At 49.8% G+C, this 121,615-nt stretch overlaps 5 protein-coding genes, 1 long non-coding RNA gene and 1 other non-coding gene across 14 annotated transcripts; 2 read left to right on the forward strand and 5 right to left on the reverse strand.

The window, feature by feature from the left end:
- The first annotated feature begins 6,403 nt into the window (after positions 1 to 6,403).
- On the forward strand, positions 6,404 to 12,276 carry SLC25A45 (solute carrier family 25 member 45). Of its 3 annotated transcripts, XM_055414946.2 has the most exons (6): positions 6,404 to 6,574; positions 7,538 to 7,581; positions 7,769 to 7,840; positions 8,155 to 8,340; positions 10,466 to 10,727; positions 10,867 to 12,276. In XM_055414946.2, exons 1-6 carry the CDS (start codon positions 6,538 to 6,540, stop codon positions 11,133 to 11,135), a joined length of 870 nt encoding a protein of 289 aa, XP_055270921.1. In that variant the 5' UTR covers positions 6,404 to 6,537; the 3' UTR covers positions 11,136 to 12,276. The 3 variants fall into 3 exon arrangements, with proteins under 3 accessions (XP_055270921.1, XP_088688346.1, XP_088688345.1); XM_088832220.1 differs by lacking the exon at positions 8,155 to 8,340; XM_088832219.1 differs by lacking the exon at positions 7,769 to 7,840.
- Positions 12,277 to 23,456: 11,180 nt separating this feature from the next.
- On the reverse strand, positions 23,457 to 26,327 carry TIGD3 (tigger transposable element derived 3). The gene is made up of 2 exons (XM_055414948.2): positions 26,130 to 26,327; positions 23,457 to 25,218 (listed from the first exon to the last, which is right to left on the reverse strand). The coding sequence occupies exon 2, from the start codon at positions 25,200 to 25,202 to the stop codon at positions 23,787 to 23,789; it is 1,416 nt and encodes a 471-aa protein (XP_055270923.1). The 5' UTR covers positions 25,203 to 25,218; positions 26,130 to 26,327; the 3' UTR covers positions 23,457 to 23,786.
- Positions 26,328 to 29,349: 3,022 nt separating this feature from the next.
- DPF2 (double PHD fingers 2) lies at positions 29,350 to 42,099 on the reverse strand. Of its 3 annotated transcripts, XM_055415557.2 has the most exons (12): positions 41,950 to 42,099; positions 37,581 to 37,741; positions 37,091 to 37,198; positions 36,601 to 36,764; positions 35,681 to 35,773; positions 35,443 to 35,521; positions 34,892 to 34,933; positions 33,740 to 33,877; positions 33,484 to 33,612; positions 33,225 to 33,337; positions 32,647 to 32,728; positions 29,350 to 30,651 (listed from the first exon to the last, which is right to left on the reverse strand). In XM_055415557.2, exons 1-12 carry the CDS (start codon positions 41,979 to 41,981, stop codon positions 30,575 to 30,577), a joined length of 1,218 nt encoding a protein of 405 aa, XP_055271532.1. In that variant the 5' UTR covers positions 41,982 to 42,099; the 3' UTR covers positions 29,350 to 30,574. The 3 variants fall into 3 exon arrangements, with proteins under 3 accessions (XP_055271532.1, XP_088688220.1, XP_055271533.1); XM_088832094.1 differs by lacking the exon at positions 37,091 to 37,198; XM_055415558.2 differs by lacking the exon at positions 34,892 to 34,933.
- Positions 42,100 to 49,078: 6,979 nt separating this feature from the next.
- CDC42EP2 (CDC42 effector protein 2) lies at positions 49,079 to 54,957 on the reverse strand. Of its 2 annotated transcripts, XM_088832134.1 has the most exons (3): positions 54,826 to 54,886; positions 51,038 to 51,152; positions 49,079 to 50,512 (listed from the first exon to the last, which is right to left on the reverse strand). In XM_088832134.1, the coding sequence occupies exon 3, from the start codon at positions 50,216 to 50,218 to the stop codon at positions 49,586 to 49,588; it is 633 nt and encodes a 210-aa protein (XP_088688260.1). In that variant the 5' UTR covers positions 50,219 to 50,512; positions 51,038 to 51,152; positions 54,826 to 54,886; the 3' UTR covers positions 49,079 to 49,585. The 2 variants fall into 2 exon arrangements, with proteins under 2 accessions (XP_088688260.1, XP_055271535.2); XM_055415560.2 differs by lacking the exon at positions 51,038 to 51,152 and having other exon boundaries at positions 54,826 to 54,957.
- A 117-nt stretch (positions 54,958 to 55,074) lies between these two features.
- LOC129548781 (uncharacterized) lies at positions 55,075 to 63,464 on the forward strand. The gene is made up of 3 exons (XR_008684403.2): positions 55,075 to 55,294; positions 60,286 to 60,355; positions 60,437 to 63,464. It is a non-coding gene; the product is annotated as an uncharacterized LOC129548781 (long non-coding RNA).
- Positions 63,465 to 72,788: 9,324 nt separating this feature from the next.
- Positions 72,789 to 100,126, reverse strand: POLA2 (DNA polymerase alpha 2, accessory subunit). Of its 3 annotated transcripts, XM_055415562.2 has the most exons (18): positions 99,678 to 100,126; positions 96,626 to 96,750; positions 96,033 to 96,130; positions 95,602 to 95,659; positions 92,177 to 92,283; positions 89,283 to 89,476; positions 88,345 to 88,433; positions 86,766 to 86,921; positions 86,192 to 86,254; positions 84,903 to 84,945; positions 81,478 to 81,602; positions 80,640 to 80,678; positions 79,546 to 79,619; positions 75,968 to 76,076; positions 75,607 to 75,713; positions 74,733 to 74,792; positions 73,962 to 74,088; positions 72,789 to 73,265 (listed from the first exon to the last, which is right to left on the reverse strand). In XM_055415562.2, the coding sequence occupies exons 1-18, from the start codon at positions 99,754 to 99,756 to the stop codon at positions 73,116 to 73,118; spliced, it is 1,803 nt and encodes a 600-aa protein (XP_055271537.1). In that variant the 5' UTR covers positions 99,757 to 100,126; the 3' UTR covers positions 72,789 to 73,115. The 3 variants fall into 3 exon arrangements, with proteins under 3 accessions (XP_055271537.1, XP_055271540.1, XP_055271539.1); XM_055415565.2 differs by lacking the exon at positions 86,192 to 86,254; XM_055415564.2 differs by lacking the exon at positions 80,640 to 80,678.
- Positions 100,127 to 106,631: 6,505 nt separating this feature from the next.
- On the reverse strand, positions 106,632 to 106,757 carry LOC129549144 (U6atac minor spliceosomal RNA). Its single transcript, XR_008684505.1, has one exon. It is a non-coding gene; the product is annotated as a U6atac minor spliceosomal RNA (small nuclear RNA).
- Positions 106,758 to 121,615: the final 14,858 nt, after the last annotated feature.

Below are 121,615 nucleotides of genomic sequence, written 5' to 3' on the forward strand. Positions count from 1 at the left end.
CCCAGGGTCATGTCACCAATGTGTCCTGGCAAGGCCAGCATGTGTGTGCCTGTGGTGTAGATCTCAGAAAAAACAGGTCCATGGATCGCCTTCCTGAGATGGAGAACCCAGAGATTGTTCCAAATGACAGCAACGGGCTGGGTGATCAGGAGGTGGGGTGAGGGGTGGAGGGTAGAGAGCTCACCCGCCCTGATTGCAGCATGTTGGAAGGCAGCTCCAGCCTAACACAGTCCAAGTCTCAACATTTGAAACAGCTCTCTGCCTACGCTCCAGGACCCAGGTTGCCCCACGATTGGCCCATTACATCATGGCTTCCTTCACAATGTGACCTAAAGACTCAGGGAAGATCAGATGTGAGCAGTGGGAAGCGGCACCTGCCTCCAGGTTCCCGGCTCTGGAATGGGACACAATGGCTCGGTGTCTTCCCTAAACCAGCTGGGGTGAAGTGTGAACACAATTCAGTGTGTTGAGTGCTTACTGGGGTGTGGGGCTTGGGCTGGGGCAGGGCGTGGAGACCTGGGTGAGACACAGCTCGTGCCCTTGGGAAGGTTATATTATGGTTTCACTGGGCAGTGGAGGGAGAGAGGAGCGAGAACACTAAGAAAGATGCATGTTTTTTTGGTTTTGTATTAAAAAATTTTTTTAATTGAAATATAGTTGATTTACAATGTTGTGTTTATTTATTTTAAAAATGTTGGCTTCACCCTGTGGCCTGCTGGATCTAGTTCCCTGACTAGGGATCGAATCCATACCCTCTGCATTGGAAGGCAGAATCTTTACCACTGAACTGCCAGGGAAGTCCCAAGTTGTGCCACCTGGGAAGCCCTTAAAGCCCCATAAGGTGACAGAATTGCCTTAAGAGCCAAAGAGTGTCAAACGCAGGAAGAATAGGGTCCTCAATTCCTGAGCACCTACTGTGTGCTAGGCCCTTTCATGTGTGTTTCCTCATGTCAGCCTCAGGGACCCTGTGAGTGCTGATAAGAATCATGGTAGCTGCTATTTGTGGAGCATAGAAAACGTGCCAGTTCCTTTTCTAAGTGCTATAATCTTTCTAAGACACTAAGAGGTGAGCATCAGATTTCCATTTCATGAGAAAACAGGATCAGAAGGTTCAGTAACAAAGCTGACGCCTAGCAGTATGTGTGGTGGTGGTGAAGAGACGGACCCAGGTCCAGGGAAGAGGGAGCTGGAAGAGATTCCTGAAAGCATTCCAGGTCGTGAGAGCTGCAGGAGCATGGTTAGGACACCAGGGAAGGCCTGGGCAAACAGCACAGCAGGTGGGAAGGTGGGGTGGCACCCAGTGGGGGTCAGGGATGGCATGAACACCAGGAGTAGAAGTATGTAGGGGGAGCACGGAGGGGGCTGTTGGCAGGCAGTGAAGCCATTTTGGAGGTTGTGAGTAGGAGAATGTCAAGACCTGAGCTCTGCTCTGCCAGACCGAGGGTTAACCTGGTGGACCTTGCTGGAGAATCGGAGAAGAGCTAGCCGGGGGTGGGGCTGCCCTTCTGTAAGGCTCTGGGGAGTGGCTGTGGTTCTCACTTGAGCTGGGGATGTGTGGTGGGCTTAGAGGACAGAGTGGGGCCCATTCTGAAGAGACAGGCAGCAGCCTGATGGCCTTTACAGCCAAGAGGCCTTGGACTCAGCTGTTTGCTGGGCTGGTCCCTGACTTTTGCAAACAGTAAAGGCCCACAGAGGGATCACCCAGCATCACTCAGGAGAGAACAAGCTGCAAAACTAGGATTACAGTTCAGCCGTCCGTGAGGGACCAGGGCTCGAGAAGGTCTTTGGGGGCAGCCCAAGGAGCCCAGGATAGTTCCAGGGGTAGGAGGTGGGAGATGGAACCCTGCTCCCTAGAACCTGTCCACCCATGAGAAAGTGGTGGTGGGGGATGCGTTCTGCTTTGGCAGCTGCGGGAGAGGAGAAGCACCGTCAGGACTGGTCCTCAGGCAGATGGGAAACTAAGAGCTGGAGATCTGGAGAGGCAAGTAGGGGGTGTTTGGGAACTGTACATTCTTTGGGGCCCTTTGGAAATGGGGAGAGAGAACTGGAGCTATTTAATGCCCTTCCCTGACTTGTCTGCTCATTCATATCTTATTCCTTGCCTACTCTGTACCACACATAGTTCTAAGCCTTTAAGATAACATGAAGGAACAAAACAGCCAGAGATCCCTGCCCAGACAGACAAGCTAATCACTTAGTGTGTCAGAAGGTGATGAGTGAAAGAGAAGGTTGGGCTAGGGAAGGGGCACCAGGAACGCTGGGCAGGTGGGGCAGACGACAACATTCACTGAGCCAGTCAGGGCGGGCTCACTGCGTAGGCGATGTCTGAGCCCAGCAAGAGGAGGCCAACTGGAGGAGGGCGCAGCGGTGTGAAGGCTGGAGGCGGTAGGCTGTTGGGAGAAGAGAAGGAAGCCAGCATGGCTGGAGGTGCTCTAGAGCCTAGGAAGGCTTTGGCTTTTTCCTTTTTGGATGCAATGCAAGGCATATGGGGGGATCTTAGTGCCCCTTCAGTGGAAGCACAGAGCCTTAACCACTGGACCACCAGGGAAGTGCCTGGAAGGCTTTGTTTTGTTTTTAAAGATTTATTTATTTGGCCGTACGGGTCTTAGTTGTGGCGTGTGGTATCTGGTCTCCTGAGCAGGGATCGAACCTGGGCCTCCTGCACTGGAAGATGGATTCCTAGCCACTGGACCACTGGGGAAATCCCCAAGGCTTCGGTTTTGACTCTGAGCAGGATGGGGCCATTGCAGGGTGTGGAGCAGGGGAGAGACATGGTCTACTTCAATTTCAGTTGCATCCTCAGGCTGCTGGTGGAGGACAGGCAGGAAGGGGAAGTGGAAGGGATGGGGTGGGGGCAGGGAGGCCAGCTGCGGGCAGGTATCCAAGTGGGAGTGATGGTGGTTTGGGGCCAGGGCAGAAGCAGTAGGGGAGCCGGCGAGGGATTGGATTTGGGGTCTGTTTTGGAGGTATTATGAATGCGTTTCCTCATGGAACGGTGGTGAGATAGAGAGAAAGGAAGGTGTCCAGGCAATTCCAGGGGTTGGGGCTGCCTTTGGGGCCATCACAGCTTTCTCTGGGCAGTGACACCTGAGCCCAGGGTCTCCATGCCCTTGAGAGAGGACCCCTTTCTCCTCAACCTCCACCCCCAGGCCCCAACTGCCCAACATTCCTGAGAATAGACATCTGACAGAATATCTCATGTTTGTCAGTGTGAAGCACGTGTTCCATTGGAGCGCCCCCATGCTTTCCTAATGCCATATTCCTCCGGGTTTGCAGTCAAACTCGCGGTCAGGACCTTGCCTGCATCCACGGGTCCGCCCCACCCCAGCTTCCATATCCCCACTGCTGCTGTCTTCCGGAATTACCTCATAGGAATACATGTGAGGTTAACAGACAATCAGAAACATGATCCTGGATGATGTGGTCCCGAACAGGGACACTGACAAAAGGAATGTTCACTTACTGAGGTGTGGGGGAGTCATTCTGGCTTAAACATGAGTTAACTTGAATTTGATGCTAACTGAAACAGCCTGTTTGTGGCCTATCAAACATACACTGTAGATCTGCTTTAATTATTGACGTAAAGAACGTCCGTGTTAAGGGACTTCCCTGGCAGTCTAGCGGTTAAGACTCTGGGCTTCCACTGCAGGGGGCACGATTTCGATCCCTGGTCAGGGAACTAAGATCCCACATGCTGGGCAGCCAGAAAAAAAACAAAAAAAAGAATGTCCATCTTAAAAATAAAGATGAAATGCCCCTCTTCCTAGGACACCAATGCTGGTGTTCCTTCAATGATGACACCCTTCCCAGGCACCAAGGCCACATTGCCTTGCTGTGTTTGTGCTGATTTGTTTTCCTGAAACTTTGAAGGAATATATCACTGATTTGCTTGATGTTCTTTGTCTTGTCGTTATTCAGCCGCTAAGTCTTGTCTGACTCTTTGTGACCTCATGAAGTGCAGCAGAGCAGTCCAGCAGAGCAGAAGACAGGCTTCTCTGTTGCTCACTGTCTCCTGGAGTTTGCTCAAACTCATGTCCATTCAGTCAGTGATGCCATCCAACCATCTCATCCTCTGTCACCCCCTTCTCCTCTTGCCCTCCATCTTTCCAAGCATCAGGGTCTTTTCCAATGAGTCAGTTGTTTGCATCAGGTGGCCAGAGTATTGGAGTTTCAGCTTCAGCATCAGTCCTTCCAATGAATATCCAGGGTTGATTTCCTCTAGGATTGACTGGTTGGACCTCCTTGCTGTCCAAGGGACTCAGGAGTCTTCTCCAACACCACAGTTCAAAAGCATCAATTCTTCGGTGCTCAGCTTTCTTTATGGTCCAACTCTCACATGCATACATGACTACTGGAAAAACCATAGCTTTGACTAGACGGATCATTGTTCTGATCAGACATAAAACCGTGCTGAAAACCATGCTTCTCCAGAGCTGATCCTCAGGGCTATCTGAGGCTGTCTTCTGGGGTATAGTCTTCAGTTTGACTCAAATAAAACTCTTTTCAATTCTTATTATAAATTGTTATTGATTATTTTTATCGACAACACCAATACCTGGAAAGCCCCTTTGATGACCTCCCAAGTCTCCCAAATGACATGGGACAAGAGATCCTCAAAAAGCATGTGCCTAACCAGATCACCTTGCTGGCCGGGGCAGCTGAGACTGGAGCTCTGTTTAGAAGATGCCAAACCCCGTGCTTCTTTCACTCCATGTACACGTCTCCCCTTATGGGGCAGAGAGATGGAAGAGTAGGAAAAATCAAAGTACCAGACATTTATAGAAAAACAACCTATGGGCAATCATCTGATTTATAAAAAGAAGCAACAAAATTTTGTAAGTCAAAGTTAGTTTATTTATTGGAAAAGACCTTGATGCTCAGTAAGATTGAGGGCAGGAGGAGAAAGCGGTGACAGAGAATAAGATGGTTGGATGGCTTCACGGACTCAATGAACATGAGTTTGAGCAAACTCCAGGAGATAATGAAGGGCAGGGAAGCCTGGCGTGCTGCAGTCCATGGGGTCGCAAAGAATGGGACAGGTCTTAGGGACAGAATAATAATAACACAGTTGATTTACAATGCTATGTTAGTTTCCAGGTGTAAGGCCAAGTGGCAATACATTTTTAAAAGATACAAAATAGCATTTTCAAAACAAAGCATGTGTGTTTTGGGGCTTCCCAGGTGTGAACTGTGGTGTTGGAGAAGACTCTTGAGAGTCCCTTGGACTGCAAAGAGATCCAACCAGTCCATTCTAAAGGAGATCAGTCCTGGGTGTTCATTGGAAGGACTGATGCTAAAGCTAAAACTCCAATACTTTGGCCATCTCATGCGAAGAGTTGACTCACTGGAAAAGACTCTGGTGCTGGGAGGGATTGGGGGCAGGGGGAGAAGGGGACGACAGAGAATGAGATGGCTGGATGGCATCACTGACTCGATGGACATGAGTTTGAGTGAACTCCGGTGGTTGGTGATGGACAGGAAGGCCTGGCGTGCTGTGATTCGTGGGGTCGCAAAGAGTCGGACACGACTGAGTGACTGAACTGAACTGAAGGTGGCCCTAGTGGTAAAGAACCTACCTGCCAATGCAGGAGAACTAAGAGATGCTGGTTCGATCCCTGGGTTGGGAAGATCCCTTGGGGGAGGAAATGGCAACCCACTCCAATATTCTTGTCTGGAAAACCCCATGAACAGAGAAGCCTGGCAGGCTATAGTCCATGGGGTCACCAAGAGTCAAACACAACTAAAGTGAATTAGCATGGCACAGCTCATAACAGAGCAAGAGGGTGACTGGAGTAACCATTCATTTAGTGAGCTGGCAGCAGGGGGAGTAGGTTTAAGGAAGCAGAGAGGAAGACAGGGATTCCGGTCCCTGGCCCGTTGGCTTGGGTTGTTGTCCACAGAGAAGTGGGCATCATAGCCTGGTCACTCCAAGCAGAGAGACACACCATCCTTTATACACCAAGACCCCAGCTCTCCCCTGGGAAGGAGGCTCCAGGAGGAGAAGGCGAGGGAGGCTGTTTCTGACACATGCTGGGGAGTCAGTGGTAAACAACCCTTGGAGAAGGCAGCTTCCGGCCCTGGTGAGTCACTCCTCTTGGCTGGGCCTGGCTCCTGGTGGCCAGGCCCCACCTACCCTGGCTGGGGTGAGCAGCCTGCTGTGCAGGGCCGGGGGATGAGCAGGAGCTGGGCAGAGGGGGGACGGCTCCGTAGATCCTTGTCCACTGAAGCAGCCCTGGAGGGACCCCCCCCCCAGGGCCCGAGCCCGGCTGCCGGGCTTGGTCACACCGCGAGGCCCTCGCTGGCTGTCGGGGGCTCAGGCCACGGTGGGCCATCCTCCCTGCCCCGTGAGATCTCACACTCTGCACATCTCTGGAGCTGGTTGGCTCCGCATCCTGGTCCCCTGAGGTCTTGGCACCCGGCCCTCACCCAGGGTTAAACATTAGTAGCAGATTATCAGTCCAGGGTCCGGGGAGGGTGGAATTACACTTTCACCAGTGCTTCCTCTGCTGGAGCCACCTGTGCCCGCCCCTGCCAGACATGCCCGCCGAGGAGTTTGTGGCCGGCTGGATCTCCGGTGAGACACTTTTCTTCCCTCTGTCATATCAATGCCAATTGCAGGTCACTCTTGCTGGGGAAGGTGGGTGACCTGAGAGGAGCTGAAGCCAAAGTCCTGGTGGCCTGGGAGTGCCCAGAACCAGCCGTCCCTGGGCCTCCTGGGAGTTGCCTGAGGGGGCGAGGAGAGGAAGGTGCAGTGGGCGGGGGCTACTGCCAAGCCCCAGGCTGCCCCCCAACCTGGACACCTGTCAGGGGTGGGGCCATGGTGAGTGCTGTCCCAGACTCACCTGCACCGCCAGCTCCGTTCTCCAGGGCTCAGAGGACAGTTCACCTTTGACATCACCCACTGTCCTGCATTCCGCTCTGGACCTCTGTCCTACTTAGCAATGGGCTGTGAGCCCTGAGGCCAGCTGTGCTGTCGCCCCTGCCCAGCATCTGAGTGACATTCCTCTTTGGGAGAAAGAGACATCAGAACTCACCTTCTGGGGTTGTGACCTCCCTGAAGCTCTAGGACCAGCTTCTGCTAAGTAGGGAAGGACCAGGAGGCAGGGAGATGCTGGGGGGCTGGCCCCCCTGGTGCCAGCAGGCGTCCTCTCAGAGCCCCCGACTCTGCACTGCCAGGGCAGAGCGCTGCACCAAGGGAGGCCGGAGCCCTGGAATCCCCCAGTTAGACAAGTCAGCAGGATGCTCAGGGGTCAAGTCCAGGCGGGCGATGACCCAGTGTGTCTGCGGTTGGCTCCTCCCCTCCGCGTGTGCGTTCTCCAGGCAGGGCCAGGCTTGCTTTCTCTCTCTGCTCCTGACACCTTCCCTGCCCAATGCCTGGCGCAGAGGAAGGTGCCAGGGGGCAACTGGCATTTCTTTGGAGTCTGGCGGGTGGGCCCTGTCCCCCTCCTCCGGCCTGAATCCCACTCCCCCCGGCACAGCCTGGCTTCCTCAGCCCAGCCTGCGGGGCCTCACTCTGAGCACCTTATCGCCCCCACAGGAGCGCTGGGCTTGGTCTTGGGACACCCCTTTGACACTGTGAAGGTGAGTCTAGGGAAGGGGCCCGAGGAAGGGAAGGTGTCGCCTGAAGCAGACATCAGGGAGAAAGCAGGGCCCGGCTCGCGGAGGCGCTCCCTGCCTCTCCCGCGCTGCTGGGGTCCTGCCCAAAGGGCCTGAGGGAGGAGCCGGCTGGACCGCCGGCCTGCCCGCCTGCTCTGTCCTCCATGTCCAGGTGCGGCTGCAGACCCAGACCACATACCGGGGCATCGTCGATTGCATGGTCAAGACTTACCGCCATGAGTCGGTGGGTGGCCGGCGTTGAGGGGTTTGGGGACGGGAGGCCTCCAGGCGGTTGGGGTCAGCTTCCCTCTTCCCTAGCAGGGCTCTGCCCCCTGGAAGACAGAAAGAAGACCCAAGTTTGGGGCCACTGGGGGTGGGCTGAGCAGTAGCTTCGCGCCCCCTAAGGTGGGGCTGAGGCCATCCCCTGTCTTAGCTGGACTCCACCTGCCTGTGGCCGGACTCGGGAGTGGTTTCCAGCCAGAGGAGGTGTGCCAGGCCTGGAGAGGGCCAAGGGGAGGCTCCCGGAGCCCCCAGCCAGCTCATACCGTGTCTCTGCAGCTCCTGGGCTTCTTCAAAGGGATGAGTTTCCCCATCGCCAGCATAGCTGTGGTCAACTCTGTCCTGTTTGGGGTCTACAGCAACGCCCTGCTGGTGCTGACGGCCACCTCCCACCAGGAGCGGCGGGCCCAGCCTCCCAGCTACACACACGTCTTCGTAGCCGGCTGCACCGGGGGGTTCCTGCAGGTGAGGGGGTGCACAGGTGTACACACACACACACATACTTGCAGAGTGATGATCAGTTCACTCCTTTCCCTCCATCCCGCCTCTGGTGACCCACAGCCGCAGACCCTGGGCTTCTCAGGGAAACATGAGGAGTCGGGGGGAAAGGCCTGCTCCTGGGACCTCGCCTGGCTGTGGCCTTCTAGGCTGCAGGTCTGGAGGGGAGAGTCACGGAGAACAGAAGGGACAAAGGCGCAAGAGAGCTGGGGTGAGGGGGGGACAGTGCCAAGAGGACAGCCGTTGGTGCCCACCTCGGGTGGGGTCTGTTGCCATCTCTCACCCTCACCCGTGGCCCATCCACAGATCTCGCTGGGAGAGGTCCAGGGTGTTAATTATTAAGTGCCTAACCATTTGGTTCTGGTCTTTGTTCTCGGTGCTCGAGTACTGGGTTTTGAGGGGTGGGGTGGAGGGGAGAGGGCACCGTGGGAACCCCGGCTAAGGGAGGGCCTGAGCAGAGGCCCACGGGTGTGCGCCTGGCTCCTCCCCACCCCCCAGCTAGTACCCCAGGTCTCCCTCTGCTTGACACCTGCCCTGATGCTCTGTCCACGTCAGGGCAGAGAGCAAGGACAAAGAACAGAGTCAGGGGCTCAGTGAGTGAATGAATAATTCACGAGCCCCGAAAGGTCCTGGCTTTGCTTCTGCCCCTAGCGCGGGCTTCATGCCTGCATATTTCCCAAACCCTGAGACCTGCATCCCGCAGAAACAAGGAAGAAAGTGAGCTCCCAGGCCAAATGGCCTGATTTAGGCTCAACCGGGCCCAGCTTCTACCATCCCCCTCCTCTCTGGTTCCTCAGAAAGCAGAACAGGTGGTAGAACTGGGGACTGTCCGGTTGCTGATGTGGACAGGGTCCAGGAACCATGTGGAGCCCCTTTACCACCAAGCCCAAGGCTCTGATTTCCACCTTGGAGCAGAAAATGTATATTTTGCATGGAGATGGGGAGGAAGACTCTAGTTAGCATAAAGCAGGGAATGACAACCTCTTGTGTACAAAAGTTGTGTTTGACTCGGCTAAGGCTGATACAGTGTCTGACATCCCCACGGCCCCTGTGGGTACAGGGTGGGGAGGGCAGGGACCCGAGCCCACCCCTCACCACCCTGCCTTTGGCCCAGCCATGTCTTCACCCCCAGGGACCCACCCCCCATAGCAGCCCTCAGCTCAGTGCTGCCCTTGTGCTCTGCTGGGAGGGTGACATCACAGCACCGGCCCACAGGGAGGGACCCCAGCCCACGGCCCTTCCTGCGGGGGAGGAAGTAAGCCAGCTGCCACCCTCTAAAGATCACCACCAGAGCCAGCCGGCAGCCTCCGCCGCCGTCAGCCATCTCCAGGGCTGCAAGCTTGGGTGCCTTCCATGAAAGAAAAACAAAAAACACCCAAGTCCAGAAATGCCGTGCTCACCTCGCCGGGACCTCAGTCCTCACCTGAACTTGCCCTAGGTGCATCCCTGACACGCACCTCGGCCCCTCCCTTCCCTTCAAGCCCCCAGCACCAATGTTACCCCAGATCTGTCTCGTCTGCCTCAGCCATCCTGTCTGAGGACCCTCAGATCCCACCCTGTCACCCACCTTCTTGGGATGCTAGAGTCTGGGGCTTTGTGAGGCGCCCTTCCCCACCCAGGGGCCTCTGAGAGGCGTCTGGCAGGGGGTGAGGCTGGAGGAGTCTACGAAGTTGAGTCCCCAACACTATCGAGGTGACCTCTTTATCCGTGGGGAGGGGTCCATCCCCTGCTCTTTTGTGGACACAGATGGAATTCTCTGTTTTTTTTTTGGCCCCAGCCATGGCAATGAAAGCACCGAGTCCTGAGCACTGGTCCGCTAGGGAACTCTTTCTTTAGCGCCGTGGGTATGTCAGCAAGTTTGGCCGAGGGGCAGGGCAGGGCTCCTTGCTGTCAGGAGTCTGACGGTAAGGGAGGGGGCTCTGGCCCATTCCCCACTGAGCGTGGGAGAGGCTGAGAGTGGTCACGGGAGCCCGCGAGGTCCTGCAGAGAGATGCTTCCCTGTCTGCTCACTTCCTCCCGTTAAGACAACTCGGAGAGACTGTTCTGTCCAAAGGTCCACCCAGGCCCTTTGTGATTCCTTCCTTCCCTACAGGCCTACTGCTTGGCTCCTTTTGATCTCATCAAAGTCCGGCTACAAAACCAGACAGAGCCCAGGGCGAAGCAGCCGGGGAGCCCCCCACCCCGGTACCGGGGGCCCGTGCACTGTGCCGCCTCCATCTTCCAGGCTGAGGGGACCCGGGGGCTGTTCCGGGGAGCCTGGGCCCTGACCCTGAGGGACACCCCCACTCTGGGAATCTATTTCGTCACCTATGAATGGCTGTGTCGCCAATTCACACCAGATGGCCAGAACCCCAGTAAGTGAAGTGGCGTCAGAGGGTGGGGGGCAGAGAGGAGGAAGGAAAGGGGAGCGCTGTGCCCTGGAGGATGGGGAGGGAGACTGGATGGAGGGATGTTTCGATCCTCAGCCGAATACCTCCCATTCCTGTCCCCCAGGCTCGGGCACGGTGTTGGTGGCAGGGGGCTTTGCCGGCATCACCTCCTGGGTGGCCGCCACCCCCTTGGATGTGATCAAGTCCCGGATGCAGATGGCAGGGCTGAAGCAGAGAGCCTACGGGGGGCTGCTGGACTGCATGGTGAGCAGCGCCCGGCAGGAAGGACTGGGGGTCTTCTTCCGGGGGCTCATCATCAACAGTGCCCGCGCCTTTCCTGTCAATGCTGTCACCTTCCTCAGCTACGAGTACCTCCTCCTCTCCTGGGGGTGAGCCGGCTGGGCTGGGCGACTCCGGCAGCTCCCCGGCGGGACCACCACCCACCTGCCCAGACTGGAGGCTGAGCTGAGAGCACCGGCTCGTGGGTCTGATGCAGAGGGTGAACCCCCTTTGATCAAGTCACCTCTAGTGCTCAGACCAGACCGGGCTGGAGAGATGGCATGGGACCAGGAGGCTTGGGGTCCCTGGCGCCCCACACCCCCAAAGTCCAAGGCTGGCCTGGGCCTCTTGGCAGCACGTGCCCTTATTCCTTTGCTTCCTGAATCTGAGAAGTAAACTCAGAGCCAGCGGTGCTGGTGACGTTCCAGCCGCCTGCCCCATCCATCCTGTGACTTCACCCCTTTAAGAGCTGCCTGGTGCTGACCGCCCTCCATGGATCCGAGTGAGGAGATCCTCCTTGGCCCCCACCTCACTTCCCATCACACCGCTCTGTGTAGGACTTGACGGCAGCCTTTAAGCCTCCTCTAGTCCAGAATCCTTCAGTGACCCCGTCACCTTCAGGAAAAGGCCCCCTCTTCCCCTCTGCCCCCCAGCTTTCCTCTCCTTCTGTTCTCAGCAGCCCAGTCCTGCTTGAGGTCCCTGAACAAGCTATACTCTCTCATCGCCTCCCACCTAGAAGGTTCCTTTCCTCTCGGCCAGCAGCAGGCAGTGCTTGCAGGCTGGCTCCCCCATCCCGGGGCTGAGCCAGCTCCAACCTGGGCCACGTGCTATCTCCTGGAGTCCTTCCTTGGCTTGCCTCCCCCTGCCGGGAACTGACACTGGGGTTTCCAGACCTTTCTGCTCATCCCCATGCCTCGATCACAGCCTTGGCCTGTACTTATTCATGGTTGTGGGTTTGCTCCTCGGCTTCCCAATTAGACTGGGTGCTCCTTGAGGTCAAGGGTCATACTTCTGGTCATTTCCTAGCACGGAGCCCCATGCTTGAAGGAGCCTGATAAATGCTTGTGAAATGAAGCGCACTCCCAACCTCCATCCGCCACTCCAACCACCACACCCCCGCCCCCCCGGCACCCTCTTACCGGCTTCCACTGAGAGATCCCCTCACCCGGCCCCTCTTGGGGTCTCCAGCGGAGCAGCGTCTGCCTCGCCCACTCCCATTGAGGGCACTTGTTTTCTTCACCATCTCTATTGCTAAAGGGGAATTAAAAACTAGCTGAAAGGGTTCACTTAACTGGCAAATAAAGTGAGCAGACATCCTCATCTAGTCTGAGATCAACCAAGGGCCCCCTCCGCCACCGCATGGTGACCTGAACACCTGGGATTCCTGCCATTTACTGGGGCCCCCATATAAAGACAATCACGGTGTTGTCACTGAGGTGGCCTTGGCTCAGAGACAGCGTGTCACCCGTCCAGGTGGCACGGCTGCTGCATCTGTGCCTCCGCCTCCAGAGCTCAGTTGTTCTGCTACCCTGCTCTGCCTGGGGTTTGTGACAGTCTCCCACGAGACACCTAAGCTCAGATTCACCTGGACTCCACCTCCCCGTGTGCCCTACGGATCCCTTGTTTATGGGATCGCGTGTCACAGGCGGCAGATGGTACCCTAAGCATTCTTCCCTTCTCACAGTGTGGCTGCTGGGCACGTGGCCGCTGAGTGAGGCTCTGTTTCCCTCGGTGGGGACTGCTGTTGGCTTCTTGTCAACAACATGTGAGCAGAAGAAATGTGTGCAAATTGCCCATCACTTGCTTCAGAGGAGTTTCCTCACTGTTGGCTGGAAATAGGGGCCACTGCTGAGGACACAGGAGGCTCCTGGAGCCCAAGGACTCAGCGAGCACTGCTGACCGGCTGCCCTGGGCTGCATTCTGACAACTCTTTAGCCTTCACCCTAACTACACAGTGAGTAAGGTCAGAGGTGATCCCAGCGTGGTCCATGGAGCAGCAGCAAGAGGACTTCCTAGAGGGGGTTAGAAAGGCAGAGTCCCAGGCCCCGCCCTGGACCGACGGAATCAGACTCTCTGAGGCCGGGGCCTGGGAATCAGTGCTGCACAAAACTCTCACTGTGATCTTTTGTTGTTCAGTTGCTCAGTCATGTCCCATGAGCTGCAGCAAGCCAGGCTTCCCAGTCCTTCATTATCTCCCGGAGTTTGCTCAAACTCCCGTGCATTGAATTGGTGATGCCATTTAAGCATCTCATCCTCTGTTGCCCCTTTCAATCTTTCCCAGCATCAAGGTCTTTCCCAGTGAGTTGGCTCTGTGCATCAGGTAGCCAAAGTACTGGAGCTTCAGCTTTAGCATCAGTCCTTCCAATGGATATCCAGGGTTTCTGCCCTTTGGGATTGACTGGTTTGATCTCTCAAGAGTCTTCTCCAACACCACAGTTCAAAAGCATCCGTTCTTTGACACTCAGCCTTTTTCTATTGTCCAGCTCTCACATCCATACATGATTAGTGGAAAAACCATAGCTTCGGCTATATGGACCTTTCCAGGCTAAAGTTTAAGAAATGGTGCTCTGGATGCTTCTAAGGGAAGAAATGCACCACCTTTTCAAGCTGAGGAAGTTGTCATTCTGGTGACTTGAACTCCAGTTCCGGTGGCCTCCACTCTCACACAGATTCAGGCAGTCCATGTTCCTCGTGTGGAGAAACAGGGTCTGTCTGAGGCAGCCAGTGCCCTTTCTGTGCCCCAGTTTCCTCTGAGATCCCTTCTAACTGGTCTGTCCTTGAGCCCAAGTGGCCAGTCCAAGATCTCCAGGATCACTGCAGGGTCAGGGATTTTAGGCCAGACACTGCAGTGTTGGGGAACAGTCATAGGAACTTCTCAGGGGAGTCGGTGGTGGCTGGTTCAGAGGGAGCAAACATTATGCATGGGAAAGAGGAGGTGGTTCTTAGAAACGGGGCAAGGAGGTCAGAGTGGTCCTCTGCAGTTTGTCATTTCTCACCACCTCACCAGTCAGCAAGAGAAGAAAATTTTAAAATGCTCTTTTTGGGACTTCCTTGGTGGTCCAATGGTTTAGCTTCAGCACTTCCAGTGCAGGGGGCGCAGGTTCGATCCCTGGTTGGGGGACTGAGACCCCACATGCTGTGTGGTGCAGCCAAAAAATAAAAAATAAAACAGAATCATACAGCTTCAAAAAAATTAAAATAATAATGATAAAGTTGCCAAAATTCTTTTCTGACTTTTTTTTTTCAAGATTTTTTGATGTAGATCATTTTTAAAAAGTCTTTGTTGAATTTGTTATAATATTGCTTCTGTTTCAGTTCAGTTCAGTTCAGTCGCTCAGTCGTGACTGACTCTTTGCGACCCCATGAATCACAGCACGCCAGGCCTCCCTGTCCATCACCAACTCCCAGAGTTCACTCAGACTCATGTCCATTGAGTTGGTGATGCCATCCAGCCTATGTTTTGGTTTTTTGACTGCGCTGCATCTTCCTTGCTGCGAGCAGGCTTTCTCTAGTGGTGGAGAGCGGGGGCTACCCTCTGGTTGCGCTGCACAGGCTTCTCATCGCAGTGGCTTCTCTTGTTGCGGAGCGCGGGCTCAAGGGACTTTAGTAGTTGTGGCACAGGGCTCATTAGCTGTGGCTCACAGGCCCTCGGGCACGCCGGCTTCAATCGCTGTGACGCATGGGTTCAGTCATTGTTGCTTGCAGGCTCCAGAGCACAGGCTCAATAGTTGCACACTCGCTTAGTTGCTCGGTGGCATGTGAAATCTTCCCAGACCAGGGATCAAACTCATGTCCTCTGCACTGTCAAGCAGATGCTTATCCACTGTGCCACCAGGGAAATCCTGCAACTTTGTTTTAATTAGATCCTTTGGGGGGGGGGGCTGTAATTCCACCTGCAAGCTTGCCTTTGCACTGCAGGGCACAGAGTTTCTGTTTCCTCTCTGTGTGGAGGGGCGGGAGCTCCCTTCCTCTGTGCTGCTCATTAGAACCAGAGAGAGTGGCAGCCCCCCACTCTGGCTGGCCATGCAGTCTCAAGCCTGAGTCGCTTCCACTGGCCTATGGCAAGGGCTGCCAGCTGGCCTGGAGAGCAGCGCTGTGGTTAGGTGAGGGTTAAGTGCGTTGTGATTACAGAGAAAACAACTCACTCCTCTTGGAAAGGAGGGTGGAAAGACAAACAAAGATCAGGCAGGAAATGACCAAAGATATTTTAAAAAGCCAGATGTTTTTATATCAGCAGGGGCTCAGAATGTGCATGTTAAACTCCTTAAGGAATTAACACATGTTGTTTGGCATCATCGGGCTTCCCCTGTGGTTCAGCTGGTCAAGAATCCACCTGCAAGGCGGGACACCTGGGTTCGATCCCTGGGTTGGGAAGATTCCCTGGAGAAGGGAAAGGGTACCCACTCCAGTATTCTGGCCTGGAGAATTCCTGGAGAATTCTGGCCTGGGTCAGAAAGAGTTGGACACGACTGAACGACTTTCACTTTTACACATCATTATTTGGGACTCATTCAGAGAGGAGTCCCTGAGAACTAGGAAATAGTAAAGGAACCTGCTTTGAGGTTGAACATGGGGGTGGTGTCTGAGGGTCACAAGTAAACGGTTTACAACTTGGGTAAACGCATTAAACAGTGGATTTGGGTCATCCAATGTCATGCTTATGTTTTTAAGATCTATATTGAATTTGTTACAATTGTGCTGATATTTTTTGTTTTGTTTTTTTGGCCCTGAGGCTTGTGGGATCTTAGTTCCCTGACCAGGGGTTGAACCTGTTCCTCCTGCACTGGAAGGTGAGGTCTTAACCATCAGGGAAGTCCCCTGTCGAATTTATTCTTACAGCATCAATCACAGTAGGAGAAATGGAGGAGACTGATTTCTGGGTATAGAGGCTCACGCAGGTAAAGGGGGACAAAGCAGCACCCTGGGATGATTCTGGTTAAATCACTTTTGCCAGACTCACTGAGCCAAGAGGAGTCACACTTGATTGGTGTCTCTGGCCTGAGTGCTATCCTGAGCTCCCGGCCCACATGGCCAACTAACTGTCTCTGGTCGCAGATCCTTGAGCATCTCACACGTGCCTCGAGTTTCCAGAGGCCAGAAGACTCTCCTTTTCCCTGCTCCCACTTCAAAAGTGTTCCCAACCCCTGTGAATCCTGCTGCTAAACTTGGGACTTATTCTCCCTTTTCCAATCCTACTAACACACCCCAAGTCCTGTCTGGAATCTGGACAAATAACTTTTCAAATGCGAACCTGATCAGGCCCCTCTACGCCTCTTGCCCCTCGATGGCCTCCCATTGCTCTGAGGAATCGAGGCAGTTTCCTTCCACAGCCTGTAAAGCCCTTGGACATTCATCTTCTTTTGGTTCCCCCCACTGCGGGACATTTGTGTTGCGCATGCTGTTCTCACTACCTGTGTGCCTCTGGCTCTCAGTTCAGCATCACTTCCGTAGTGAAACTGTCCTCAGCCCCTCTTTCGAGGTCAGTGTCCTTTGGTTTAGGCCAGTGATTCAGAAGCACCTGGTGGGCTTGTTAAAATACAGACTGTTGGGTCGCCCTCAGAGCTTCCGATTCAGTAAATTTGGAGAGGGTCTGAGAATTTGCTTTTCACTATATTCCTGGATGCTGCTGGTTTCAGCCAGTTTCAGAATCACTGGCTTGTACTTCAATGTTCTCTCCCCTTTTCAGTCTGTAATCACATACTTTCATTTGTGTGACCCTGGTGGTTCAGATGGTAAGAAATCTACCTGCAATGCAGGAGACCCAGGTTCAATTGCTGGTTGGGGAAGATCCTCTGGAGACGGGAATGGCTACCCGCTCTACTATTCTTGCCTGGAGAAAGAATCCCATGGACGGAGGAACCTGGTGGTCTATAGTCTGTGGGGTTGCAAAGAGTCGGACATGACTGAGTAACTAACATTTTCTCTTTGGTTGTAATTGTCTCTTCTCTAAACTACAAGCTCCATGAAGCAGAGACCTTGACTCTTTTGCTCATTAAAGCGCCAGTGGGCTTACACACGCTCGATATACAACTGTTGAAAGAACAAACGAATGAGTGAGTGAACACTGGTCTTCCCCACTTCTTCCCGGCGGGCTGGCACTCTGGATTTCACACAGAGCCCTCCTACTCTAAGGCATTAGGTTTCAACGATGATAGCAAACATGACTGTAAAACCATTGCTAACTCTGCAAGAAGTGAGGGAACTTCCCAAAGACCCCTGCAAAACAAGGAAGTGAGTATGTGTTGGAGCTGCGCTGCCCTTGAGGCAAACAGTGACACTGAGAAGTTGAGGATTAAAGAAACACACGGAACAGAAGCCTTTGGCCCAGAGAGGGAGGCAGCCGGACACAACATTCATAAATTCAGTCAAGATCCTGGAAAGGGCTACACGTTTAGTGAGAGTAGAACAGAAAAACTCCACCCACCAGTAAAGGGAACCTACAAAGAAAACTGCCTTTCCCTGCGGTGGGAAAAAATTCAGAACAAGATGGGCTCCTGTAACTCTGGTCAGTATTATGTAACAACCCAAATAGGAAAATAATTTGAAAAATGATAGATACATGTGTATCTATACATCTGAATCATTTTGCTGAACACCTGAAACTAACACAACATTGTTAATCAACTACAATCCAATTAAAATAAAAAGTTAAAAAAAAAAAAAAAAGATGGGCTCCTATGAACCACAGCATCTGCTACCAGTGTCCTCCAGCTCTGGGACACCTTCCTCCCAGAAATTAATTTATCATGAATGTAGTGCCCCCTTGTGTCTCATAGGAATAACTACAGGTTTTTTCCAAAGGAGTCCCCAAATGGTGATTTTCAGGTTTCCCAGAGACTGCTGCTGCTGCTAAGTCACTTCAGTCGTGTCCGACTCTGTGTGACCCCATAGATGGAAGCCCACCAGGCTCCCCCGTCCCTGGGATTCTCCAGGCAAGAACACTGGAGTGGGTTGCCATTTCCTTCTCCAATGTGTGAAAATGAAGTCGCTCAGTCGTGTCCGACCCCTAGCGACCCCACGGACTGCAGCCTACCAGGCTCCTCCATCCATGGGATTTTCTAGGCAATAGTACCGGAGTGGCTTGCCATTGCCTTCTCCAATTAAGTGCAACCAATAAAAAGAATTCCAGGACAAAAAAACCACCAGACCCATTAAGAAAAAAGAATTAAGGCGTCAGGCGAAACAAAAGCAACAGATTTAGCCTGCCAGGATTTCAGGTAATACACTCAGCAAATACAGAATTTAAAATAACCATGCATGAAAGATCTAAATATATAAAAGAATTAAAAGAAAGGAAATAAGAGAGTATAAAAATGACTATAGGGCTTCCCTGGTGGCTCACTGGTAAAGAATCCACCTGCCAATGTGGGAGGCATGGGTTCGATCCTTGGTCCAGGAAGATCCCGCATGTTTCAGGGCAACTAAGTCCATGTGCCACAACTACTGGGCCCATATCTGAACAAGAGAAGCCACTGCAGCGTGGAGCTGGCACACTGCAACTGGAGAGTAGCCCCCACTCACTGCAACTAGAGAAAAGCCTGTGCAGCAACAAAGGCCCAGACAGGCAAAAATACATAAATAAAATCATTTTTTTAACATAAAAAATGATTTATTGTTGTTGTTCAGTTGTGTCTGATTCTTTGTGGCCCCGTGGACTGCAGCATGCCAGGCTTCCCTGTCCATCACCAACTCCTGGAACTTGCTCAAACTCATGTCCATCGAGTTGGTGATGCCATCCAACCATCTCATCCTGTCGTCCCCTTCTCCTCCTGCCTTCAGTCTTTCCCAGCATCAGGGTCTTTTCCAATGAGTTGGCACTTGGCATCAGATAGCCAAAGTATTGGAGCTTCAGCTTCAGCAACAGTCCTTCCAATGAATATTCAGGACTGATTTCCTTTAGGATTGACAAATTTGATCTTGCAGTCCAACGGACTCTCAAGAGCCTTCTCCAACACCACAGTTCAAAAGCATCAGTTCTTCAGTACTCAGCCTTATTTATGGTTCAACTCTCACATCCATACATGACTACTGGAAAAACCATAGCTTTGACTAGACGGACCTTTGCTGGCAAAGTGATATCTCTGCTTTTTAATACGCTATGTTTGTCATAGCTTGTCTTCCAATGAGCAAGCGTCTTTTAATTTCATGGCTGCAGTCACCATCTGCAGTGATTTTGGAGCCCAGGAAAATAAAGTCTGTCACTGTTTCCATTGTTTTCCCATCTATTTCCATGAAGTGATGGGACTGGATGCCATGATCTTAGTTTTTTTAATGTTGAGTTTCAAGCCAGCTTTTTCACTCTCCTCTTTCTTGATGAATCTCACAAGAAGCTCTTTAGTTCCTCTTCGCTTTCTGCCATAAAGGTGGTGTCATCTGCATATCTGAGGTTGTTGATATTCTCCCAGCAATCTTGATTCCGGCTTGTGCTTCATCCAGCCTGGCATTTTGCATGATGTATTCTGTATATAAGTTAAATAAGCAGGGGAACAATATATAGCCTTGATGTACTCCTTTCCCAATTTGGAACCAGTCTGCTGTTTCATGTCTTGATCTGCATACAAGTTTCTCAGGAGGCAGGTAAGGTGGCCTGGTATTCCCATCTCTTTAAGAATTTTCCACAGTTTGTTGTGATCCACACAAAGGCTTTAGTGTAGTCATGAAGCAGAAGTAGATGTTGTTCTGGAATTCTCTTGCTTTTTCTATGATCTAACAGATGTTGGCAATTTGATCTCTGGTTCCTCTGCCTTTTCTAAATCCAGCTTGTACATCTGGAAGTTCTTGGTTCATGTACTGTTGAAACCTAGCTTGTAGAATTTTGAGCATTACTTTGCTAGCATGTGAAATGAGTGCAACTGCGCGGTAGTTTGAACATTCTTTGGCATTGCCTTTCTTTGGGACTGGAATGAAAACTGACCTTTTCCAGTCCTGTGGAATTTCCAGTCCTGTGGCCACTGCTGAGTTTTCCAAATTTGCTGGCATACTGAGTGCAGCACTTTCACAGCATCATCTTTCAGGTTTGAACTAGCTCAGCTGGAATTTCATCACCTCCACTAGCTTTTTTCGTAGTGACACTTCCTAAGGCCCACTTGACTTCACATTCCAGGATGTCTGACTCTAGGTGAGTGATCTTACCATCGTGGTTATCTGGGTCATGAAGATCTTTTTTGTATGGTTCTTCTGTGTATTCTTGCCACCTTTTCTTAATATCTTCTGCTTCTGTTAGGTCCATACTGTTTCTGTCCTTTATTGAGCCCATCTTTGCATTAAATATTCCCCTGGTATCTCTAATTTTCTTGAAGAGATCTCTAGTCTTTCCCATTCTATTGTTTTCCTCTATTTCTTTGCATTGAAAAAAATGATTATATATATTAAAAAACAACAACCCAAAAGAATTGTCACAGCTGAAGAGAACTGGAAGGTAGACGGGGAAAAATTTCTCACAGGGCAATGCAGATATAAGAAGACAGGGAACCGATCTTCCCGCTTTGGGGATCTCTGCATCCCATGTTCATCATCTCAAGACTGATACTGATGATAAATATAACAGCAACAATAATATCTATTGTGTGCATGTGTGCTCAGTCGTTTCCAACTATTTTCTGGCCCCATAGACTGTAGCCCACCAGGCTCCTGTGTCCATGGGACTTCCCAGGCACGAATACTGGAGTGGGTTGCCATTTCATTTTTCAGGGGATCTTACCGACCAGGGATCGAACCTGTGTCTCCTGCATTGGCAGGAGGATTTTTTACTACTGAGCCACCAGGGAAGCCCTCTCTAGAATGTCGTTATTTTATTTTCATCTTGCACTTATTGCTGTCCAAAATGACCATGTGTATTTCTTTACTTGTCTCTTCTTTATCCCCTCTACCAGGAAAGAAGAGCTTAGCGAGAAAGGTCCTCTGTTTTTCTCTCTGTCTTGTTCAGCACTAGTTTCAGGTCCTGAACAGGACCCACTTCACAAGCAAAGCATTCAGTAAATGTCAGTGAATGCTGCTTAAATGAGCACATGGAGCCACCCAGGAAGAGCTAAGTATGATACCTGGTAACAATACAAGAAAGGAAGATGTAATGGATGGGTTGAAAAAAAAAGAAAAGGCTCTGGGATGAAGTCAATGAGAAAACCCCATGCTGTATCCCGCTCCTCCAACAGGAATAGGACCCCTGGGAACAGAGTTCATCCATCCCCTCTGTTACTCTGGTCAGGTCTTTACAGATCCTGTAAGTTTTGACTTCAGCATTTGAAGAGTTATGTCAGAACTGGAATGACTTCAGAAAAAGGACAACTTAAATGAGTACAGGCAGGGGGACTTCCCTGATGGTCCAGTGGCTAAGACTCTCACTCTCAGGGCAGGGGCCCCGGGTTCCATCCCTGGTCAGAGAACTAGGTCCCACATGCTGCAACTAAGAGTTTGCACCCCTCAACTCAAGATCCCGAGTGCCGCAAGCAAGACCCACAGCGGGGAATAAATGAATAGAAGGCAACAGGAATGAAAGCAGGTAGGAAAGCAGAATCTGTGGGGAAAGGCGATGATTTGGGACCTTATGCTGGGAATGGAAAGCTGGCAAGAAGCTTCAGAACAGTTTACGAGTGGACCATGACATACCTTTGTCTCACTGTTGAGTAGCCGGGCGTGGAGGTGGTCAGTGAGGACGATGAGCCAAACTGAAAGAACAGTCGGCCTTTATTCGCTGAGGTGTCCCTGTGAGGGGCAGAAAGAGGCACCAGCTCCCGAGGGGCCCATTTTCACCAGTCCGGAGGGGAGGGTCAGATGGCAGGCTGCTGAAGGGGCTCCTTCCACTTTATGGGCTCTGGGGGTCAGAGTCGGGGAGGGAGAGAAGGGCTGGGAGTGAAAGATACTGCATCAAGGTGGAAGAAGCATCTCAGCCCACAACCCCAGTAAGGATCCCAGTAAGACTCAGTAAGGGTCTTGGCTGAGGCCCTATGGGGCGGGGCCTGGGCTAGAGATGTGCAGCTGGCCTGCGTCCTTGCCAGCGATGCCCCCAGCAAACTGCACCTTGCTGGCTTGTGATTCCCGCAGTCAACCTGAAAGGCTGCATGTGCGATTTCTGCCAGGAGCTGGACTCCTCACCAGCCTGAGTCTGTCTGGTCCAAAGTCCCGACCATTTCCAGGTAAACCATCCTCTTCCTGCCCTGCTCCCTGGATCTGGCTTGGGCTGCCCCATCTCTCACGGGGACCAGTGAGAGTTTTCTTCCTCTAGGTCTCACATCTCTGACCCATCCTCCACATCTCAGTTTTCTAGAACCTTACAAATAACCTGTGCCCACCATGACTGAAATTCTTTGCGGGTGCCCCACCACTAGGCTCGGTGGGCTCCAGGCCCCTCCTGCTCCCCCTGGGCCTTCCTGTGCGCTCTGGGAAAAGCTGCCTCCTTGCCCGCTGCCCTTTGGCCAGGACTGTCCTTGCCTCTCCTGTCTGTCTGTCCTTCAGCTGCAACTCAAAGCTCCCCTCCTCCGGAGGCTTCCTAGGCTCACAGCCCCGTGCACACGCCTTTAGGATGACCATCAATCACAGTCCACTGCCACTGTCCGCAAGGTCCTGCCTGGCAGGGAAATGATCTTTGCAACCTTGCCCTCAAGAAGCCTTGCTAAAGAGATGTGAAATAATCAGACAAATGAAAAAAAAAAAAAAAAGAATGAATAACTTCCAAGTTCCGGCTCCTTCTGCTTCCCTAGAATGTTCCTAGCCTGCCCCTTTTCCTTTCTCAGACACCACCCCAATAGAGGTGAATTTCCAAAAGAGGGAAATGATCAGAGAAGCAGAATGTCCTGGGAATCTGTCTGTCTGTTAGCCCATGAGGAATCCCCATGCCCAGGGTTCCTTCTTGCTGAAATCCTGGGAGAGGAGGTTCACTCCTGGTCATTCTCAGACAGCTCTAGACAGCTTCATGGCAGCAATCCTTGGCAATCAGTTTAAAAAATCTGAGTCTTGGGACTTCCTTGGTGATCCAGTGGTTAAGACTTCGCCTTCCAATGCAGGGCATGAGGGTTCAAATCCTGGTTGGGGAGCTAAGATCCCGCATACTTTGAGGTCAAAAACCAAAACATAAAAAATATTGTAACAAATTTAATAACTTTAAAAGTGGCCTGCATAAAACAAACAAACAAAAAAACCTGAGTTGAAAGTTTCTATACCCTCCTTCCATGAAAGTAACGGGCTTCCCAGGCGGCACAGTGGTAAAGAATTTGTCTGCCAATGCAGGAGACGCAAGAGATGCCGGTTCGATCCCCGGGTCGGTAAGATCCCCTTGGGGAGAAAATGGCAACCTACTCCAGTATTCTTGCCTGGAAAATTCCATGGACAAAGGCACCTGGTGAGCTACAGTCCATGGGGTCGCAAAGAGTCCGACATGACTGAGCACACACACACGTGAAAAATAAAACCTTGGCCTCTTTTCTGATTAAAAGCTTTATTTCCAGAAGCAGAACTTTTCTGAACATGGAGTTCAAGGGGTCGGTCTGCGTGTAAAGCCCTATTCTACCTTCTTAAGTCCCAGCCTCCACAGAGGTTCAGAAACTACACAGCTGAGCTTCACTACCCCAACGTCCTGTCTTTAGACTCTCTTCTCAGGGCTTGGACAATCTTCGCTCAGAGCCTAGACTTGGTCTCCCAACTTGTCTCTCTTGAACACCTTTCATAAAAGCTCCATTTCCACGGGAAAGAGACCAGCCCCCAACCTGCCTTCTGAGAGAGGGCGTTTCCATGGGAAACAGGAGAGAAGGGGGCTCCGGCAGGAAGGGCCCTTCACAGGCAGCAGAGTCGCTCCACCCCCTCCTCACAGGCATAGAAATTTTCAAACAGCTCCGGGGTGGTGCCACTGCACTCCAACCACCTCCTCAAGGTGCCCAGAGCCCGGAGGGCATCAGCCTTGGTGGGCAGGGGCTCGAAGCCATCCTCTCCGCCCCCCTCCTCGTCTGCAGGGCCCACCTCCTCTTTGCATGCTCCAGACACAGGCTCCTCACCCTCCAGATCCACAAAGCGGGAAAATTCCTCGAGGCTCAGCCCACCAGGGACCTGCGGCACCTCTGAGGCTTGGTCCTGGGCCAGTGGCGTTTTGCCAGGAGCCAGCCCTTCCTGAATGAAGCTGCTCACAATGAGGTGGAGAGGCACCTTGGCCCAGGCCGCTGCTGCCATGTGCAGAGCGTCCAGCACTGTGATGCCTGCCGCAACCTCAGCCAGCGACGTGCCAGCCCTCTCGCTCTGGGCAGCAGCCAGCTTGCTCAACAGACGGTGCCGGTAATGGGCCTTAAATGCCCGGACCACGGAGCTGGGCAGGGGCGGTGTGGGGCTTGCAGCAGACAGAGGCAAGAGCCTCATGTGGCAGAGCCCAGGTAGGCCTGCCACCTCCTCCACCACTCGGGCAGCCATCAGCAAGGCCACCTGCCGGCCCTGCCGCCCCATGTCCCGATCAAGCTGTGACAACCACTTCGACCAGGGGATGGCCAGGTCAGGGTGGTAGGAGGCAGGCAGGGACTCACTGTTGACCCCAAAGAAGCATCGTGGGGCAGCCTGGGGCCCACTGACCAACAGCCGCCGTTTCTCTGTGCCCCTGCTGTTGGCACACAGCAGCACCTGCACCCGATCACACGTACCCGCTCTGCCAGGCACTGCCCGATACAGCAAGGGCACTTCAACACAGCCAAAAATGTCCTCTGGGGAGAAATCTTTAAGAGAAAGAGGCAGCTGAGCCTGGGGAGTGGGAGCTGGGGGAGGTGGCTCAGTGGGGAATGGAGACGCCAATATGTGGCGGGCCCCGAAGCCCACGTTGTTTCGGCGTTTCCATCGGACCAGCCAGCCGATGCTGGGCACAAAGTCCTGGCCCAGGATGTCGGCCAGCTCCTTGGCTTTGTGGAGCAGCATGGGCCCCGTCACGTCCCAGGCCTTGGCCTGGGCGATGTGGTACCAGCAGAGCAGAGCCTCGTCGATGCCGCTGTACTTGGACTCCCGCTTGCGCTTGCGCTCCCGGTTGGCTGTGCCGCTGCACCAGTCCGCCAGCAACTTCTCTTTATTCTTGCAGATGCGGGAGATCTGAGGCTGGGAGACCTGGAAGCGCCGGGCCACCTCCGACTGGGACATCTTGGACTCATCCAGGAGTTCCAGCACCTGAATCTTCTCGGCCAGGGACAGGGCGTGAAGCTTCTTCTTGCCACACAGCTCCATGGCCTCTCAGCGGCACCTGGGTGGGGAGGAAAGGGGAGCAGGGGACCGACGGTGGAGGTCACTCAGGTTAGGAGAGGAGCGCAGCAAGGTAAAGAGAGTATATGGGGCAGGGAGACAAGTTGGTGTGAAGGGGCGGGGGGCAGTCCAGGGAAGGCTGGATCAGCTGGGAGAGGGCGAGGGTACCCTGGGTAGGAGGTGAGAGGGCTGGGCTGAAAGGAAGGGAAAAGGCCAGGCTGAGTGAGCAGTGGGCCGGGCGCTGATGGGAGGAATGACAGAACAGAGCCTGGAGGGGGTGGCGCCCTGGTCAGAGGGAGAAAGGGGTCCGCGGGAGAAGGATGAATAGAGCCGAGGGGACAGCTTCAGACACAACAAAGGAGCGTGGACAGGGGAGGACGGGGGCTGCGGCCTAGCGGGCAGGTGTAGGGATAATCAGAGCGGCCGGGAGGAACCCCGGGAGGGCGGGGCGGCGGGCCTAGCCTGAATTTAGATGACGATGTTGTGGGCAGGGTGGTGGAGTGAATGGACAGAGTTGGGGTGACAGGTGTACAGACGACAAAGAGGGACGGACTAGGGGCTGAAGAAGCAGTCTGATCTGGGTCCTGAGCAGGGAAGGCTGGGCCAGCGTCCGGCCTGGAGAGGGGGTGGGGGGCGCCAAAGGCCGAAAGGCAGGTGCACAGGCGACAAAGGGCAGGAGGGGTTAGGAGGCCGCGGGCAGCGAGAGGGGCGGGTTGTCCTCAGCGGGGAGGCTTGTGGCCTGCGAGGGCGGGGGGACGAGCGTCCGGGACCCAGGCAGGCCAGGAGTCGGGCTCCGCAACTCCGCCGGCCTCTCCCTCTGGTGACCCGGAGTCCATTGGCGGGGCGGACCCAGTCATCCGCCTGCCCGGCCTCCCCGTCTCCCGGCCTCCAGCCCTTCCGCTCCGCACCCACCTCAGGTGCTCGTCCCGCGGCTGCCGCCCCGGTCCCAGCCCTGGCTGGGGCCGGACTCCCGAGCCCCTCTCCCGGCGGCTACCGGAGAGCAGGAGAGGGACGCGCCGAGCGGACAGAGGGGCTGCGCGGGCGGCGGGCGCGCGCACCCGTTGCGCGCAGGCCGCGTGGGGGTCTCTCCGGGCCAGACCGCGGTCCGCAGCTCAGCTTCCACCCGCCGCAGCCCCGCCCCGAACCAATTAGATTGGCCTTCGCTGGAGTCCGTCCCGCCCCCGACTAAGTCTCATTGGACACTGCGAAAGTGGCGGGTCGTCAGGTCCCCGCGGGGGACGGAGCTTTCTGCAAGAAGGGATGGCAAGGCGGAGACTGGTCGCGGCGGGAGTCCTGGATGCGTCGCCAGCCTCAGGGGACCCGGCCCTCGGAGCCTGACAGGACTCGGCAGCGTGGACGCAGGACGTCTTCTTGGCTGTGACCCTAGGCAGCTTCCTCATCTACCAAACAGATGTCGTCCCCCTCACCCAGTGGTCTTTAAAAAAACAGAAGCAGGTATAAGCCACACAAAAGATGTTACCATGGACAGCACTGACCTCAGGTCGGTAAGCCTGTTGTTCCGGGAAACAAACTCAGAAGGACAATGCAGATAGTGAAATGCAGTTTATTATACTGGCGGGCCCAAGGCAGGGTCTCCTCTTAGCCAAGGACCCCGACCAGTTTTTGTGAAAACCTTATATACCAGTGAAGGAGGAAACAGAACAGGCTTCATCTTTAAAGCAGGACTCCATCTTGGGCTGGACTGGGGACTTTTGAGTTATATGCCCAGTACCTATGGAAACGACATGCCAACTGGAAAACCCGGATGGAAGAGCCCCAGGGCTCGTACCTAGACTCTCCGTCGGCTGAAAGAATACCCTAATTATCTGTGTAACCCAATAGAATCATAAATTTTATTATGCTTATTGGGGTATGACCACAGGCGTATTGATAATTGTCCACTGTTAACTACCTAGGCTTAAGGCATATGAATCACGGGTTAACTTTGATTATATCTTTCTTTTCCTTTGTTCAGACTAGTTTCAGGGAATTTGGGGAGGTGGGTTTGGGCAGGTACACTTAGGGTATATAAGGTTTTCACAAAAACTGGTTGGGGTCCTTGGCTAAGAGGAGACTCTGCCTTGGGACCACCGGTGTAATAAACTGCACTCCACTATCTGCATTGTCCTTCTGAGTGTTTGTTTCCTGGAATTCGTGGCTACAATACCCTAAGTGTATCTGCCCAAACCCACCTCCCCAAATTCCCTGAAACTAATCTGAAGAAAAAGATACAAAGTTAACCGGTGATTCATATGCCTTAAGCCTAGGTAGTTAACAGTGGACAATTAATTATCAATAGGCCTGTGGTCATACCCAAATAAGCATAAAAAAATTTGATTCTATTGAGTTACAGATAATTAGGGTATTTTTCAGGCAACGGAGAGTCTAGGTACGAGCCCTGGGGCTCTTCCTTCAGGGGGTCTGGTTTACCAGTTGGTATGTCATTTCCATAGATACTGGGCATATAGCTCAAAGTCCACAGTCTGGCCCAAGATGGAGTCCTGCTTTCAAGACAGAGCCTGTTCTGTCAGTCTCCTCCTTCAAGACTACTTGCTTGGAGCTAGTTCTGATTTAGGGCATGTGGGGATTAATTTTTATTTAGTTTTGATAACTTTTCGGCAAGACTAAAGTTCCTAAAGATTTAGTAGTATTCCTTTCCTTGGTAGACTTCAGTTCTTTGAAGTTCAATATAGACTTTTTAACTCCGAGTCTAGAGTGCCGAATCCTCAGCTCAAGCCTGCTTTCCTCTCCCTTCACAGTCAATTGAAATGCTGGGGCCACAGGTGAGTCCCTTCTCAAAAGCTTTCCTTCCCATCCCAACCCTGATCCCTCTTCCATCCATGTCCCATCATAAATCCTCCTTCAGCAGCCTTTCCAAATCTCTTCTCAATACAGGGTTCTCATCAGCATTCTCATCTTCTACACTTTCTTTTAACCATCTTATCTGGCCTTAAACTACTCAACCAGCAAGGATCATTTCACTGCTTTACTCCCTGTGCTCCAGGCCTACTTCCAGGTATAGACATGAGGATGGGGGCTGTGCTGTGTTCCTAATACAATTCCAAACTGGGGCACCTGGCTTACTTAACTGAGCACAGGGGCCCAGGCCACTCACTGCCTTCCAGGAGGAAACAAGTGGCTTTCAGGCTGTCCCAGAAAACCCTAAGCATATTTCAGGGGGTTCATATCTGAGTCATACCTTTCACATGTTGGCTGCAGGAAAAGGAAACTCATTTTTGTGCTCATAAATCTATCTGGAGGAAGGCTGTAGCACTGCATTGTGGACTCACTCACACTGCATTTATTTAAATGAATGAACGCCAGGCAAGCAAGGTTGGGGTCTCTCATGTTCATGGCTTATGCAAAAAGTCATGTGTCTCATCATGATGTCATGAGTCTTCCTGTCATTCTATTTATATAATAATCAAGCTTTTGGACCTATTTTTAAGTATCTTAAATTGCAAGGTCAACTGTTATAAAGCTGTCATTACTTGCATGTACAAATCCAGCAGAATTTCCCCCAAAGACACAAAAATACAGAAACAAAACAGGATTCTGAAGTTATTTTTAACTGCAGTTTTTAAAATTATTTCTGCCTGCACTGGGTCTCTGTTGCTACACAGGCTTTCCTCTAGTTGCAACGCTCGGGTTTTTCACTGCAGTGGCTTCTCTTGCTGGGGAGCACGGGCTCTAGGGTGTGGGCCTCAGTAGTTGTGGCTCCCAGGCTCTAGTGCACAGGCTTAAATAGTTGTGGCCCCTAGGTTAGGGTCAGGGTTAGCTGCTCCAAGGCATATAGAATCTTCCCAGACCAGGGATCGAACCTGTTTCTCCTGTAATGGCAGGTGGATTCTTTACCACTGAGCCACCAGGAGTGCCCCCAAATTTTGTATTAATCAAAACAACTTCATTTTTCTTTATAAGAAATAGTCATAACTTAATTTACATAAAATATTAAAACAAAGTACCCAATTTTGTATCAACTTAATCTACTAAGGTTAAGCAAAAATTTTAAGTTGGGTGAAAAGCTATGCTTCAAAACATTTTAAAACCACTGTCCTAAGGAAGAAGTTTTAGGATAAAGTGGCCTTAAACAGGAATGGAGATCTGGAGATAAAAGAATCCAGCAGAAGGCTCTGTGTAAAAATGTTTATTTGTACTAATGCTTAGAATATAGGAACTAAGGAAAGAAAGAAAAAAAAGACACCTCAACTCCAAAGTGACAGTGAATTAGGGCCTGCCCACAGCCAAGGGGAAGGACATTCCAGGCTGTCCTGGGATGAAAAGTCCTATTACTTAAAGTGTCACCAGGCAGGAAATTAAAGAATCAGGGTGTGAAGACCTTACCAGCTGCTAGCAAGTGTTCGAGGGAAGAAAGAGATGTCTAGGTGGCTTCCCCACGACCCAGGAGCCAGGATACACAGAGCAGGCGGGAGAGGCTCCCAATTCAGTTAAGGGCAGGAGCTGAATGCCCAGGTCCAGGAAGAACAAAAAGGGGATTTCGGAGGTAGGCTTTTTCATCGAGTTAAAAAACAGGCACATTATCCAATATCTCCCAGTGGCCCCCAAGCTTCTGGCCTGGCCCCGTGATGCTTCCCCTCTCCCCACAAAACCAAAGGGAATAAGGAGGGGGGCGGGGCAGAAGACAGAAAATAACAAGGGTGGGGAATGTTTCAGTCACGAGAGACCAGGACCCGTGAGAATGAGACAGACAAGCACAAGGAACAATCAGGGTGAGGCTGCTACTCCCCCTGGGGTAGGCTGGTGGGAACGGGGTATAGCCAGGAGCAGGACCAAGAGCATCCCGGCTCAGGGAAAGGATCCTGGGCTGCAGGAACAGAGGGCCGCAGAAAGCCACTCTGGGGGAAGGAGGCAGTGAGGCTAAGCAGCACGAGGGCATGAGCAGCTGCTTGCCAGCTTGCTCAGTTCTCACTCCCAGCTGCTCTGGCATATGCCCCAGTCTGACTCACCTTCACAGGAAGGGAAACCCTGGGACCAGAGTGGAGGCTGAGCTGAGAGAAGTGAGCTGCTCTCCCACTCTTTCTTGGAGGACACTGAACCCTGTGATCACCAGGGCCTTGGCCCAAGGCAGACAGAGTGAATGCACTTCAGGGAGAGCAGGGAGAAGCTGGGCCCACAGCCATGCCCTGGGGCAGTGTGCCGCTCCGTTCTCCCTGAGGGCCTGGGGCCAGAGGGGGTCACAGCTGCCACCTCAGCTTGCAGCTGCCAAAGGCGGGTTGGCAGGACCACCCAGCGATTCTCTGAACTTGAGAAAGAGAGGGGTAAGGGAAAGTGGGTATGAAAAACAGAGAGGAGGAGAGAAACAGCCCTAGATGTATGAGGGGTCGGGGGTGGCCACATCAAGAGGAGTTCTGATTCTGGTAGATGGAAGCTTTTTCCTTCAACAGGTCCAGACACAAGTGGCAGCTCCAACTTCCTGCAAAGAAGCATAGAGAGTTAGGAGGGCTCCACACAACCCTCACCTGCTGTCCTTCGACCTCTACCCCTCGCCTCCAGTGGCACGACTGGCTACAGGTAGGACTGGAGATGTACTGCAGCAGCAAAGTTTCACAGTTACCTTGAGCAGGGACAAACTCTAGGTCTCCAAACAGCATGAAAAATAATTCTCAATGGAGATGAAAGAAAGAATCACCTGGAGGCCTATTTTAGAATACAGATTCCCAGGCCCTCTGGGCCCTATTATTATAATCACTAAAGAGGACTTGGTGAGACATAAAACTTTTTTTAAAGGAACTGAGCTTTAAACTTGTGATTACAGAACAGCCAGACTTTTGTTCTCATGGCCCCAAAGGCTAGAATAAAGATCATGAATAGAGGATCTAGAAAAACCAATACTGACTCCACAGAAGACAGTTTTCTACAAAGCCCACAGATAGAAGAGAAGGGCTCTCCGCCATCACCAGGTGTCTGAGCAGAGGCTGACGACCCAATGAGAGGAAAAGGGGGCCAGCTATGATGATGCAACTTATTGTGACCCAAGTCTGGTTTCATAAAGAAAACAAAAAAACAAAACAGGAAATAATATTTCTTATAAGAAAAATAACTGGTTGATACATCATTTATTAATACTTGTTACAGCTAAATTCTTCTATGCCTTTTTTTGGAAACAAAATTAGACCTTAATGCCTCAAAACTATAAACATAGTTGTGCATATGTGTATTTCAACATCATTCTGAGGGAAAGAATCCATAGCTTTTATCAGCTCTTCAGAGGTGACTCTCAAAAAGCTAAGGTCCTTTCTAACCCAAAGGTCGATATACAGCAGTTGATAAATATTTTCTGTAAACTGCCAGACAGTGTTAACTACTTTAGACTTTGTGAGCCACACAGTATCAGTCATTGTTTTTTTTTAAACCGTTTAAAAATGTAAAAATAATTTTTAGCTTGTGAGTCATGTATACAAGGTTAGGCTCAGTTTGGCCTGGGGTCATAGTTTGGAACTCCTGACCCAGATTCTGGACCATCTGATGGTGCTGGTGGGTCCTCAGCTGCCTGCAACTCTCTACCACCACAGTGTCGGACAGCACTTCTGCAGGAAAGCCTTTCTACAGTTCATGCAGAATTGTGCCTGTGAACTGGTGTTTTATGGTTAAAAAAAATAAAACACAAAACATGCTACTTCTCCCTAAATGTGGCCTGACAGATAAAATAAATACATGTGGTGTGACAGATGAAGGAGGCAGCTGTTAAAGGGCCCTCAGACCTTGTTAGTGGCATCCCCCTCTGGGGGTGGCAGCAGTCTGACCTACGCTGCGAGTCAGCTCACACCAGGCAGTGAGCTGCTTTCTCTCGCCTGTAATGCAGGCCCACATCCTGTCACAGTACAGTTCCTGGGCTTCATGTACTCCTGAGTAAGCTTCTGAATTTCTACAAAGGAGGGACTTCAGCACAGAAATCTGGTGAGAAGAGGACTTGTGGAGAGGCAGCCACTTTTTAGTGTCCCCACTGGTTTCATTGAAGACCTTCCATAAATCTGAAGCATGCTGGAGAGCTGGAGCAAACTGCTCAGGTTCCAGTTCAGCTCCCTCTCCCAGCTGGTGGAAATGAACACTCAAATCTGTCAGGCATGGAGTGGTGAAACCAAAGTCCCCCACTGGACAAACTATGACTGAGCTTTTAGGCTAGTTGAAGGATAACAGATCTCTCCTTCTGGTAATTATTTTCTGCTCAGCGTCTGTTTTCTTTCAGGCTGTCCGTTTTCTGTGGGTGTACATGTTATCTGGTGATAATGTACAAACGCTAAACCTTAGAAGTTGCAATGCTAGAAAAGCACTCTGAACTGAGTGAAGGCTAAGAGCCTACTCCCTAACCTGGAAGACTACCACTGATACGGGAATACACTCACTGTATAAGTGATTTTCCAAGTCACTAATAAATACTTGTTCTGAGTGAGAGTACAGGGAAACCTACCTTCAGGAGGCTCAGACATGGACGGGGTTAGACAATACATGTGGTAGCCACGATCGCAGTCATCACAGAAGAGCAGCTGGTCCTAGAGGAGGTGAGATGGAAGAGGAAGGGGGACGTGAACGACTCCCCTTGCCTGGGCTGCTGGGAATGGGTTAGGAGGGCTCTTCCAAGAGGGGCGGGGGCAATGGCAGGAAGAACAGACGTGGGGTCCTCTGGCCAGAAAACCACTGCTGTTCCTCTCCACCCAGAAAGTCACTGTCATCCCACCGGGACCCCAAGAGCCTCAGAAAAGACCTAGCTAAATCAGTTATTCACTTACTCTAACAGTTAACCACACTACTGGCTTCATTCTCTGCATGGAACATCATAAAGATGTCACTCATTCCCTCGCTAATTGCTTGTTCACACAAGAGTGCAAAGCCCACGAAAGTAGGGACGCTGTTTGTCTTTAGTGTCCTCAGTGCTTAAACAGCGTCTGACACAAAGTAGATCCTCAGCGAACGCCTGCCAAACAAACAAAAGTTCCTACTGGCGGAGGGGACAGGAGAAGCTGAGCGGGAGTGTGCGGGGGCACGCACGTCATTCTCGGAGGTGCCGCAGATGTTGCAGCACTTGCACTCGATGCACTGCCAGCGGTAGGTCTTCACTGCGGCCATCATCACAGGGGTGAACTGCAGGCAGGACGGATGCCCTGTGGAGGAGAGCTAGTGAATCAGGGAGCTGGAGACTGGGGAGCAGTGAGGTGAGCCGGCTATGACGGCCACTAGGATGCTGGGGAGCCACGGGCCCTCAGGGTCTGGGTGCCGGCGGGGCTGCACTGGCCCCGGGCTGGGATACCTGAGCGGCCACAGTCAGAACAGGACACCAGCTCCTCAGGCTGTCCTGTCTTCTTGTTGATCTTGGAGTCCCCTAGGCAGAAGTCGCAGTAGTTGTTGGGCAGGGCCAATCCATCAGGACCCTTCTTGGCTATAACGAGAAAGGGAAGAACTCAGATGATACCCATGCGGGCCTCTGGGTCTCTTGACATCCCTGCAAGAAGGGTTTTTCACAGCCAAGCCGACTCCTGCTTGCCCTGCCCCTGACACCAGCTTACATTTCTGCTCCTCGGACCTCTGGGAAACTGGGGTGGGTGGCTGTGAGTCTTCCTTGTCCTCGCCCTCCTCTTCAGCCAAGTGGGAGTGGGCATAGTGGTAACTGAGGCCTGGTCGGTTCTTGTAACGTTTTCCACAAACTGAGGGGGGAGAAGATTGTAGAGAAAGGTGTTAGGATCTGAGGGTACCTCATCCCTGCCCCTCTAAGCTGTGGGCTCCACCTGAGGCAGAGGTAACAGCCCCCATCAGATCCGCTCAGGGACAGACCTTTCCTGAAAGCCGCCTCCCCGTGGCCAGGAACAGCAGGCCCGGGGGCTCTCAAGCTTCCATGGCTCCTCCACTTACTAAAGCCCAGAGCACGGCCACCTCTACTCCTCCACTCAAGCTGTCTGGGAGACTGAGCCGTTACCTTCTGCCTGCCCTGGGAATAGTTTGGGGAGCTCCAGGTCAGGAAAGAAAGGGACCTTCTATAGTATTGCAATAATTCGGCAATAATGGCAGGCAGGAGGAAAGCTAAGACTCCAAACTTTTTTTACCTCTCAGTAAATGTAGGCTCATGCTACTCCCTAGATAAAACACAGCCCACCTCTGCCCAAATAAAGAAGTAGGGGTGGATCTCTTGGGGAAAATCTATTAACTGAGTCTGCTGGGGTAGCTGTCCCCCAGAGAAACTCAAAGACATGCCCACATCAGTGCTCTGTCCAACCAACGACCCCTCAACCAGCAAGGAAAGCAGATCCCCACGAGGCACCCTGTCCCTTTGAGCAGTGATACCAAGAAGAATAGGGGTGGCAGGAAAGGAATGGGGAGGGATGGGAAGGGTGGCAGGATGGTGGGAATGTTAGCCGACCACCACATGTCTGTTTTGGGGAAGCAGAAGCAGAGGGATCTGGGATAATGGGTCCCTCAGAATGCTTCTAAAGCCACCCCATGCAGTGGGCCCAAGCAGCCCTAGAGCAACGTGGTGGGAGACAAGCAGGTAGAGGCAGCTTCTAGGACTGTGAGGAGTGGACCGCAACAGAAGGTCCAGGGCTCCTGTCTCCATGCCATTCCAGGGACCTTAACACTAGCATCACGGATGAGAAAGGCAGGAACAAAGGGAGAAGGGAAAAAGGGATAGGAAAACCAAAAGTCTGAGAAGTTGAGAGAGCTACCTCTCTGGGGCGCTTTCGAGGTATGCTTTTGTTTGAAACTATCTGAAAGACAGAAAGAAAAGTCATGAGAAGAGGGCCTTGGTACACTTGAGACAGGAACGGCAGCAGCAGGAAAGCAGAGCAAACAAGAGAGAAACCCCACCGGCGACGGTGCTCCCAGGGTGGAGGGACAGAAGTGGGGCGAGTCAGAGAAAAGGGGAAGAGGGAACAGACGTTGGAAAAGTCAGCGTTGGACTCCTGGGGCCTGACTTGATTGGGGCCAGCAGGCCCAGATGTCATCTACTGAGAGGCCAACTTTGCCTGCTGTGTGTCCCTCATGGGCACCCCCACCCCAGAGGACAGCAGAAATCTCCCCCAGGGCATGCAAGGCTCACCCCTTGTGCAGCAGAGGCCAGGGCCTCTCAGGGATCTCAGAGGGAACCAGTCAGCAGGCAGGACAAGAGTCCAAGCTTGTTTTACCACTTTGAGCAAGAATATAACCTTCCTTCCTCTCATATCCCGAGGAGCTGGGTCCAAGGCAAGGACTACCCACCCACTCATGAGGCACTCACTGTCACAGGCATACGGTTTGTCCCGATCCTCCAGGATGGAAGCGTCCAGCTTCTTACGGGCACTGCCCACACCTTTACTCTGCAAAGAGCAAAAAGATGCCCTTACTACGGTGTCTAGGCCTGAAGAGCTACTCTCCTGGTAGTGGCTGCTAATCTCATTCAGGAAGGATGACGGCAACAACAAGCAGTAAGGCAGTGGGACTCTGCAGGCTCCCCAGTCCTCCGAGCTGTTCCTCACCTTGGACTTCCCCTTGCCCCGACGCTTGGGAGTGTCTTCCTCATAGTCCTCATCATCAAGGTCATCCAGGAAGTCATCTGGTTCTAGGATCCGCTGAGTAGACAGAAGGATTAGGATGGGCAGAAATGAGAACATCCAACAGCTCCCCCACATTGGGTCTGGCCAAGACTGCCAGAGCCACCTCCGTGACCCAGCGGCCCCACTCCAGCCTCACTCCTCACTGCTGTTCTTTCAAGGCTTCGGGCTTTCCTTCCTCTAGGCCTTTCCCCATGTTTTCCCCCTGGCCTGGAATGCCTTTCCCACCATCTCCAAGTAGCTAAATCAAATGCCACGTTTTCATAAAACTTTCCCTGATAGCCCAAGTAGCATGCCCTCTCCTGCCTCTGATCTGACACCTAGGAGCATGTCAGCAGCGGTTCCCTTCCAACACCTAACGTCCTAGAGTTAAACTGGAGCTATGCTGCTTACTTGTGGCAAGTTTTTCTTTTCACTAATGTGCTGCAGTGCTCCCCCCTTCCCTGCCCCGTATGTGAAATGGGCAATGGTACCTATTTCCTAAGATTGTAGAGACTGCAGAAAAGGACGGAAAAGCAACTAGCATAGTGCTGGACATATTTTTATGTAGTTTTCACTTCCTTGTTGGCAGGGACATCACCTATGTAACCCCAGGCACTAAAAAAACTTGGGTGGCAACAGAAGATGAGAGTCTATAGTTACTAGAAAAGGAGCAGGAAAGACGGGATGGTGCCCAATGAAGCCCATCAGTACCCAGTGCTCATGAAGGAACGGAGCAGGAACAGAACATCAGGGGCCTCTCCTGGCCCATAGCTTCTGCTTCTATTCTGATTACTGGGTGGCCTCTGATGAAGAGGAGACTGGTTTCCACCATAGTTTCCTTAACCACAATGTTAACTGTGTACCTTCCGTGCTCGACTGTTTGTCACAGGAAACTCGCCCAGGCTGTCATCATCAACTCGGGGATCGGGGGCGCCTCGCTTCTCCAGGGGGTCCGTGCGTAACAGAGCCTCTAAACTACTGCCGTCCTGAGAGATCAGCCCCTCCTTCTTCAGGGTTTGGTCTGTGTCTGCAGGCAAGGTCAGGAGGAGGTGAGGCTCAGAAGGGCTGAACGCAGACCTGCCTGGTCCACACAGTGTCAGACCAATCACAAGCCAGTCACTGTCTTCTGGTCTCTGGCTGCCCAGGAACCAAGATGCTTTGGTTTACCCAGCACCATAACTTATCTGTTTACTTGTCTCTTAATCATTAGACTGAATTCTTTACAGAGAGACTCACACCTCATTCATTTTAGTATCTTTAGAATCTAGCACTGGGCCTGGTATGTAACAGGTGATTAGCAGGCCTCTGACTATGCAGTAGGGTACATCCCGCTCAGGGAAGACTGTGCTTCACCTGGTTTAATAGATGGGAAAGAAAGCCTTGGATCCTCAGGAGGGTGGGCTCGCCGCTTTTTCCGCCAGCGCCGGGCAGGGTAAGAGTACAGCTGCCCAGAGGCCAATCCTAAGGAAGGAGGGAAAAGAGAAATCAAACCCTAACACAGCCCCAGAAAATAGCATCAAACACTTTCTACAAGAGTAGCGTTCTAGTGCAAGGGAGGAATATGGCTGGTGAGCGCCTGGGGTTGGAGGAAGCATGGCTTATGGACAAGAAAACAGATTAAGCTCAGGGGCCGTGGCGAACATACAGCTCTCCAGAACCCAGCAAGACCCTGAGCAGTGGAGCCCTGTGGAAAACAAAAGGTGTCTCAACCTCTCCAGGCTTCTAATCACGGGAAGACTGTATGCATCCCTGGGTGGAAAGCAACAGGGAAAATCTATTCAGCTGGCTCATCACCTGAGATGAAGAAGCTGCTTTCTCCTTGGGCTCCTGAGTGGATTCTCACCTGGACCCCGATGTCGCTTTTCCATCCAGATATAACAGTTGCTCTGGGCTACTCCCGTCTGTGAGTCCAAGAAAGGCAGGCGTACGCTGCGCTCAGCACAGAGGCGGGCGTTGTAATTGTGGCACTGCTCCATGGCATCTTTGTAATACTGCTCCCCAAGGCTTCAGGAAAGACAAAACTCAGGTGTGACTGCGCACATGTGTGTGTATGTGCTGGGCTATCCCTTTCCCTTGCCATCTGCTTCTCGAGAAGGCTCAAGGGACTGGGAGAATGTCACTCTGCTTTTATTTGCTTCCATTTCTGCCTCATGGGATACCACACCCCTTCACTAGGCCATTATGAGGAAAAGTACCTTACAAATAAATTACCATCAGAGCACATCATTGCACCCTGTGTCTAATCAGTCCTTAGTATAACCCACAAAGAGGGGAAGAAAATGTTTGTTCTGTGCCTTTCATCAATCCAACCCTTTGGTAACCAAAAGTGCTACTTCTCTTAATCCTCAGGATTCTGAGAAGCTGAAGTTACTTCTGTTTACAAATAAGAAGGGTTCAAAAGATCTGGGGGGACTTACTAAAGTTTATCAAACTCCATCTATACAAAGAAATTCAACTTAGCTATAAAAAAAAAAAAAGGAAGCTCTTCATGGGACAAATGTTGAACAATCTCCAAGATAACTAAAAAAAAAAGAAAAAAAAAAGGTACAGGGCTGAGGAGTGTTATGGGATGCTACCCTTTATGTCCCTAAGTGGTGGAAAAGAAACTGTAGGCATCCAAGGAGAAAAACCAGGTGACTAGGGGACTTTTTCCTTTGTGCCATTTTATATCTTTTGAGTTTTAAGCTAGGTATTTGCAAAGTAGCTAATTCTATATATTAACTTTATAATCAACAGAAAACATTTGGAAATATGTGAACACCCTTGAAGTCTACTTTCTACTGAGTACCACTACACTGATACAAAATCTGTTTGCAGAAAGGCCTATTCTAGACCCTTCTCCGTTCTCACACCAACAATTTTTTTAAGAAACCTTTCTGAACTCAAAAGATCTACTTTGAAATTTGACTTTTTTAAGCGCTTTAAAAAGCTTCACGACTGCAGTGCCAGGAGTAGTCTGGTTCTAAGAAGCATGTATATAGAACCAACCTTGTTCTCATCCTTTAGGGTTTAACAAGCACAGTAATACTAGAGCTTAAACTAGTAAAATTCACATTTTATATTCGAGCATACTTTTTCTTTCTTCGCACTACATGGCTTGAAGGATCTTAAAGTTTGCCAACCAGGGATTGAACCTATGACCTTAGCAGTGAAAGCGCCAAGTCCTAACCACTGGACTGCCAGGGAATTCCCCTTGATTGATTTTAAAGTAAACAAACTGACAGCAGATGATTTCTTTCCCACAATACCCTCAGCACCCATGAAGGTGTCTGGAATATCCTGACTCAGAAGTAAGAAGATCTGGCTTGGTTGCACATCACCACATAAATGTGGACATTTAGTCAACCCACATGGACCTCAGGTATGCTATTGACTAGAGAGGCTGAACTAGATAAGCTCTGACATATTCTACAAGAGGGAGACTCCAAGCATGAGAAGTTGAACACAGTAAATCTCTGTCGCTTATGTTCATAACTCAAGCTGCAGCAACAAACCCTGCTCTGGAATCTAAGAGGGGCTTTCACGGGGCAGCCACAACAGACCACTGAGGCACAGCTTAGAACGTTCCCAGCAACAAACAAAGACACACACTGCATGCAGGCAGTGACACAAGATAGTCTGGCTTGATTCAATGTGCTGTAATGACTGTAATTTGAGGTAGGCATGAAGCCTGTGCTGCACAGTAAAGAGAAGGAACAGGTTCATATTTGCTCGCCTTTAGGAAGCAGCCATGTCCTCACTAAACAGAAGAAAATTGGATAAACAAGGCTGAGTGCGGCAGCGCCTTTGTTTCTGCTGATGGAAATTGATACTGACACTGTAAGTCAGATGGAAGGAAGGGCTAGACAGGCTGAGAACTGCAAAGTCAGAGCAAGGAGGCTGGAAACTGGGGGTGGGGGTGGGGTTGAGATATGGATGAGAGACGTTCTATCAAAGCTCCTGTGAGTTAAATGGCATTTCAGAAGGTGGGGCAAACTGCACTGTGAGTGAGAGCTGGTAACGAAATACAAGTTGAGGAAGAGAGGATCTGATGATGAGGATAGAGCAAGGAAGGATGAGAGAGCTCTCTTAAGAATCTAAGGCTTCTACTACAAGAAATTTTAAGCTAACATCATTCTCCAGATCTTGTTACCTAACTCAGAGGATTTCAAAACCAGTCAGCAACCATAGCTCTTTTATACCATTATTTTGCCCCGGTGAGACCCCTTAAAGACTGTTTCAATTCTGACACCACATTTGGGAAGGACGGAGAATTTACAAATAGGAAAATTCTTCTCCCAGAACAAGATGCAAGTCAGAAAAGATGAGCTAGTAGTCCTGACCTCGATGTAAAACCTCAGCAGTCAGAAGACTAGGCACACGGTAGTCAAGAAAAGAGTCTCTTTCCAGGACGAGAATGGCACAGGAAGACTCTTTTCAAAGAGCATGTTCTGTACGAAAATGTATTAACTGTGGTCCACAGCTCTTTACAGCTAGAACCTAGGAGCAGAAAGTTGGTTATTTATTACTGGTACTCAGGAATCAGGGATTGGTGACCCTCACTATCTCTACAGATCTTTGAAGAGAAATAAGAAGTCAAGTTCTATTTAAACGGGCAACCCCTCACTTCCAATATTGCATGAAAGGGTTGGTGACCTTATTTCCCAGATGAAAGTCTTCCAATATAAACAATCTCACTACATAAAACTCTTAAACCTAAGCAAGTTTTGACATTCCCCCATTACAGTAAGCTTTCCAAGATAGAAGCTTTGATTCTTTTTTGAAAGGCGTGAAACCTGTGTAAAACCTCCCTTTACAATGGAACAGGGGCAGTCAACAAAGAGAAAGACAGGGAAACAAAGAAAGAACATCTGAGTCAGTATGGATAACATATAAATGGTAGATCAGCAGCATCATTTCTAAATTGAGGGAAATGTCAGCTTGGAGAGAGCGCTGGGGAAACTGAAGTGGGCAGATCAGAGAGGAAGATAATAGTGTTGGGAGAATAGGTGGCTGAAAGAGGCAGCAGGATGGAGCTGAAAGCATGTTAGAAAAAAAAACAACCAAAAAACCCACAAAGAGAAAGCACTTAGCTTAATGGAAGTGGGAAAGCATTCTCAAAGAAAAGGCTCCAGGCAGGGGGAGGGAGAGAAGCAATGTACCCTTAGAAAAAAGGTTCTTGGGAAGAGTGGGGCTCAGTCTACTACAAAGACAGATGAGAAGCTGTGTGCCCCTTAGAAGACTTCCTAAACCTTTACCTTCTCACCCAGTCAAAATCCAAAAGCCAAGCTGGACAACTGGACACCTCATTTTTCCTACCCCTGCACCAAGCCAAATGTGTCCATTAAAGAGCTTGCTGTATTGGCCGACGGCGGTGGGGGTCGGGGGCAAGAACCCACTGCAAAACTCATTTAGATTCTTCTTCTGGGAGGAGGCTGGGTTAAATCAAGTCCCAAAGCATCTTCAACTCACAGCGAACAGGCCATTCTCAGTTTACCAACCACTAACTTTAACTTTGCTTGAAATCTGCCCAGTCCAAGAGTATTGCAGAGAGAAGACGGCCGACCTAGATGCCCCTCGGGGCGGCCGGGCCGTCCTGGACTGCGTCCGTCCAGCGCCCACGTTCTGATGGCTGGCACTGGCCGGCGCCAAGCCCCTCTTGCCTGAAGTTCTTTCCCTCTGTATCTGCTCCTCCACAAATTCTCCCCAGGAATATTTTTGGTCTCGGGTCCCTGATACTCAAGGACCACCCGCCCCCGCCCGCCCAGGAACGTCACGGGGCTGTTGAGAACAAAACAGCCCTGAGCGCTGAACGGCGCCGGGGCGGCCGGGCCTGCTCCTCCGGGGCCCGCTGCGGGCAGCCGACGGGGAGGGGTCGGCGGCCCGGCCCTGCGGCGGTCGGCCCGGCTCTCCCGGACTGAGGCGAACCCGGGACCGTCTCTCGTGCGCAACAAGGGCGCCATACTCTGGAAACCTTCCGCCTGAAGGGGCGCCCAGCCCCACAGGGAGGCCGCCCGTTAGGGGCTCCCGTGTGCCCCCCTCAGGGCCTCCACAAGTTTCTAAAGAAGCGCAACGTCTTCTCCCGAGTCTCCGGTTGCCCTCCTCTCCAGCAGTCGCAACACGGCGTCTTCGGGCACGTCCCTCTCTCCGCCTCGTCCATTCCCACACCGCCCCCTGCTTCCAGGTCCCTTACACGACCTCCCAGCCTAGAGGAGAAAGAAACGGCCACTCACAGCTTCACTACATTTTCCACCACGGCCGCCATCTTCCCGGCTCCTCTCCCTCAGGCCGGGAGGCCCGGAGCCCGCAGCGCGCAGACGCTGGGACCGCAGCGGGGACCAATTTCCTTGTCCTTCTGCGCAGGCGCCGCCGGGGCGCGTGCGCCCGAGAGCGAGCGACTGAGAAGGAGCTTCTGGCCGGTTCTCCTCGGCCTGAAATCCGGGGACGAGTGCGCAGGCGCAATGGAGGCGTGCGCGCGCCCCGGGGCTTCTGCTCCTAGTTTGCCTCATCCGTTTAGTGAGAAGGGAGAAGGGAGGGAGGATCTGACCAGGTCCAGAAATGAGAAGGTGAGAGGTTGGTGAGAACTGGCAAGCCCAGAGGTGGTCTAGATGGAGGCCATGCGTCCTGTTACCTCGCTTTTAACCTCGTGGTTAATAACCCTTTGCCTTCACATACACACTAGGGGTTGCTGAGTAGCCGAAGGTAAGAGCCGTGCACGCTCCACTTGGGCTGCCCATTTTAGGGAAATATTCACTCCAAGAACCTGGCAGATCTTTGGCCCGAATACTGGGGTCTGATAAAAGTTCCCCCACCTTCCTGCCGCCAACTTAATAGATCCGCACCTCTTCTCCCCTGCTGCCTGCCCTTAAGCTCCTTTCCTCCTTTGAAGAACTTCTCTCTTGCAACTTCCTCTCCTGTACCATTCACTTCTCCTTCACTATAGAACCATGCATGTTCATCTGCAAACATGGCTTCAGTTCAGTTCAGTTCAGTTCAGTGGCTCAGTCGTGTCCGACTCTTTGCGACCCCATGAATCACAGCACGCCAGGCCTCCCCGTCCATCACCAAATCCCGGAGTTCACTCAAACTCATGTCCATTGAGTCGGTGATGCCATCCAGCCATCTCATTCTCTGTCGTCCCCGTCTCCTCCCACCCCCAAACCTTCCTAGCATCAGAGTCTTTTCCAGTGAGTCAACTCGTCGCATGAGGTGGCCAAAGTATTGCAGTTTCAGCTTTAGCATCAGTCCTTCCAATGAACACCCAGGATTGATCTCCTTTAGAATGGACTGGTTGGATCTCCTTGCAGTCCAAGGGACTCTCAAGAGTCTTCTCCAGCACCACAGTTCAAAAGCATCAATTCTTGGGCGATCAACTTTCTTCACAGTCCAACTCTCACATCCATACATGACCATGGGAAAAATCATAGCCTTGACTAGGTGGACCTTTGTTGGCAAAGTAATGTCTCTGCTTTTTAATATGCTATCTAGGTTGGTCATAACTTTCCTTTCAAGGAGTTAGCGTCTTTTAATTTCATGACTGCAGTCAGCATCCGCAGTGATTTTGGAGCCCCCAAAAAATAAAGTCTGACACTGTTTCCACTGTTTCCCCATCTATTTCCCATGAAGTGATGGGACCAGATGCCATGATCTTTGTTTTCTGAATGTCGAGCTTCAAGCCAACCTTTTCCCTCTCCTCTTTCACTTTCATCAAGAGGCTTTTGAGTTCCTCTTCACTTTCTGCCATAAGGGTGGTGTCATCTGCATATCTGAGGTTATTGGTATTTCTCCCAGCAATCTTGATTCCAGCTTGTGCTTCTTCCAGCCCAGCGTTCGTCATGATGTACTCTGCATATAAGTTAATTAACCAGGGTGACATTATACATCTATTTCTGCTTCACTGACTATGCCAAAGCCTTTGACTGTGTGGATCACAATAAACTGTGGAACATTCTGAAAGAGATGGGAATACCAGACCACCTGACCTTCCTCTTGAGAAACCTGTGTGCAGGTCAGGAAGCAACAGTTAGAACTGGACATGGAACAACAGACTGGTTCCAAATAGGAAAACATGGCTTAATATTCTCTTTAAAAAAATATCAGAGCCATTCCTTAAGCCCTTTCTGCCTTTATCACCCTCTTTCTTTTCCCCCTTTCAGAACACATATTCTTGTTTATACCCCACTACTAATACATATATACTTTAAGATGTGATCCCAACATCAATGGACTAGTGGTCCTGGGAACTCAAGCCTTGAATCTGGATTAAAGTGGACCCATCCTTATAATGCCTCTGTTCACCTAGTAGAAGTGAGGATGTTTGGGACGAAGCAGTATCCATTTTGAAAGAACGTATTATCATCCAGGGTCTTAAATTATGTCTTAAAAGTACTTTTTCATATACAATATTCAGCACTTAGTCAAAGACAATCAGGCACAGAAAAAAGCGAGAAACTTTGTATAAGAACTGACTGCGCCCAAAAGAAAGCACAAATTGACCTACAGAGATTACAGATGCTGGAATTATCTGATATGGACCATAAAAGAACACTGCTTAGTGAGTTTAAAGAAGATAAAGACAAGCATAAAAATATCTGCAGGTGACAAGTTTCTGTTAAGTGTTACAACAGAATTTTTAAAGAATCACATCGAACTTCTCCAACTGAGAAATATAACCAAAATTAAGAACACAATAGATGGGTTAAAAAGAAAATTAGACACAGCGGAAGACAGAACAAGTGTGCTACCAAAGTGGTCCCCAACCAATTTGTCACCAGGGACCCATTTCGTGGAAGACAAGTTTCCATGGACTGGAGGAGGGTGGGATGGTTTCAGGATGATTCAAGAGTATTACATTTATTGTGCACTTTATTATTCTTGCATCAGCTCCACCTCAGATCATTAGGCATTAGATCCCAGAGGTTGGGGACCACTGAATTGTATGTTACGCAGGAAGATATTATCTTGTCCTCAATACAGCATGGAAGACATATGGACAGGAAATACAGAATTAGAGTAGAAACAGAGGATAAATATAGAGATCTAAGATATATTTAATTGGAGTCCCAGAGGGTGAAGAGAAAGAAAAGGTGTAAAGGCAACATTTAAAGAGAATATGATCAATAACTTGTGATGAAATACATCAATTCACACATTGAAGATGCCAAGTAAAGCCCAAGAAAGCTAAAGACTTAACAGAAAAAAATACTGACAAGTTGTGACGTCTGTAACTTACTTTCAAAAGGTCAAGAAAAAAGTTTTTATATCCAAGAGAGAAAGCAAATTAGGAAAAATGATAATAATTGGCAGATCTAGATGCAGGTATGTGTGTGTGCATTGTTACTGTTGTTCAGTGGCTACGCCATTTCAGCTCTTTGCAACCCCATGGACTGCAGCACGCCAGGCTTCCCTGTCCTTTTCAATCTTCCAGAATTTGCTTAAACTCATATCCATTGATTTGGTGATGCCATCCAACCGTCTTATCCTCTGTCGCCCCCTTCTACTAGCCTTTCAGTATTTCTGTAGGTTTGAAATGTTTCAAAATAAAAAGTTTGGGGGAAGTATCAGTTCTCTACAGGGAGATCTGCCAAGTGCTCAGATCCTTGAAAAACGTAGGTCTGGGATGTGTCACCTGGTGAAGAACCCTGAACAGGCAAAATGCAGGCTGGAGGCAAAGGGAACAGGAGCTGGGTAGCAAAGAAGGGAGGTTATATATCAGCTACAGCTTTGTTATAGAAAAGCCTATAGCTTCTACGTATATTTCTTTTCTTGCTGTGTCAAGTATATTTTTTAATATATTTTAATTCTCCCATTCTTCTCTGTTTTTCTCCACTGTTGTACACAGTGGTGATTAACTTTACAGTGTAGTTTATAGTTTGCAAACTATTGAGATGAGCTGGTAAAGAACTGCAGGGGTAATGGACATCATCTCGACGTCCTGGACTCAGAAGTGGATGTGATCCTTTACAAGATTTTGAGTTATCTCCCTTTGGGAAATGAGTGAATGTATTTTTAAAAGTGTTATTATAATAATTAATGAGTTAGTATTTATTTGGCTGTCCCAGGTCTTAGTTACAGCATGTGGGATCTTTAGTTGCAGCATTCAGACTCTTAGTTGTGGCATGTGGGATCCGATTCCCCACCAGGGATCAAACCCGAGCCCCCTGCATTGGAAGCATGGAGTCTTAATCATTGGACCACCAGAGAAGTCCTGAGTGAATGTGTTTTTGACCGGTATAGACATATTATACTGGAGATGATATATACAGATTATATAAGATAATATATGTAATATTTTTAAGAGTAAATACTCCAATAAGGACATGCATGGATGTCAGGCTTTTAAAACAGTGGACTGTGGGGATATTTGCTTTTTTTTTTAGCAGTACCACGTGACTTGCAGGATCTTAGTTCCTCAACCAGGGATTGCCCACAGCAGTGAAAGCACCGAGTCCTAACCACTGGGAAACCAGGAAATTCCTGTGGGACTTTTTTTTTGGCCATCCAACAACTTCACTTCCTATATGGAGGGATTCCTTTGTAGGAGTGGTATCTCTAGGGAGTGTGTATACTCTATATATGCTGAAGAGGAAGGTCCTTCACTCCACCTCTGCCCACCTTAGTCTCAAGTTTAGATAGTCCAGTGCTTCAGTTTCCCCATCCAGTTCCCTTTCTCCGCCCAGGCATGGTAGCCCCGAATGGGTTCCCAGAGTCCTTTGAATGTGCCTGCTAGGTAGGGAGCAGTTCCGGGGACCCAGGATAAGAAGGTCTGCCTTCCATAGCCACTTTATCCTCATCTCAGGTCCAAGGTGACGTGCTGTTTTCTGGCTGGGTGAAGCTATAAGGAAGGTGTCATGTTTCCTGTCTTCCCCTCCCAGGCAGACGGGGCCAAGTCACCCAGGAACTGAGGGGGAGCCTGCAGGCAAGACGGTGGTGGCCTTCAGCTCCCCACCCTTTGCCTTCATACTTTACCAGGGTCTGAAACTGAATACCAGTGGGAGTAGAGGGTTGCAATCAAGTCCAGGCTTTGGGACCTCACAGACCTGGGTTCAAAATCCCACTACAGCTACTGCAACTCCTATTCTCTAAATGATGGCAAAAATTTCAGATTAAAAACAAAAAGTTTGGTGGTGGGAATGTAAAATGGTGCAGCTCCAATGGAAAGTGGCTCTTCCTTAAGAAATTAAATATAGAATGATCATAGGATTCAGCAGTCTCACTTCCGTACACATCCCAAAGAAGTGAAAGCAAAGACTCAGATATATGTACACCCATGCTCATAGAAGCATTATTCACAATTGCCAAAGGGTGGAAGCAACCCAGGTGTCCACTGATTGAATGAATGGATAAACAAAACGTGGAATATACAGACAATGGAATATTGGGTGCTAAGTCGCTAAGTTGTGTCTGACTCTTTATGACCCTATGGACTGTAGCCCACCAGGCTCCTCTGTCCATGAGATTTTCCAGTCAAGAATACTGGAGTGAGGTGCCATTTCCCTCTCCAGGAGATCTTCCCTACCTAGGGATTGAATCTGTGTCTCTTATTTCTCTTGCATTGTCATGTGGGTTCTTTACCACTAGTGCCACCTGGAAAGCCCAATGGAATATTATTCAGCCTTTAAAAAGAATGAAATTTCAGTGCCTGCTACAGCATGGATAAACCTTGAAGTTTTCATGCTAAGTGAAATAAGGCAATGACAAAAAAGAAAAATAACATATGATTTCACTCACTTGTGTCAGGTCCCCAGAAAAGTCAAAGTCACACAAACAGACAAAGTAGAAAGGTGGTTGGCAGTGGCTGGGGTTGGGGGGATGGGGAGTCACTGTTTAGTGGGTATGGAGTTTCACTTTGGGAAGATGAAAAAAGTTCTGGAAATGGATAGTGGTGATGGTTTCAGAATAATGTGAATGTATTTAATGCCACTTAACCATATGCTTAAAAATGATTGAAATGGTAAATTTCATGTTATATATGTTTAATCACAGTTTTTAAAAAATCGCTGAAAAATAAAAAGGTAGTATGACCAAGAAAAATGTCCCCTGCTCCAATTCTGCCTCTGCCTGTAGTATGAAATCTTGGCCTAGAAGCAGGAAAAGCTGGAGGTGGGGTGGGAGTCAGATTTGTAGGGTCAAAAGGAGGGAAGAGAACCAGCAGAGAGTGGAAGAGGGGTCACTGAGGCCAGCACTTGCCTCCAGACACCTAGCCCCACCCTCTCTCTCAGGCCCCACTTGGGGCCAGTTCTCTTCCTGCAACACCTTTTCCCTCTCTAATCTGTGGCCCATCTCCCACTCAGCCTCTGTAGTGGTCTGACCACGTATCTGTCCTTCTTAAACTCTTTCAGCAGCTCCCATGGCCTCAGCTTCAGTCTTGCAAGTAGAACTGTTCTAAACTGACTCTGAAACTTTTTTCAGCTTCACAGTCCTGTCTTTCCTGAGCTCTGAGTTCCTTTAAGTCACACAGCATAACCATGTTTGAATACCGTCCATCTGCAGATAAAGAAATGTTATCCCTGATTTTCTCAGCAACCCTGCAAAGCAGGTGTCACTGATTCCCATTTTAGAGATGGGAAAACTGACTCTCAACAAGGCTAGGTTGGGCTCAGAGACCTAGACCCTTTTGGCCAAGCTTTGGATCCCCTCTCGTTCACTCAGGTGCCTCAGTGCCTTTGTTCAAGAATGAGCATAAGCCCGCCCGCCCTCAGGTTTGGCTCAGAGTCGTGACACCACCCCACCCTGCCCCAGGCATTCGTGATTTTGGTGTCTTCTTCACAGTGTTCAACATGGTTGAAAATGCACTTGATTACAGATTTGCTGTCCTTCCCCCGACTAGACTGTGGGCTCCAGGAGAGCAGGGGGTCATGTCTGTGTGTCTGCTGGCGCCCCAGCACCTGGAGCACACGTGATGCACTGCAGACCAACAAGCAGCCCTGAGGAGATGGGCCCGCTGAGGAAACAGCCGGATCCCTCCCAGTGCCAGGGCTAGCCTGCCCTTCTGCATGCCCCCTGAGTCCTCTGATGCCAGAGAAGCTGTTGGTCCCTTACACTAGGCCTGTGGTTATTCCTTGGCTCTTGGGCCTCTCTTGATAGACCTCAGTCTCCCAGGCCCAGTGCCTGGCCTACTCCAGCTACCTCTCATCAGACACCCCAATCAATATCAGAATATCCCCCGTTGGCACTTGGTTTGTTCCAGCTTCATTCTCACTAGGGGCTCAGAATGCTGAACAGTTTCTTCCAGAAGGCAGGCATTTCCCCCACCCCATCCCACCATATAAAGCCCTCTGGGGCTGGAGTGAGTGAGCCCACAGCTCCCAGAGCCTGGCCTGTCTTGAGGAGGGGCCCGGAACAGAGTACCGGGAGCACAAGTACCAGCAGCAGCAAGTTTTATTGCAACTAGAATCCCCTGGTCATGTGGGAGGGGTGGGGCGGAGGGACACCGGTTACTGACGCCACATTCCCAATCCACGGCATGGAGCCAAAGGTCCAGTTGGCTGTGCCCCACCTCTTCCCCAGCCCCCCTCCCATCACGGTGTCATCAAGGCTGAGTTAGAGGCGGGTGAAATGTGGAGTCCATTTCAGCAGAGGCTTCGTCTGAGGGATCTGAGGAGCATTTGGTGGTGGGGGTCCAGGTGGCCCAAGACGCACAGGGTGCTTTGGGCTGACGTTGGCACGTGTCCTTGTGGGGCTTTAGGGGAAAGCAAAGAGGCCACTCTGTCCACGCGGAGAGGGTGGGAGGGAGGGAGACAAAGGCTCAAAGTGAGAAATCCTGGCCAGCAACCACACAGGTGGGACCTGGGGACCCAGAGTCCTAGACCAGGGTTGGTGCCCACCCCCTGCCTCTGTGGCATTCATCCCACTAGCCGCTCTTGGGTCCTATGTGGGGATCTGAAGGTGGCCCAAGTCTTGGTCCATTATCTGGAGGACGTCGTCCAGGATGGAAGGCCCCAGGTCCACGTGCAGGGACAGCAGGGAGCTGGCATGGGACAGGAAGGGTTCCTCTGCCCCAGACTCGGGGGTCAGCCCGCTGTGGGCGGCGCCAGCCTCTGGGATCCTCCACACGTCCACAGTCCCCGCCTCCTGCGGGGAGGGCTGTGGGGTCTCCAGGTGCAGGCGAGGGGGTTTGGGGGGCGCCTGGGCGGCGGGCAGGGTGAGGGCCTGGGGCCCGCCGATGACCGGCAGGGAGATGGCGTTCTTGAGCAGAGGGGACGGCCCGTCCGGGAGCTCCCGCCCGCACAGTGTGGCCGTGCGCGTGAACTGGAAGGGCATCTCGAAGCTGCTGTCCTCCTGGGTCTCGTCCACCGCCGTCCCCGGCAAGAGATGGAACTTGCCCTGCAGGAAGGAGATGTCACCAAACGTGTCATTGCCGCCTCCGCTGCCAATGTGGATGGTGTGGCGGAAGTCCCCCAGCGGCGGGCTGATCATGTCTGAGGACAGCAGGTCCCGCAGCTTCTCCTTCTTGCCCTTGCGGCTGCCGCGCTTCAGATAGATGGGCACCTTGGTGGACATGGCGACCTCACCCCTGGGGACCGGGGCCTGCCACTCGCAGGACCGCGCCCTCCGCTGTCTCCTCTCACCCCCGTCCACCACAAACACCCAGAGCGAGGTGTCCAGACACCAAACACTTGCCAAAGGGCTAAGAAACGATCAGTGAAGTCAGAGGGTTGAGATAACCAAAATCACTTTCTCCCAAGAAGGTTGAAAACGCTTCTGAAAACCAGAAGCAGGCAGGCACAAAGCTGGTAGGCAGCAATGCTCTCTGGGCTTGTCCTTGAGAGATTCTCTCCGATCCGGGCTGAGGAGCTGAAACACGAAGGATATGAGTAAGAGATGGAAGGACAAAAGCAGAGGCACCTGTCTGGTTTCCGGGTGCCCTTCAGGAGCCCCAGGAGCCCACGCGGGGCCTACTCTTGTGGGGAGCCCTCCTGGAAATATCCTGTGTTCCTCCACAGACTAACTGCGGCCTCAAGGTCTGGATCCCAAGTGCTAAGCCTCTCCCTCTATGAGTGGGGACCCTGAGTGACAGGCCTGAAGTCACATACACAGCCCGGGTTCTGGTCTCCTGCTCTGAGTCCGCAGTTCTTCTCATCTTCATTGTGTGCATTCAACTGTGCCTGAGACATGACCAGTTCCAAGTCATCGGTGGTGGGAGCGTGGGGGGCAAAGGGGGGCACTTGTCTCAGATTTGTCTCAGCTCCTGACTTGACTGAGGATAGAGGTCTTGTGACCTCTGTCCTGCCCACCTAGGCCGGGCCCAGAACTGGAGGCACAGCAGGTGTTCAGCCCACCAAGCCAAAGGAACGCCGGTTTGGCCCAATCACATCCCACCTGGAAGGGAGCTGCCTGCTCAGAGCTTCCCTTTTCTCCTTCTCCGGGTTAGGAGTTCCCTGTGGGCAGGAGCTGAGTCTACAGTAGTTTCTGCCCCTCCTTTTTGTCCCAGCAGCTAAGGGGAAGAGGGAGAGGGGGTATAAATACTTGGGGAGTGGAGGCTCTGCCCCGTGCCTAGGATTTTGTTGAGTTCTTTGCAAACCCATCTCATTCAGTCATCACAACCGCTCTCCTTTCCTTCCCATTTAAAATGAGAGCTCTCGGAATTTCACAGTGGTCCAGTGGTTAGGACTTGCAGCTTTCACTGCTGTGGGTCCAGGTTCAGTCCTTGGTTGGGGAACTAAGATCCTGCAAGCCACATGACATGGCCAAATAAATAAATAAAATTAGAGCTATCAGACATTTTGGAGGGATTCCCATAAGGCATTGCAAAATGAGAGAAGCAAAATGCAAAAATGTAGTCTAGAAGATTCCATTTGTTGAAAGCAGTTCCGCTCCCCACTCCCCACACATCCATGTATGTGTACCTACACATACAGGTCTGCATAGGATTATATCTTATATCAGAGCAGGAAATAATATAGAAGGCTGGCACTAGGTCGGTATAGGGGCTACCTAGAGGCAGGGGGGGCGGGGATGGAGTGTGGGGTCTGTGACATGGGAGGAAAAGTTGTCCTCAATAAAAATTATCTTTACTATCTGGTCTCATTACTAAAAAATGATATACGTAAGCTAAGTATGAAAGGATGGTTGCCAAATGTTGATGGTAGTTCTCTCAAGGTGGTAGAATTTCAGGTGACTTCCTCTTTCTTGTTCATACTTCTATAAGCTCAAATTCTTAACAAGAAGCATGTATTATTTATAAGCACATATTATTCATGTAGTCAGAATAAACACAGATATTTTTAAGGTGGAAAAAATAAATACACTCTGGAGGGATGTCATACAGGTTTAACAGAAAAAGGAAGTGGAACAAGCACTCCCTCTAGTTCCAGCAGCAGGGGACTGGCCTGATGTGTAGAATCAGCACAAAAGGCAAGGAAACTTGTCCAAGGTCACCCAGTGGGTGACCACGTGAGCCCACCCTTCTGGGGCCAACAGGGGCTGAGCAGGTGGGAAATCGCTGGGGAAGGGTCAAGCAGCCTCTGCCAGTTCCTCTGCCCCACTCTTCTTCTTCATCTTTTTTTAAATATTTATTTTTCTGACTGGGCCAGGTCTCAGTTGTTGCACTTGGGTCTTTAGTTGCAGCAAGCAAACTCTTATTGCGGCACGTGGGATCTTTTAGTTCCCTGACCAGGGATGGAACCCAGGATCCCTGTATTGGGAGCACGGAGTCTTAGCCACTGGACCACCAGGGAAGTCCCCTCTGCCGCATTCAGCCTCAGGAGCAGGGTGAGAGAAGAAGGAGGGGGCTGGCAGGAGGTAGCAGGAAGGAGGATGCAGGAGAGGCAGAATCCCAACTACAACCCTCCCCCTAGCCAGGCCCTTACTCAGGAAACCCCACCCCAGGACCGGACAGCTAGGGTCAGTGGTGCTGAGCCACAGAGGCCGGACATCTTGCCCCTCCCAGAGCACCTGCAGCTTAATAGGAAACAAAGGAATGACTCTCTGGTGGCAGAATTCCAGCTAAGCTTGGAAGGAGCTGGGGGGGAAGGGGAGGGAGGCAGGACGTGCTCTGAGGTCCTGGACTCCCATCACTCTTTTCTCTAAAAGACATTTATCTGTGCCCACCATGCTGGGTCTGGAGGCATGCCGACATATATCCTATCTGTCCCCTTGGCAGGCGAGAAATCCTGGGATAGTTTTCCTTCCTTTTCGCTCATGGAGAAGGAGGCCAACGGGTGGGATCTGCCCAGAACTTGGGCCAGACCTCCCCCCTCCCCCCGCCCTTCATCATACAGGGGCGCCAAGACAGCCTGAGTGTTTCCACAACAGATCCGGCGTCCCTGACAGCTCTCGTGCTCTGAGCCAGATGTAACCACCCAATTCCAGATGTGAGGAGAACTGAGGCTGGGGGGAAGGGTTGGGCCAGTGTCAACCACCAGGGGAGAGCTGGGAACTGCAACCATCAAGCCCCAAATATTCAGATTTGGCAACTCCAAGACCCCGGGTTCCAGCTAGCCTTGCATGGTTTCCATTTTAACCTCCAAGGCACAACACAGTGTCATCACTGGCCTTTACAGAGGCAGAAGCTGACTCTCAGAGACATCGAGCAACTTTGGCCAGGTCACCCAGCTAGTAAGAGGAAGAGTGGGCACTGCTACCCAGCTGGGTTCCAGTGGCTCTGATACAATGGGCCATGCCAAAGTATGTGCACTGTCTGGGGAGCAAGAGGGAAATGGATCCACCTGGGCTGGAGCTGCCAGGTCCCCAAGCCTCCCATTTAAGTCCTACCTCTTGGCTGCTTCCATCTCTCAATGTGCAAGTGTCCAGATATATGAGAATGAGCTGTCCATCAGGACAAGGCTCTAGGGGCTGGGCTGGGTTGCACCCTGCAGCTTTGGGAGGAGTAGATAGGAGCCATCCCACCTCCTTTAGAGAAAATGACTTCTTGGAGGCAGAGCCCCCTCCTCACAAGGAATACTAGGCCACTCCCCACCAGGGGTGATCCAAAGGCAGGCCCCTAACCTTGAACCCACTACTACCTGGAAAACATCTTTTCTCTCTGGGCCTCACCTTCCTCATCCATGAAATGGGATGACAACAAGGCCATTACCAGGGAGTTAGTGGAAGTCAGAGAGAGTGTGGATGTAAGAGGGGGTTAGTGGGTCACTGTCAGCCTCGACATTTATTCAACAAATAGCTATAGGGACTTCCTCAAGCATTCCGGTTCTCTGGGGACAGTGCTGCAGACAAGACCGAAAAAGGGCAGTCCCTGGGCGGAGGGGTCCTCCAGTACAGGCTGGCCGCGGGGTCTCCCAACTTCCCTGTGCAGAGCGGCGCTCGGTTTCGTGACCACCAGGTGGCGCGCGTTCTCCCTCTACCGCCCCTTGTCCCGGAGGGGTCCTGCACGCACCGGGGTCTCTAGCGAATCTACAGTTCTAGGCGGGTGCCTCCCAAGGAGAGGCACGTACGTTCGCGTACCAGGTGCGGACTGTCTGCAGGATCTTCTTCCCTTGGAGGATTCTGGGCTCACAACCAGACAGTCGGGGAAAGAGGGAGCGATCGGGGACCCTGCCCGGGTATCCAAGCTCTGGGAGGAGCCTCCCCTGTGCTTTCCGGCCTAGGCGATGTCCGAGTGTCCGCTCGGCGCAGGGCCAGAGTTCGGGCGTGCGGCCCCCGCCCCGTGGCTCCGGCGGGTCTCGCTACTCAGCCCCAGCTCGGGTTCCGGGGCCGACCCCCTCCCCGCCCTCTGCATGAGCACAGCCCAGCCCAGTCCGGATCCGTTTCAGGACACTCGCGGCCACGGCTAAAGATAGGAGGACACCTCACCATCGACTAAAAATACGACCCCGGGTCCGGGCGAGGGCGCTGAAAGGCAGGAGGGCACTCCCGGGTCCCGGGGGTGGGGCAGGGGCCCCGGCGCAGCATGGAGGACTGGACCGGGAATTCGGGTTCGGGATGCGCGGCGACCCGCAGGCCGAGGGGAACGCGGGCGTGGCCGCCGGGACCGAGGCGCGAGTGAGAAATGCCGTGCATCTCACGGCAGAAAGGACTTACGAAGGGATGAGTTGGAGACCGAGGCGCGATCGAGGATGAAGCGCCTTAAGGATGGGCCTCTAGAGGGACCCCCCCACACACACTTCCGGGAGCCGCGGTCTGGCTGCAGAGTCCGGGCCTGAACTCACCTTGCGCGTTTAGGTGGCTGACCGGCGAGAAGCGAAAGCGCAGGAGCTGGACCGCGCGGCGGTGGGATAGACCTGAGCTGTGAACTTACATGGAAGACCGTGGCCCCTGAGGCCCCGCCCCCTGCGCGCAGAGCCAATGCCGGGGCAGCCCCATCTAGGCCACGCCCACAGCCGCGCCCCACTCGCGGGCCCGCCTGGGCTCCCTCTTCCGAGGCGCAGCGCGGGGGTCCAGCAGCCGCGGGGCCCCGGGGGTCCAGTCCGAGCTCGATCAGCTGCGGGCCGGGCCGCGTCGGGTGATGGGGCTGGACTCCGCGGACTCCGGCTATGTCCGTCAGAGCCAAAACTCTCGGTTCCAGGAGGGCCGAGGGGGGAGGTAGCCGGAAGACCGAATTCTTTAGAATTCACAAGAGGAGCGTCCCTGGAGGGTTCCCTCCCTGGAGGACACTGGCTTGAAAGTATTGAGTGACCGGTGAGGAAATGAATGAGGCCTCCAAGGCGCTTACGTCAATATATTACAGATTTCCGAGAGGTTTCAGGAGCTTGCGGTCCTCTAGAAAAGAGGGCTTTGTGGGTGTGCGCGGGATGAGTGGCCCGGCCACGCCCGTATTTGCCGTATTTATCTTCAGGCTAGGTGACTTCCGGGGCGGGTGTGGGACTGGAACTCAGACTTTACAACGTTGGGTGAGGTCCTGGGGCTCGCCGATGACGGTGACCAGGAGGGTTATTGATTGGTTGGTTGGGTTCATTCATTCAGTAGAAGAAACATTTACTGAAAAGCAGACCCTGCAAAGGGTGGATGGTAGTGAGGTAAGGGGATCTGACAGCTGTGACAGTACAATGTGACCAAGATGATAAAATCTTCCATACTGTAAATGTGGGAGGGACTCGAGGAGAGGGGGTCAGAAAGGCATCCTGAAGGAGGGAAGGATGCTGAGGGTGGAGGTGGAGGTCAGCTAAGCCAGGAGGGAGGGAAGGATGGGGAGAAGCAGAATGCAGTATGCAGAGTAATGGCTCCCCCTAAAAAAGCAGAGACATTACTTTGCCAACCAAGGTCCATCTAGTCAAGGCCATGATTTTTCCAGTGGTCATGTATGGATGTGAGAGTTGGACTGTGAAGAAAGCTGATCGTTGAAGAATTGATGCTTTTGAACTGTGGTGCTGGAGAAGACTCTTGAGAGTCCCTTGGACTGCAAGGGGATCCAACCAGTCCATTCTAAAGGAGATCAATCCTGGGTGTTCATTGGAAGGACTGATGCTAAAGCTGAAACTCCAATACTTTGGCCACCTCATGCGACGAGTTGACTCACTGGAAAAGACTCTGATGCTGGGAAGGATTGGGGGCAGGAGGAGAAGGGGACGACAGAGAATGAGATGGCTGGATGGCATCACCAACTCGATGGACATGAGTTTGAGTGAACTCGGGGAGTTGGTGATGGACAGGGAGGCCTGGCATACTGTGATTCATGGGGTCGCAAAGAGTCGGACACAACTGAGCGACTGAACTGAACTGAACTGAACTGAAGGAGGGGGAACCTGTGAATGTGTTTTGTTACATGGCAAAGAACAATTAAGTTTGCCAATGGAATTAGAGTTACTAATCAACTGACTTTAAAACAGAGAGATTGGGACTTCCCTGGTGGTCCAGTGATTAAGAAGCCACCCTGCAATGCAGGGGACATGGGTTCTACCCCTGGGTGGGGAACTAAAATCCCACGTGCAGCAGAGAAACTAAGCCGGTGCACCCCCAGCTAGAGAGCCCTTGTGCTGCAACAAAATATCCCATGTGAGGCAAGTAAGACCCAACACAGACAAATAAATAAATTTTTAAAAATTGTATTGTGCTTTTAAAAAACAAAAAAACAGAGAAATTATCCAAATTATCTGGGTGGGTCCAGCACAATAATGACTGATGGTTCTTAAAGTGGAAGAGGGAGACTGGAGTGTCAGAAAAAGAGATGTGATGATGCAGAAACGCTGTGTTGCTGCTTAGGAAGATGGAGGAAGGGGCCACAAGCAGGCAGCCTCTGGAAGCTGAAAAAAAATAAGGAAACGGGTCATCCCCTAGAGCATCCGGAAGAAACACAGCCCACTGAGCTTGATTTTAGACCCATATTGGAACTTCTCCCCAACAGGACTGGAAGTTTATAAATTTGTGTTGTTTTAAGCCCCCAACTTATGGATGTGAGAGCTGGAAAATAAAAAAAGGCTGAGCACCGAAGAATTGATGCCTTTGAACTGTGGTGCTGGACAAGACTCTTGAGAGTCCCTTGGACTGCAAAGAGATCAAACCAGTCAATCCTAAAGGAAATTGGTATTGAATGTTCATCGGAAGGACTGATGCTGAAGCTGAAGCTCCAATACTTTGGCCATCTTATGCGAAGAGCCAACTCATTGAAAAAGACCCTGATGCTGGGAAAGATTGAAGGCAGGAAGAGAAGGGGATGACAGAGGGTGAGATGGTTGGATGGCATCAGCAGTTCAATGGATATGAGTTTGAGCAAGCTCTGGGAGTTGGCGAAGGATAGGGAGGCCAGCATGCTGCAGTGCATGGAGTCCCAAAGAGTCAGACAGGACTAAGCGACTGAACAACTCCAAAGCCCCCACGCTGGTGGCGATTTGCTACAGCAGCAATAGAAAACAAATGCAGGGAAGTTTCAACTTTTAATCTTCAGCCTTCTTGGCTACTCCCTCAACTCCCCAAGGAGCATCGTTAGGTGGATTCTGCCAGGACTGGCCTAGTGGCTCAGAGGAAAGCTGAGACCTGGACAGTGGAGGAAGGGGGCCCTAGTCCAAGTTGTCTGGGTGGGTAAGTGTTGTACCTTCCCCCTTCCTACCACCCAGGCTTTGTCAGCCACCAACCCACCCAGGCCGGCCTATGCCCCTTGCCCAGTGCCTTTTGCCCTTGAGCTCCTCAAATCCTCTGAGAGCCAGTGAGATGGACAGAGCCAGCATCACTATCCCCCTTTGTAGAAGTGAAAACTGAAACTCGGGGCACTGACAGTGATCTACTTAGCCTGAAATGGCAAGACCTGCTGGCTCTGGGTCCTCCTCCCCACTCAAGCTTCCCACCCAGCCATTGTCACACCTGCCCTCCCCTCATTCCTACGAAACAACCAGGTTGGGTGACAGCTCGATGCCCAGCCCTGAGCACTGTCGGCTGTGCTGCCGACTTGCTCTCTGGCCCAAAAAAGGCCAATCCCTTCAGAGCCTCCTTGCCTGTAAAAGTGGAGTTCCATGAGTCCCAAACAAGATAAGGGACTTGTGCTTGTTTTGTTGATGGGAACACACAGTCCCTGCAGGCAGGAGTTTCATGGAAACATTATAACTGGAGCTTTGGGGGATGGCGGATGGCCTTGCCACCTGACTTGGAATGAATCTAATGATGAATAGCTGACTCTGTTAATGACTCCTCTGAGCCTGTGGGAATAACGCTGAGACGCGGCCCCCACTCTCTGCCCATCAGTGAGCATCCTCCGTTGGGGGAAGGGACTTGGGAAAGGTCAGGAGCTCCATTCAGGGCTGGTGACAAAATTACAGGCACGAAAGCTTGGAGAGGCAAAGACCCTTATCCAAGGCCACTGAAAGCCAGGAAGCAACTCCAGAGTTCTTTGGAGAAGTTCTGGTGTATGGGGGAGGGCAACTGGAAAGCACTGGGGATGACAGAGCACTTGGGTGATGATTTGTCCCCCAAGCCTGACCCAATTCTGGGTCCTTCCCTCAGCAGTCAGTCATCTGCCCAGCCTGGCTGTGTGGTCAGGGCTCCCAAGCAGGGCCCAAAGCCACAGGATGTGCCACCTGCGCTCTGGGGCTGTTCTAAGCCCACCTGGATGTGACACTGTTCCACCCAGCGCTGGCTCCCTGGACAGTTCCTACTCCCCTTGTTGTCAACCGGAGTTCCAGCCCCTGCAAAGCCCACATCCAAGGCCCTCTCTGTGCCTGGCACTGGGTTCTGCGCTTTGCAAGCATTCAGGTAGACGGTCCATTCTCCCCATTCACAGAGGCAGCTGTATGGCTTGGCCGGGGCCTGCGGAGTCCCTGGGGAGCCTGCTGCTGGCTGCTCTCAGCTCTGCTGAATGGAAGGAATCCTTGCAGACACGCCCCGTGTTGCCATGGTAGCCCTGAGGTTAATGAGCATTTATAATACAGGATTTCATTGACTGGAATTGCTTTTTTTTATGTAATGTCTCAGGCTGAGCGTAAAGGCCTGAGTGTGGGTGATGAGGATGGGATCCTAGGCCAACCGAGCATCGAGGTGTCCTGCGTTTCTGACACAGTGGATGCTCAGGCCAAGTGCCTCCTGTTCAGGGCCTGGACTGGTCTTACCGGAAGGGGTCCCGGACAGCCTAGGGCCTAAGGGGTAGGACCCTGAGGGATGTTCAGGGGAGGTGAGAGGCGAGGAAGCCTGGAGGGAGAAATGCCCCAATAGGTCATTCAAGTCCCTTCCCCTTAGCCTGGAGTCTCACCTTGATTCTGAGCTAAGCCCAGGCGCCATCCCCCTGCCCCCAACCCCACAGCTGCTTCCCCCACCCAAGGACCTGTAATCGGCACACAGGGACTGACTCAGCCCTTCCTTCCCCTCCTGGCCTCTTCTTCCTGGAAATCACCTGCGTCAGCAGCCCCAGCCCCTGAGGGCCCTGGGGGATAGAGTTGGAGGCCCGCTTCTCCAGGGTCATCTGGGGAGAACGATGGAGGAACCGAGCCGGAGGGTAGGACTCCCAGGCTGGAGCCAGCTTTCCTCGGCCCCTCCCACTGGGGACCTAGGGAGGCAGGTGGGATGAGGGGGACCAGGAGTCTGGGGACAGGTCTGGGGACAGGGCATCACAGGGGAAGGGACATCAAGGGGGAAGAGAGAGGAGACAAGGTCCCCGAAAGGGCCTCAGCTCCCCCCACCCCCATCCCCTGCCGTGGGAGGCAGGGAGTGGGACAGGCTGCATCCACCCCTAGGAAGCCTCCTCCGTGGCAGCCTGAGGCCTGTGGCCTGAGCCAACCCCCAGCCTGGGATGGATTTTTCCTTGATTGTTTCTTGTTTCCTTCCTCCCCTGGGCTCCTGCCAACTCCAGCCCTGCCCTCCTCGCTCCTCACCCGCCTTTAGGGAACTCTGACCCTATGGAGACTGGGACTCCCGATGAGAGCTCCCCCAGAGTGCCCCCAGCTCCTGCCTCCTGCCTCTGCCTTGGTCCCCTCTGTGGGAACTGAGTGGCAGGGCCTGACTGGGGGACTTCTCTGTGGGTCTGGATTTTTGGTCCCAGGCTCAGGGCCAAGGGGGTTTCCAGAGTTGTAACAGCCCTGTCCTAGAAGGGACCAGTCCAGGCACTTCCTTGGGAGCCTCCAAGCCACACGGCCGTCTTTTGGTCTGGGCAATGCAGAGTTAGCAGAAGTTGTGTTCAACACTTCCCACACTTTTGAGACACTTTGTCATTATTCATTTTAAAAACTCATTGGCATCTACCTTGTGCCTAGGGCTGTGCCAACTGGAGAAGATACAGATGGCCAAGCCTGGGTTCCAGCCCTCAGAAAACAGACACCCCAGGTAAAACAAATGACCAGTTCTGTGCCATAATGGAGATCCTGAAAGCAGAGGCCAGCTCTGATTTATCTTTTTCCTTCCCAGGCGGCATGGATGAGGCCCAGTCAGTGCCAATGGATTGCATGCGTACTATTAATAAGTCAATTCAGTCGTGTCCGACTCTTTGCGACCCTATGGACTCTAGCCCTCCAGTCTCCTCTCTTCATGGGGCTTTCCAGGCAAGAATACTTGTGTGGGTGGCCATGCCCTCCTCCAGGGGATCTTCCCAACCCAGGGGTTGAACTCATATCTCTTAAGTCTCTTGCATTGGCAGGCAGGCTGTTTACCACTAGTGCCACCTAGGAAATGGGTTGAGGGAAGAACCAAAAAGAACAGCAGTAAGAGCGGTTTGTTCTGCTAGTGGTGGGGAAGCAGGTGGAAGAGTCAGGAAGGCTTCAAGGAAGAGGTGATATTTGAGCAGGATGTTAATGGATAAGTAGGAATTTGCCAGTTGGAGAATGGAAAAGATATTTCAGGGGGAGCAGGCAGGGGCAAAAGCAGAGGCCAGAAGGAGTGCGAGTAGATGCACGGTGTGATCAGGAAACAAGAGATGTCTAGCAGACCATGGCATAGAAGGGGGGAAAGACCATGAGGGTAGGGGCAGCATTTGCCATGCCCAGCTCCCATCCTTCTTATTCTGGTGACCACCCATCAATTTTCCACAGTATGATTGACCCACTGCCAAGCTCTAAAAGTGGGTCTGAGACCCTGATCTACCCAATCTGAGTGATGGGGATGGTTTAGGGATAGGCATATATCAGCAAGGGCTTCCCTGGTGGCTCAGTTGGTAAACAATCTGCCGGCAATGTGGGAGACCTGGGTCCAATCCCTGGGTTGGGAAGATCCCTTGGAGGAGGGCATGGCAATCCACTCCAGTTTTCTGGCCTGGAGAATTTCATGGACTGTATAGTCCATGGGGTCCAAAAAGTCAGACACGACCAAGTGACTTTCACCACCATATATCAACATATATTGTGATTGATAAGGTGCGATTGATAGGGTGACAAATGGCAAGACGTCAACTCAGGGCTCCCGGTGGCCAGCTCTGCCACTCTGAGGGAAGAGCCTGTCCGAGAATAAAGACAGCACAGAGAAAAACAGAGCCAAGAGAATGACTTTCAATGACATGGCTTGTGCTCCTGGATCCGGTCTTGCCTGAAGCAGAGATCCATTGTATGAACCAACAACTTAACGACTTTTGTTTAGTCCAGCTGGAATTGAGTGTCTGTTACTCGCCACCGAGAATCTTGCCTATTAAAGAATAATTAAAAGCAGGACTTCCTTGGTGGCACAGTGGATAAGAATCCGCCTGCCAAGGCAGTGGACACAGGTTCGATCCCTGGTCTGGGAAGATTCCACATGCTGCAGAACAACTAAGCCCATTGCCGCAACGACTGAACGCTGGAGCCCGTGCTCTGCAACGAGAGAAGCCACCACGGTGAGAAGCCCTCGCGCTGCAACTAGAGAAAGCCCGCTCATAGCAATGAAGACCCAGCACAGCCAAAAAGAAGAAGAATTAAAAACAGACAACAGCTTGTGCTAGCTGCTGAATGGGCGGGAATCAAGGGTCTGTGTAAGTGCGATATGACCAGAATTGCATTTTTCCATTGAAATTACTTTTTTCCGACATGGTAGCACTTTCATTCGGTTCACAGTTTAGAAATCACAAGGGGCCAAACGCCTCCCTCTCACTCTTGTTTTCCAGGCATCACTTCTCCCCACGGACAACCACTACTGTTTCTTGTAAAAACTTCTAGAGATACTCTTTGCACAAGCAAGCCCTCTCTCATCTTTTTTTTTATGCAAGTGAAAGTCGCTCAGTTGTGTCCGACTCTTTGCGACCCCACGGGCTATACAGTCCACGGAATTCTCCAGGCCAGAATACTGGAGTGGGTAGCCTTTCCCTTCTCCAGGGGATCATCCCAACCCAGGAATCAAATCAGGGTCTCCTGCATTGCAGGCGGATTCTTTACCAGCTGAGCTAAAAGGGAAGCCCTTTTTTATACAAATGGCAATATTTAGACAAGGAGAGCCCCAAAGTACAGCAGGCCATGGTGGGAGTGGGGAGAGGCGAGGCCCCACTGCTGGGAAGCTGCATTTTTTTGAAACCCTGCTATTCACTCTCCTGCACCTGCCTTTTTCCAGTTAACGCTGTACTATGACCACTCCATTGGAGAAGGCAATGGCAAGCCACTCCAGTACTATTGCCTAGAAAATCCCATGGATGGAGGAGCCTGGTAGGCTGCAGTCCGTGGGGTCGCTGAGGGTCGAACATGACTGAGCGACTTCGCTTTCACTTTTCACTTTTACACATTGGAGAAGGAAATGGCAACCCACTCCAGTGTTCTTGCCTGTAAAATCCCAGGGACGGGGGAGCCTGGTGGGCTTCCGTCTATGGGCTCACACAGAGTCGGACACGACTGAAGTGACGCAGCAGCAGCAGCAGCATGACCACTCCATAGCCATTCACAGAATCTGTCCTCGGTGTAATTTTCTCACAGCTGCATAGTATTCCACATAGGGTGCCCCATCATTTACCTAAACTATGGCCTCTCCAGTCTCAAGCCACTTCTCTGCTCCCTCTGCTCCAGACACGGGCCCTTCAGCTCCTAATGGTCTCAGCTGATAGGCGTTTAGCTTGTCCCCAGGCCTTTCCGTGACAAGCAGTGCTGCAGCGTGTCGTCTTGTATAGATGCTGTTTTACACACGTGAGCACAGCTGCAGAATAAGTTCATAAGAACTCAGGAGTCATATGCTTCCCAGGCAGTGCTAGTGGTAAAGAATCCACCTGCTTGGAGAAGGAAATGGCAACCCACTCCAGTATCCTTGCCTGGAAAATCTCATGGACATAGGAGCCTGATGGGCTGCAGTCCGCGGGGTCGCAAAGAGTCGGGCACGATTGAGTGACTAACGCACACAAACTGATAGGAACTGTAAGATGCTCAGTTATTTCATGTGCCACTAAAAAAGATCACTATGAATTATGCTATAATTTGGTGTTTTCTTATTTAGAATTTTATTTTTAATTAAAGAACTGTTATAGATTTATGTAAGCATAGATTTTTATTATAAACTTGTGGACACATAAAAAGGAAAAATGAAATAAATTGGGTTATTGTATTCAAAAAAAAAAAAAGAATCCACCTGCTAATGCAGGAGACATAAGAGACGTGGGTTTGATCCCTGGGTCTGGAAGATCCCCTGGAGGAGGAAATGGCAACCCATTCCAGTATTCTTGACAGAGGAGCCTGGTGGGCTACAGTCTATGGGGTCACAAAGTGTCGGGCATGACTGAAGCAACTTGGCACGCAGGCACACGAGTGTCACAGGACACTCACAATTATCATTTGATCAGCTCTGTCCACTTGTCCTTCTCAGGGGATGTACCAGGTCCAGGGTCCCCACATGGACCACAGGGCCTGTTTCTCCTCAAGCTTCATTGGTACCAGGTTCTCAGTTTTTTTTATTATTTTTTAAAATTTTATTTATTTATTTGGCTTTGCCAGGTCTTAGTTGAAGCATTCGGGATCTTTAGTTGTGGCCTGTGAGATCTAATTCCCTGACCAGGAATTGAACCCAGGCCCCCTGTTTTGGGAGTGCAGAGTCTTAGCCACGGGACCACCAGGGAAGTTCCAATCTGTTCTATTGTTGTCACCATGATTGGCAAACACTGACTAACGACAAGGGAAGCTTGAAAAGGGAAAGCAAAAGTGTTTGTCGCTCAGTCGACTCTGCGACTCCATGGACTGCAGCACGTCAGGCTCCTCTGTTTATGGAATTCTCCAGGCAGAATACTGGAATGGATTGCCATTTCCTTTTCCAGGGGAATCTTCCCAACCCAGGAATTGAACCTTGATCCAGGAATAGAACCTGGATCTCTTGCATAGCAGGCAGATTCTTTACCATTTGAGACACCAGGGAAGCCTTGGTATGGTTTTAACCTACATTTCTCTTATGATAAATGAGATTGGCCATTTTTCATAGTCTTCAGGGCCAACTTTCTTTCCTTTTCCATGAACTGACTGAGAAATATGCTTCGGCGGGTTGATTCAGAGACAAGGGTGGGGCAAGAGGCCTGATTGGAGGCAGGGGCCACTTTGGGGCCAGTTGGTTCAGAGGAGAGACAGAACTTGGCTCTGAGCTGTGGTGGAAAAGCCGGCTCTGGAGATAATGAGGTCAAAAGATTGGAATTTGGTGACAAATGGGCTAAGGGGGCCAGGGAGGAAGAAGAAGGAGGGGTCAGGCTGGTCCAGGGTGATGACTTGGTTGATCTGAGGGGGCAGGGGAGGAAGGGGAGGACAGGCAAGTCATCAAGCGCGGTGGGGGATCCCAGTGGGTCCCTGCCCACTCTCCATCCCATGTCGTGACTGATGCAAAACACCGAGCTGATGGCCACACGCTCCTGCTCACATGCTTCGGTGGCCACAGACCCTGGGCAGTGCCCCTGCTCGACTCCAACCCCAAGCCACCTCTTGGCTCCCTCTGCTCTGGACGCGGCCTGCACACACACAGGCTCCAGGTGCAGGCACCTTGCATGACTTCTCCTTTCTCTGGGCCATCTCCCTTTATTCTGCAGCTCTCAGCCATGGGGTCAACCCCAGTTAATGTCACATTGCCTTGGAGAAACTCTGGACCACTCTTCTCTCTGTGCCATCGTCATCTGATTCATGTATATCCCCCTCCCCCCCCCCCCGACTGGACTGTCACCACGGTTGTCCAGAGTGGATGCCCATGAATGTGAATGAATGAAGGGCAGGGCGCTGGAGGCAGCAAAGAGGGGGCAAACAGGAGTCAGGGTTTAGGAAGCCAAAGGGCCTGGAGCCGGCCGCCTCCGTGTGAGGCACAGCCGCTCAGCCCCTCCCTGGCGCCCCTTCTCATTTGGCTTGCTTAGGTTTCCTGCTTAGCATTTGTGCTAATGCTTGCTAGCTTGCAGTTTCTACCTTGGAGTGGAAACTCCAGGTGGAGCAGGGATTCTCTTTGGTTGCAGTCTGTATCTCGATGCTGAGACGAGATCCCGACAGGAGCTGGCAGCACGGCAGGCGTCTGAACAGGAGCGGGTGCGGGAACTGATGGGCTTAGGCCCAGGGCGGCACGCTGCTGCTTCCTTCTCTCTAAGAATCTGTTTCTGTGGATGGAGGTGAGGACGTGTTATGACCACGCATTCCTTCGGTGGGCATCCCTTGTGGGTCTACTGTGTGCCAGGCACTCTAGAGGGACGGGACAAAGTCCTTGCCCTCAGGGGACAGGTTTACAGAGCTGAAGGGTGAGAGAGTTGTCTGTGTATATATATGGGGCTTCCATGTGGTTTTAGTGATAAAGAACCCGCCTGTCAATGCAGGAGACTTGTGAGACTCGGGTTCGATCCCTGGGTCTAGAAGATCCCCTGGAGGAGGGCATGGCAATCCACTCCAGCGTTCTTGCCTGGAGAATCCCATGGGCTGAGAAGCCTGGCAGGCTACGGTTCATAGGGTCACATAGTCAGACACTACTGAGGCGACTTAGCAGGCACGCACATATATATACATTATTTTCTTTCTTTTAAAAAAAATTCATGCATATGGCAAAAGATTTTAAACAGGATGTGAGAATGGACATGACTAATTCCCTGAGACCTTCTGCTCCTGACCCTGCTTCTTCAGTCCCCAGCCCCAGAGGAAAACCTCTGTGATTGGAAATATTCTTTTCTTGATGTTTTTAAAGACTTTTTTTTTTTTTTTGATGTGGATCATTTGAAAAATCTTCACTGAATTTGTTACAGGATTGTTTCTGATTTTCGTTTTGGTTTTTTTGGGTGTGCACCATGTGGGATCTTAGCTCCCCAACCAGGGATTGAGCCTGCACCCCCTGCACCCCTTGCAGTGGAAGCCAAAGTCTTAACCACCAGACCACCAGGGAAGTCCCTGGAAATATTCTAAGAGCAGAACATTTGAGATTTTTTTGTTTTGCTTTTAATTTAATTTATTGACGTATAGTTGATTTGAAATGTTGTGTTTCTGGTGGAACAGAAACTATTTCTGTGTATAATAGTGCAGTGGTTTGGTTATATAGATATAATAATCTGCGTCTGCTAATCTCACACTCCCAGTCCATCCCTCCTCGGGATGCCCTGCTCGGCAATCGCAAGTCTGTTCCCTATGTCTGTGAGTATATTTCTAATTTGTAGATGAGTTCATTTGCATCAAATTTCATTTTACTATTATTATTTTTGGCACGCTACAGCATGCAGGATCTTAGTTTCTGGACTAAGGGATTGAACATGTGCCCCCCCGCAGTGGAAGCCCAGAATCCTAACCACAGGATCTCTGGGGAATTCCCCATTTGTGTCATATTTTAGATTCCATGTATAAGTGATATCATATGGTATTTGTCTTTCTCTTTCTTACTTCTCTTAGCATGATAATCTTTAAGTTGTTGCAAATGGTATATATATATATATCTATATACCACTTTTTTTTTTTAATGTTTGGCAGCATGTGAGATCTTAGTTCCCTGACCAGGGATTGGACTCTTGCCCCCTGCTTCAGAAGTCGGGAGTCTTAACCACTGGACCACCAGGGAAATCCCTACCGTATTTTCTTTATCCATTCATCTATCGATGGACATTTAGATTGCTTCCATGCCTTGGCTATTGTAAATAGTGCTGCTATGAACATATATACAGGGGTGCCTGTATATATATATATATTTTTTTTAATTTGCATGCATCTTTTTGAATTATAATTTTGTCCATATTTATGCCCAGTAGTCAGATTGCTGGATCATATGGCGATTCTGTTTTTAGCTTTTTGAGGACTCTCCATACTGTTCTCCATAGTGGGTGCACCAATTTACATTTCCACCAATGGTGTAGAAACTTTTCCTTTTCTCCACACCCTCTCCAGCATTTGTTACTTGTAGATTATTTTTTGGTAAACTTTTTAATGATGACCACTGACTTTTTAATTTCTGACCACTTCTGAGAGGTGGTACCTCATTGCAGTTTTGATCTGCATTTCTCTAATAGAGTCTGGCGGGCTACAGTTCAAGGGGTCACAAAGAGTTGGACATGACTTAGCGACTAAACAACAGCATATAATTAGTGATGTTGAGCATCTTTTCATGTGCCTGTTGGCTGTCTGTATGTCTTCTGTGGAGAAATGGCTATTTAGGTCTTCTGCCCATTTCTTTTTTTTGCCCATTTCTTGATTGGGTTGTTGTTGTTGTTATTGAGTGTATGAGTTGTTTATATATGTGTGAAAGTGTATGTCTGACTCTCTGTGACCCCATGGACTGTAGCCCACCAGGCTCCCCTGTCCATGGAATTCTCCAGGCAAGAATACTAGAGTGGGTTACCATGCCCTCCTCCAGGGGATCTTCCTGACCCAGGGATTGAACCCGAGTCTCTTAAGTCTCCTGTATTGACAGGCAGGTTTCTTTACCACCAGCGCCACTTGGGAAGCCTCTGTGTGTGTGTGTGTGTGTATATTTTAGAAGTGAAGTTGGGGGTAGAACATTTGAGGAGGATTCCAGATCTCAGGGGAAGGTGGACCCGAGGGCTCAGTCAAGGCGAGCCTTCCAGATTCTGGTTGAGGGCTCCTTCAGCTCCTGGGAGCAGAGAAGCCAGATGGGCTGCTGCGGGGCTGCCTCCACTGGCCTGGCTCTCCCATGTCTCACTCCTTGGGGTGGGGCCCACTGACTCGGCCCTCCAGGCCTCCAGTTCTGTTTCTCAGCGAGAGATGCTTCAGACCCTGGGAAGATCTGGGAGCAGTGGAGCTGGCACGAGAGATGGGGTTCTTCAGGGCCCCACCAGGCTTGGGGCGGACGCCTGGGCTCTCATAGAGCAGTGTACAAGGACAGGGGTCAGCGGGGTCACAGCCGGCAGCTGTCCAGAGACTCCTGAGGGGCCCTGGGCAGCTGCATGGTGCTCAGCTGTCAGGCGGGCTCTGGGCTGACAGGAGGAGGAGGGTGGGTCTGGGCGGGGGAGTCTGGAGCTGGCTCTGGGCCTGGTGGGCCCAAGAGCAGGCCAGCCCTGAGGCCCCTAGGGCCCTGGAATTTCCAGGAAGACCGAGAGGGAGCAGAGATAGGCCTGGCTGCTCAGGGATAGAAGATCTAGAATGATGATGTCAGGGAGCCAGAGGGGTCCAAATGCCTGAGTGCAGGGGTTAAGTCCCATCCCTTTGACCTCTGGATTTTATGGCCAGACAACGTGGCCTGGTGCTGACCTCTCTTTCCCACAGCTTCTGGTTCTCTGTCCTTTGGTTTGATCCATACTCATCAGGAGGCGTTTCCCCTCATGGAAGTAAGATGGCTGCAGCAGCTCCACCCTCGTGGCTGTGTCTTTTCTCCTACCTCCAGCAGAAGCCTTGGAGCCATTGTGTTTACTGTGTCTTAGGTTGTGTCTATCCCTGGCCAACCACTGAGGCCCAGGAAATGCAGTGTGTGGTTCGGTTTAGGCAAGGGAAGAGGGGGGAGGTTCCCCCGACCACGGAAACTGGGGTACTGTTTCTGTAGGAACAGAGGGTGCTGGGGAGGCTCTGCCCTCTGATTTTTTTTTCTTTCTTTTTTGGCCATGTTTGTTGCCATGTGGCCACGTTTGTTGCCATGTGGCCATGTTTGTTGCTATGTGGCCACGTTTGTTGCTATGTGGCCATGTTTGTTGCCATGTGGCCACGTTTGTTGCTATGTGGGCTTCATTAGTTGCAGCATGCTGGCTCAGTAGTTACGGCGCACAGTCTCAGTTTCCTCTCTGTAATTGGAATCCTCCTGGATTGGGGATCGAATCCATGTCCTCTGCCTTGGCAGGTGGATTCACAACCACTGGACCACCAAGGAAGTCCTGTCCTCTGACAGCTATTAAATTGTCTCCCATCTCTCTCAGCTTCACTTTGCCCTGTGTGGCACTGCCGGCCCTTTCCTAAGTTATAGGTTGGATGTTGTCTGTCTACTGTAGAAAAGTCTTCAAAGATCCCGAGACACACAGAATCTGTCCAAACTGCTTCACAAGTCTAGACTGTTTGAGTCATCTGGCTCTAAAACATGGCTCCAGATCAATCACTCAGTTCTTTTTTCTCTTCTCCCTCCCTTCCCTTGTATTCCCTTCCTTCATAAATTTAGAGCCTGAGGGTGTATACACAAGAGCATTGAGAACACGTGCACACAAAAACTTGTACATGAGTGTTCATAGCAGCACTACTCACAATAGCCCCAAAGTGGAGACAACTCTAATGTCCGTCAACTGATGAATGGATAAACAAAATACAGTCCATCTGTACAATGGGATGGGGCTTCCCAGCTGGCGCTAGTGGTAAAGAACCTGCCTGCCAATGCAGGAGACCTGAGAGACTTGGGTTTGATCTCTGGGTTGGGAAGATCCCCTGGAGGAGGGGATCGCAACCCACTCCAGTATTCTTGCCTGGAGAATCCCATGGACAGAGGAGCCTGGTGGGCTCAGCCCACAGGGTCGCAAAGAGTTGGGCACGACTGAGGCGATTTAGCACACGTGCACGCACAATGGAATAGGGTTCAGCCATGAAAAGAAATGAAGCACGGATAACGCTACGACTTGGGTGGACTTCGGGAACTTTATGCTGTGTGAAGGAAATCAGACTCAAAAGAGCACACGGGTGTGATGCCATTTATTCGAGATGCCCAGAAGAGGTAAACCTGTGGAGACAGAAAGTAGATTAGTGTTTGCCAGGGGATGGGAGTGGGGTGGAAGTGGAGAGTAACTGCTAGTGGGCATGGGCTTTATTTTGGGTGATGAAAATATTCTAGAAGTAGTGGTGATGTTTGTACAACTTTGTGAATGTACTAAAACCCACTAAATTGCACGCATTAAAGTGGTGAAGTTTGGGAATTCCCTGACTGTCCAATGGTTAGGACTTGGTGCACCCACTTCCATGCTGGGGCCCCTGGTTCCATCCCTGATTGGTTAGAGCTAAGATTCTACAAGCCACGTGGCAAAACAAAAACAAAACAAAAAAAAGGATCTCTGTTACAATTATAAGTTATTCGAGTTTTCTGTACTGAGTCTGAATGAACTTTTTGGCCAAGCAATATCTCAGTAATTAGTTAAAAAAAAAAACTACCCTCCTCTTCCCTCCACCAGTCAAGGTCTTTCTCGTCGACTTACAGGGTTCTTTGAGGGAGAGGCCACGTGTGTCCCGCCGGGACTGGCTCCCAGGTGGCTCAGCCAGGAGCCCCAGGGTCAGGGGAAAGGAAGTGTGTATCAAACAGAGAAGTGAAAAATCAGCCCAAATGGCTATTCCCAGCACCAGGGGAAGCAGCAAGGCTGGGCTGAGCTGGCCTGGGTGACCCCAAGCCGAGGGAAAGGAAACACTGAGGTCGAAATGGCCGCAGGAAGCAGGAAGGACGGATGGCAGAGAAGTCATGGCCCTGCCCAGGTCCTTACCCCCCGGGACCTCCACCTCCCAGAACCCCCAGCGTCCTGGTTGGTATACACTTGGGTTCCCAGACACAGAGCTATGAGGGGCTTCTGTTCCCTCGGCAGCTCTCCCCTGACCTTCCTTGATACAGAGCCTGAGCCTAAAGGGTGGCTGAGCAGGGGCTAAAGGAGGCTGGGCAGGCCCCCGGGCCAGCGGGTGAGAGAGGGCCGGGGACCCTGCCAAGGGCAAGGCTACGGCATCGAGGCATGGAAGGCACACTTGGTCGGCGTGCAGGACTTCGCTTCTTCAGAAGCACCTGCTTCACTCTTGGGCTTGTCTCAAGGGCTCGGGGCACGACCCAGACCAGGGAAGATGCCACCAAAGCGGGTTCTGGAGCAGGTGGGTCCCAGGAGTCCAGGCCCAGCTGGACTCCTCTGCTTCTCCCACCCCTGTCGCCAAGGCCCCCCACCCCCAGAGCCTTATTTTAGAATTGTGAGCCCCACACGAGAGGAACGAGGCTTAAGGAAACTGCTGAGCTAGCTAGAGGGGGCCGAGGAACAGTTGGCTGGCAGGCGTTGGGCACCGACTTCCTGCCGAGAGCAAGGGAAGTTTCTGGTGTGGGGGGCGTGTGTCTGCCGGACCTGTCTGAATCTGGGGTTCTCATCCTGCTTTTTCTGTTTGTTCTCAATGCCTGCCTAGGCACTCCCAGAATGCTGCCCACAGTCACACGACCTGTATCCAGGCAACAGGCTCTAGTTCCCATTCATGCCAGCTCCAGCTTTCTCCCCCCACCTGCCCTGCACGTGCTTCCCTCTCCTCCCCCTGCCCTGCCCCCACCCCCACCAGGATACAGGTATTGTCTCCCCTCTGCTAACCACCCCCATCCCACTGGGATCTCTGGACGGTCCTTGCCAAATGGGCACCAAGACATTACCATTCCCTACACAGCTTCTCCAGCAGCAATGTGAAAATAATTGCCAGGGTTATGGCATCCTGGGAGCCACACGTGGCTCACATGATGAGAGTCGTTTTGTTTATTGTGGCCAAAGGCTTGTCATCTTCCCAGGCAAGGATTTCCCAAGGCGGGGAGTGGGGTGGGTTTTTAGCTGACATTTGGCTCGGTAGAGATGCAAATGACATTCTTGAGCCACAGCAATTCTGCGGGGTTGTGGAAGAGGGGCCTGGGCTCCAAGAATACCAGGTCTGGAGGCCGATAAGTCACAGTGTTCTTTTGGACCGTGGTTGGGTGCTTCACCTGTGGGGGACCCTGGGGAGGAGTGAAAACCAGCCTTCCCACCCCCCCTGGGGGGGCTGGTCTCTAATTCTGGTTCTCAGAGGAGGCGCCTGTAAAACGAATGCAGTGGAACAGCAGCTGCTTGTTTTCAAAGGGAAACCGGTTCTGCCCAAGCCTGGTCAGATCTGTCGATTGATTCCACTTCACCGTCAGATGGGGGAGGCAAAAGTTGGACCCAGTTAGGTTACCTATTTATCTCTGACTCAAGGCATTGGCCCTTGGCCTGGCAGCCGGGGGCTTCCAGCTGTGGCTCTGGAGTCCGAGGCAGGACGGCCACCAGCTGAGAATAGAAACCCACTCCTCATTTAGCAGCGACAGACTCTTGCCAGGTGCCAGGACCCCCAGGGGTGGGGACGTGGTGGGGCCCCTGGAGGGCCTGGCCTTGTCTGAGCATTCTGGGCTGGAGGCGAGACCCAGGCAGCGGTGCAACTCGGCCGAGCCAGCGCAAGGGGATCCAGCTCTGGCGCAGCTCCGGGAGGCCCCCTCCAAATGCAGGGGTCGGGCCAGGACCACGTTGGGCTGGAGAGGACTGCGCCTGGCGGGCCCGGCATGCAACCAGCTGCACGCTCCTCGGCCAAGCCCAGCGCCTCCTCAGCACAGAGGCCACGGGGGCCTCAAGAGGGTCAGAGCTGGGGCTGGGCAGAAACCCAGCGTGACAGACGCTCTGCTTCTCTGGACAGAGGTCAGGGAGGCAACATTCTTTGTTCACTACCAGGAAAAAGAAGGAGCGGAAGACAGATTCAACGCAGAAGTTACAGAATTTATTTTATTTCTCCAAAAGTTGTTTTTCTGTCTGACTCACATAAGAAGTCGTAAAGCCTTGACCTTCCTGAGCGTGCTGCACCCACGGCCAGTTCTCTCTGGACTCCAAGTATCCAGGAAGAAACAACAGCTTTCTTCCAGAGAAGCTGGACTCAGGGTTGGGGAGCAGCTGCCTGAGGCCTTCCCGCAGGGCCCCTGCTCCTCGGCTTACTCCCCCGCTTCCATGGGTGGGATCGCATCAGAGGGCTACTCCCAGTTCCGATGTCTGTGAGGCCCGCGCGACAGGGTGACGAAGGACAACGGCTCAGATCCTGACCACCTGGGCAGAAGCACATGGACTCCGCCTCCCCTCGCCGCCTGCGGTCTGCCTCCTGAGGTAGAGTCGGCCGAAGGTGCCCCCCACCTGCCCTTTGGTGAGGCGCCCTGGGTTCACACAGACGCAGCCGAGGATGTCCTGGGTGGGAGGAAAGAGTGACTGTGGGTCTGGAAAGGCTGAAACCATGGGCACAGATGTGCAGAAGCTGGACTCATCTAAGGGTTCAGCCCCAGAGGATGTTATAGAAACTGGAAACGAAGGCAAACGAAAACCATCTTCGGTCCAACACGTTCATTTATTACTAGAAAACTCTGAGTCCCTCTTGTGTCTCCAAAACAAAATAATGAAGGTGACTCAGCCAATTCCCAAACGTATTTGTTTCACAGCGTGAAAGGTTTACGTCTGGAGGTTGGACTGGCTCTGGTTTGGCAAGAGGAGGTTGATGGGGTAGATTCCCCCACGAGGGCCCGAACCTGAACATGCCCAAGAGCTGCGGGGAGCTCACCTCAGAATTCGGGGAGGGGACAGGCAAGCCCAGGTCACCCGAGATGGCCGTGGGTGAGAACCGTGGTTAGAGGGCCTTCCTAGCTGCCCCCGGGGCTCCCAGGCTGCACTGCATGGGCACCATGCCGCAGGCGGGATGGGGTGGTGGTGCTGGGCAGCAAGGGCACATCACTTAAGCATTATACTAACAGATTTGTTTTCTACTCCTACCCCCTCCCCCAAAGGAACGAGGCCACTGTCCCCACCAGTAGACCCGAGAGGAGTAAGTGCCAGGGGTCCAGAAACGAACTGGTTCTGGCTTTTCTGGGAAATGGCTGAGTTCATACCCACCTTCACGAAGTATCTCAGCTCTGATGGGGCTATGAAGACGTCGGGGGTGACGGGCAGCTGAGCATAGAGGTAGAAGTTCTCGTAGTCGATGGACACATCTTCCTGGGGTGGGTAGAGTGGGTAGTAGCTGCAGAGAAGACAGAGAGTCAGCAGCAGCAGACCCGGGAGCCCTCCCCAGACGGACTCCTTCTCTGCCGCTGGTTTCCATGCTGTCACACACTGCCTCTCCCTTCCCCCTGTGTTTGGGGGACAGAACAGGCCTGTCATGCCAGGAGCGAGTTCCCTGGTAGTGGCCTGGGGAAGGCTGTTGTTGTTCAGTCGCTAAGTCGTGTCTGACTCTTTGTGACTCCATGGACTGCAGCAGGCCAGGCTTCCCTGTCCTTCACCATCTCCAGGAGTTTGCTCAAACTCATGTCAACTGAGTCGGTGATGCCATCCAACCCTCTTATTCTCTGTTTCCCCCTTTCCTTCTGCCCTCAATCTCTCCCAGCATCAGTGTCTTTTCCAATGTGTTGGCTCATTGCATCAGGTGGCCTGGTCAAAGGATTGGAGCTTCAGCTTCAGCATTAGTCCTTCCAATGAATATTCAGGGTTGATTTCCTCTAGGATTGACTAATTTGATCTCCTTGCCGTCCATGGGGTTGCAAAGAGTTGGACACGACTGAGCAACTTTCACTTCCACCAGGGAAGGTTCTTGAAGTCAAATCTGTCTGAGCTCTGTGACTCCAAAGCACTATGGGCACGGGCAGATGCGCCACAGGGCAGGCTCACCTCCGCTGGGTCAGGATGTGTTTAAGGATTCGGCTGAACCGGTCTGAAGTTCCAGAAGAACTGCAGAAGGAAGAAAAGCAAGAAACGGAACGTGGAAACTTGTTTCTTGGCACCTGTTTCTCTTTGGGGAGGATTTCTTAAACTAGAGAAAAGCGATGTGGCCAAGTTGTGTGACAGGAAGTTGCCTCTGGGGAATTTTAAAGACGTGTCTGTAAACAGCTCGGTCTGTTGAGCAGGACACTGGGTTGAGAAGGGAAAGAGCAGGAACTCCTTGTGATCAGGGCCCAGGCGGGCCGTCATCAGCCCCACACCATGTGAGAGCACGTGGGGTCTGCTCCTCGAGGGGCCAGCTCTAGCCGGGTGACCCTTGCACCTCCAACCAGAGCCAACCTGCACACACCCATCTTGCCTAACACACGAATCGCTCCACACTCCTTCCCATCATGGGTGATGGGAGAACTGAACCGCCGAGCCTCGGTTCAACAGACCTGGTAGTGTCTGATCCCCTTGTTCTGGGAGGGGGAATAGCCTTCACGGTAAATACAGTCACCCCACGCGCAGGGACAGCTTGCTTATGTCACACATGTGGCAAAGGAAGCAAAGCAGATGAAAGTCTATGACTAGAAATTAAGGGTAAAGATAGGATGGAAAGGGCCCTGCAGGGCCTCAAACACTGTAGACAAGTGGTAATGGACACACGCGCGTCCCGCCGCCCCTTTTGGGGGCAGAGAAACTCAGTGGCCAAAGGGTTTGGCAGAAAGTGCTGCTCGAGGGACTGCCCACTCAAGACTCTGCCCAGCAGGCCTTTGGCCAAGGACAGGACTAGGGTCCAGAAGGCCAGAAACTGCCCGTGGAACTGGAACCCCCTTCTCACCTACTGATCTCCTCGGCCCCCATGTGGAACAGCAGGTCGGTGGACGTCAAGCCAAAGATCACTCCGTTTATGGAGAGGGTGGAGGGCTCGGACACGAGCTGCACTCGCTGGAACGAGAAGGGTGGGGCAGGCGTTAGCACGCTGAAGTTAGAAACTTCTCCTCTGGGAAAGTGGGGGGTCCACAAGGGCTGGTGAGACCACTGAAAGTCCAACACACAGTACGCAACACATGTGCTTGTGATAAAGAGAAGCTGAGAATCAGGCCCTCCACCTCCCCGCCCTCCACTTCCAGATGGAGCTGGGTGGTCACCGCCGGCACACTGCATTCGGCTACCTGCTGTTAAGGAGGGGACGCGTGTACCTTTTTGTCCTCTCGAAGCAGGTCGGAGCAGCTGAAGGGAGGCTGCGGGTACACGGGCTCATGGTGCACGTCTCTCAGCGACGGGACGAAGATGAGGTGGGAGCCGGAGCTGGTTTGCAAAAAAAAAAAAAAAATGTAAGGAGAAGGAAAATGAACACAGCTCATAGCCGGGTGACAGATTCCAAGTGTCAGGGCCTCAGACAAGAGCCTGCTTCTGAGGGGGATGCTCAGAACGGAGCTCTCCCACGAGGAGGGGGTGCTGTTCCCCATGGGGCACTGGGTGTGAGAGACAGTCTATTCTATCACATGACCACCTCAACGGGCTCAGGACATGCTTTCTCCCGGCTCCGTGTCATGTTCTACTGAGAGAGGAAGAGGACGACCAGTAGAAAAAGGGAAGAGGAGACAGAGATCTAGAAAATCAGGAGAGACAAGGATGTGACTAGAAATCCTCAGAACCCAGATGGCGCAGTGGTAAAGAATCTGCCTGCGATGTAGGAGACCCGGGTTCGATCCCTGGGTTGGGAAGATCCCTTGGAGAAGGGAATGGCAAGCCACTCCAGTATTCTTGTCTGGAGAATTCCACGGACAGAGGAGCCTGGGGGTTGAAGTCCATGGGTTTGCAGAGTCAGACACGGCTGAGAGACTTACACATCTTCACTTTCCTCAGACCAAGAGCTGGAGCTGAAGTTGTGACTCTTCACACTCGGTGAACGGATGTGGCTTTTAGGTGTCCCGCTGCCTCCCTGACTGGGGGCTCTTCGCTCGGGAGGGACCAGGAAGGCAGAGTGGATCCGGGAGGGGGAGACACGGTGCATTCTCCCAGAGCCCAGGCCCCCTCCCTGCCCCTCCGCCTCACACAGGGCATCAATGCTGGTTTTTATTTCTTAGCTGACTGTCTGACAAACATGAAAGAAATACCTAACAGCAACAGTAAAAGCAGAGATGACAGATCTTTCCTCTGGTGGAGGGTTATAACACAGAAGCGAAGAAAAACCTCGTAACTCTAAGGGCCAACGCTTTATCCTCTCCAGCCACACAAGAGAAGAAAAGGGAAAAAACCCACCTCCTTGATTCCCTCACTGTCCTTGGCAGAGGGGCCAGTGGTGGAAGGTGTTATTTTGGAGGCATGTCTAACATCCGCTGGGCGTCTCTGGTGGCTCAGTGGTAAAGAATCCACTTGCCAAGCAGGAGATTCGGGTTCGATCCCTGTGCATGCTCAGTCGTGTCCGACTTCGTGACCCCATGGAATGTAGCCCATCAGTTTCCTCTGTCTATGGGATTTCCCAGGCAAGAATACAAGAGTAGGTTGCCATTTCCTATTCCAGGGGATCTTCCCTACCAGGGATTGAACCTGTTTCTCTTGCGTCTCCAGTATTCTTGCCTGGGGAATCCCATGGACAGAGGAGCCTGGCAGGCTCCACGGGATCACAAGAGATGTTAACAACTTAGGCACTAAACAAACAAGCCCCACTACTAGCTCTCACTTCTAGCATCCTCTCTTGCTTAAGACGAGATGGCTTCCCAAAGGTGGGTACAGGCAGGTACCCACCTGTGCAGGTATAGGGACGTGGCTGCCTCTCATGGAATAAAGGTGCTGGTGATGTTCATACATGTGGCACTTGTTTATCGTGCCTGCTCAAAGCATGAGCCGACACGTCTGCAGCGGAAAATCCGAACCTCGAGACCAAAGGTACTCTGCAAATTAGTTACTGTTCCTTTGCCACTGAAAAGTTCCCTGTGATTACCCAAGGCTACCAATTTGGGTGCTGAAGCCTGGCAAACGGGCCGGGGGGTGGCCTGGAGGGGACAGTGTGTGTCCCGGGCCCCCGAGGCTCAGTCTGTGATGGACATAAAGAGAAGAGGCGCAGCCGGCCGCTGTCAAGACGTGGATGCTCTGTGTCCTCGCAGGAGCCGGCAGCGAAACAGTTAAGGAGGAAACGGGCCTCCTGCTCTGGGTTATACACGGGTTGTAGGGGGAGGGATCCGAGAGAAAATTCCAACTATGCTGAGCATTGCACAACTTCACACATCATGGTGGGCCGGGCCTCACAGCCGCTCCCTCAAGCTCTGGGGCTCTGCTGGGCTCCTGGGAGGGAGGCGGTGCTTCCTCACGGGCTCTGATTTTCACTAATAAATGGGCTCAATGCTCTGCACTGCTGACCTGTCAGAGTAAAAATAAATCCCCCCCAAAGAGGGCCATTTTTATACTGTTTGGGGAGGGTGGGCAGCCCCTCTCCCCGAGGCGCACTCTGGCTGCAGATGAAAGTGCCTGGTGGTGCTGGGAGCTCACCCCTAGGGCAACAATGCCCGGTCTGTTCTTTGTTTGTGGCACTGCTGTCAATACCACATGGGGTGAGGAACCAAAAACAGAACCCCATCTCAAATGGAAAGCACCCGGCTGGCGTGCGGGACAGTCCCTGCCTATCCCGGAGGGGACCCAAGGGCTGACAAAACTGGGACACCAGGCTTGCCCCTGTTTCTCAGGGATTTATCTCCTGAGGAGCCTCCAGGTCTGACAAACTCATTCAGGGTCCCAACAACCCTGGGGGTGCAGAGGGAAGTCACCTGTCGTGTCACCTGGAGTGGGGGAGGGAGAAGGGAGCGGCAGGCCCAGCTGCAGGCTGTGACACCACACGAGCCGAGCCCCCTGACTCTGGGGTTGGTTGGGGTTTTCCCCCAGTCCGAGAGGCCTACCTGGCTGGGACGAGAAGGTAGAATGACAGCTAATCACTGCTGTGATCAGTTCTCACCGCCAAGGGCAGAAGACTATACATCTTGTTTCAAAAACCACCCTTGTTCCAGATGTATTTTACACTTAGCCTCAGGAATGTTTGCTTTTGATGAGCTCAGCTCCTGGCAGGCAGATCCCTGGAGGAGGAGATCCACCACCAAGGGCAGCTTCTCTCGAACCCGGGCACTGGAGGGAAGCGGCAGGAAATGGGGGTGTTGGCTTCCAGAAAAACTTTCTACTTCTGGCTTAGGCTCTTCCTGGAATAGCGGCTTTTCTCTCAAATTAGAACTGCTCAGCCCTCATCACCGCTATGACCTTTCCCAGTCCCATCCCTGCAGTCCATGGCAAGGATTCAAAATCCCCACCCTCATGCGTCCCCACCCACGTGTGAGCTGTCGCGGGGCACCTGTGAAACCAGGGAAGCACTGACTTGGGGAAGGACTTGGGCTCACCCCCCAACTCTCACTCACAGATGTTAGGCCCCCTGGGACTCTGTGCTGTAAGCCATCAAACACTCCCCAGCCCCACCCTGGGAAGATTCCTAGGGAACAGGAATTTCTACAAATGGGAGTGAGAAAAGGAAGGAAGTACAGAAAGAGCCAGGGAAGAGCCAAAGTCTGGGCGGCCTTGTCCTTTCAAGTGTGTTTATCTTTGTGTTTTACAAAGATGCCTCTTCACTCAGGGTCGGCGTGCTTGAAGTTCAAGGGTTCTAGCTGATCTCTGCAGTTCAAAAGGATATAAGGATGGGAACTACCACGACTTTTGAACAGTTTCAGTTTCTTAACGGGGAGCCCTGGAGAAACTCAGGAAATGTAAGGTTCTGCCCAGTATTTTGAATGCTGACCTTCGTGTTCCTTCAATAATTGTTCGGAGACATTGCTTGAAAACATCTTCAAATGAGCTTGTCAGCAGACAGTTCTGCAAGAAAAGAGAGGGGCTTTACAGGGTGAACGTTTGGTGTCTATTCACTTGCTGAGCACTGGTTAGATGGCCCTGGGGGCAGATGCTGGGCGAGGAGCTGAAGGAGATGCAAAGATACACAAGACAAAGGTCTCTCTCCTTTTGATAACTGAGTCTAGTCCGGAGCAGGCAAGGAGGTCAGGGAAGAATCAGTCCTGAAAGTGAGCCAAGAGGAGGAGTAGGAAGAAGAGAGCTTTGAAGCCTTTGCTGTGGCTGGTAAACCTCCTGAGTGGGCTTCCCTGCTGGCTCAGCGGTAAAGAATTTACCTGCCAATGCAGGAGATACCTGGTCTGGGAAGATCCCACATGCCGAGGAGCAACTGAGCCTGTGTGCCCCAACTACTGAGCCTGTGCTTTGAGAGTTCAGGAACTGCAACGACTGAGCCCATCTGCCGCAACCATGAACGCCTGCGTGCCCTAGAGTCCGTGCTCCGCAACAAGAGAGGCCACGGCAAATGCGACGCCTGCATACCGAAACTGAAGAGTAGCCCCTGCTTCCCCCAACTAGAGAAAAGCTCGTGCGGCAATGAAGACCCAGCCGTCGAAAATTAAAATAACAAAACAAAGAAACCCCTCCAGAAGGGCCATTTGTGTTTTAAGTTCAAAGGACAGTGACACTCAGGGCCCAGAGCTGTCGCAGCCAGGAAAGAGCTTTCACCGGCACAGCTTCGGAGGACCATGGGCACGTGCCCCACCCTCCTATCCCAGAGCCACACATGAACACAAAGGGGACCAGGATATTTGGATCCCCTCCCCCACCCGCCCCAGCTTCCAGATGGCTCTGCATTCTGGTGAAATGAAGCCCTCACATTCAGTACCTTTATTAAACTTGCCCTGCAATAATGTTTTTCTGATCAGCCACAGGGATTCATTTAGGCTGTTACAGATGCAGGATAAACTCCAAGAGATGAAAGTAACAGTAAGGCCTTGACTGAATGCGAGTACCAGTCTCTCCCTGACTCCAGCCCCAGCCACTTACCTCGACCTGTTCATGCTTAGCATCCAGGAAAGGTCCAAACTGCAGATCAGCCCGAAGTGGAGAAACGAAGGTACCAAAAGAACACATCAGAATTGCACGTGCCTCTGAGTGCCCTCACATACCCGATCCTAGCAGTTCTCTGCCCAGGCTCCATCTCTCCCTCCAAGGCTGCCTGTACAGCCTGGGACAGGTGGCAGGTGGGTGGGGGTGGGATATCACAGGCAGAAGGACACAACCTCCTGGATGAACAGGCACACTGGGCCATCACTAGCTGCTCTGCCTCCTATAATACTGGGCTTTTGTTCCCCCTTCAACCCAGCAAGAGCAATCTACCTCCATGAAGCAGTACTCTGAGCTTTTAAAAGAGACGAGTTCACAAGTGGGAGTAATTAAACAAGAGGTGAAATACTGAAAAATCAACGCAGGTGGCGAAACACCTTGGGCTGTTTGATTAAGACCATGCACACAAAGGGACTTCCCTGGTGGGCCAATGGCCAAGTCTCTGCTCCCAGTGCAGGGGGCTGGAGTTCTATCCCTGGTCAGGGAACTAGATCTCACATGCCACGGCGAAATATCTTGCATGCTGCAATGAAGATCAAAGACCCCACGTACCACAACTAAGACCCTGTGCAGCCAAATAAATAAATATTAAAACAAACAAAAACCACGCACACCTCGCCAAAGATGGAGACCAAAAACTCAAAAATACTTTTAAGAAGGAGGAGAGTTTGACACTTCCTAAAAATTTAGAACCTCATCAGACCTTTTTCTAAGATTAACCCTGCCCTGTTCTCCCTTCGGTGCCTCCCTAAGTGAACGGTCCCCAGAGAGGCCCTACCAGGATGCAGACGTCCGGTCGGTCGTGGTTGATGATGGTGATCAGGTCGAGCAGGGGGTCAAAGGTGATGCTGTCAGATGTGGTGTACGGCCCACAAGCCACCAGGACCATGAACTGCTCAGAATCTAAGCCGGAAAGGATTGTTAAGGTGATGAGAAGATGCTGGGATGGTGGGAGAAAGGACAATGAAGGGAAGACGTCCCGGGACTCAATTAAGAGTCTCACGTGTGCAACTCTGGGAATCGAAAGGAATAAGACCTCACCCTGTCCTCAAAGAGCCCTCCATGAGCTGCCCTGACAGGCAAGTATGCAAGTAACCAGAACTCCAGAGACATTTACCAGCAGAGTGTGGACGATGGGAGGAAAGTGGGAGTCATGAGAGAATGGATCAAAGTGACATTTGCTTACGTGGTTTTCCTCTTAACTTTTTTTTTTTTGGTGTTAAAATACATAACACAAAACTCAACTTTTTTTGGGGGGAGCGGGGAAAGTGCTGTGTGGTTTTCAGGACCTTAGTTTCCTATCAGGGATTGAACCTGTGCCCTCAGCAGTGAAAACTCGGAGTCTAACCACTGGACCACCAAGGAAATTCCTCCAGATCATAACCATGTTTAAGTCAACCTTTCAGCGGCATTAGATAAATCCATAATGTTGTGCAATTTTCACCCCCTTCCATCTCCACAACTCTTCCCATCTCGTAAAAATGAAACTCCGTACCCGTTAAACACTAACTCCCTGCTTCCCCTCCCCTAGTCCCTGGCAACCACCTCTATGATTCTGACGGCTCTAGGAACCTCATCTAAGGGGAATCATATGGGATTTGTCTTTTTGTGACTTTGCTTACACTTGAGAGTACATTTCTTCAGGAGCCAGGGCAAGGCGGTCCCTGACAGCACTGAGGTTTGCGAGCTCAGTGGGAGGGACCATCAGTGGTGAGAGCAGCTGGAGAATTTGGTACCTCGAGGGGTCCAAGAAGACAAGCTAGGGTACAAGGCTTGGGATGGGAGAGTCTCGTGTTATGGGGTGCATGGCCTTGTTTCGGGGTGCCCTTTTCCTCAAAGCATCTGCTTTCCTTTTAGAGAATCAGCCTTGGTGTCCATAAGGTCCCCTCACCCCCAGCCTCCGCCCTATGGAGATTAAATTAGGTGCACTGTCCTCCCCAGCCAAAGAGCAGGCATGCACCGGCTTAAGCCATTCACTCTCTCCTCTGGATTCCAGAATCTCAAGGTGAACTATCCAAGGACAGAAGAAAGACTGGCGCTGACCCATCCAGCTGAGGTACCTGGGCAACACAGCCCAGGACTCCCTGCTATCTGGACCCCTGGCGTTCCTGAGCCGTGATCCAGGCTGTAAAGCCTGTTCCAGCCACTTGTCCGGTCTGTGTGCGACCTGAATTTCCTAACAAATTCTCTGAAGTTAGTCTGAACCAGGTTCTGTAGTTTACAACAACAAACCCAATGATCCTTGACTTCTTAACAGGCAGCTTTATTAGCTTCCTATGGTTTTGGGAACAAACTACCACAAACCTGGTGGCTTAAAAACAATACGCATTTGTTATCTTACAGTCCAAGAGGTCGGAGGTCCTAAAATCAAGGTGTGGGCAGGGCAGCATTCCTTCTGGAGGCTCTGGGGAGAATCGTTTCCGGCCCCTTACAGCTTCCAGAGGCTGCCTGCATCCTTGGCCATGGCCCCTCCTCCATCTTCAAAGCCAGAACCTGACATGTCCATCTTTGTGACCCGTCCCCTCCCGCCCTTCCTTATAAGGACCTTGTGATTCCACTGAGCCTACCTAGACAATCCCCATCTTGAGAGCCTTAACTTAGTCACACCTGCAAAGCCCCTTTCACCATATAAAGTAATATGTTCAGGAATATATTCCAGGAATGAGGGCCACTGTTCGTCGAGCGTGGCAGTAACTGAACTGAGATAAAGAATTTGAGGAGGAGAGTAACACTGGTGCTGTGAAGGGGGGAGGGGACAAAGTTGCACTCAGTTCCGAGGAGCCCAGGAGACGCTAGCCCCAGGTAGACGGTGAGTGCCCAGGGGCCGGGTCCATGCTGTATTCTGTGTCTCCACACCCAGGTGTTGAGCCCAACACCTTGCTCACAAAATGTCTATTAACAACTTTTTTAGTTGTTAATAGACAACTGAATCTTAACTTCCAGCAGTTAAGATTCTGCACTCCCAGTGCAGGAAGTCCAGGTTCAATCCCTGGTCAGGGAAGAACTAGAGTCTGCATGCCACAATGCAGACCCAATGCAGCCAAATAAATAAATAAAAATAAATAACTATTAACAAAACAAAACCAACTTATTCAATTGCTTCCAAAGATTTCCCTGGCACTGCTCCGGCTCTGGGCAGATCAGCCCTGACTTCTCCTTTTGCTACCTGCACTTGATTCAACCCCAGCACTCTAGCTTCCATAAACACTTCCTGAGAGAACGCACAATGTCATAAACTCCTAAATTTTGCTCCCAATTCCAGGCCGCCTCTAAGAATGACCTCACACAGTAGTAACGCAGAGGGGGTGTTGACAATACAGTGAGCATCAGCTATCTCCCTGCTAACCCTCAACAGTCTACTGCTCTGCTTACAAAAATACTTGGAATTGTTCCGAAGCCAAGTTTACTGAAATGTTCATCTTTTCTCATCTAGGTTAGCTACCAAGTAACTCTAGGCTTCCTGAGAAATATGTCTAATTTTTAAATACAGTTATCTTTTTGGAATAATTTTAGAATTGTAGAAATGTCCCAAACAGAGTCCAGAGTTCCTGTATGTACACCTTTCACCCAGCAACCGCTAATGCTAACATCTAACATAACTAGGGTACATTCATCAAAATGAAGGAATTAATACTGGTATGTTACTGTTAGCTCATGACTTTATTTAAATGTCACTGGTTTTTCCACTAATGTCCCCTTTCCTTGTCCAGGATATCACATGGCATTTAAAGGAATTCTTTTTTAAATTGGTGTTCTTTACCCTTTTCTTTTTTTCCCCTTTTCTTCCCCCTTCCCTTTCTTTTTTTGGCTGCACGGCATGCAACATCTTTCCCAACCAGGAATGGAACCTGTGCCCCTGCATTGGGAGCCTGGGGTCCTTACCACTGGATAGCCAGGGAATTCCACTGTTTTTTTCCTTTTTCAAAGCAACCTTCAAACACCTGTTAAACGTTAGTCTTGAAATGACAGTTCTTGTGGAATCAGAGCACAGAAGGTAAGGCTGACCAAGCCACATAAGCTCAGACCCCTGGCCTTCCACAAAGTGCCTATGAACCCATGAATCTGTGGTCGCCCTTGGAGCTCCAGAACGGTTCTCTCACAGCTTCTGAAGCTTTCCCAGGGCCAGAGGAACTGTGCTCCAGACCCTGGCCCACCCCTCTGCACCCGTACTATTGGCAAAATACCCTTGGAAGTCTAGCTTACCTCCATCCTCTTCATCGGGCTGATGGAATGGGAGCGGCACACCCTTCAAACAGGAGAGAAAACTGTGGTGAGGTTTTGCCCCAAGCACCGCCTCTGGTCAGGAACAGGGTGGGCACTGAATGGGGGCATGTTTGTGGGTATCTTGCTCCTTGGAGCTAAAAGCCCACAGAGTTGATGAAAGTGAAAGTCACCCAGTCATGTCTGACTCTTTGAGACCCCATGGACTACAAAGTCCATGCAGTTCTCCAGGCCTGAATACTGGAGTGGGTAGCCTTTCCCTTCTCTAGGGGATCTTTCCAACCCAGGGATTGAACCCAGGTCTCCAGCACTGCAGGTGGATTCTTCACCAGCTGAGTCACCAGGGAAGCCCAAGACTACTGGAGTGGGTAGCCTATCCCTTCTCCAGCGGATCTTCCCGACCCAGGAATTGAACCGGGGTCTTCTGCATTGCAAGTGGACTCTTTACCAGCTGAGCTACCAGGGAAGACCACAGAGTTGATGACCCTTCCCTTCTCCTTTACTGCTCAGAGTGGCCAAGACACCTGGCAGCATGCTGCCGCTGCCGCCAAGTCACTTCAGTCGTGTCCGACTCTGTGAGACCCCATATATGGCTGCCCACCAGGCTTCCCTGTCCCTGGGATTCTCCAGGCTGGAATGCTGGAGTGGGTTGCCATTTCCTTCTCCAATGCATGAAAGTGAAAAGTGAAAGTGAAGTCGCTCAGTCGTGTCTGACTCTTAGCAACCCCATGGACTGCAGCCTACCAGGCTCCTCCGTCCATGGGATTTTCCAGGCAAGAGTACTGGAGTAGGGTGCCATCGCCTTCTCCGCCTGGTAGCATGAGGTCATGGCTAAACTCAAAAAACACCCAGGAAAGAGCAGGAGCAAAACGGGTGACCGTAGGATTGGTGACCTGCCTGGGAGGACAGGTACTGCTACTTCTTCCACGTCCCCTGGAAGCCTGCAGAGGATTACTGCAGAAGCAGGGGCTGCTAAGCTACGGGCAAATCTGGCTACTGCCTGCTGCTGTAAGTAAACTTTCACTGGTGCACAGCCACGCTCTTTGGATAATGGGTTGTTTGTACCTGCTTTTGTGCTATGATGGCAGAGTTGACACTGTATGAAGACCAGGTCTGTGGAGTCTGAAATACGTATTGTCTGGTCCTTTAGGGGAGCAGTCTGCTAAGCCCTGACTTAGAGGTAGGTTGTACTCTACAGAGAATTAAGAAGCGAATCAACAGGCCTTTACAGAGGACGGGCTCCAGGACGGAGAGAAGCCTACACACTGTACCTCGTAGAGTCTGGTGGCAACAAATTTTCTACCTGTGGTGTTGATTCCTTCCATGACCACCACCTGAAAGGCAGGCAGCAGACAGACTTGATCAACAGGAGGTCTGGAATAAGTTATTGTGATAGAGTTACAAGTACTGTCCAGCTACTCTCATTCTGTAATTGTAAACTTGGGGGTGTGTTTCTAGAAAACAAATGAAGGGGGTTATATTAGTGTAATAATAATTATGCTTTACACGGTGATCTCATTTTTACAACATTCCTATAAGGTGAGAATTATCATTTCCATTTCACAGATCAGGACACTCTGGGTTTGGGAGTTAAGTAACATCGCCATTGTCATCCACCCTGCGGGGTGGAGCTGGGGTTGAAACCTGGCAGCAGATCCCAGAGCCAAGGTTGGAGCACACAGGGGATCAGAACCCCCACACTGGTGTCCACTCTGGTGCCTGAGCTCCAGGTACACCTCTTGGCATCAGAGGTCAAAAGCGCGGGGCACCTGGCACAGTCCACTGCACACAGCAGGAGCAAATAGCATAGCCGCACCCAGAGGGGAGACACGCCCCTGATCTCACCTGTCCAGGAAATAGAGAATACTCTTTGAGCTCAGATAGATCCACTGGAATCTGAGCGCCTGAGGAATGTTCCAGATCTCCCTCTAGAATCACTGACTTGTGGTTCAGCTTCCCGTTGCTGTCACAGCCGATCTGGCCCAGCAGGGTGACGGGCTCCTGCCGAGATGCACAGGAGAACAACAATCTTTGGGACACAGGAGCGTAAAATCCCGTCCCCACGAGGGAGAGCAAAACAGACCTCCAACGACAGCACACGTGTTTGGTGGCGCATCACTGTCAGCCCGAGGCGACCACAAGCATCATCACTGGATCCCAGGGCCGAAAGGACCCTTAGAGGGCATCTAGCCTGCACACCGTCTAATGCCTCAGTCCCTCTAAGTGGCTGTCTGAGCCACAGCATCTCCAGTGAAGGGGAACTTGCCCTCGAGCCCACCCTCCCCACCGGCAGCCCACTCACCACATCTCTGTCTCTTTTTTTAAGTTCTAGCAGTTTATTGCTACCAACCCATCCATCTCCCTCCACCTTCCTCATGCATGCGTGCTTAGTCATGTAAACCCATGGACTGCAGCCCGCCAGGCTCCTCCGTCCATGGGCTTTTCCAGGCAAGAATACAGGAGTGGGTTGCAATTTCCTTCTTCACACATCTCCTGAACAACTGTTAACGACAGCTCTGGTTTCCTGGGCTCACTAAATACCAGGCACTGTTCTAAAGGCTTATGTGTATCAACTCACTTAACTCTCACAATAACCGTGAGGTGGATATTATTACTGCATCCATATTAGAGATGAGAAAAACCAGCAGCAGAAAGGCTAGATAATTTAATCAAGGTCAAACAGTGGGCAAAGTGTGGGTTTGAAGCCCAGATGTTTGGCTCCAGGGCCATATCCTTTAACCACACACCATACCGCCTTGTAACAGGAAGTTCTTCATTAAACTGAGCTGAAATTCCTCTCTCGGTAGCTTCCTCTACCCTGTTCTCACTCCTGGGGGCAAACCGAGGAAGTCTAATCTTTCCCCGTGAGATTGTACTACCCAGCCTCCCTTCCACTACTTCCTCCCAACTCCTCCGAATCTTCCTTATATGACATGGCTTTGCATATCTTCTCCAGCTGGCCATTCTCCTCTGAATGCAAATATGTGACAGAGGCACCGTAAAGAAACTCTGAGAACACATCTCCCCTTAAAGTCCATTCTAGAGAGAAAGCCCTATACACGTGCCAGATTAAACTATGACGTATATTCATAGCACTTGATCCCTGATGATAGAGACCAAAGGGGAAAGACCATGAGTCATTGTTTCTGGAAATCCTCACTTTGCTGCTGTCTCATATCCTGACACTTGAATGCTTAAGACCCTCAATCTTGTTTCCATGCAAGACGCTAACCCAAGTGCAAAGAAAATGACAATCTGGTCACGAAACCAGACAGCACTTATAACCCATTTTACCAAGTTCATCCAAGATAGATGTTCTAACGAGAAGGTAGACAGTTAGTGAAAAGGAAGCAGGAGGCTGACTTTTCATCATCGATTTAAAAAAACAATATCAATCAGCAAAGACTATTAGAACAACTCTTACCTGTGCTGGGACTAGAATGGGAGCAAACGCCTCAATCTTGTAATGTTCCTTGAGTTCATTGCCAAGTTCTTCTATCTTACAGGTCAGAACTGAAATCCCAGAGGGAAAAAGCAGGTTTAAGACATTTTACTTGCCAAGCAGAGAAAATACAGCACCTTGTAAAGCATTAAAGTCCATTATTTTATGGAAGCAGGCAGGGTGCCAAGGACACCAGCCAGTTTGTAACTTTCTCAAGCCCGAGCCGATTGCCCAACATTTGGTTGCTGAACCCGGCCTTCCATTTGGCCATGACGGGGGGAGGGAGGGGGTCACAGATGAGGTCACAGTCCCAAAGTTGGCCTGGCTCCCTCCCCAGCCTCCCTCTTACTCAGATGGTCAGGGGGGTTTCAGGGAAGCCAAGAATAACCTGAAGAGCCTTCCAGTCTTTCCAAAGAAGAAGCCATAAATGTCTCCACTTCCTTTAACACTGTAAGTGGCTTCCTTTACACAGTTCAAGTGGTTGTTACTGGGAAACGGTTATGTGCTTTTTCTTAGCAAAGTGATTGTGATTTGGAAGAATTATTGAGAGTGGTCATCTCATATCCATTTCCTAATAGGGGCACCCAGAGGACATCTATCAATCAAAGGCAACCTTGAACTTGTTCTACCAGCTGAGTCAAACCCTTCCTGCTGCTGCTGCTAAGTCACTTCAGTCGTGTCCAACTCTGTGTGACACCATAGACGGAAGCCCACCAGGCTCCTCCACCCCTGGGATTCTCCAGGCAAGAACACTGGAGTGGGTTGCCATTTCCTTCTCCAATGTGTGAAAGTGAAAAGTGAAAGTGAAGTCGCTCAGTTGTGTCCAACCCTTAGCGACCCCACGGACTGCAGTCTACCAGGCTCCAAACCCTTCCAGGTGGTTTTATATCCTCCTGAATGTCAAAGGGAAAAAGAAATACCTTCTCGAACGTCTGGGAGCTTCTGAAACATGGATTTGTAGCTCCCAGTGAGCGGCTCTGGATGTCCCAAGACCTTCAGGCTGAGATGACTAGTTCCTCCTCTCCCAGACCAAGACACCCCCTGTGCCGAGCCAAAGGAGGTAACTACTTCTCCCCGGTTACTTCTCAAGCTGTATTTCTGAGGGGGAGTAGCGCTGATTGGAAGCAAAAGACATCAACGTTACTGCGTTCATATCTAAAAGGAGAGAGGAGTCTAAGATGAGGTTACCTCTTGGAAATTTGGGATTGGAGGCATGCCAGCCTGGCCTCACATTTTATCAGCTTAATGGGGTTGGACATTCTGGACCTTTAAGGAATTTCAGGAATGAGGGGGGTTGAGGAATACCAAACGTGTTTAGAAAAGCTTAGACACAGAGACGCAGTTTAAAAGGTCTTCTCCTGGCTTAAAACTAACAAAGTAAAACAAAACTCAAACTCTGAATTGATTAAAGAGCCAGTTTCGAGTACCGTTTTCTTTCTTATGAATTTTTAGCATTTGTTAGAATATCATCAGAGCCTGGAACTGTGGATAAGCCAAAAGTTGCTCTGTGTACACATAACACCTCATGATATAGTTCAAGGTAGAGACAGTAACAAAACGAAGTTAAATGATAGGGAATCAGCTTTCCCCAGTGTCTCTGGAGGTGGACAGGTAATGAATTCTGTCAGCTAGTGAACAAACACTCCCATTCTCCAAGTCTCAATCGGCGAGTTCTCATATTTCTCCTCACTCACTGATAAATCCCACCTCCAGGGACACACGAGTGTCGCTGATCTGCTTAGAGGGCGGCGAGGCCTTCTAACCCTTTGCTTGTGAACACAGTGCACCGAGAGGCCTGCTTACAACAGGCTTCATTCAATGCCCCGAGACCCCGCAGGAACCAGTTCTGCGTGGGCACTGTGACAGTGGGTGCTGCCAGTTCCTCCCTTCCAGAGAGGCTACAGAAAATGAGCTTGACTAATTACCTGTCTCCAGTGCTGCCTCCGCCTGAATAATTTAGAAGTTACTTTCATAAATTATGAAGCCAGTTTCTGATGTCAGCTTTACTAGCGTGCATTAAAGGATGACTAGGCAGCGCATCTCGACTGCGCCAAGTTCCTCCCTGCAAAGCTCTGTGAGGCGCACATTACAGCCGGCCCTTTAACCTAGGGAGATGCTCACACAGGGTCCGTTGCAAACAGAGCTACAAGTTTCAAAGTCTTGCTTGTTGAGAGAATAGAACTGCTGTCATGGTGCTGGCACCGACGAGAACCACTCTGTAACCAGCCACTTCTGTGCATCCAAAGATGCCCTACCAAGTCTAGAAAGTGCTATTCGGAAGCCAGGGTGAAAACTCCTGAAAGCAGGAGTGGGCCACACTAAAGTCAAATCCGCCCTTGGGATCCAACTACCTTTCAGGGGACTTCCCTGGTGGTCCAGGGCCCAAGACTCTGTGTTCCCAATGCAGGGGGCCTGGGGTTCAACCTCTGGTCAGGGAACTAGATCCTGTAGGCTGCAACCAAGAGTCCACATGCCACAACTAAAGATTCCACGTGCCACAACTAAGACTGCTGCTGCTGCCAAGTCGCTTCAGTCGTGTCCGGCTCTGTGAGACCCCATAGACAGCAGCCCACCAGGCTCCCCCGTCCCTGGGATTCTCCAGGCAAGAACACTGGAGTGGGTTGCCATTTCCTCCTCCAATGCATGAAAGTGAAAAGTGAAAGTGAAGTCGCTCAGTCGTGTCCGACTCTTAGCAACTCCATGGACTGCAGCCTACCAGGCTCCTCTGTCCATGGGACTTTCCAGGCAAGAGTGCTGGAGTGGGGTGCCATTGCCTTCTCCACAATTAAGACTAGACAGAGCCAAATAAATAAAAAATTAAAGAAAAAAAGAAGAATCTGACCTCCTCTGATCTTGAACAATGCTGTCGCTCCCTTTCTTTTTTTTCTTTTGTGTTTTTTGGCCCTGCCAAGTGGCTTGTGGGATCTTAGTTCCCTGACAGGGATCAAACCTGGGACTATGGCAGTGGAAGTGCCGCGTTCTAACCACTGGACTCCCAGGGACGTCCCTATCACCTCCTTTCTCATGTGACAGAAAGTCTTAGCCTGGCAAGTCTTAAGCTCTGCTTGGTCTAGAAGTGACTCCCGGCAGCCAGTGTTGCCCTAACTGGTTAACATCACTGTTCCTTTGCCCCATCCCGATGCGGCAGCACCTAAAGCCCTTTCTTCTCCTCAGCAGGGCTCCCACTACAGAATTCTCTCACAGAACACATGTCATTTATGGATTTCCAAAAGTCACACGTGATCCCCGTGGATTTATGTGCAGAAGTGGCAGCAGGGATAAAATACCAATGAAGCTGGGGTAGGTTCAGGGACATGAAAACCCTCAGCAACTAGCTGTAACCTGAGTGAGGAACAAAGAACAGGTTATGCAACATTATGAACAATGACATGTGCTTTTCTCTTTTAAAAATAAATACCTAAAAAAAAGAAGAAAGAAAGAACCCCAACAACACATGAACTAACAGAGGCAGGTGGAAACCTATTTGCCTCCTACTGGCAAGAGACTCACAGGCCTCCCAGACTTCTGAATAGACAGGTTGTTTTCAGTAGGAGATATCAGTTCCTGATCTAGGAAACGAGCCCCAGAAAAGAGGGTGGAAAGTGAGTTTCCTTAACTACTGTTAAGAAACAGTAACTTTCCACACAGGATGAGGGTCGGGGGAGGAGGACCAGTTGGCCTTCCAGCCAGTCGACTGCAGAGGGAGACGTCCACCCCTATTCCTTAAGTCAGGTTGTAGTGTTGGCCTCCACCAGGTAACCAGAGAGGGGAGGGTGGGCCTGCTGCCTGACAGCTGAGTTATCAGGATCCGTACCTTGGAGAGAAACTCGACGGTGAGAGGAGCTGATGGGGGCTCCGAGCAGACGCATTCCTTTTTGTGAGGGGGGTTTTGGGGGTGGTGACAGTTCGCTTCTGAGAACCCTAGAAGCAAAAGAGAAGGGCCCAGTCACTCCAGACCCAGGTTGCTAAGTGAAGTGTGCATATCCTTAGGAAGAAAGGGAGGACGTGCCCGAATGAAGGGCACAGACTGCATAGGGCTGGTTTCCTTCTGAAGGCCCCATCTTTCAAGCAGAATCTGACTTCAGCAGCTCTAATACAGACCTCGTCAGTACACTGTCTCCATTTTGGAGGCAACTATGAAAAAAATGCCAACAACATCCCCCGAAAGGACTGCCAAGTAGGCGATCTGTCCTGTCAAATCGCTCGTGTGTTCACTTCCCTTCCCCACCCCTCTGCTTTACCGCAGCTGCGAGTTTGGCTGCACACACAGTTTTAACCTGCACGGACACATTTTCCTGTCAAGGGATGGGACCATGTTACTATTTATTCTGGCAAAGTCTACCACACATTTTCAGAATTAAAGAAGGGAGTGACTCCAGGCAGATAACACGGGTGAGCTCATACTTGGAGAGTATTTAACACATGCCTCACTGATGGTCAGTTTTGTTTTCTGGGTGGTTTTGCTCATCAACTAGAATCCAAAGAGATGCCTGGAGGTGGAGGGTGAAACCGGCAAATCCCGAGATCCCTTGCTCCCCAGAGTCTGGGACAACGGACTGTGGCTGAGCTAAGACAAAATCCTCGGCTGGAGGGAAACCAGGCAGCCAGCTAGTTGGCAAGTGTTCCCCTGCCCTTGGGCTCCTCCTGGCTGCGGGTTTAGGTTATGCCACCAAAGCTGCCTACAGGGGGATTACGGACAGGCAAGGAGAGAGAAAGCAGGATTCGAAACCACCCTTAAGTGGCTGGAATGGAAACTAGATTTTAAAAGGACCCTTTCTTATGTACCACACTTATACAATAGCCATTTTAAAATACTCTTTTCCAGTATTTCAATATTTTTCCCATTGAAAAAATTCTAATAGTTATAATCTTAGTTTGAATATGATCCTTCATTGAAGTATTGTATATACTGAGTTTTTTGCTCTATATTAATTCTGAGCATTTCTCCCACATTGTCAGTCTTCATCCTTTCTGGTAGCTGTGTTGATAGAATTGATATACAATAGTTTACGTAACTACTTTTCTATTGTTGGGTGTATCTGTTTCTGGAGACAACAAATACTGAGGTGCTCACTATCACACACGTAGCTTTTCCTGGAATTTGGATGATTTCTTACAAGAGATTCTTACTAGGAGCGATCACTGGGCCAAACGATGGCAAAGATTTTATGGTTTCAATAGGTTTTTCTCAAACTATTTTTCCCAAAGACCCTTCTAATATACAGGGTGTTACAGAGCTCCAGGTCCATCTCCCAGGATGAAGCAAGAGGACAGGACTCTGGGAAAGAGCAGAGCCTTGGGGCTCAGCCCTCAGCCACGTGGTGAAACCTGATTGTGTCAGCAAACCAGCTCGAGACGTTCCTGGGGTGTGCTCACTCGAAGCAAGCTCAGGAGACTCACTGCTAACACTGGCCAGTTTATCCACCCATAATGAGACATACAGAGGGACTGCAGTCTCATACCGTGGGGGGGACACATCCTCACAGCACACAGGAATCCAAATTATAGCCAGATTATTCACTTATTAGAAACATGATGCCAGCAGCATGGGAACTTCAAATCCCCAGCCTGACACATCTCTCCCTGTCAGGCAGGACATGTGGAGAGCCAGGCTACAACCAGAAGATTTATGGTGAGCATAGAGGCAAAAGAGTAGCTGATGGGACTTCCCTGGTGGTCCCATGGCTAAGACTCTGCACTCCCAATGGAGGGGACCCTGGGTTCAGTCCCTGGTCAGGGAACTTGATCCTACATGCTGCAACTAAGACCTGGCACAGAGAAATAAATAAATATTTAAAAATAAAAAAAGAATAGCTGTCATTGCACAAGTTAAATATTTAATGGTGACAAGCAAAGACCTCTGACTTACTCACCTCTGCAACATGGGCCCTCCTGCCTCTGGCACCGGTTTGGGTGGGAAAGCCCAGCCCTCGGCTCTGACCCTGTCATCGTGCTGGGCTGATGCCTGAGTTACGACATGCTAGGCACTGTTCAAGTCTTTTTCCTGTTTCTACCCCAGATCCAGTCTGCCTCTCCTCTGAGCTCCAGATGCATATTTCAAATTGTTCACTCATTTCAGCTCATCTCTTAGCTATGATTCCATGGCCAAACTTTGATCTGTGATTGAGCCTCCTGAGTACTTTTGTAGCAGGAATGGGATGTCCTCAATATGGTATTTCAGCCATCAGAAAGGTGTATACTTCAACAGTAAATTAAGTAAATTTGCATCTGATTTATGCATCAGTCTACTGACAGCTGAGTTACCATTAGTCAATGCTCCCAAATATGAACAACTCTGATGCTGTGAACATTTTAGCTTTCTTGCTCTCCACAGGCACATTTAAATGACTCACCTTTCCTTCCTTCTTTTTTGGGTGAAGCGTGGCCTGTGGGATCTTAGTTCCCAGATCAGAGACTGAACCCAGGGCCCTGGCAGTGAGAGCACCGAGTTCTTGCCAGGGAATTCCCTAATCATCTTCTTTCTTACAGTGTAATCTACTTTGATAGATGAAGGCTTGCTCCTTGTTTAAGGATTGCCACAAATTCATTTTCTATAAAGACTAACTATGATTACTGAATACATCGCTTTGGGTTTGGCACTTTACATGTTCACTTAGTTTTCAAGCCCTTCAAGATATTATTCAAGACAATATCACAGGGTATTATCTGCTGGCTATTGGCTTCTTGAGGGCAGAGCACAACCTTGCCTGGTTCATTCACCAGTTCATCCAGTGTCTGGCACACAGCAGTTGCTCAGTAAGTGAATGAATGAACCCTGATTCTGTAGGAAAGGAAACGGCAGCTCAGAGAGATAAAAGCAACTCACTCAAGGTCACTCAGGTCTTTGGCTCAGGCTGTGAGGACAGTGCCTTTCCGCTGCTCTGCTCCACCTCTTACCGTGGCTCCAGCGCCTACACTGGGTAAGCGATAGTCACAGTGCCTCCACCTGACCCAAAACTAGACACCCACGGAAAAAGATCAATTATGGAGGAATTACACTGATAAAAATGTTATGATATGCCAACTGAAGAAAGCAGGATAACTGTGAGTCCACAAGGACTGCCATCATGTAAAATCATCCATGCACATGATCGGAAAGGAAGATGCACGCGTGGAAACAGAGTAGGAACTGTATGAGTGGCTAATTTTCTCCTTCAGAACTTCAAATGCTGTGCTGATATTTTTAGAATAAAGAAAATGCTACGTGTAGAAGGCAATTTCCAAACAGGGTACACGCACCTTAGAGGGTGTGGTGTAAGAGTTCAAGAGGGTCTCCTCTTCCTCCTCCACTTCAATTCTAAAAACACTGGTTAAGAGAAACAATAAACTTCCACCCAAAATCTAAGGCAAGGATTGATCAAATAAGAAATCTGAATACTAGGTATATTACTTTTAATTTGAGTTTATTCTCATGTTTTTTGTGGTTTACAAAAAATTATTTATTAAAAAAAAAAAAATTTTTTTTAGGCCATCTCATGTGGCATGTCAGATTTTAGTTTCCTGACCAGACATGGAATCCATGTCCCCTGCACTGGGAACTCAGAGTCTTAACCACTGGACCACCAGGGAAATCCCTTATTACTTGTTCTTAACTTACACATGCAACTACAGACAAATGATGAAAATACAGTATGTAGTTTGATACAAGGGCCTTGAGCAGAAAAGGATACAGCTCTTGTATGGAAACAATGTCTCTGGCTCCTGCGTGCCTGTGGCCTTTGTCCTTGGAGGTGTCATGCCGGGATTTGGATAATCTTTTGCTCAGAAACTGAGGAATAAAAGATAATGAATATATTATTCCATAGTCAAGTAATAGAGGAAGCGTTTCCCACAGTCATGAGGTAATAATGGGCATTTGAAATATAATCGAAAACATAAAACTCCTCAAAGGAAGGATGAAGATGCACGTGATAGACTAAAGATCAAAGACTTAGCCTGTCACTGCTTCTCTCCAACACATAACAGTTCTAATATTAACACCAATTACATGCTGAAGAACCTACCACCTGCTGAGCATAGTTTTAGGAGGGATTTACAACCATTCTCAATTCACTCAATAACCACAAAAAATACACATCCTGGGGACCACTGAGTGAGGAGGAAACTGAGGTTAGCAGTCATTAAAGAGTTGGTCCAAGCTCACGTTGGGACTGGGATCCAGGTCTGATTCTAAGGTACACACTCTTCTCAACACAGTGCTCCGCCTTCCGACAGAACAGACACGGAAATTTACATTATTAGTTTGCCTACAGTTTCTTCTTACCTCGTGCTCAAAAGAATTCAGGGTCTCTAAGGTAAGGCAGTCTTTATGTGTGCTGGTGCAGAAGGCTATAAGCTCGCTGGCCATTCCCTCTTCATTCTGTCCATACAGGATGCACAATTCTACCACTGTAGGGGGAAATTGGACACACAAGAACTTAGTTCATTTCTTGTGACTTTCACCTTGAAAAGTGAAAATAATCCTTTATTTATTCAAGTCATTTATTCAGCACCTACTAGGGACAGGCACTGTTCTAGACACAAGAATATATTAATAGCAGTGAATAACAAAGAGACAAACCCTTGTTCTCATGTGGCTCACTATGGAGGGAGACAGAAAACAACCAAATAAGTAAAAAAATGTATGTTAGCTGGTTAAATGTGTTTTGTAGAAAAAATAAAGCCTGGAGAGGGATCAGGGGGCTGAGGGGAGGGGCTGGCAATTTGAAACACAGTGATTAGGGAAGACTTCATTGAGGGCATGACATCTGAGTAAAGACTTGAAAGAAGTAAAGCAGTGTGGCAGGCAGTGTTGAGGGGGAAGAGCTTTCAGGCGAGGATCCTGAGGGAGAAGCAAGAGCAGCAAGACCTCCATGGCTGGGATGCAGACGGGAGACAGAGACAAGCTGAAAGGGTAAAGGGGGTGCAGACCGTCGGCCCCTGTAATTATTCTGAGCAAGCTGAGGAATCACTAGATGGTTTGAACAGAACAGTAACACAACCTGACTTCCACCGAACAGGGTCACCCTGGCTGCTGTGTTAAGCAGACTGAAGGGGACAAGGGCAGAATCAGGGGGACCAATTAAGAGAACCATGGCAAAATCCATGGTGAGAGATGACAGTTGTTTGGGTAAAGGCAGTGTCAGTAGAGGAGGGGAGAAGTGGTTGGACTCTGGACTGGAAGCATCCCGAAGGTAGAGCCACTGGGATTTGCTGACCGGATGTGGGTTGTGAAGAGAAAAAGCCATGAAGGATGATGCTGTGGGTTTAGCCTGAGCATCTAGAAGGGGGCAGTTACTCTTAACTGAGGTGGGGAGGCAGCAGGAGGAACTCTGAGGAGAGGGAACAGGAGCTTAGCTTCAGACACTTGAGGCTGAGATGCCAATCAGACTTCCAGATGGAGATGTTGGGAGGCAGACTGGCCTGCAGATCAGGCAAAAGGTCTGGGCTGAGTTATAAATGTGGGGACCACCAGCACGAGATCAGGTGAGATCGTCAAGGAGCTGAGTGTATCTTGGGGCTTTGGATGCAGAGGTGGTGACACACACGTTACAACACACAGGAGGAGTGTCCAAGCAGCTAAGAGGAGAATGCATTTTAAAGAAGAGGACCAGATGAATGGCATCAAATGCTGCTGCTCATCCAAAGGGGGACTGAAAAATGCATCTGTGGCTTTGGCCAGGTGAAGGTCGTTGGTGACCTTGGGAGGAGCAGCTTCAGGGAAGTGGTGGGGATGAAAAAAGCTGACTGAAATGAGCTTAAAGAGGAAAAATCTGAAGAGCCATCCTTCATCCCATTTAAAGGTTGGGGTAAGAGTAACATTCCTAGGCTACTAGGAAAAAATATCTTACAGAGAGAAAATAGAAAATAAAAGAGGGAAGAATTACTGAAGTGATATCCTTAAGGAGGAGAGAAGGAATGGGACTCAAGACTCGAGTGAAGCATGTGGCTTTTGCTGGAAATATGGAGAATTTATTCACTGTAATGGGAGGAGGCAAGGAATATAGCATAGACACAGGTCCTTCTATTTTTCTCAGTGAAACAGAAAGTAAGTTCATCAGCTGAGTGTGAGCGTGGGACAGAAGATTTTCAAAGGAGGAGCAGGTGATGAATGTCTCCCACAGGAGACTTAGAGTGAACAGATCAGGGAAATATGCTATGATATGTCAGGCAATATTAAGGTCCAGGTGAGGTTAGCAATTATGAAGTACAAATCTAGAATTCCAACATCACTGCCAATGTAGTCCTACGTGAAATGGAACCAGCAGGCAACTTGGATTGAAGCCTTTACAAACTTAGTTCACACAACTAATTTCTCTTGTTTTGACTCTAGGCTCACCAAATAAACTAACTATGATTGGTTTTCTCATTTAAGTCTCCTGTTAGGAAGAGAATGCCCTGGAGATAAAAATTTAGAGTATTCCAGTCTCTCATAAATTAACGTTTGCATTCTCGTTTTATATATTGAAAAAGAAATTCAATGTGCTGATGAAGGGTAAAGGGAGATGCATGATCATCCTGATTCTAAAACAGGTAACTCCACACCTCCCAAGAGTTTGCTTCCTGACACTGCCCTAGAGCCTCACCGATACAAATGCAGGCGCAGGAGATCTGATTCACAGACCAGCTCAGGCCATTAACTCTCCTTATCTGTTTCTCCGTGGCTCAGTGATAAAGAATCTGCCTGCAATGCAGCAGACATGGGTTCGATCCCTGGGTCAGGAAGATCCCCTGGAAAAGTAAATGGCAACCCACTCCAGTATCTTGCCTGGAAAATCTCATGGACACAGGAGCCCTGCAGGCTACAGTCCATGGGGTCTTAAAAGTGTTGGACACGCCTAGCCTCTAAACAACAATAGGTTTCTCTACCTGTAAACTTTGTCAGCAACAGCTGACAAGCTTCTTAAAGTTCCTTGCAAAGCTAAAATTCAGTTTTAGGAACCCATGTCAGGGACTTTTTGCACAGACCACCAACAGTTTTGATGAGAAGTGATGGATCAGCAGTTTAGGTGTAGGCTGCAAAGGGAGGAGCCAAGAATAAAAGGCTACATTTCAATTTCCCAACATCTCTTGCTTTGCTGTTGAGCTTTAAATATTTTCCAAATTCTGTGCAACTGCGCTGACTGAAAACCATTCTTCACATTCTTATTTTTCAGCTGGGATCCAAGCAATACCCTGTGAGCACTTCAAAGTCTCAAACTCAGTTTCACAAAGTCTCAAACTCAGTTTCACTCACCTCACAAATACCGACAAGCCCCATCTAGGGGAAGTGAACCTCGGAATAGAGAAGGGGGGTGGACCTGGGCTGGGGTCCAGAGAGGGTGCAAGGAACTCACATTTCTCAATCACAGCCTCCTCGCATTCTAGGCCGAAGATCTGCAACTCCTCCATCAAGAGCTGGGTGGACACAGCCATGATGACCCAGGAGGGGGACCGGGGCCGGGCCCACCCTAGCTCCGACCTGACGCCAAGAAACCCACAAGCGTAGAGATCGATGAGCAGAACGAGGTCTCTCTGATCCTTTCACCCTCCGAGGGCCTGAAGCGGAGAGTGACCAAAAGGCCCAAGACCTCAGGCGGTCAGAAGGCCCCAGTCGTCAGTCACGGAGAAACACTTTTTCTTTCTTTCTTGTTTCGGAAGCCCTCAAACGCCTAGAGGAAGAAAACAGAAATCTTGAGAAGTTCGTTATCCTGGGGAGAACGTCCTGCTTCCTAAAAGCCCCCGCAGAGCTTCTCAGTGATGGGAGCAAAACAGATTAGCCCGGAAAAACCCGCCAAATTCATTGTACGGCGCACGCATGCGCGAGACCCAGGTTCAACCCCACCCCTTCCCCCCGCTTCCGGCTGTCAGTTCCCGGACTATGCGCGCGCACGCGCGTCCGAGGGCGCTTGAGCACACCCCTGAGCGCAGGCTCGCGCGCCCGTGCCTGGCTGCCGGCAGGCTCTACCGGCGGCTGCGCAGTCAGCCCTGGTGCTACGCTAAGTCTTCAGCCGTGTCTGACTCTTTGCGAGCCCATGGACCACAGCCCGACAGACTCCTCTTTTCATGGGCTTCTCCAGGCAGAATACTGGAGTGGACTGCCATTTGCTATGCCTGGGGATCTTCCCAACCCAGGGATCCAACCTGAATCTCTTACTTGTCCTGGATTGGCAGGCGGGTTCTTTACCACTAGCGCCACCTGGGAAGAGATTCCTTCAGTTCAGTTCAGTCGCTCAGTCATGTCCGACTCTGCGACACCAGGCTTCCCTGTCCATTACCAACTCCCAGACTTTACTCAAACTCATGTCCATCGAGTCGGTGATGCCATCCAACTATCTCATTCTCTGTCGTCCCCTTCTCCTGCCTTCAATCTTTCCCAGCATCAGGGTCTTTTCCAAGGAGTCAGTTCTTTGCAACAGGTGGCCAGTTTTGGAGATTCAGCATAAGTCTTCCAATGAATATTCAGGACTGATTTCCTTTAGGATGGACTGGTTTGATCTCCTTGCAGTCCAAGGGACTCTCCAGAGTCTTCTCCAACACCACAGTTCAAAAACATCAATTCTTCGGTGCTCAGCTTTCTTTATAGTCCAACTCTCACATCCATACATGACCACTGGAAAAACCATTGCCTTGACTAGATGGACTTTTGTTGGCAAAGTAATGTCTCTGCTTTTTAATATTGACCCAATAGAGCACAACAAAGAAAAAAAGCAGAAGAGGAAGTTATTAGAACAATATCATGATCTATTTTGAAGTATATAATGCCTTCAATATTGGATATGGTTTCATTACATGGTAATTACCAAAACAGTATAGTATAATGGTGAGAGAGTTAAAATATCATCTGTTCTGGGTGTTAAACTGGCAAAGAATGACTTTGACCCCTCCTCTCTTTCCTTTTCTGAATTATCATGCTTGGTTGCTCAGTCGTGTCCAGCTCTTTGCGACCCCATGGACTGTAGCCTGCCAGGCTCCTCTGTCCATGAGATTATCCTGGCAAGAATACTGGCGTGAGTAGCCATTCCCTTCTCCAGGGGATCTTCCTGACCAAGCGATCAAACCAGGGTCTCCTTCATTACAGGCCAGTTCTTTACCATCTGAGCCACTGGAGAAGTCCCTCAGTTTTTTGTTTTTTTTTTATTAGCTGTTATTATCTGGAGATGAGTATGAGGGTTGATAGTCAAAGGATTGGTTCTGGTCTCTTCTAGAAAGCTTTCAAGAGCATGTCAAGACTACCTTTTTAGAACGTGAGATTATTTGTCATATATTATATTCAGATAAAAGGAAAAAAAAACTCTTTCTACATCCTGTAACAAATGCTTAGTGACCATTTGGATTGTTTTTTTTTCCTGCAGGTTTACATCCGTTGTCCTTTGCCTTTTGTTACCAAGCATCAGGAGCTTTTTGTACATCAAAGGCAGGGGTCAAAAACTATGGCTCTGAGGCCAAGTTTGACCAGTTATCTTTTTTATGAGGCTTGCAAGTCAAGAATGGTTTTTATATTTAAAATTATTTGTTTATTTAATTAATTTATTTTTTGACCATGCTATCTGACTTGTAGGATCTTAGTTCCCTGACCAGAGATCGAACCTGGGTTCACAGCAATGAAAGTGTGGAGTCCTAACCACTGGACTGTCAGGGAATTCCCAGTTTTTGCATTTTAATTTTTTTAAAGGGATATTCCTTTACTTTGCTTTATTACCAACAGTGATTATCAATTTTATTATGATGCCATAATTTAAACACTAATTTTATTTATTGGCTTTTTTGGCTGCGATGGGTCTTTGGTGCTGTTCCTAGGCTTTCTCTAGTCGTGGGGGTTGGGCTTCTCATTGCGGTGGCTTCTCTTGCTGCAGAGCACCAACTCGAGTGCTGGCTCTGCAGTTAGTGGTGCAGGGGCTTAGTTGTCCCGCAGCATGCAGAAGCTTCCCGGACCAAGGATTGAACCTGTGTCCCCTGCATTGGCAGGTGAATTCTTTACCACTGAGCCAACAGGGAAGCCCCAATCTGTCTTTTAAGGTTTTTAGGTTTCCTGCTTTACTTAACAAGATTTTCCCAACCTAAATGGGAGCCCACTCCAGTATTCTTGCCTGGAGAATCTCATGGACGGAGGAGCCTGGTGGGCTACAGTCCACGGGGTTGCAAAGAGTTGGACACGACTGAGTCACTTCTCTTCACCTCACTTCTAAGCTTATTCAACTATCCTTCTAATATTTCTTTTGTTAACTGCTTTACAGCTTACTTTTTATACTGATCTGAATCTTTTAAAATTATTTATTTATTTTGGCTATGCCAGGTATTAGTTGTGGCATGTGAGATCTAGTTCCCTGACAAAGGAGTGAACCCAGGCCCCCTGCATTGGGAGCGCAGAGTCTTAGCCATTGGACTGCCAGGGAGATCCCCACATCGTGAAATCATGATGGAATCACAGTGGACACCCGTACGTCCTTCCTGGGTCTGATGGCAGTGGCTTCACAATGGCTCCTTTAGGTTGATGTTTGCTACTTGTTTGTGTTAAGGATTCATAATCAGAGTCTACTTTTTTTCTTCTAGTTCTGTTTTACTCAAAGTTTATTAGAAATGCCTGCTGAATTGTGCCCAATTCCACAAGAGAATGATTTCCTCTTTTAGCTCAGGAGTGTAATAAAATGTCACTTTTATAATGATGAAATAAAGATTCACTCTAATTTAACAGATTGTGTATTAAAAACATTTATTATTCAGAGAATACTATCAAGAAAGTGAAAAGATAATCCATAGAATGGGGGAAATATTTACAAATCATGCATCTGATAAAGGTCTAGTTTCCATGTAAAGAATCCTTACAACTAAGCAACAAAAAGACTCAATTTAGAAATGGGCAGAAGACTTGATTATACTTTTCCCTGAAGAAGATATACAAATAGCCAATAAGACATGAAAATATGCTTAACCTCATTAGTTATTAGAGAAATGCAAAGCACATTACTTCACACCCAGAGAAATGCAAATCATATTACTTCACACCCACTAGAATGGTTATAACAAAAAAGGATGAACAATAGCAAATGTTGAATTTGTGAAGATGCTGAAACCTTCATACATGCTGATGGGAATGCAAAATTTAGAGCAAACAGTCTGATAGTTCTTCAAATAATTAAACGTAGAGTTACCATGTTGCTGTGCTAAGTTGCTTCAGTTGTATTTGACTCTTTGTGACTCTTTGGACTGTAGACCACCAGGCTCCTATGTCCATGGGGATTCGCCAGGCAAGAATACTAGAGTGGGTAAAGGGATCTTCCTGACCTAAGGATCGAACCTGCAGTTCTTACATCTCCTGCACTGGCAGGCATGTTCTTTACCACTAGTGCCACCTGGGAAGCCGCTGGGAATTACCATATGATCCAGCAATTCCACGCCTAGGTATATACCCAAGAGAATTGAAGGCATATGTTTATACAAATACTTCTACAAAAATATTCATAATGGCACTATTTATAATACCCAAAGAATGGAAGCACCCCAACTGTTCATCAACTGATGAGTGGATAATAAAATATGACATATCCATACAATGGGATCTTTTTCAGTGAATAAAAAGGAATAAAGTCACTGATTCATGTTACAACATGGATGAATCTTGAAAGCATTATGTTAAGTGAGAGAAGGCAGAAAGAAAAGAAACAAAAATATATATATTGTATAGTTCCATCCATAGAAATGTTCAGAATAGATACATCTACGGAGACAAAGAGTAGATTTGTGGTTTCAGGGGCTAGGGAGGGAGAATGGGGAGTGACTGCTAATTGGTAAGGGTTTCTTTTTTGGGGTGATGAAAATGTACTAGCATTTGATGGTGGTAATGGTTACACAATAGTGTCAATACACAACATTGTGAATGTACTGTTGCTGCTGCTGCTAAGTCTCTTCAGTCGTGTCCGACTCTGTGCGACCCTATGGACAGCTGCCCACCAGGCTCTTCTGTCCCCGGGATTCTCTAGGCAAGAATATTGGAGTGGGTTGCCATTTCCTTCTCTGAACATCAAATTGTACACTTTGAAAGGGTGAAGTATCTCAGTAAAGCTTTTAAAAATGGTCATGTGGCTGTGTTTTGTAATAGTATCAGTTCAGTTCAGTTCAGTTGCTCAGTCGTGTCCGACTCTCCAATATAAATGCTCATTATGTAGTATTTCACGTTAAAGAAAAACAATTTCTGTTGAAACCGTCAGGTGGCATTTTGGGAGGCTCTGAAGAGCTCTGGTCCTTTATGTCCTCGTTCAGAAGGAATTCAGCAGAAACAAAGTGATAGATAAGTGATTTATTAGAATAGGACACTTGTGAGACTTAAAGCCAGCAGGCTAGAAGATGCCACCTGAGAACTTAGTGGGTTACAATTTTACAATCAAAGGAGGAAATCACCAGCTCCTCCTCCAAGTTGGGCAGGGAGTTTTCTTGTCCCTACATGGTCAAGCTAGGTCTACAAATTACTGTTTTTTTTATGTGTGCAGAAAGCGTGTCCTAACTTGCTGAGCTCACTGGGCAGGATAAGGGTCTCATGCCACCCATTGTTGGTTTTTTTGGTTGTGCTGGGTCCTTTTTCTCTAGTTGTGGTGAGCAGGGGCTACTCTCTACGTGCGGTGCATGGGCTTCTTGTTGCCGTGGCTTCTCTCATTGTGGAGCAAAGGCTCTAGGGCATGTGGGCTTTAATAGTTGCAGCTCCTGGGCTCCAGAGCATGGGCTCAGTAGCCCAAGGGCCCAAGGGCCTAGTTGCTCCACAACATGTGGGATCTTCCTGGATCAGGGATCGAACCCATGTCTCTTGCACTGGCAGGTGGATTCTTAACCACTGAACCACCAGGGAAGCCCCCACCATTGTTTTATCGTTTGGGGGCATGTCTCATGCTTCTGTCGCTAAGCAAACCTGCTTTCTCGAATAAATATTAGTGGTGGTCTCCCACTTTTTTCTACTTATGATTCCCAAGTGGGTTTAACTATTTAATCACCTATTTTGTCCCTTAACTCTGTCCCTATCACTGTTAGGCTGTAAAAAACCCATAATATCCTGAAAGGCTGGGGCAGAGAGGGTTTATTATTATTATTTTGAATGGCTTGTCATCTGAAAGGAACAGATTGTTCAGGGAATAAAATACATGCAATGTCCCATGCTGTGACATGCTGTTCTCCCCATATAAAATCTGCCTGTGGGTAGAAAGCTCAGGCTATATATGGCAGAGGGAAGAGCAGCTCCTGGTCCAAGTGGCCATGGCCAGGAACAGCCACTCTCTGGAGAAGCTCCCAGACCAGCCTGTGTTTTCTAACAGAGCCCTTGGCTACCAGATATTGTGAACCTGCTCTCAGATAGCTCTTTGACCTGCGCTTTGTCATGCAATGATGATGCAATCCCTGAGTTATTGGTGTTGTTTGCTCTATTTCCCACATGCAAATAAGGAAACTCGGAGAAGGAAGTGACAGGCCTGGGGAGAGTTCACTCTGGGCAGAGACAGATCCAGTCCAGCCCAGATCTCAACCTCAAGTTCATGCTTTAAATGCAGCCCTAAACAAACAAAACTCCCCAAGATGAAAAAAAGAAAAAGAAAAAACAACAGAGAATGCCATCTTAATATAGGAATGCAATACTTGCATAGTGCTTTCCAGCTTATAATGCTTTCACCATACTTTGTCATTTGATTTTTGGCACATTGGTTGTTAACCCCATTTTACTGATAGGGATTCTATAAACTTGGAGAGTTTAGATAATTTGCTGGGGGTCACAATGCTGGTAAGGAACAAAGTAAACGGTAGACCAGTTTTTTCATATTGCAGCTGTGAGTAAGCATAGAGAAACTATTGTGGGGAGCTCCCAGGGAACAATGAGGTGAGATGTATTTTTCCTTTTTTTTTAACAGAAATGCATCTTTTTAGTTCACATATGATAGATAATATACATGTTTCAATGCCATTCTCCCAAATCATGCCACCCTCACCCTCTCCCACAGAGTCCAAAAGACTGTTCTATACATTTGTGTCTCTTTTGCTGTCTCGTATACAGGGTTATCATTACCATTTTTCTAAATTCCATATATATGTGTTAGTATACTGTATTGGTGTTTTTCTTTCTGGCTGACTTCACTGTGTATAATAGGCTCCAGTTTCATCCACCTCATTAGAACTGATTCAAATGTATTCTTTTTAATGGCTGAGTAATACTCCATTGTGTATATATACTAAAGCTTTTTTATCCATTCGTCTGCAGATGGACATCTAGATTGCTTCCATGTCCTTGCTGTTATAAACAGTGCTGCGATGAACATTGGAGTACATGTGTCTCTTTCAAAAAACAGTGGTTAGATGCCACGAAGTAGGTGGCAGTGCCTTAACCGTATGCGTGTTGTCAGGCCCGAGAGCCTCTTCCATCCTTGTCAAGGGGAGTGCTAACCTTCTCTCCTTTCATACAACACTGAGGTGAGATTTAAAACCAGCTCCTGTTAGAGATCCTGGACTTTGACTGCAAATCGGGACCTCATGTACCTCACATTTGTTAGAAATGATTTAAGGAGTTAAGGTCAGGGCCAATGGCACACTGCTGTCGGCTCATGCAGTGGCTAGGTCATATGTATTCTGTACCCCAGAAGGAGCTGGCGCAGTGGAAATCAGATGGAACATGATGCTGAGAATTTATGCTTGCAAACTTAATAAAGGGTGGCTTTTGAGCTAAAGAGCAGCAGTATATATAAACATAACGTATAATACACTGTTGTCATTCACTTGCTCGGTTGTGTCCGACTCTTCTTCCTGACCACATGGACTGCAGCACTCCAGGCTTCCCTGTCCTTCACTCTCTCCTGGAGTTTGCTCAAACTCATAATACATGTTTAATAGTATATAGTTATATACAACCCCAAGGATGCCCAACAGAAATTATAAAGGGCTTGAGGGAAATGTAGAGATAGGACAGAACTGTCAGGTAATAATACAGTTTGTAATAATGAGAAGTAAATCTTGAGACTACAGCATAATCCCAATATTCAGTTCAGTTCAGTTCAGTCGCTCAGTCGTGTATGACTCTTTGCGACCCCATGAATCACAGCACGCCAGACCTCCCTGTCCATCACCAACTCCCAGAGTTCACTCAAACCCACCTCCATCGAGTCGGTGATGACATCCAACCATCTCATTCTCTGTCGTCCCCTTTTCCTCCCACCCCCAATCCTTCCCAGCATCAGAGTCTTTTCCAGTGAGTCAACTCGTCGCATGAGGTGGCCAAAGTATTGGAGCTTCAGCATCAGTCCTTCCAATGAACACCCAGGATTGATCTCCTTTAGAATGGACTGGTTGGATCTCCTTGCAGTATAAGGGACTCTCAAGAGTCTTCTCCAACACCACAGTTCAAAAGCATCAATTCTTCGGCGATCAGCTTTCTTCACAGTCCAACTCTCACATCCATACATGACCACGGGAAAAACCATAGCCTTGACTAGACGGACCTTTGTTGGCAAAGTAATGTCTCTGCATTTTAATATGCTATCACATAAGGTTAGGCAATGTTATATCCTAAATCAAGTGAGAAAGGATTTATTTCACACTTCTAATTTTTATTATTTCATTTATTTTTATTGTGGTAAAAACATAACCCTAAAAATTACCATCTTAACCACTTTTATTTGTATACATCATTAATATTACCTTCTGTTTCTGACACTAGTATTGCCTGGAGGCATTGCCTTGCAGTGTAGACGTGTTGTCACCAGGTGGCGGCAGTGCAGCACAGTCCCAGGGATTGAGTTTCTGCAAGATTATTAAACCTCTGTCCTTCCCAGACTCCCCAGGCTGTTGCTATGGGAAACTAAGACATTCTGAATAGAGGGAGGCAAGATTTTAAAAAAGAAAGCTATGAACCTTGAGATAATTAACTACACTTTATTGAGTTACTATCAAGTCTGAGGTGCAGAGTTGGGGAGGGGGTGGGGGGAGGGAATGTTAAGGAGATGGTACATCCTGGGCGGGCTGAAGGCTGGGGTCATAGTACCCGCAGTGGGGATCTGCTGTGCACTCACTCTGCTGGGTGCCTGTCCTTAGTTTTCCTTACTCCACAGGAAGAGAAGGGGACGACAGAGAATGAGATGGCTGGATGGCATCACCGACTCTGTGGACATGAGTTTGAGTGAACTCCGGGAGTTGGTGATGGCCAGGGAGGCCTGGCATGCTGTGATTCATGGGGTCGCAAAGAGTCGGACACGACTGAGCGACTGAACTGAACTGAACTGAAGGCAACCTTGTGTGGCATTACTGCAACCAGCCTCTACTCCCCCTGTGTGTGTGTATGTGTTAGTCGTTCCAATGTATCTGAATCTTTGTGACTCCACGGACTGTAGTCCGCCAGGCTCCTCTGTCCATGGGCTTCTCCAGGCAAGAATACTGGAGTGGTTTGCCATGCCCTCCTCCAGGGGATCTTCCCAAACCAGAGATGGAACCTGATCTCCTGCACTGCAGGCAGGTTCTTTACCTCTGAGCCACCAGAGAAGCCTACCCTGTCAGTCAGTCGCTTCCTTATTTTGGCCTCTGCAATCTGTTTGAAATTAAAATGTAGTCCCGTCAGCCCCGCCCCTTGGGTAGAACCCTTTCAGTGGATTCCTCTTACCTCTGGACCCCACCCCCAGGCCTGGCCTTTGTTCTGCCTTCTCAGGCCTTGCTGGTCCATCCTCCGCTCTGTTTTGCACCTGGGATGTTCTTGCGTCCACTCTTCACGGATTGACTTCAACTCCTCTTTCTCAAGGCCTCTTCCTTGACCTCCAGAATCTCTCCTTCATGACCCTCAACACAGCTTTATTTTCACATTTGTCATTTATTTGTCTTGGATTCATATCTCTCCAGCTCATTTTCCTGAAGGCTCCCTACGGCAGATCACATGTCTGCGCTGACATCTCGGTGCTGACTCTTGGCAGGTAGATGCTCTCAGGAGGTGCTTATTGACTAAACTAAGGAAAGAAGCTGGCCGTTGGAGGAACTTGCTTAGGCTCCTGCAGCCAGTAGAGGTGCTGGCCGAGACTAGGTGCAGGTTTCCACTCTGTCCACTCAAGTTGAGCCCTTTGTGACCTCGGACTGATGAGCTGACCTCTACATTTCAGTTTCCTCATTTGTCAAGTGGATATAAAACCAGGTGGAAGGACTGTGGGACTCCAGGATGGCTACCTGGAATGGGTTGACACATGTGGAGGAAGGATATAGGTGTCGGAGCACTGGCTAGAGACCAACGAAAGAATGTAAAATATCTCATTAATACTGCTTTATATTGATTACAGGTTGAAATGATAATATTCTGAATATATTGAGTTAAGTAAAATGTCATTTTATTATAATGTAAGTATAACATGAGTTTGAGTGAACTCCGGGAGTTGGTGATGGACAGGGAGGCCTGGCGTGCTGTGATTCATGGGGTCGCGGAGAGTCGGACATGACTGAGCGACTGAACTGAACTGAACTGAAGTATAAATTAATTTCTTTTCACTTTTGTTTGGCTGTGCCAGGTCTTTGTTGCTGCACGTGGGCTTTCTCTGGTTGTGGTGAATGGGGGCTCCCCTCTAGTTGGGGTGCATATGCCTCTTCTTGCAGTGGCTCGGGCTCAGTAGTTGGGGCACACAGACTTACTTGCTCCTCTGCATGTGGAATCTTCCAGGACCAGGAATTGAATCCGTGTCCCCAGCATTGCAAGGTAGATTCTTAACCACTAGACCACCAGGAAAGTCCCTCTTTTTCACTTTTTCAAATGTGGCCACTAGAAAATTTTAAATTACACATGTGACCTGCATTATATTTCTACCAGCCTATCTCACCAGGATGGCTGGATCGGTCCCCACACCACTCTGGCTCCTTTCCGATCTATTTTCTATTAATACTCCATAACCAGAGCAATCTTTTCAAAAAGCAATGTAATCCTGTCACACCTGTCACCTCTTGCGTCTTGCCCCGTCTTTCGTAAGACCAATCCTTCATTTCCCTTTGTTTATAGGATGAAGAACCACATCCTGCTGAAGCCTTAAGCCTCTGCCCAGACTGGCCCCAGCTAGCCCCCTCCATGCAGCATATGAACGCTTAATTGTGGCATGTGGGATCAAGTTCCCCGACCAGGGATTGAACCCAGGCCTGCTGCATTGAGAGTTGCAGGGTCTTAGCCACTGGACCACTGGTGAAGTCCCAACAACCCCCTCTTTAAAAAACAAAACAAGAACGTTCCCAGTGGCACAGTGGATCGGAGCTTGCCTGCCAGTGCAAAGGACATAGGTTCCATCCCTGACCCAGGAAGATTTCACATAATACCGATCAACTAAGCCTGTGCCCGGAAACTGCAGAGCCCACGCTCTAGCACCCGAGAGCCATAACTGCTGAGCCCACATGCTGCAGCCACTGAAGCCTGTGTGCCTGCAGCCTGTGCCCCGAAACAGGAGAAGCCACCGCAATGAAGCCTGCTCGCCGCAGCTACAGAAAGCCTGTGCACAGTATCAAAGACTCAGTGCAACAAAAAATAAAGAAATTAATACAGTAAAACAAAAATTTAACAAGAAAGAAAGTAGATATTGCTTTGGGGTTTTTTTAAAAAATATTTTTATTTAGTTTTGGCTGTGCGGGGTCTTTGTTCCTGTACGGCTTTTCTCTAGTTGCGGGGAGCGGGGGCTACTCTCCACTTGCAGTGTGAGAGCTTCTCATTATGGTGGCTTCTCTTGTTGCAGAGCAGGGGCTCTAGGGTGCTCGGGCTTAGGTAGCTGTGGAACGTGGGCTCAACTAGAGTTCGGGCTCAATAGCTGTGATGTATGGGGTTTGTTGCCCCACAGCATGTGGGATCTTCCCGGATCAGGGATCGAACGTGTGTCTCCTGCTTTCGCAGGTGAATTCTCTACCACTGAACCACCAGGGAAGCCCTGCTGTGAGGTTTTGAGAATTTTCAGTGAACTGTACACGATAGGAATTAGGCCAGGCAAACTGCTCTCCTCCTACAGTAGAACAGCTTAATGTTTAGTGAGTAAGCAGAACCTCTGACTGCAGTTGTGCAGACTGTTCACTGAGCAAGGAGGCCTGGCCAGATGGGTGGGAACGGGCTGTTGAAATTGAGCTCATGTTTTGCTAGCCAAGCTGTGGAGCTCCCTGTGGGTGGAGTGGGCACCACCCACCCACCAAGTTGGGTGCTGGACATGCTGCATCTGCCTGGAGCAGGTATCTTTTCTAAATTCACCCATGGGTGGTGTATGGACTAGGTGGCCCTGCATTTATGGTCAGCCCAATGGTATGTTTTAATTGAATCAAGCCTTCTATCGTAAGAAATTATGAAGAAAAGACAGCTTGTTTATTTGGGGTGCATGCTGTATGCTAACTCGCTTCAGCTGTGTCCAACTATTTGCAACCCTATGGACTGTAGCCTCCCAGGCTCCTCTGTCCTGGGAGTGCTGTGTATAAATGGGAGAGTATGTCTGTGACATCAGCCTTTCTTCCCCTCTCTTTCCCAGCTATGCCCTCGAGCTGCAGGATGCTCGGCAACTAGGCCTTCTTCCTTAGCACATGATGTGAACTAGAACCGGGTTGGACTGAGCTGGACCCCAGTTTTGGCTGTTTATCTTGTCCTTAAAGGTGACGTTGTGGGAGATGAGTTGTGTCCCCAAGAATCATGCCAGTGTACAAGATAAACTCTGCTTCTCCCTTTAGCAAACACTCCCTGAGGGCCAACCCAGGTGACTCCTTGCCACTGCCGTCACCCAGCCTCCCCCACCCCCACTCCCATTTATCAAAGAAGGGTTGTTCTGGGACTTCCCTGGCAATCTGGTTGTTAAGACCCCATGCTTTCACCGCAGGGAGCATGGATTCGATCCATGGTGGGAAAACTGAGATCCCGCATGCCGTTAGTGAAATAATAATTCATATTATAATATGAATTATTATTTCACTAATAATGAATAATAATAATATGCATAATAATAATTATTAATAATAATTCTCTCAGTTCAGTTCAGTTCAGTCGCTCAGTCGTGTCCGACTCTCCGCGACCCCATGAATCACAGCACGCCAGGCCTCCCTGTCCCTCACCAACTCCCGGAGTACACTCAAACTCATGTCCACAGAGTCGGTGATGCCATCCAGCCATCTCATTCTCTGTCGTCCCCTTCTCCTCCCGCCCCCAACCTTTCCCAGCATCAGAGTCTTTTCCAGTGAATCAACTCGCCGCATGAGGTGGCCAAAGTATTGCAGTTTCAGCCTCAGCATCAGTCCCTCCAATGAACATCCAGGATTGATCTCCTTTAGAATGGACTGGTTGGATCTCCTTGCAGTATAAGGGACTCTCAAGAGTCTTCTCCAACACCACAGTTCAAAAGCATCAATTCTTTGGCGATCATCTTTCTTCACAGTCCAACTCTCACATCCATACATGACCACGGGAAAAACCATTGCCTTGACTAGACGGACCTTGGTTGGCAAAGTAATGTCTCTGCTTTTTAATATACTATCAAGGTTAGTCATAACTTTCCTTCCAAGGAGCAAGCGTCTTTTAATTTCATGGCTGCAATCAGCATCTGCAGTGATTTTGGAGCCCAAAAAAATAAAGTCTGACACTGTTTCCACTGTTTTTCCATCTATTTCCCATGAAGTGATGGGACCAGATGCCATGATCTTTGTTTTCTGAATGTTGAGCTTCAAGCCAACCTTTTCACTCTCCTCTTTCACTTTCATCAAGAGGCTTTTGAGTTCCTCTTCACTTTCTGCCATAAGGGTAGTGTCATCTGCATATCTGAGGTTACTGATATTTCTCCCAGCAATCTTGATTCCAGCTTGTGCTTCTTCCAGCCCAGCGTTCCTCATGATGTACTCTGCATATAAGTTAAATAAGCAAGGTGACAATATACAACCTTGACGTACACCTTTTCCTATTTGGAACCAGTCTGTTGTTCCATGTCCAGTTCTAACTGTTGCTTCCTGACCTGCATACAGGTTTCTCAAGAGGCAGGTCAGGTGGTCTGGGATTCCCATCTCTTTCAGAATTTTCCACAGTTTATTGTGATTGACACAGTCAAAGGCTTTGGCATAGTCAATGAAGCAGAAATAGATGTTTTTCTGAAACTCTCTTGCTTTCTCCATGATCCAGCGGATGTTGGCAATTTGATCTCTGGTGCCTCTGCCTTTTCTAAAACCTGCTTGAACATCTGGGAGTTCACGGTTTACATACTGCTGAAGTCTGGCTTGGAGAATTTTGAGCATGACTTTACTAGCGTGTGAGATGAGTGCAATTGTGCGGTAGTTTGAGCATTCTTTGGCATTGCCTTTCTTTGGGATTGGAATGAAGACTGATCTTTTCCAGTCCTGTGGCCACTGCTGAGTTTTCCATATCTGCTGGCATATTGAGTGCAGCACTTTCACAGCATCATCTTTCAAGACTTGAACTAGCTCATCTGGAATTCCATCACCTCCACTAGCTTTGTTCGTAGTGATGCTTTCTAAGGCCCATTTGACTTCACATTCCAAGATGTCTGGCTCTAGGTCAGTGATCACATTATTGTGACTATCTTGGTCGTGAAGATCTTTTTTGTACAGTTCTTCTGTGTATTCCTGCCACCTCTTCTTAATATCTTCTGCTTCTGTTAGGTCCATACCATTTCTGTCCTTTATCGAGCCCATCTTTGCATGAAATGTTCCCTTGGAATCTCTAATTTTCTTGAAGAGATCTCTTGTTTTTCCTATTCTGTTGTTTTCCTCTATTTCTTTGCATTGATCACTGAGGAAGGCTTTCTTATCTCTCCTTGCTATTCTTTGGAAATCTGCATTCAGATGCTTATATCTTTCCTTTTCTCCTTTGCTTTTCGCCTCTCTTCTTTTCACAGCTATTTGTAAGGCCTCCTCAGACAGCCATTTCGCTCTTTTGCATTTCTTTTCCATGGGGATGGTCTTGGTCCCTGTCTCCTGTACAATGTCACGAACCTCCGTCCAGAGTTCATCAGGCACTCTATCAATCAGATCTAGTCCCTTAAATCTATTTCTCACTTCCACTGTATAATCATAAGGGATTTGATTGAGGTCATATCTGAATGGTCTAGTGGTTTTCCCTACTTTCTTCAATTTAAGTCTGAATTTGGCAATAAGGAGTTCATGATCTGAGCCACAGTCAGCTCCTGGTCTTGTTTTCGCTAACTGTATACAGCTTCTCCATCTTTGGTTGCAAAGACTATAATCAATCTGATTTCAGTGTTGACCATCTGGTGATGTCCATGTGTAGAGTCTTCTCTTGTGTTGTTGGAAGAGGGTGTTTGCTATGACCAGTAGAGTTTTGTCAAGAGAATAATTCTCTAGTTGTGGCCAATGGGTTTAGTTGCCCCACCGCAGGTGGGATCTTAGTTCCCTGGCCAGGGATCAAAACTGCCTGCCCTGCATTGCAAGGTGAATTCCTAACCACTGGACCACCAGGGAAGTCCCTTGAATGAAAAAGTATCATTACAAGTTTGTGGGTTGAATCTACTTTCAAATACTTCTTAGCTTTTACCTGTTAACATGAAATCAGGCAAAAGTTTGGGAAGAGAATAAACTGTGAACATCATGGTAAAACAGATTTCCAATACAGAAGTCCTTCCTATGTGTCATCAGAATTTCTCTGAATAGTTATGTTTCTGCAGCAAGCAAGCATCTACCCGTCGAGTGTCTGGACCCCAGGGGTGGCTCTGTGGCTCGCTGACTCCCAATTGGTGCTCCATGGCTGCTCTCCAGCTCTTCACTCCCCCCATCTCCTCGCCAGGCTCCCCACTTGCTCATAGATTAACGCCTTCCATGGAGAAGCTCAGGCAAGACCAGCTACATAATTTGTGAGACCTAGTGCAAAGTGAGAATGCGGGGCTCCTTGTTCAGAAATGACTGAGCATTTCAAGATGGTAGCATCCAAGCATTATACCCAAATGTGGGACCCTTCTGAGCGTGGAGCTCCGAGCAACTACAAGGTTGCACGTCCATTAAGTCGGCCGTGTTCACAGTCCTTCTCGATAATGTCAGAGCCTTCCTTTGCTTGAAGCCAGCACTGGACTTGGATCACGTGGGCTGGCTGCCCTTCTCCTGATTTGGGCTCTTCAGCTGCTTCTCCTCTGCCTGATGGGTCTATTTTATAATCTTAATTAAGTCCTTCTGAGACCTGAAGCTGCTCTGTGAGAGGGGAGGGGTGTCCTGGGAGCAGACATGGCTGGGGAACCAGGAGACCTGGCTGGGTTCTGTCTCCAGAAAGGGCTGGGTTGGGGCTAGGCTTATATGACAACTGACCTTGGGTTGCCCTTGGGTGAGTGCTTGCTAAAGAGAGAAGTGGTCTTGGCACCTGGGAGCTGATGAAAAGCTGCCCGAAAGAGATAACAATGGTAGCATTATTTAAGTTTGGGTGTTTTTTTGGTGTTTTGCACAGTCATCCTGTCTTGCACAGAACTACTCTGGAAACTTGTGTAGAAATAGTCGGAAATCACCCAGGAAAGCCATGTGTATCCATCACCATATCATTAAAAGTAATCAGGACTCATTAAAAGAGCTGCCTTCTTGTAAATAAAGGAGACTCTATGCCCAGTGCCCCTTCAGTATCCCAACAGTGATGATCCTGAGACAGCTGGAGAGGAAGTACCTAGAACAGGGCTATGGTGGAAAGTTTCTAGATCTGTAGCCACTAGCCACATGTGGCTACTGAGCACTTGGAATGTGGCTAGTGAAACCCAGGAATTACATTTAAATTTTATTTAATTTTAATTAATTTCAATTTTGGTAGCCACAGGGAGCCATTAGCAACTGCACTGAACAATGCAGACTAAATCTGGAATCTAGATTCAGAACATTGTAACCCTAAACAATTTAAAAATATTTGTAAAGACCCAAGTAATGTCAAAAAGTGGTTCTATTAAATGTTTTAAGGAGACAAAGCACGGCACTGGGAACCAGATAGAAGAGGCTTGTATTGACAAAGAGACAGATATGGAACATTGACTAAGCTGTAAGAATTGTAGAATTCGTGAGCTGATGAGACCTAAAGCTTTTTAAAGTCCTTTTTCAATTGTGCTGGTAGACCCAGTTGTATAAACAAGCTTGCAACATGATGATGATGGTAATGTTTTGTCAATGTCATCCACCAAAAGTCATCAAGGACAGTGGTCCCTCCAGTGGAGTAAGTACCTCCAAAGTCTTCTCTCCTATAAAAACAGGTGAACACTGGCCAAAGATGTTGAAATCAACTTTTTCAGAACTCTGAAAATTAATTAATCAAAAGCTTGCAACAGATGCGCAACAGATCAGTCATTAAGAAAATGCAAATCAAAACTACAGTGAGATACCACTTGACACCTGCTAGAATAACTATAATAAAAAATGGAAAATAAGTACTGGCAAGGATGTGAAGAAACTGGAATTCTTTGCTTTATGGTGCAAATGGAAAATGGCACAGCCATTGTGCAGGTCCTCAAAAAATTACTTGATTACCCACAAATTCCTCTCCTGGGTATTTAACCAAAAAAATTGAAAACAGGTATTCAAACAAATACTTGCACCTGAATATTCAAAGCCACACTATTCACAGTATTCCCAAAATGGAAACAACTCAAATGACCATTTTGATGAATAGCAAAAAAAAGTGTGATTTATCAATGCAATGAAATATTATTTGGGGCTCAAAAGGAACGATGTTCGGATATGCGCTACTACAGGGATAACTCTTGAAAGTATCATACTAAGTGAAAGAAATCAGACACAATGACCAGATTTCACATGATTCCCTTGTCCATCTCCCTCTCGAAAGGTAAGTACCATTCATGGTTCTTTATGATTGACACTTGAGGCAAATTTATAGAGATAGGAAAGTGGATCAGTACCCAGACGGGTCGGGTGGGAGGGCGGCGGGAGACCTGTTCGAGTGGGAGGGCACATGGGTAAACCTGTGGCTGACTCATGTTGGTGTTTGGAAGAAAGCAACACAATACCGTAAAGCAATTATCCTTCAATTAAAAATAAATAAACTTAATAGAAAGAAAAGCCAATTAGTGATCGCCAGGTGTTAGGGGAAGGCAGTCGTGGGGCTTGCCCTCACCGAGTTCATAGTCTAGCGGAAAAGGCAGACACTGACCCAGAAGGACAAACGAGATGATAAAATGTGCAAGGGGCTATGGTTCTATTCTAAGAGCAGTGGTCCAGTCTCAGGGGATCCTGGCGAGGGGTGGGGGTGCTTCCTGAGGGAGTGATATGCACCCGGGACCTGCCGGGGGAGAAGGCATTAGCCAGGGTTCATCCCCTTCTCTTGCTGCCTTTTCTTCCAACCCTGACACATCTGACCCTCCCCACTGCTGCCAGAGAGGTTTTCCTAAAATTCACATTTGTGCTCGTCACTTACTTGAAACCCTTGACTGAAAAAAACCATAAAGAACTATGAATGAAACTTACCTTTGGGGAGAGAGACGGACAGGGGAAATTTTTGTTTTTTCATTTTGTGCTTTTGTGTGTTTATATTTTCTACATGTACAACTTCTGCTTTTAAAATGTCAACAGAGGTCATTTCCTTGATATTTTCCCTTGATATTTCCTTAGGAGATTATACTTCTCTTCACGCTCTTTTCTGACTTTCTGCTGCCATTTGGAGAAAAAGCCAGTTGCTTAGCAAATACGACCTTCCCTCACATCTCCCATTGTTTTTCAATCCCAGTTGATGCTCCAGTATTTTAGTCAGGACCGATGAATAAGATGACAGAAACGTGACTCTTGGCTTTGCTTTGTTCTGGTTGGTTTCATTCCCACCCGGGCTTTTTTTTTTTTTTTTTTTTATGTGCAATTGGCATGAGCTGGGGAGCACTGCTCTACCTGTTCCATATCTATTTTCTATTTGACTGTCCTATTGGGTAAGCAATGCTTATTACTCTCATTTCATAGAGAAGAAAGCCAAGACGAGAGAGGCTAGGCAGCTCCCCCAACGTTTCACAGTTAGTAACGGAGCTGGAACCAGGCAGTTTGCCTCCAGAGCCTGCCACCTGGGACATGGATCTCTTGCTGAAGACCTCCTGGGTCAGGATCCAGAGGATATCTTCCTCCAAATCCTAGTCGGGATTTCATAAAGTGAATCCGATTGGCCCTCCTTGGTTCACATGGCCACCCTGCACCAAACCTTGGTGCTGAGGAAATGGCATGTTCTGATTGGTCAGGCTGGAAATGGCATGTTCTGATTGGTCAGGCTGGAAATGGCATGTTCTGATTGGTCAGGCTGGCCATGGACTCAGCCTCTTTAATCACAAGGACTGGGTTTTCCCACCTGAAAGTGGGGGCTTTGTTACCTTTGCTCTGAGCTCATCTAGCCACAGGAGCCCACCTTGCATCTTCTAATATGCATCACACTCTCTTTACTACTTTGTCCCTGCTTATGCCCTTTCTTCTTCCGGGGACTATTCCCCACTCCCCACCCCCTGCCCTGCTCCCGCCACTTCCCACCAGGCTGATGGCAACTTCTCCATCAAGATTCAGGTCTCTCATTCATTTTCCACAGGAGATAGTTTACAACCCAGCAGGCTGTCAGACCCACAGTTCTCCCATGGCCCTGAGCGGGCTGTACCCTATCCTGGTTGAGGCTTTCTGATCCGTGAGTTCAGGATGCACCGAACCAAGCAAAGCAAGTCAGATGCTGTCCAAGGATTTGAAAATATAAGTGAGGAATCACAGGCAGAGGATGCTCAGAGCTGCAGCATCACCCACAGGGCCCTGGTTGTCTACTAAGGCTGGGGCACTCTTGCTGAGCAGCCCTGGGGCTGATTGGATCCTTTGGCTTTTTCTTCCAGTCTGTGAATTCACCCAAGAGCTGTCCAGAAAAACCTCCTCTGGGATTCAATTTAGCCAGAGTCAGATTCTGTTGCTAAAGACTAGAGGAATCTTAGTAGACAAGTGCCTCTTGCTCTGGTCATAGCTGTGCAAGCCTGTCATACATCTGCTGAGCTGAGTTATTTGCTCACTAAACCAGTTTCCCTGCATACAATGGGGTATTGTCCCCATTTTCCAGATGAAGTAAGCTAAGCTTTAAGATGTTAAATGCCTTGCTCAAGTTTACACAGTAACTGATAGCACTAGGACAGAAGGTACTTGAAATAATGGGAAATGAATGGTTTTATGGAAATGCATTTGTTGTCGCTGTTCCATTGCCTGGTCGTGTGTGAATCTTTGCGACCCATGGACCGCAGTACACCAGGCCTCCCTGTCCCTCATCATCTGGAGTTTGCCCGAGTTCACGGCCATTACATTGGTGATGCCATCCAGCCATCTCATTCTCTGATGCCCTCTTCTCCTTCTGTCCTCAATCTTTCCCAGCATCAGGGACTTTTCCAGTGAGTCGGCTGTTCACATCAGATGACCAAAATAATGGAAATGCAGACCTGCGTTCAAATCACAACTCTGCCACCAGTCAATCAGTCAGTCAAGTTACTGACTACTTGACTTTTAGCCAGGAGAGGTATTAACCGAATGTTTGATAGGTGCCAGGTAAGCTTATCTGTATATATGATGTCATTTAATCCTTAAGACAATTCTGTTGGGTAGGCCTTGCTGCTGCTGCTACTGCTAAGTCACTTCAGTCGTGTCCAACTCTGTGCGACCCCATAGACGGCAGCCCTCCAGGTTTCCCCGTCCCTGGGATTCTCCAGGCAAGAACACTGGAGTGGGTTGCCATTTCCTTCTCCAACGCATGAAAGGAAAAGTGAAAGTGTAGTCGCTCAGTCGTGTCCGACTCTTAGCGACTCAGCCCACCAGGCTCCTCCGTCCATGGGATTTTCCAGGCGAGCGTACTGGAGTGGGTTGCCATTGCCTTCTTTCCCCTCAATTTACATTTGAGGAAACTGAGAATCAGACTGTGCAAGTGACTTGCCCAAGATCACATGAAGAAAAAACATTCTGAAAGAATTTACCTCTAACTGTGAAGAGAGCATGGGAATCGACAGAGTATGTAGAAGAAAATTTCACATTTTTTCCCAGACACTTTCCTCTCGTTTGAATTTTTACAACATGTGAATTGCTCCCCAGGTGGCACGAGCAGTAAAGAACCCGCCTGCCGATGCAGGAGACTTGAGAAATGTGGGTTTGATCCCTGGGTCGGGAGATCCCCTGGAGGAGGGCTCGGCAACCCATTCCAGGATTCTTGCCTGGAGAATCCCATGGACAGAGGAGCCTGGTGGGCTACAGTCCATGGGGTTGTAAAGAGTCGGACACGACTGAAGCGATTTAGTGCACACACATAGATAAAAAGATAAAAATGTCTAAATAATATTATTATCACTGTCTGAAGGCTTTAAGGTGGTAGGTGAAGTCTGGGGAGGAAATACCCTGCCAAAACCACAGAGTGTTGGGGGAGAATGTGGCAGCCAACCTCCAAAACCTCCTCCCCAAAACCTTCACCTCCTGATATCCAAGGCCACAGGTAGATTCATTTGGCATGAATCAGGGCTAACTTGAGTGATTAGTAGAATGTAGCAGAAGTGTGTGCTTTCTGAGGCTAAGGTCACAAAGGGCGTTCATTCTTGATTCTGCCTTGAGCTCTGGATCACGTCTTATGGAGGATGCCAGTTGCCATGTTATGGGAATGCTTCAACAGTCCAGTGGAGGCCTTTGGGGAGAGGAACTGAAGCCTCCTGCCAACAGCCAGCTCCAACTTGCCAGCTTTGTGGGTAAATGACCTTGGAAATGGATCCTCCAATGCCAGTCAAGCCCTTAGATGACTGTAACCTCATGAAATTCCTGAGTTAGAGCCACCCAGCTGAACCCTTCTTGAATTCCTGACCCACAGAAATCATCAGGAATAATAAACATTCATCATTTGTTTAAGCCACCAGGCTTTGCGATGATTTGTAAAGCAGCAACGGTTGACTAATTACGAGGGTGAGTGGAGTGGGGTGGAGATCATGGCTGATTGTTTCCCTCTGTTTTTGAAACTTGCTTCACTCTGTTTTCAAACATAGTGTCATATTCCTAAGGACAGAGTAAGGGACAAGATAGGTGATGAAATAGTTAATCCCACTAGGGGATTGTAATTAAAAAAAAAAACATGGGAGGCCCCTCTAAGTTAACGACTACACAAGAAAGCAGGTTTGCTTAACCACAAAACCGGCAGGCTTGCTTAGCAACAAAATGATGTAACAGAAGCAAGAAATATGCTCCAAAACACTGAAACAATGGCAGCATGAGACCCACGTCCTTCCCTGTGAACTCAGTAAGTTAATGATCCCTAGGACATACTCTCTGTACACATAAAAAAATGATAATTTACAGAAAAGTACTCACTGTACAGAGACCTGAAATGATTTCTACCGTCCTG

The sequence above is a fragment of the Moschus berezovskii genome, chromosome 25, assembly GCF_049115385.1.
Source record: "Moschus berezovskii isolate FMDL1 chromosome 25, NW_MosBer_1.0, whole genome shotgun sequence".
Classification (NCBI taxonomy): domain Eukaryota; kingdom Metazoa; phylum Chordata; class Mammalia; order Artiodactyla; family Moschidae; genus Moschus; species Moschus berezovskii.

What these genes read in the sequence shown, in the direction of transcription:
- CDC42EP2 (XM_055415560.2), bottom strand. Translation starts at nt 50,218, where the DNA reads ATGTCCACCAAGGTGCCCATCTATCTGAAGCGCGGCAGCCGCAAGGGC.
- POLA2 (XM_055415562.2), bottom strand. Translation starts at nt 99,756, where the DNA reads ATGGCTGTGTCCACCCAGCTCTTGATGGAGGAGTTGCAGATCTTCGGC. An exon ending in ATTGTTTCCATACAAGAGCT is followed by an intron (nt 95,660 to 96,032) that starts GTATCCTTTTCT and finishes CAGTGTTTTTAG; the next exon opens with AATTGAAGTGGAGGAGGAAG. An exon ending in CCGTCGAGTTTCTCTCCAAG is followed by an intron (nt 89,477 to 92,176) that starts GTACGGATCCTG and finishes GCTTCCAATCAG; the next exon opens with CGCTACTCCCCCTCAGAAAT.
- TIGD3 (XM_055414948.2), bottom strand. Translation starts at nt 25,202, where the DNA reads ATGGAGCTGTGTGGCAAGAAGAAGCTTCACGCCCTGTCCCTGGCCGAG.
- DPF2 (XM_055415557.2), bottom strand. Translation starts at nt 41,981, where the DNA reads ATGGCGGCCGTGGTGGAAAATGTAGTGAAGCT. An exon ending in GAGGTCCGAGGAGCAGAAAT is followed by an intron (nt 33,613 to 33,739) that starts GTAAGCTGGTGT and finishes TTCTCGTTATAG; the next exon opens with CCAAGAAGGGTCCTGATGGA. An exon ending in TTCTGACTGTGGCCGCTCAG is followed by an intron (nt 33,338 to 33,483) that starts GTATCCCAGCCC and finishes TCTCCTCCACAG; the next exon opens with GGCATCCGTCCTGCCTGCAG.
- SLC25A45 (XM_055414946.2), top strand. Translation starts at nt 6,538, where the DNA reads ATGCCCGCCGAGGAGTTTGTGGCCGGCTGGATCTCCG. An exon ending in ACCCCTTTGACACTGTGAAG is followed by an intron (nt 7,582 to 7,768) that starts GTGAGTCTAGGG and finishes CTCCATGTCCAG; the next exon opens with GTGCGGCTGCAGACCCAGAC. An exon ending in AGACTTACCGCCATGAGTCG is followed by an intron (nt 7,841 to 8,154) that starts GTGGGTGGCCGG and finishes GTGTCTCTGCAG; the next exon opens with CTCCTGGGCTTCTTCAAAGG.